Genomic DNA, 122,384 nt, shown 5'->3' with positions numbered 1-122,384 from the left:
GAACTGTGGTATTCTTTGTCAACATTCACCTCTTCAGTATAAGAGCGTTCCGCTTGCAATATTTTGATGATGGTAATTGGGGTGAAACGCTGTTTACGTCGTCTCTTTCGTATGGAGAGAGTTAAACTCAACTCTACAGTGCTACGGTGCAGACAGATGGACAGACTCCACTGAAGCCGAAGACAACTCAGGACTGACTGAGAGATCGAGAAAATTCGGCCAAGGACGTTCTATTAATAGCCGAGTACCCCTCAGTCACAAAAGCTGAGTGTTGGAACGGCATAATTAACACTGACTCAACTCTACTCATACCATATGGGGCTTTCAGGAATACATCACTCAACATTACCTTTCCTGAGCGATACTGGGGAGTCGTTCACGTCAGTAGTCGGTCAAGCATAGAGTCAGAGTTTGTGATTCGGGAGTAAGTGAGTGAGTGAGTGAGAGTTGTTTTGTGTTTGGTTGGAAGGTCAGTTAATTTGTTAGTTATTAATTAGTTAGGTTGTTAGGTAGTGAGAGAGTGAGTTAAGGCTTGGTTCGTAGGTTAAGTTGATAAGAAGTCACTTAGTCATTCAGTCACTTTAGTAGTAGTTCTTTTTTATGTTTTTTTTATGTGTTTTTTTTTCTCAAGGCCTGACAAAGCGCGTTGGGTTACGCTGCTGGTCAGGCATCTCCTTAGCAGATGTGGTGTAGCGTATATGGATTTGTCCGAACGCAGTGACGCCTCCTTGAGCTACTGAAACTGAAACTCAGTCACTTAGCTAGTGAGTGAGTGAGTGGGTGGGTGAGTGAATGAGTGAGTTTAGAATTCAGTCAGTTAGTTAGTTAATGGTAAGTGAGTGAATACGCCGGCTGGGGATTTTTGTTTGTTAATGTTTGATTGGTTGTTTCGTTACTTAGTTATTTAGTTGGTTGGCTAACTATTTATCAAAGTACTGACTAGTTGGTTATATTCAGTCAGACACGGCTGTCTCAGTTGATAACATTGTTACGTCCGATGGGGGCTGAACGCCATTCTGAGAGACAGATGTAGTACAGTGAGGTAGGTCGGGGGATTCGGGAATGGGACGGGGTTGGGGATGAGGGTGGAAGGGGGAGAGAGGTGTGCACGGTACTAGGGGGTTGGTAGCTGCCGAACACTGCTTCGACGCTGCCACGTTGAAAGAGGAGTGTCATAAAAAAAAAAAAAAAAAAAAAAAATTACCTGCCCACTCAACAGTTTCAGTGGCAGTACTTTCACGCCACTGGATCGTTATATGTCCACGTCCCCCATATACAGCCCCCACAGCCTGGTTCATCTGCAGCACGGTCTAAGCGCCAGCAGTTCACAGGGAACTATCGATACTCTGTCGCCAGAAGGCCACACACCAGAGGAGACCCCTCCCCGCCACCACAGAAGCAATTTCTTTGTCAGCCGCGGTAGTGCCGGTGGCTGTGGTGACGTCGGTCACCATGGAATTGGTGTTGGCGGTGTCGGCTGTGTCGGCGAAGACTTTGGTTGTCACCCCCTCTTCACTCATCATCGTCAGCTGCAACATAGGTATTTTTACATTAAGTCTTTGAAATCGGTGAGGTAAAAAGTATGATGGTTGTACATACTAGATAGAAAGAGGGAGACAGACAGACAGATAGACCGATCTCATAGACAGATAAATTACTTACAAACGAGTGTGTTGCCAGAAAAAATAGCTGCGCCTGTGTTGGAGTTGGTGGATCGGAATCCTGAGTGCAGAGTGGCTGGCTGAACTGGGTGAAGATATCTTCTTCTTCTTCCTCCACCGTCTTCTTCTTCATCTTCTTCCTTTCAACCTCAACCCCTCTTGGCGCCGTTCTTGTACATCGCTGCTTCTGATGACTGTCATCTCAGTCGGGGAAAACATACCAATCCTGTCAATGACAAACCCCTCACACGGAGCTCAGAGAAAACACGAGAAACATCACTACATGTCTTCGTGAGGACGTAAGAGTGACTGTGGGTGAGATGTGGGAATGTGAATAGCGAAAACCAAAACAACAGAACCCACACATCAGACGGTTTATACAATCCCGTTTCCCAGCTTCAGGGTATGTCTCATATCACAGAGCAAGCTGTTCTTGATGCCGTCAAAAACGGTACCCTGTTTGGTCTCGTTCGATGTGATATTCATGTACCGGACTGTCTGAAAGAACATGTTTTCTGAACTACAACCTATCCTCAAAAACGCGTCTGTTGGTAAAGAGAGTATAGAACCGTATATGCGCGAGTATGCGGAAAAACACAAATTACTCAATCAACCAAGACGTACTTTGGTAAGGAGCGACCATGGAGAAAAAATCCTCAGTTTTCGCTACTCCTTTGCTGAAATGGTACTTGGAACATGGTCTGAAAGTAAGCAACATCACACTGATCATTGAGTACACTCCCAATCCGTGTTTCAGGCAGTCTGGAGAACAGGTGTCTGACACGTGTAGAAAAAGTAACCTTGATTCATCTCAGACTATTTTGGCTGAAACTTTCAAACCACTCGGCAATTCAGCCTCGGCAAAACTTTGACCAACATTGCCAAGCAGAGGGACATTCACTACGTCACACCTGACCAAGCACCCAAACAGATAAACGAAAGTCAGTTTCAAACACTAACTGAGCTGGGCGGGGGTGTAGTGGAGGTGGAAATGAGCAAGAAAAAACAACAACTGGTCTCTTCCTTTGCAGATTGTTCGTCTACCACAACGCGAAACTGCGCGGATGTTACAATTTTATTAATACCCCCCCTCCCCCGCCTTCTCCGCCCCCGCCCCCCAGGCCCCCCCCCTCCCACGCCCCACACACCCCCACACACCCACACCTGAGAGCCGTTGATACCGCCACCACGTGCCTGTAATGGCACTAGAGTCGTCCAGTGAATCTGCGGACAACGAAGACCTTGACAGGATTCACCCCAAGCATGGCAGTGAAAGAGCGAGGGAGTTTGGGTCAAAACAGTATGAGACAGTCATTACAGTTCCTCCTCACGTTGATAATCGTATCAGTCACGAATTATCGTGAAGGATCGTCTTCGTACAAATATTACATGACCCCAAATATTCACGATGAGGTGTTCGGTATGTACGTACGCACACCCGAACGCACGCGCACGCGAACTTGAACACACACACACACACACACACACACAGAGTACTGAATACATACACACGCATCACGACTTCTCTTGAAGGATCGTCAGTCTTGCAAGAATCACACGATACCCAAAATACAGCTAAATACATTGTGCTACCCGTCTGGTGAAAAGCACACACACACACACACACACACACACACACACACACACACACACACACACACACACACACACACACACACACGCACACACACACACACACACACACACACACACACACACACACACACACACACACACACAAATCGGTCGACATCGTGCTTGTACTGGTCGTTGAGAAACGATACTTGAGCACGTGGGAAGAAATAACACGAACAGTAAGGAAACAAACACAGGATATTGATTTGTCAAGTCACCATTATTTTTTCCCCTCCACCAATCACCATCGAGCTGGGATGGTAGTATTAACATCAGGCACGTGAAGGCAGGTATTCTTCCTTTTGCCTGGGAAAAAAGTAGACAAGAAAAACAACAACAACAACAACAAAACAAACAAAAAAACGACAACAAAAAACCCGCACACAACAAACAAACAAAAAAACAAAACAAAAACAAACAAACAAACAAACAACAACAACAACAAACAGAAAAAAAACAGAGGAGGCTCTGTCGGGGTTATCGATCAAGCGGGAAAAATATCGTTTCGACAAAATGTATCGAACAACGTAACACAACATAATCGCACGCACACACACACACACACACACCGTCACACGTGACACCGTCACACACACACGCGCGCGCGCGCGTCTCTTCGGTCTGAACACAGCGGACCTATAACAAGTTCAATCTATTAACAAATGACCATATGGCTAATAAAGGTCAGTAATTTCCCGGTGACTTTCTCTAAGATCCAGCGACGGATGAAACTTACGGTTCGTCGGAATCTCTGTGCTGCGCCGGCGTTGCAAAATGTGACCGTTTCAGTGACCACCATTATCATCTGCACACCTGTTGTTGTGTCTTAACTCTTTCCATACGAACGGCGAAAGAGACGACGTTAACAGCGTTTCACCCCAATTACCATCATCAAAATATTGCAAGCGGAAGGCTCTTATACTGAAGACGTGAATGTTGACAAAGAATACCACAATTCTGACGGCGGAAGCTAAAGGTTGGGTCATTCAGACACCCACTGGACATCCGAGGGGTCTGTGTAGAGGAGAAGAGAGGACTGGCCGTACTGAGTGAGTTAACCCGAACAGTGTATTATAAAGGTCAAAAGTCCCATAATATGGCCTTTTCACGGCCCTATACCGGGGGCAGTCTGAATCAATATTCACCGGGTCATCGGCTTTGCAATGGAACGGACCGCAGAGCCCAATTCTCTCCCTCAGCCAGGCGTTTAAGTCACCGAGGTTCCCATTCACACCTGGGTGGAGTGATATGAGCAAATTGGGAGTGAAGTGCCTTTCGGCCCAAGAACACAACACCATTGATGTCGAAGCACGGCAAGGCCTCGAATCGAACCTCTGATCACTGGTGAACGTGACACAGCCGGGATCAGAAGTCCAACGCCCTGACCGCCGGGTTCTGCCACAGCGCTCCCTTGTCCGTTCAGTATAGAATAGACACGGAGAATGAAAACAAGATAAGTAGATACTTCTGTTAAAGACAACCGTTGCGTAATTTACTCATGCTTAATAGTGTTCGACGAGTCATGGTTTACATAGAGCGGGGAATGGCTGCTTTAAAAAAAAAAAAAAAAAAAAAAAATCTAAAAAACCGCAAGAGAGGCAAGACCTTCATGATTCACTTGTGATACACACTAAAAAAACAAAAACAAAAACAAACAAACAAAACAACAAACAAACAAACAAACAAACAAACAAAAAAACGTTAAAAGTATGTTCTGTATTTAATATTATAAAGCTTCGGGTAAAAAAAATTAAAAAAAACAAAAAAACAAAAAAAAAAATAAAAAAAATAAAACAAACAAACAAAAACAAACAAACAAAACGAAAACAAACAACGACAAAAAACCAAACAAAAACAACAACAACAAAAACCGCTAAAAAAAGCTATTTCGAACCAAGAATGTCAAATCAGATCGAGAATAAGTAGACTTACTCACGCCGCTATAAAGCATGTCTACCAATGGCGTTCAAAAATTAATATTTAAATTATTATTATCTTCTTTCTTTTTTTTTTAAGCGTGATAAATCAATTACGGTATTCGAGGTAATAACGCCGTTTAAATCACGTTAGTTTGGTATATCTCGGGCATTTACGAAATTCTTTAAACTCCGCGGTTAAGGAGACGTTGCTAGTCGTCAGTCACAAGCACACTGCAACATTTATCTGTTTTCTCCAAATCTGTGGAGATCCGCGTTTGACAGGATCCATCTGGCAGAAACTACAACGCGGTCCATTCAGTTTCTCTTTTATACACATTCTAGTTAATTCAGTGTCCACTTTAAAATATTCACTATATGCAGTAAACACGTCGTTGAATAAGTTCGTGTTCTGTATGTGTTCTGTCTATAATTTGTATTTCTTTTGATCGCGAAATGTCATACCGTTTTCAAACCCAAATATTTTCTGGATTCAGATGTTCAACGAAATAAACCGAAATACGGCTTAATCCGGAAGACTTACAACCTATTATTGGAAAATGTCTATGAAGATTTTTCCTCACTATTTTCAGTCCAAATTTGGTATTGGCAGACAAAGTATTTCCAGAGAAAAATGACAATGGTAATTAAAGCCGGTTTACCATTGACACCACTCAGGCACACACACACAAACACACACACATACACACGCACACAAACGAACACTGTCGGGTCATTATTACATACTTACATTGAGTTAAAAAAAGAAAAAAAAAAAGAGCAACGGTAGGCTGTAGTAAAATCATTCACCATCATGACTAAACTGCATCAACTCTTTTCTGGGAGCGAACGCACGGTCATGTGCACGACTTGCAGATGAGTTAAAGTACCAATTTTGTTGTTTGTCACTGGGTTTTCCGTGAGTTAGGGGATCTAACTGGGTTTTCCAAAAGTTAGGAAATCCTGTTTTAGTTCGATGAGATGAACCGCGTCTCGCATAGGTCATACAGGTCATTTGTATTGTGTCAATAACTATAATTCTTCGCAGATGTGTGCGTGTGACTGAGTGTGTGCGTGCGCCTGTGTGTGTGTGTGTGTGTGTGTGTGTGAGAGAGAGAGCCTGAGCACGCTTGCGTATGTGGCTAACACTGAGCACTGAACACTGGAGAGAGAGAGAGGGACAGAGGGAGAGAGGCAGGGACACTGACATACTGACAGAGAGAGAGAGAGAGAGAGAGAGAGAAATAGTCCAGCCTCCAAAATGACAAAACAACACACACAATGTACAGTGCACGGTTGAGTTCTATTCTGTTCTGCCTGTGTCGAGCTTGCAACTGAAGTGAACACTTGTCAAAGACAGACACTCATCCAATCTCTCTCTCCCTCCAGCAGTATGAAAGGGCATCTGAGTCCATCCACCTCAACTGCGTTTGCTTCTCCATTCTCTGCATATACTCTTTCTCTTCTTTCCTCTCTTTTTTCTCGAACACACCACACAACGCAAACGGAATGCTGCCATCGCAGTTCAGTTGGACACGTGCCAATAGACACAGATCTTTCCGCAGAGGGAGCCCGTTTCAGTCAGCAAGCCATGTGGAAGAGTAACGCAACTCGTTTGAATGCCAAGCTCTTCCACCTTTCTTCACGCGCGGTTTAAAAAAAAAAAAAAAAAAAAAAAGAAAAAGAAGAAGGAAAAACACGAAAACCCCAAACCTCTTTGTGTGCGACCAAGAAAGAAGATGAGGCGGAGGAGAGGAGGAAGGAGGGGTGTGGGGGCTTTGGGAGGGGGGAGAACTGCTGAGGTCAGAGAGGAGCGGAGAGGTCACAAGGATTTGGCCGGGAAGGAGGAGGGGAAAGCGTGGTGGTAGGGGGCTCCAGTTGGCGCGAGTTTGTCGGAGTGTCAAGGTCGTTCGTATCGCAAGCGATATAAACAGGTTGGGCGTGGGTAACATGAAAAAAATATAATGCGTTGCATGCGTATGAATGCTTGCTGGTCGTGAGGACATTAACGCGTCACCCGTTTTTGACAAATAAATGAATGAATGCAGCTGAATTTTCCAAGCAAAGTGTAAACAATGTGCTATATGCGCGGGCGTGTGCAACAGCATTACAAATCTATGCACAAGAGATCGAGTCCGCCCATTAACAGGCTTTCTCTGTTTGCTCATGTATGTGTGTGAAATCAAATTTGTACATTCAAAACTGGGTTAATTAAGTTGAATCCCATCTATATTCCACAACGACTGCAAAGATAATTAGTTGGTTGCTGTCAAAACAACACAACATGAAAACCATGTCTCCGACCGACAAGTTGCACAAACAGCTCAAGTGAATGGTGCGTGTGTGTGTGCCAGTTCACTCGAGATTTTCAGTGTGGAAACAAGTGTTAGTAAGATCATTGACTGGGCGGTGTTCTCAGCTGAGGGACCACGTACACAATTACTGTGCAACTATTACTGATTTGTTGGAATGCAATACTAGGCTTGAAACGTAATGTAAGTACAGTGAGTGACTAAACGTCGACACACACATGGTGAATATCATTAATGGCTTTGCAAGGCATACAGATCGAGGTGACGGGTTGAGTCAACTTTGTGTCTGACTGACGTCACGTTCGCAAAATTCTACGCTTCTTATATCAGTTTATCTGCCAGATGTTGCTCAACATTTGTTGATAGCTCTGTTCACTATCGTCACAAACCTTTGGAGGCATACAAGCTGAGAGATATGTAACTGGATACGTAACAGGGCTGTATAAAAATATAGTTGCTCACATAAGACAGTAAAGCTGTTTCTGATGAGTGCATGCAAACAAAATTGTAATAACTGATCTTGCATCAAGTATATCAGAGAAACATTCAGATGTTCATTTGTAGAACTGATTGTCCTAATGTGCATTGGTGATTCTCCTTAAGTGCGAGGTACAAAAACCAACACATTTCTAGAAATGAGAGAGCTAGAGAGAGAGAGCTTCATTGACATTCTTCACAGATACAAAGTCAGCGGCACTGCAGACAACAAAGACCAATTGAAAACCATGTATCGTGGAAGAAATCTTTATTTTCATAAAAATCTCTCCTCATTTAACAAAAAAAAAAAAAAAAAAAAAAAAAAAAAAAAAAATCACAATTCTATATATACTTTTTCTTTTTAGCACAGAACCCTTTTGTCATTCACACACTGGTCTGTTTTTTGTTCTATTACGAACTGTTGTCGTCGAAAATATCATCATCATCATCATGAACCCTGAGGAATAACACGCAGACGTGTATGCAGTATAGGACTCGACTCTACCCACCTGCCACTGAGCACAGTTCTGCTCACTGAGACTGGCAGCACCAACACCTCGGCAGTCTTCATTCCATTCTAGCTTGATGCATATACATATTCATATCAATTTGCTCACTGGCTGATATTGCCACAGCACCGCGTATCAATGTTCCTTTCATGACTACCTGTGCCACGTCAGGCGACGTTTTCTTTGTTATTATTGTTGTCACCGTTTTATCCAACCATACAAGGTGAGGAAAAAACAACAAAAACAAAAAACAAAAAAAAAACAAAGAAAAAAACAACGTCGTTTCATACCTTTCAAGATGTGGACTGTGTGCGAGTGTGCTACTGTGTGTGTGTATGTATGAGAGTGTGAGTGAGTGCATGAGAGAGTGTGTGTGCCTGCCATGCAGGGTGTAGTGTTCAGGTGTTTTGAATATAAAAAAAAAAAAGAAAGAAAGGAAAAAAAAAGAAAGAAAGGAAAAAAAAAAAGAAAGAAAGGAAAAAAAAAAAACCAACCTTATCCCCCAGTGTTTGTTACACATGAGATTTAACAACGAACAAGCAATATTTCTGAACACAAGAAAAGTAATGAAATATGACAAAATGATGACTAAGTATTTTTATCATATTTTCAAAACCTTTTTTCCTTCTTTCCACAGACAAGTCAACAAGCTGTTCTCACTCGTCAGAATGGAAACAGCTGGTTAAACACTAGTGGTATTGAAAAAATATATCTTCAGTGAACATATGATTCACTATGTGTTGTCAACAGTTAACAAATGGGGATACAGTGTCATTCACTTCCCTGATACAGACAGTGAGATTCTGGCTAACAAGACAAGGCACAATCGAAACACAACCAACCACCAACCTCCTCACACAGAGAACTCTTGCCCAATCCTGCACACAGGAACAGTTCTTGGGAGTTCAGCGTTTTCTGTTCGCTTTATCCACCCCTTCTTTTTTGACATTCATTTACACAAACTTTTCAAATGAAAAGACAGTCATCCAAAATGAACAAAGGAACTTTAAACAGACCAGTGACTCTGAAGGTTACATCGAAAACAAAACAGTAACTAACTTTTTAGTCACTGGTGAGCCATCTATTTATATGCAAATATCTATATATTTTCTTATCATAATTTTTTCAAATATAATATATATCATCATGGATGTTGGGATAAACAAAATTATGGCCAAAAAATACTTTCCCAACATTGTGGAACAATACAACCCAATGCATTTTCAATTTGCTGAGTCTGTTTAGTTCGAGGGTAAGCTTTTGATCACAAACTGAACCTTGCAATTTCTGGAAGTGTTGCCTTCTGAGTTCTCTTTACGGATTTATCACAGACATCACTGAACACATACTACTCATGCTGAGGAGACTCAAAGAGTTTGGAAAGACGACAGATTAGGACCAAACATGCACAATACACACAGGCACCACCTCCTCCTACACTTCTATCCACCTTTTCCTTCATTTTCATCTAACTACATGTATACAAACTGGCACAACACGTAAGGGAAATCCATTATTGGAAGATTCATGCATGGCAGGTTCAGCTTGCACATTACAAATGTCACATTTTCAGCAACATACGGAACATGAAGTGGCACAGACAGTGATCATTCCCCTCTACGCATTTTCTTTTCACTTCTTCAACATTGGCACCCTGTTAATAGAAGCTTGCAAAAACTGTGTCGCGATGACCCAATCTTTCCCAGGATCTGAAGTCTTTGGTGGCAGCAGCAAACAAAGTACTGACTGCAGGTGCACTGATGGTGACTTGACACACCATATGCTGGAAGCACTTCAGAAGGGTAGAAGGGTCTAATGCACCATGTCACAGACATCACAAGACAGCGTCCCTTCTTCACACCAGGGTATTCGCCTTCAGCCATGCTGAGCATGTAGTTCTGATTACACATATGGATTTTCTGCTTTGGCCAGTTTGGACATACCCTCAACATACTTTCCAATACATTTCAAATGCTGTTGTCTCTTTCATGCACACAATCACACACACACTGCACAAACATACATGATTATGTTAGTTATATAGCTTGCCATTTGTGAAGTCTGCATTCTTTAAGCCACACAGCTCTTTCATTCTTTTTTTTTTTTCATCCCTGAATAATTTTCCCCCTCATTTGATGACTTGCATACCATGACTAGCAGCAAAAACTCATTCTTCTCACATACAGTATACACCATACAGTATGCACATCCCCTGAACATCCAACAAGACACAACAATCATCACAACATTGTATAAGAACAAATACTCCTGATGCTTCTTCTAACACACTAAGAACAAAAACAAAAACAAAAAAAACAACAAACACATGCTCTTGAATGTCTCAACCAGACTTAACAGAAAAAAAAGTTTTTCAAACCACACCTCCCTACTCAGGTAAAATCTTTACGGACATGAAAAAACAAAGGGACGTACAAGGGGAATATTTTTCATAGTAAAATGTGTAATGCTACATATCAACCAAATATAGTGTAAAATACACACAAACACATGCTCACAAAGTCAGCAGACAAACCCTGTAACATTCAACAACAATAAATTATCAAAAATGACCCTCTGTCCATTTAAAAAAAAAAAAGAAAAAAAGAAAGAAAAAAAAAGAGAAAAAAATTACAAGCAGACTGAAAAAAAGAAAAACAACAACAAAACACCACACCAAAGCCCTAAGATGAACTGTCAACAAACAGAACATTACAAATACAATGAACCAAGTATCTCCAAAACTTGAGAGAAATTCTACACCTCTTTACTGTCTGACATTAACAAGACAGCATACACACTGTCTACAAAGACTGAAAGACCACAGCAGACCATGGCGAAATCCCCACTAGTGATGAGTTCCAACAACCCTTGAGCAGGACATGGTTCCATTGTATTTTACTGATGAGTATCAAAGACTTTTTTTTTACCATTTTGTAATTAAAAAAAAAAAAAAAAATCAAATCACTATTTTCAACTGCAACTGTGCAAACACAAGCATTAGCAGGTTACAACTTGGAAGGAAAAAAGCTGACCGCTTAGTTGCCTGTAAGATTCAAAAAAGGAAAACGAGACTTAAAAACGCTTCAAACTGAAGCAGAGTATGATGATGGCAGTCCCAAAAGAAACCAGATGATCAAAGAAATGACACTGCTTGCCCCAGTCAGTGTTCTTTCCACTCACTGGTAAGGGAATCTGCACAGCGATACACAAAAAAACCCAAAACAAAAACAACACACACAAAACCAAACAAATGAAAATGCAAAACAAAAAAAAAACCCACCCCAAAAACCCACCTAAAAAAAAAAAAACAATAAAAATTTTAAAAAAAGCCCATACTTCAGCAAATATTGGACACATTCTCTGGAATGATTATTTCTTAAAGTATGCAAATGTGTTTATCTTACTAATTTGCAAACACACACGTAAAGACAAATCACTCTAACACGCACTGGCACTTTTCTCCATATCACCTTGACCAAACTGGATGGATTATGACAGACTCAAAGATAGCCACACAGAACATATGAACAACCTATAACCTTGAAACCTGGAGAAAAAAAAAAAACTCAAAGAAAACAAACCAAACAGCAGCAGCAGCTTACAAGTTCTCCTCAGCTCTCTTTTAAAGATGCATGCACACCCAAATCAACCACCGTCTTCCTGTCAAACTGTTGGAACAAAACAGTGGACGAAACAAACTGTGTACATGTATCTCTGATGGAAGTGAGTGAAGGAATGGTTATCATATTATATCCCAACACATGGAAGAAAAAAAAAAAAGATGATAAAATGATGGATTTTCTTTGAGATGATCCCAAAATATTCCTCAGGGCACAGACAACAGTGCCGAGGTATGGTTTGCACACACTGACTACAGCTGTTGGTAGATCAATGCAGCAGTAAAAAAATAAAAAAAACTAACTAAAGAACAGAAAACAAAATTCTTTCTTTCTAGAAGGATAAGGAGTTGGAGGAAAGCAAAAAGCCATCAACTTATTTAACCATTGTCAAAAAGTACAAAAGTAAAAACAAATCATCAGAATAATAATTAAATTTCGGCCTCCTACAGATCAAAATTGAGTGAACTGCGTTCATTCTCAATATACAGTCTTTATACAATTGGTATTAATTTATCAATTAAACAATTATGCAGTCCTCTCTTTCCCACTACTTTACAAAAATGCTTTTCTTTCTTTTCTAATCTCTTCTGTATAATTTCCTCATCCCCTCTAATCATAACTAACCAACCGTCACTATATATAATTATGAATATATATATTGACAACTACATCACTTACATTGCTTCAATACTACAAAATCAATCCCCCTCACTTCCAGCAATTTGACAGTACTGTGAAAATTTCAACAGTAACTGGAAATAAAACATAACAATCTAAAATAATGAGCTTTCTCAACAATTCAAACTCTGAACTTATTTATATATGTGTACAATGCTCTGTACAATTGATAAGTTGATAGTACTCATGCCACTACACCATCATTTCCTATCGACAAACTTGCCCAAACTGCGCAGCAAGCCTTCCAAACCAATGATCGTTGGCTAGAAGTTGAACAGCAGGCTGGTCATCTATACTTTAAAATCACAGCCCTGAGGCTCATCTAATGCTATTCTCGCATGGTGGTGAGTGGCGGCAAGCATTTTAAGCAATACTTCAACCATGTCTTCAGGAACATGGGCCACACCTTGGATGTGATCCACTCTGAATTTTCTCCAGAAAAGGATGGTAGTTTTCTTCAAAACAGATTTTGCCAGCATCCTCCTCCCCCTCGCACTGGGGGAGTGGTTGCTGTTGCTGCAGGGGTCGCCAGACAATCCACAACCTCTGGCACCACCAGGCTTGCTACACCCTCCAGCTGCCAGAACTGATGGACAGGCTGTCACCCGACCCACTGCTGGACTGGAAGGCACAGTCGTGCAAGGTGGCTCGGCGCTTAGCCAGCTTGGAACATTTGGGGGATGACAGCTGCAGGCTGTTGTCAAACCCCTCCAGAAAGCCGCCAGGGAGAAAGTCCTCATGGTCATCAGGGCTGGTGCTGCTGTTGCTGCTGGCGCTGTCTGGAGGCACAGTGCTGGTGCTGTCTGCCCGGTAGCGACTGGCGGCGCTGCTGCTGTGGGAATGGAAGAATGAGTGGGCCTGAGACAGGGAGATGTGCATGTGCTGCTGCATCATGCGGTTGATGGAAATGGCTGTCTCGGCAAAAGACTCCAGGTCCTTGGTGCTGTTGTTCCTGCAAACACACACACACAAACCCAAATGTTAAAAAAAAATCCACAAACAAGTCTTTTTTTAATAGTTATAAATAGCTCCCTAAATCCTTATGTAATAGAACTGGATTCCAAACTGTCAAAACAAAATCCAATTCCTACTGAAACATCCTGAAAATACAGCTTAGGACTGACCAGATTTCAATCACACAGCTCTTCATGGTACTTGCATCGTTCCATTTTTGTTTTCTGTTTACATATATCTATAGACAGCTGTATTTTTCACCAGTAGACTCTAAAGGCCTAATCAATGGGTCAGCTCATAGCTCAGAAATCTGCTTCCATATAATTTTTAAAACATTATTAAACAAAAGGAAAAGCAAAAAAAAGCAGATTTTGTGTAGTATATATGTGGATCAGATTGCATTCTTTGACACCTGAGAAAACTCTCACCTGGTAAGTATGTGGGGGGTGGCCAGGGCAGCAGCAGGGGGGTTGCAGACCCAGGGGTGCTTCAGCACGTCAGCAGCAGAGTAGCGCTTGCGGGGCTCCCTCACCAGCAGGTGCTGGATCAGGTCCTTGGCTGACGACGAGATGCTGCTCCACTCCAGTGACGGGAAGTAGTAGTTGCCATCCTGGATGCGGTTGAAGAGCATCTCCTGGCAATCCTGACAGGCCTCCCCACGGTTCCACCCACAGTCCTCGCCACACTGACCGTAGAACGGTGGGTAGCCGCACAGCATAATGTACCTGGGACAAAGGAAAAAAACACCCCAAAACCCAATTTTCATTAGTTAACAAGAGAATATGGAAATGTATACATTCCAACACAATGTTTTTTTGTTTCTCCATTTGTTAACAGAGTGGACAATATGAACAAATACACATTTTAAGCAGAGCAAACCGATAGGCCTAGTTTAAATCAGCTTGACATGGTACAGTATATGACACCAAATACATATTTTAACTTCAGATTCTATTTGGTTGTAAAATAACAGTCATGACCTCAAACCAGGGATCGCGTTAACGCATGTTTTTCGCGTATTTGACGCATTTTGATTTTCGCTGACGCATTTTCACAGCGCTCACGCATAACACTTACGCAAAACAACTTTTACTCCAAGCCGTATCAATGCATCTTTAGGACTGACTTGGCAGCTAGGTTTGCGATACTGAATCAGACGGTACAAGACAAAGTGTCTGTGCATGCGGAGCACTGCGAGATGCCTACATGACTCTTAACAGCTACAGCCAATTAACAGAGTACGCGCGCACACAACACTGCTTAGCTGACGAGTTTTGGAACAGAGTGGCGTCATTACAGGGCGTGACCCTGTAGCGGGAAAGTTAAGTCTTGTTTGACTGCTGAACGTTAATCGGCTAGCCTAGGCCCTACCGTTTTTTTTGTTTTCCGCTGTATCTCAGTCACGGAATCGACTCAATATGATTGTCAGGGCTTGCGGTGAATTTCAGCGCCGACGTGAGCGGCGAAAATAGGTGAGTAAACCTTTGATTTAGTGTCATAGGCCTGACGCAATTCTGACTCTACCTTATGCGTTTTTTTTGCCGACTTTGCGTAAGCTGCACGCGTTTTGAAATAGTCTAGCGCGATCCCTGCCTCAAACACAACTGGAACACACAAGTTTCTTTTCATGCACCATGCAGACCACAGATCAAAAAGGTCTCATCATACAGTCAGAACCAAAATTGTAAAAAGAAAAGAAAATCTCACTTCAACTAGAGGTATAATTTTTCTAAAAGAAATTATCTAAATCTGCTAACAATTTGCTCATCGATACACATCAACCTGAAAAAAGCAAAGATATCCTGCAAAGAATAATCAATTTCAAAATGAAAACTCAATGCCAAACAGACGTGCAACACATGACAAACCCGCTGAGATACTTACAGAATAATGCCCAAGCTCCACAGGTCACAGCGCTTGTCATAGGAGAAGGACTCCCCAACCCAGGCGTCCACCACTTCAGGGGCCATGTACTCCGCTGACCCCACCGGCGTCAGCAGTTCCGGTGTCTTGGTTCCATCTCCGTCGCAGTTGATACCGCTGGCCAGGTCAAAGTCGCAGATCTTCAAAGGCACCACCTCGTCCAGATGCTCACACAGAATGTTTTCAGGTTTCAAGTCTCTGTGAGCAATACCTGCAATAAGAAAAGCAGCTGACCATCAATCCCTGTGGGTTTTTAGCCCCCCCCCCCCCCCCCCCCCGATTCCCACAGAACCTCTGTAAACCCAAATAAAACATGAATAAAATGAAATAAGTAAAAATCATTAACATTGGAGGTTTACTGCCTGTACTGTATCCTGTATGCTCTAAACATACACAAACTTATACACATAACATTAAAAAAGTTAATGGCATATCAGAATACACTTTCTCCAACAACAGTGTCTGTCTTCCTATCAGTTCCTTTTTTGCTACAGCAAGATTTTTTTGTTTCTTTAGAAAACCTCTTCTCCCTCAACCTACTATTAATAAAAACTACTATACTATCTGACTGAAACAAACAAGACTCCCTAAAGACAAATAAAGAAGGCGCTGTTCTTGAACTGCTGACTTCCAAGTATGCATCAATACTTTCAAGTGAATAATCAGTGTACTGGTATCATATATAAAGTTCTTCCGTTATTCTTGCACAACCAACCACAAGCATTATTGTCTAATCCCTCAGCCAAACTCACCTTTGCCGTGCAAGTAATCCAGCGCTTTGGCGATGTCACGAACCACAAGACTAGCTTCTCTCTCGCACAGATGCCCCCGACGCTCGATGTTTGCGAGCAGTGTTCCCCCATTCATCTTGTCGAAGACCAGGTAGAAACGGTCCTCCTCCTCATAATACTCCACCAGGTTCAGGATGTTTTCATTCCCTTGGCAAATGTGGAAGATCTCTATCTCCTTGAACACTTTGCCCCGAGAAAGACTATTGCATTTTTCTATCATCTGCAAACAAAAATATATACAAAATAAGCACTCAGAACCTGGGTATCTTCACAAATGAGCAATATAAGTACCTTTCAAGTATATCCTAGTTCAACCTACACGTTCTTTACCTGCAGCACCAACAGTTGAACTGCTGAAGTCTTCAGATAAAACAAAACTACACCTCTACCCAAAACAAAACAAATTTGAACTTGAGCTATCCTTGCTCTAAGCCAAGCTGAAAGAACTATGACCAAGACAATATTAATAGATATTCTTATTAAGCAAAATGGGCTGAGAACATAGGACAAAGTTACGCACAAAACTACTCTTAATTTCCACCTCATTACTTTTCTTTCACTCCTGATCTCTTTTGTACCGCTAACCTTTTTTTCACTTTTAATCCCTCTTCAATGCTGCTAGTTGCTTCAAGTTATCGTATCAATTTCTGACAGTGAATGTTATATATATATATTTCAATCTTTGTTCTACCTACAATGAGATATATATATATATATTATATATATATACATATACATTACATGGCTATCAAAATGATAAAGATTTTCACATTAAGTGAACCAAAAAGAATTTCAATCAGTTCCCCCAACAGCAGCTTACCTTAACAGCATATTCTTTTCCACTTGTTTTGTTTTTATAGGCTTGCACAGATGCGTAAGATCCATTGCCAAGGAACTCACCAGTTGCATCGTACATATCTGAAAAAAATAAAGGATTCATAAAAATCATTGCTCTGCAGATCCACACATATCTACCTTTGTACTCGGCATCTATCTCCAAATTTACTCAGACTTCACTGTCAGTACCCACCCCCTCCCCTCTCAGGTTTCCCTGTAGATATCTCATGCTCTCCCGATGCTAGTGGCCTTGTCGAAAGGATGAAGAGCTGTGTTTATTGACTTCAAGTGACTTCATTTCTTTCTCCTTCCTTTAGTTTAAGGTCTGTTCTTACTGCCAATCTCAAAGTACAAAATTAAGGTGTCTGTACAGTATATTTGTATAACCTCAGCTGCAAGAATGATGAAAATATTTGTATTCTATGTTTGTGGACACTTGTACCAGTGACAATATTGCTTGCTGAGAATATACACTGTTTAACTTGCCAAAATATACATCATTATATGTACAGCGTTTGCTGAAATACTGCATGGTTTATTTTTCTCCCAAAACTAGTGAAAGCAGGAAGTGAACTCTCTGGACACAAGTAATTATCATTTTCTTTTCACTAACAAAAATGTCATGGTAGATTAAACAAAAGAGAATGTTGACAGAATCGTTAACCCCACTTCCATTTCTTTCAGCAAAATCAATCTTACCTAAAAATTTCTTCAGCAAAATCAATCTTACCTAAAAATTTCTTAACTGGCATTTCAGCCCGCCTCCTTTTCTTTCTAGAAGATGGAGTAGGAGAAGAGATGTGTAGATTATTATTATCCATGTCAGGGAACATCGTATCCATGTCCGTGGCCAAATCATTGTCAAAATCCAATGATTCCGGGCGGGCTGCTGACCGTGTCAAGACTTCCTCAAACTGGATGGGAGGAAAAACAGGTTTTATATGAAACAACAAATCACAGTCATAATACTGACAACATGAAAAAATGGGGGGGGGGGGGGGGGGAAGTAGATTCTGCTCTCCTTTTTCTTCACAGTACTGTCTGCTTCTTACTTTGGGAAAAGACATGCATACCTCATTACTTGGAACAAATCCAAAACGCTGCAGACATATCAAGTAGGCATCTAGCCACAGAGGGAATGACTCAGAAACAGGCAAGCAGGAGCCATGCAACACTGATGCAATGTTTCTGACACTTATGGGGGAGAGTCACTTAAACATGAGAGCTGAGTGTTGGGGTGGGGGTGGGGGGTGGGGGGGTGGGGGTGGGGGGTAGGGTTCTGAAATTAAAGTTTTTTGGCTTTCATCTTGTAGCATGCAACTTCTTGGTATTTTCTTTACTTTAGTCTGAGTGTGATGTGATTACAGGCTCTGGATGAAATGATTCTAGTGAATTTTAGTTAAGATATTTTGGGTTCTTTTTTCAATTTGGGTATGTCTAGATCCAGTATTAAACAAAAGTCATATAGTTACATACTCCAATAATGAATCACAAAATGAAGAACTGCTGACAGACCAAAATTTTAAGACTCGCAATTTTGAACCAAGATCTATCAACTGAGAAGATATGTGTACACAAGATTTGCTCAATCATGCCCATACACTCACCAACAGAAGGGGAGTTGAGAAAACAACTATTTCAACAAGAATCTGTAGCTTCACTGCAGTGAGGTACACAACAGATCACTATTTTCAGTTCATGAATTTCTTATTCAAATGCTGGTGAAAAAAAAAAGAAAAAAAGAAAGAAAAAAAAAAAAGTCGGCAAAAACTTGCTGGTGCTGATACATTGAGTGAAGGTCTTCATTTATGGCAGAAGCATTGATTCAGCAGTTAAAAACAGAACTGTGCTCAACATATATATCATTAGCTGAAAACTTTTGTGCTGATGCAATTGATGTACACAAATTCTAGACTATATCACAAATAATATAAATAAATAAATAAAGAAAGAAGTGAATACAAAGTATATAATGGTTGAAAAGAAAACGCAATCACACAGAAAAGAAATTATGTTGTTAAAAATAAACATATTACGGCAATGTCCAATTTTAGCATCCAGACTACTAACAATTTTTATTGCTTCCATCGATTATGACAGTCTACTTTCGTTTTTATGGCCTGTGTTGACTGCTGTGTCGAGTCAAAACATGAGTCACGTGATGACAGCTTTGGACTGTAAACAAGCCTGACTTCATTGATTTTCAACTTCAGCAACATTCAGTTTAACCAGTTCCACCATGTGAATAATCTCTTTTGGTTAAATGTCTTCAGACAAAGTACTCATGGACTTCAAAGAATGGTGTAACCAATTATGCTTTATAATTTGAGACAACGCGATAAACTGAACTGAAAGAAGCAGACGACATTCACCCGAACGGTTATGACAGAGCTATAAATAGAAGGTGAAGTCAGCTCGCATACTCCAAGCCGACAGACCATGGACGGTTTGTTATTGTTTAGTTAAACAACACATCACATATTCAAAAGACACGCTGAATTAATGCAATGACAAAATTTAGAACGGACTTCAATTAAAGGCATAAAACTAAAACTGTCGCACAAATTTGTATGCGCAAACCACGGTCTACTTACATTCCTCATTTTTGCGTAGAAATTTGGATGCAAATCGATGAAGGACGCTGAATTTCCAAAACGAGTCCCCAGCAGAAATCCAAACAAAACCGATGAAAACACTTTCCAGAGACTCTGAAGTGGTCAAAATGCCTCCCTGGACTAAGAACTTTCCTTCACTTTCTCTACAAAGACGTTGACAACCACAGCCATAGCCGGGCTCCGCCTAAGTTTTAAAAACGCTTCCTTCTTTCCCTCTACCTGCCCATCCTGATCGCAACAAAACTCTGACACCAAGCGGCGTGCCGACGGGAGTTTTGTTCCTCACATCCCGCTACGTGGAACTGAGTCACGCGCTGTTTCAGCCAATCAGCGCCATGCATTGCCTGTCCGTTTTCTTGGGCCGCCCGCGCTGAGGTCACGGGGTTGCATACTAATAGAGCATTCTTGGTCACGCCACAGAACGTGTATTTTTTTCTTCCTCCAACAGACAAAACATATTACACCTGTATATTTTGTTGTTGTTAGTAATAGATGTAATTTGTATGTTTCTGTCTGTTGTGTTTGCATAGAAATAAAACAGTCTTAATAAAACAAAAATGCACCAAATGCGTTTGAGAAGCTGACCTCATTTGCCCTTCCCCGCCCCTTCCCATTTATTCTCCCTTATTCAGCCTTCATTCATAAACTTTCACAGAATCATCATTTATACATAGAGTTAACCTTTATTATCAATTAAAGTACAGATAAGATAATAATTTTAGTATGCTTAACTTGCAACACCAATTCTTTCAATCACAGGAAGTTTGTTCCGAGACTGTTAAATAAAACCGGAAGACGTAAGTTGACAGGACGAAGCATTGCAGAAGCAAACCCACGAGCGAAGATTACTTTTCTGCACGTTTCAAAACATTCACAATGGAACTACCGAGGCCACCTGATGGTAAACTGTTATGTTCAATTGATAATGTATAGTAGATCATGTTTGTCTCCATGTTGTTGTTTTTTTTCTGTCAATGCTGTAAATGTTTTATATTAACTCACTCCATGCCAAGAGTTTTTCCCCTTGCGAATCCCAGAAAACCCAGGGTTTGTGTAGGATGGGAAAAAAATTCTCAAAAAAACAAACAAACACCCAGACAATTGAAATTTAGTATGTGTATTCAGTGAATGCTGTTACATATTTGTGCAAAAAATTACATTATTTACTCACCATCTTGTTGTTGATCACGGTATCCATTTTTTGTGTATTTTGTAGCATTTTTGCACCCATCAGAAAGGTATACCAAGTGTCCTTGAACAGCTTACAAATGTTCCACATCACATCCTAACAGTAACACTATTTGAGGAACTGAAGACCTAGTACATGCAATGAAGTATGAACAGATGGTGGAGAAAGTTGAAATTCACGCACGCAAAAAAAAAAAATATTGTCTACATAAAAAAGAAGTTCACTGTACACAAAAACCTGATGTATTATCACTGACAACAGTCTTGTCTGGAGTGAAAAAGCTCATGGCAGGTGATGTTGAGTCCTTGGCACAGCTTCACACACAGTGGAACTCCACATTTTGGACACCAGTTGGCAGTTTGGTGTCTTGGTGTGTTGTGGCGCTTGAACAGGTCTTCACAGACCTTGCACTTGCAGTAGCTGGTCACTCATATCCACTCCAGCCATGTTGGTGATGTAGTCTTGTACTGCTGGCTTCTGTCTTTCAGGATGGTGTCGTGTTGTCACATTGACCATGGTAGTTGGCAGCATGACTGTTGTCAGCATGTGAACTGGCTTTTTGTCCTGCCACTTCAGCACAGCAACATGACTTGCAACCATACACACACACAAATGATCATGCTGGTCTGACTCTTTCTTCTTATTGTTGTTTAAATTATTTGTTTGCTTATTCCCTTGTTTATTCTAAATATTTATGTGAATGGAAGCATAATGTGATAAGATTTTTTTACATGTAGTGAAAGAAAACCACCTTAGATTAAAGATTTTTTTTTTTTTTTTACAATATTACAAACAATAATGACAGTATCATCAGTATTAGTACTATTACTGTCATTTCTATAGCACCTTGTTCTACAAATAAACTCCATGTTATTGTAAAACAGAAAATAAGTAAACATATGCTTGCAATCACACACACACACACACACACACACACACACACACACACACACACACACAGAGTTGTACACCTGAGCATGTGACATTGTTTTCTTTCACACACACACAAACACGCGCGCGCGCACATATATATAATACATACACACTCACCATTTTCAGTCCAGTCACTGGTAAAAACACCAGCAAAATCATCCGTTTCCTCAGTGATTTCGTTGTCAGTGTCGGTCAGCTGGCACGTGTTCAGGACTCGCTTTCCTCTCCACTGTAAACACCCTCTTCAGCGGCTGAATCTATTTCTAGTTCATCAGGATATGGTTCAAAATCACTGTCCGACGAATCAGCATTATCTCCTTCAACATCGGAGCCTTCAGTTTGGATCATTTCCAAAGTAGCTTCAATGCTGTGTTGCGTTTGACCTCTCCTACCTTGTTGAACACTTCAACGCGACGCCATCTTGTCAAACAACTTGCAGAGCTGACCGAGGGTATGCTTCGTTGTCATCTGCTAACGAGCGTGTCACTTCACACACGCAGTGTGTGTGAATGAAAAGTTGGCCAGAGATAACTTAAGAATCAGTTCTGCTTTTGATTTTTGTATCCGACACGTCACTCCAACAGCGCGACTTTTCAAAATCCAAATCCGCATATGCGGACATCGGCATCCAACGCTTTGTCCGACGACACCCGCATATGCGCACAATGGCAGCGAGTGAGTTAAGATTCATGTGCTTTTTGTCGTTTGATCTGCAGCTGTAGTAAAATGAAGCCAAACTGCATTTTGAAACAACAGTTGATTAAAAAGGTTTAGTTAACCACTCACTTGTTGAGTAGTTGTCAGACTCGTATTATTGTAATATCTAACAAAACAACTTTTAAAGTAGCCTATTCTCCCTCCAACCCATGAACATTGTAAGAAAATTAATAATAGTAAACCAGAAATAAGGTTGTAATAAGCAGTTTTACTTCCAGAGCTGCCTCACATAGTTTAAGAATCACATCATTCATGACAATGGCATTGTCAGTACATTGAAAGAGTAACACTTGATGAGGTATCTCTTTGGTTTACTGGTTGCCTCTCTTAATCCTCTACATCCCTCTCAATGTCACTCACATACACACACACACACACACACACACTACAACACACACACACACACACACACACACACACACACACACACACACACACACACACACCAGTAGACACAATGTACACACATGCCTAATTGTTTGTTCATTTCCAGTTGAAAAACCACCGAGGCAACCATGTATTTGTTCTGTATTGTCCATGTGTTCTGTGTGGCTTGTTCGGGATTAAAGAAGCTATGCCAGTCTTGAATAAAAGCTTATTTGTGTTTGCACATTTCTTCTGTCTTTGCTGCTGTGTGCACATGTCAGATGATCAGTATAAGGACAGCCTGGTGCTTCCTTTTTTGAGGAAGTGTCTGGGTTTGTTTCAATGTACCTTTTATTTACCTGTGTCTTAGCTGAATCAGTAGTGTAAGCAGCACTGACTTGAAGTTGTGTACCTTGTGAATGGAGAGAGTTACCACTCTTTACTATTTGTTAATCTTTTCATCTCCATGCCTGATTGTTCTTTCTCAAAGTTCACAGTCCAGTTGGGCATTTGTTATATGTTTATTTTTTTTCTTTTAAATGCATTTGTAACTTTCTTTGTATTATGTTATTGCTTGATTGTGGACTTTTTGTCTCTGTGTGTGTGTGTCGAAAATCATGTCAGATGAATAGACATTAAACTGAAGAGCACAGAAAACAACAGCAGGAAGAAACTTCCAGTTTTCTTTAAACATATATTGTTCTGGCAAATGCTGAAAAGGCCTGGTTGTCATTGCAGAAACCAGTGTGACCTCAGTTTCAGTTTCATGATTATCAGCTGACTTGTTTTTTCAAGTATTTTGAGGCAATTTATGTACATGAAACTTTTCTAATTCTACTCTGTGACAGCAGATTAAAATCATTTACTGACAAGCACTTGATGTGTGAAGTGTGGTGTTCTTATTGCACTGAACTGGGTTTTTCTTTTACTTGTATGGTTTGCTGGTTATCAAGACGAATACATAGTCATGATAGTGTGTTGTATTTCAGATCCAGAGATGACGAAAATCATCGACAAACTGGCCAACTTTGTTGCTCGGAATGGTCCAGAATTTGAACAGATGACGAAACAGAAGCAGCGTGACAACCCAAAGTTCTCTTTTCTGTTTGGAGGAGAGAATTTCAACTACTACCAATACAAAGTCACTACAGAACAAGCAAGTGAGTACTTGTGTGTTAATGTTGCAGTTTTTGAACACACATTTTACTGTTGGAGTGAAAAGAGTTGATTGTTACAATTTTTCACAAAATTGATTCGATAGCAAAATTTCCATAGATACATATATAAAATTTTATAATTGAACAGAACAGACGGGCGCAATAGCCAAGTGGTTAAAGCGTTGGACTTTCAGTCTGGGGGTCCCGGGTTCGAATCACGGTGACGGCGCCTGGTGGGTAAAGGGTGGAGATTTTTACGATCTCCCAGGTCAACATACGTGCAGACCTGCTAGTGCCTGAACCCCCTTCGTGTGTAAATGTATGCAGAAGATCAAATACACACGTTAAAGATCCTGTAATCCATGTCAGCATTCGGTGGGTTATGGAAACAAAAACATACCCAGCATGCACCCCCCCGAAAAACGGAGCATGGCTGCCTACATAGCGGGGTAAAAACGGTCATGCACGTAAAAGCCCACTCGTGTACATGCGAGTGTACGTGGGAGTTCCAGCCCACGAAAGCAGAAGAAGAAGAAGAGAACAGCTGACCATTTTATTTGTTGAAATATTTGAAAACCAGTGGATCCATGATACCAACAACAAATGCCTGCCCTTTGCAGTAAGAAAATAAGTAAGCCAATTATACGTGGTTTTCAGGGGTATATTATTATATCTACTTTAAGTATAATGTGTCTTGAGTTGTGAAGAATCAGTGACCACCACTATATACATGTATCACAACAAACAACTTGTCTGTGTACAGTATTGAAGAAGCAGCAGATGATGGAGGAGCAGCAGCAGCAGCAGCAACAGCTGCTGGCACAGCAGCAGCAGGCGCTGGCGCAGCAGGAGCAGGAGAAGGCAGCGGCGGCGCTGCAGCAGCAGGTCAGCAGCCTGCAGACACAGATCAGCACGCTGCAGACCCAGATGGCTGATCAGATCACGCAGAGTGAGAATAACCTGGCTGCCCAGTACCAGAGCATGATGAGGCAGCAACAGGTGGGTGTGAGGGTGGTGGCATTTCTTTGTGTGTGTGCTTTGTGTGTGGGGGTAGGAGTGAGTGGGTGTGTGTATGTGTATGTGTGTGCATGTGTGTGTGTCTGTGTGCATGAGTGCGCATGCTTTACGTGTTACTGTGTGTTTGTGTAAGTGTCTTTTCATGTGTGTGTGTGTGTCTGTGTATGTGTGTGTGTGTGTTAATGTGTGTGTGTCTGTATGTTTGTGTGTGTCTCTGTGTGTGCGTGCATGTGTGCGACTTTATGCGCACATGCATGTTTGCGAATTATATTGCATGTGTTCTTACATGTGTGTGTGTGTGTGTGTGCATGTGTGTGTGTGTGTGCATGTGAGTGTGTGTCTGTATATGTGTGTGTGTGTGTTAATGTGTGTGTGTCTGTATGTTTGTGTGTGTGTGTGTCTCTGTGCGTGCGTGCATGTGTGCGACTTTATGCGCACATGCGTGTTTGTGAGTGAGTGTGCATGTGTAATTATATTGTATGTGTCCTTACATGTGTATGTGTGTGTGTGTGCATGTGTGTGTGTGTGTGTGCATGTGAGTGTGTGTGTGTACATGTGTGTGTGTGTACGTGCATGTGTGTGTGTGTGTGTGTCCTTGCATGTTTGTGATTGTGTGTGTCACTGTGTGTGTGTGTGTGTGTGTGTGTGTGTGTGTGTGTGTGTGTGCACAGGTTCAGATAGAGGAGTTGATACTGACTGAACGCCAAGAGCGGCTGAAACATCTGGCGGAGAAGTGTGAGGTGGACCTGGGTCAGTTTGACGAAGCCGTGCAGCCCATCATAGATTCATGTACCAAGGACGCCATCCTGGTCAGTGTTATCTATTATAATAATTTTGCATTTACAATAAAAGTTTCCCACATGATTTGAAATTTTTGCTTGGACTCAAGTAGGACATACTGCACACAAACAAGTGTATGCATACCGAAACTCACAAACCCACACATATTTACATGCACACGCACGCACATATTTGCGCGCGTGCGCACACACACATACACACAAACTTGCGCAGATACACGTTGCCCCATGGACCCCCAGTGGGGGCCTTCTGTGGCCCCCAGGCCCCCACCTTTCAGGCTGTCACAATTTCCCTATCTTATGCCTGCCGTTTGAATATTTTCTTTCCATAATTGATACCATATTAATGTGCCATAGTTGTTACATTGTAGTGTGTATTGTGTATCTTTATGAGACCTTTTTTTTTTCTTAGTCCCTATGTGTGTGTGTTAGTCCGTGTAGTTTTTAACCTAAGATTTATGCTTGTGAGGATGGTTCAGTCACTGCACAAATGTTCTCATTTTCACGTTTTTGGCTGTCAGGTTTGGTATCTCAGCATAACACACTGCCACAGGCACTGATACACATGTCATTATCGGATTCACACATCTTGTGTTGTTGTATTTTCTGTTTTTGTAACATCACTGTGTGATAATTGTACATCTCACTGTATTGCATAATGTTTTATCAACAGAACTCAACATTATCGTTTGTTGGCCTCAGTTTTGTTCTCATGATAAAGGGTCATTTCCTCTTGTGTGTGTCATATCAGTGTCAGTGTGTGTGTATGTATGTTTTATTTGTTTGTGTCATATCTGTGTGTGTGTGTTTCATTTGTGTGTGTCATATATGTGCGCACATGTTTCATTTGTGTGTCGGTATATTTCATACGTGTTATATCTCTTTGTGTGTGCTTCATTTGTGTGTGTCATATCTGTTGTTTGCACACCACATATGAACGCAGATGACATGAGGTAGGATGATTTTCATTCGATGTAAACTGAGATGAACTGGTATGTGATCTGGTGCTCAGACATGACAGTAAATTCTGTACACAGGTGTAAATTAAAAGACAACTCTCATAGTTATATGCTTAATTGGAATCACACTGATTGCTCCTTAATTTGTGCATGTGTACAGAACTTACTGTCTTGTCTGAGCACCAAATCACAATCATCTCAGTTTGTTGGCATTCCTAAACCTCTGGAACTGTTGAATCCATTCCGGCCACACTTCTGGTTGAAAAGAAAACTTATTTGGCGTTGGCACATGGACCATTTTGACCTGGCGTCACTAACGGGCAATTATGGTCATTTGCTTTCTGTCGCTTTTATTTATTTTCCTTCAGAATGCAACACAGTTAGCTGGTGTTGGTCGTGATAGATCTATAACACTGGGGAAGCAGCTGAAAAGTCTAAAAAAGATTAGTATTCTGTTGTTGCCTTTTTCTGCTTGATTTATTTTAAGATAGCAGTCTGGTTGAAACTATGCACCTGTCTTGTTTTGTTGTTTGGATTTTGTGTTCAGAATTATTTATTATCTTTCTGAGGTGTGTCATTGTTATTTTACTGATGTTGAGTGTGCCTGTTATTTTGCTAATGTGGAGTGTCTATTATTTTACTTGTATGGAGTGTCTTATTTTGCTGATGTGGAGTGTGTCTGTTATTTTACTGATGTGGGGTGTGTTATTTTACTGATATTAGGTGGTGTCTGGGTGGGGTTTTTTTTATTGATGGAGAGTGTGTCTGGTATTTTACTGATGTAGAGTGTGTCTGGTATTTTGCTGATGTGGTGTGTGTTTGCCCCAGAACGGGAAGACATGGATCATGGCTCGTGCCCTGACGGATGAGCACTGCGACATGATCTCCCACTACTTCCTGGACAGGTGAGCTGCCCTGAGAAAGCAAGGGGGAAAAAAGATCCCCCTCCCTGCCTACAGACAACAAGAGATGGACGTACATCTCCTCATTTCTTCAGCCCGCAAAACTGCTACTTTAACACCAGACACACCCACTCACAACAGTCTTGAACACAGCCTCTGCTATTAGCAGCATGAACTCATTCACAAACCCCCTTGAAAAAATGGCAACACTCTCCCCCTTCCCGAACATGATGTAAACATGCCTACTGCCATTGCACGGTTGTGGGCGGCTTGCGCTATCACGCCTATACATATGGAGGCTTACAGACGTACACATGTGTGCAAACTTGGGGACATGTATGCATGCACACACACTCAGACAGACTCTCCTTGCTCACTATCTCACACACACACACACACACACACACACACACACACACAATCTCAGTGTCTATCACTCTTGCACATGTTCAAGTTCACGTTCACACTCATACACATAACGGAGGAGAAAAGCTGTTACAAACATGAGAGTCTCTTTTCCTGCCCCTCCACTAACCCATTCACAGTGTGAAACATGTTCACATTGGCAGGCCTGTTAATGAATGTTTTAATGTTATATGTTGTTTGCTGTCTTTGTTAATGTGTGCCTGCGTGTGTGTGTCTGTGTGTGTGTTTGTGTCTGAGTCCCTGTGTTCCTGTTTTGTAACATTTCCTCATCATTTTGCTGGTCTTTTTCCTTGTTCAAACCAGTTTGAACAGTATGAGCTTGGTTTTTGCTTGTGTGTGCGTTTGTCTCAGTAGGGATAGGTGATTGGGTTGTCAATGATTTGTAAGCACCATGAGTCCATACCAAAGAGGCTCCATGACAGGCTCCATGACAGAGTGGGTTAGGTATTGGACTTCTGATCCAGTGACCAGGGTTCGAGGCCCCGGTTTGGATTGATGGTGGTGTGTCCTTGGGAAAGGCGCTGTACTCTGATTTTCCTTGCTCCACCCATGTGTGAACAGGTGCTTGGCTTTGGATGGGGAAGGTTAAAACGGTGGAAGTAGAGGGTTGGATCCCGTCCTCCGAGGCTGAGTCACAGACATGGTGGATATGAATATATGAATATCTGTCAAATGTTATGGGACATTTAGCCTTTCAGCTTTAACCTGCCAGTCCACACATAGAGTAATGTGCTATTGTCAGGCAATTAACATACTTTTACAAACAATAACAACAGCAGATTAAAGTACATTTTAGCCAAAATAAACTGGGAAGGCCAAAAAAAGAAGAAAATTAAAGAGGTTTTCTTGTCGTGCTCATAGTATCCGGGATATTTGTACTGGTATTCAGAGTGCATTGCACAAGTCAGACATGTGTATGAACAAGTGAACCAGATGTTTTGGTGCTGATGCACTGTCAGTTTGCCAAAAGTTACTTTTGAACTGATGTTGCAAAGACTGAGCATGTCAGGTACTTAGTCCATCACTACACAGTCCTGATTCTGTGCCAACAGTTGAAGGGAAGTAACAGCAATAAGATGAAAGGCTTTTTTAGACTGGGCTCTGTTCATGGGTGGTTCCTCTTTAAATGATAGTAAGCTTGGGAGAAAGATAGAACAGGTATTGTATGAGTTTGTTATGTTTTAGATATTATCTGAGAGATTTCTGTTTTATTTCTAAGTTTTATTTTTCTTATGCAAGTTCGTTCTTTCAGTTCAGAAGCAGTTTTATAGATGTTGTGCATGTTCAGTTAAAAATGCATGAAAGGCACAAAAAGTGAGAGAAGTTTTGTTACCTTTGATTCTTTTGAAACCTTGGTGGCATTATGGCTTCAGTGTTTTGTGAACAAGTTCTGAACTAATCCAAAAAAAAAGTATTTGTATTACTCATGAGCCTAACACACTTTCCTCGAAACAACTTTATCCAAGAAAGTTATTTGTGAGAGACAGCATGTTTCTTTGCTGAAGGAACATTGAGGTTACACTTCTGATCATGGAGTTAGTGTTCCACTTCCAGTCATGATAGATTTTGCACTGTTTTTCAAGTGTAATTGCAAACAGATCTGTAGGTAGTGTGATTTGTCAGCCAGTGAGATCTTCTTTTCCCCACACTGTCATAATGCAGTATTGTTTGCTTTAAATCATATTTACTTGTTCAACAGTCAGATAAATTGCAGATACAAGCAAAAACAAAAGAACATCAACAAGCTTGAAGCCTATAATGTGCTCACATAATATTGCTTGTGTGACTTACAAGCACTTAACTTTGACAGCAACACTGCTGAAGATCCTGTGATTATTGGCCAGCTGATACGATTCTTTCTGTTCAGTTCAGTTCACTTGCTTTATGCAGTAATCATTGTGCATGGAGCGGCAGCCCAGTGATACTGTGCCAAGCTAGGAAGAGAGCGTCCATGGGTTTGAGTCCCATGTATGGACCATATTTCTTACTTGAGTGTTCTCCAGTGATCAGAGTTTGAGGCCCTGTTTCTGTATGGTGTTGTGTGTCTTTGGGAAGCACTTTACCCAGATTTTCCTCACTCTACCCAGACATGAATGGGTACCTAACTTTTGTCAGGAAAGATGAAAAGTGCAGAGAAAGGAAAGGGTTGGGCCCAGCCTCCCTGTAGTGTGGTTCGTTTGGAGCCTTTGTCAATCGCGTTCGTTTGCGTAGTAATACATTTCCGTCGTTTCCGATATATCGGTCCCACATACAGGGAACTGGGAAGCACTCACCCCAGCTGGTCTTGTCATGAATGCACGGAGGAATAAATGTTTCGTTCAGTTCAACATTACGGTGTTGAGTCATGATTGTATGCTGAGAACTCTTGTGATCAAGGACCCAACTATTATTAGTGTAGAAACACTACACTCCTCATGCAGGCTGAGATACAATGGTTATGAATTCACTGCCCCTATGGCTTTAAAAGGCTGTGGGACCTTTAACCTTCAACTTTGGAAGCTGGGATTTACAACACAGAAATGCAAAACTCAGTAAATATCATCCATTTTTGTGTGGTTCAGGTTTTGTCATGCTTTACTGTCTGCGTACATGGAGACTTAATACTAATAGTAGAGCCTTTATTGATTTTTTTGCATTTGGTTTTTAAAGCATTCTGTTGCTCTTCTTCTTTTTGTAGGGTTCTTGGACATAAGGCAAAACAGTAAGTGCAGTATTATGCGCGTTGGTTTGAAATAAATTATTTGATTAATTTTTATTTTTAATGTCTGTGTTCATTTCTGGTTGCGGATGTGATTGTTCCATTTATTGTTTGTTTGTTCATTTGTTTATGGTGTGAACAGCTGTCGTGCTTTAAGCTGTGGCCAGTTTTACTTTGCACTTGATATACAGGTTCCAGCTGTACTCGGGACTATTGGTTTTAGTTTTGATATATTAATTCAGTGTAAAATTTGTCATCTTCAGAACAACGAGGTTTTGTTCGTCTTCCCAATGTTACTGCAAGAATGAGTTGCCTTTAATTAATTACTTTTTGTTTAGCCTGAGACCAGAAAATATTTTTTGTAATTTTATATTACTTCGCTATTAAAGAACAGTGATGTATGTGTAAAGGTTATAATTAGCTAGATAGAACCTCCCTCCTCCAACCCCCAAGCCATATGAACAAAGAAATAGAAGGCTTGGAAGTAAAATGGGAACACATAAAGGGACTATCCTGGGATTTATGTCAAAATGTGAACCTGATTGTAATACTTTTACTGTTATGCTTTGCACATATTCATCAATATATATCTGTTTTCCCATGGATGATAAAGAGCACTTGCTGCATAGGAAGAGGTGTGGGTTTCATTGTTTTTGGAACACTTTTAGTTTTCTTTGTTTTTTTTTTACCTTGCTTTGTTCTTTAGGGTGGATGTGTTAATCCTTTGAGGATGGAAGATGGAAAACTGCAACAGATACTGTTGATCACACACTCTAAACAAAGTAAACACTGTGCATCGATTCTGATTGTTTGAAAATCTTGCGGGGTCCCAGGGACTTTTTTACCCTAGTTCTTTGGGATTCCAGAACATTTTCAGACGGTCACTCAAATACTGCTGTTTCTGATCAGATCTGCAACGCTGCACACATACAAAGGCAGGTTTACCTTCCAGTGGAAATTGTCCCAGTTTCTGGACCCCAAGAAGAAGCCAGGGGAACAAACTCTTTCAAGAATGAGGAGGAAAGTGGGAGAATAGTTAAATGCCCAGCTGCCATAGTGCCAATACAGAGTCCACGAGGGTCTGGGTTCGAATCCTGCTTTCGCCCTTTCTCCCAAGTTTGACTGGAAAATCGAACTGAGCGTCTAGTCGTTCAGATTAGACAATAGACTGAGGTCCCGTGTACAGCACACACTTGGCGCACTGAAAAAGAACCCATGGCAATGAGAGCATTGTCCTCTGGCATAATTATGTGAAAGAAATCCACTCTGATAGGTACACAAATATGCATGCATGCTCTGAAGGCTTGACTAAGTGCATTAGGTTGTGCTACTGGTCAGGCATCTGTCGAGCAGATGTGGTGTAGCAAGTATGGATTTATCCGAATGCAGTGGTGCCTCCTTGAGAAACTGAAACTGAAACTTTCTAGAAGTTTTTAGAACATCCCAGTGTGTCCATTCCCACTTCAGAAAATCAGGGACGCAAATGTATGTGTTGTCAGAAGCCTTGCAGTGACCATAACACAGATGACCCTGGATAAACTCATGTCCCATCAGTTCTGTCTGACAGGGGGAGAGAAATTTTAGGAATATTTTGCTCAAAGTGAAAGTGTTCCATAGAATGAAAAATTGTGTTGGCTGACTTGGAACCTATGTATTGCTTTATCATTTGTATTTGGTCATTGTCTGTTGCTTTAAAAAAAAATTAAATGATTGGGTTGTTTTTTTTGTTTATTTTTAATGTATTTTCATTTAACCTTGCCTTGTTAGCAGCTAGCTGCTCTGCCTCAGAGAGAGAGAGAGAGGGGGATAGTAAAAATACAATTACACTTAAAAAAAAGAAGCAATTTTCATGAAATAGATCAGTCATCATCAGCAAACAGTATTTTATAATGATTCATTTCTGATTTTATTGTATTGCTAGAAAGAGAGAGGGAGAGTGAGAGATTGACTGATTGATTTTTAGTCAGGAAAAGTGTATAATTTATTATTATTATTATTGAATTACTGGGTTAAAAACAAATCTATCAACTAAAGAGTATAAACACATACTAAACTTTAAGAAAGAACGATTTTCATGAAAAAGATGATTTCAGCCTTCATCAGCAAACAGTATTTTAATTTTATACAGTTTTATAACGAGAGGGTTGATTGATTGATTGATTGCTTTTTAGTTGGAAGTAGTATTTAATTTATTAATTATTCTTTTTTAACCAGTGTTTTTTTTTCAGTGTTTTTTTTTTTCCAATCTCCCTATTAACTGACGTTTGCATTTACCTGTCTCATTTTATCTTCTCAGATTGTTTATCTCTGCTGTCCTCTCTATGTGCCCATCTCTCTGCCTGTCTGTCTGTCTCTTAGCCTTACCCTCTCAGTCTTCAACTCACTGTTTCTGTGTGAACATCACTTCCTGTCTATTAGTATTAGTACTATGTTCCATCTCACTTGCAAGTCAAAGCTCACTTCCTTTTTTGACTCACTTGTGTAAACAAAGTGAGTCTATGTTTTAACCCGGTGTTCGGTTGTCTGTGTGTGTGTCTGTGTGTCCGTGGTAAACTTTAACATTGACATTTTCTCTGCAAATACTTTATCAGTTAACACCAAATTTGGCATAAAAATAGGAAAAATTCAGTTCTTTCCAGTCATCTTGTTTAAAACAATACTGCACCTCTGGGATGGGCACACAAAAAAATAAATAAATAAATAAGCCTAATTATATGCAGACTGCATTTACTGTTACATTTATATTTTTTGTATTCTCTAAACTTGGCACTTTGACCTCTTATTCTGACACAGCAACAAGAGGAGTCATTATTATCATTTTTTGTTCAAACAGGAACTTCTTTTGCTAAGCATGGAATTTTTATTTATTTTGCAAACGTTTTGGTGCAGATAGTAAAAAAGGGAAATTACTCTGTAATTAATGCTAGTGGACTTAATTTATCACAAGTGAGTCTTGAAGGCCTTGCCTCTCTTGTTTCATCTATGTCTGTCTGTCCTGTCTTTCTCTATCTGCCTGTCTTCTTACACTTCTTTTATCATCTTTTTTCCAGTGTATGTTGTATATCTTCTCCTCTGGTTTCTTTCCTGTTTATGTTGTATATCTTCTCCTCTGTTTTCTTTCCTGTTTGTCTCTTTCTGTCCCTCTCCCTCCCTATCTTGTCTCTATCCCCCCCCCCCATCTCCCTGACCCACCCCTGCAGCCCCTGACCTCCCTCTCCATCTCTCCACTCTCTCCCTCCCTTTCTCTCCCTCTCAGGAAATCTCTGGAGCAGTGTGCGTAGTTCAAAGTTGCAATGCTCTTTTTTTTTTTCTTCTTTAATTATGATATACTAGGATATTTTGCTTTAGCTGCCCAGTGTCCTCTGTTCTGCTTCTACCTTCTGTTCTGTATTTGTATTTCTCTTTCTTTGTCACAACAGATTTCTCTGTGTGAAATTCTGGCTGCTCTCCCCAGGGAGAGCGCATTGCTACACTGAGAGTGCCACCCCTGTTTTTCCCCCTGCGTGCAGTTTTATTTGTTTTTCCTATCGAAGTGGATTTTTCTACAGAATTTTGCCAGGAACAACTATTTTGTTGCCGTGGGTTCTTTTACATGTGCTAAGTGCATGCTGCACAAGGGACATCAGTTTATCATCTCATCCGAATGACCAGTATCCAGACTACCACTCAAGGTCTAGTGGAGGGGGAGAAAATATCGGCGGCTGAGCCGTGATTTGAACCAGCGTGTTCAGATTCTCTCGCTTCCTAGGCGGACACTTTACCTCTAGGCCATCACTCCACTGCTGTGCACATCCCTAGATACTGTTGATTCTAAAGTCTGATGGTTTGAACCTTCCGTCCTGGTTGTGGTGGTGGCCAAGTGTGTGTGATTTGTGGGGAGTGGTGTATTGAAAAGTAACTGGGTTTTGTGTGTGTGTGTGTGTGTGTGCTGTAATTATAAACCTGAGGGAATAAGAGTCTGTTTGAAAAACAAAATGAAATGGTTTATTTGTTTTATGTTTGAATTAACAACAGCTGGTCTGGAAATCATTTCTGTATGCTTTATTCATAAGTTCTCTCTTGAGAGAGAGAGAGAGAGAGAGAGATTCAGGAGGAAAGGGAGGGGAGGGAGATTGACTATCGACAGAGAAGTGGGGGGAAACTAACGGCTGAAAGGGAGGGAGAGAAGCAGTGATCAAAACTAATTCAAAAGCAAGAATTTGTTGGAGAGTCTAACCCCATCCTTTTTTTTTCTCTCTCTTGTAGAAAGAGATGGTAAAGATTAAAAGTGTGGTGTATGTACGCATGTGTGTGTGTGGTGCTGTGTGTGTGTGTGTGTGTGCATGTGTGTGTGTGTGTGTTGCTGATTTGCAGACTGACCAGCAAAGAGGCGTCCTTTTCCCTGCGGCTACATCTCATCTACCTGATGTATGACATCATCCATCACTGGTGAGAACATCTTCCCCCTCACCCCCACTTCGCTCCTCCGCCACCCTTCCCCTCTGTTTGTGGTCTTTTTTGTCCAGCCTTTCATGTTTTTTGTGCATTGGACTCAGCTGTGGGCTGAGATATTAGGAAGGGAGTGCAATCCACTTACGTGGCAGACTTTTCATCGCTTATAGGTCATATCATGACACAGGCAGCCCACCACAGTAGCTTCTCTGAATTTGTATTGCTCTTGTTCGGACAACTTTACAGCAGAGTTTATGAATGGATCAGTTCGAATGCGTAACGATGGCAGATATATGACAAGAAACACGCTCAAAGTAAACACAGAACCAAATATACCTAGTAAACTTGCAAAAATAGTCACTGAAAACGTGCAAAATCCTTTTGTCAAAACAGCGATTTCCATGTCGAAATTTTAGTCTTTCAGTCACTGGAAAAAAAGGGAAATGGATATGCACATGCGCACATGCTTCTTGCTAAAATAACAGGGGAGTCCCGATGAAAATCTAATGAAAGTGGGTCTGCACACCCCTCCCTATTGTGTGGGGTGAGTGACGAACCTGTAGATGCACTGTTGATGTCAATTGGATGAATAAAGATGCATAATATAATATCTCCATTGGAGGGAAGAGGGTGGGGATGAGAGAGGGAGGGTGGTGGTTGTCTCGATTTGGATTGGGGATGGTTGCTTATCCCAAAACCAACCATACAAACTAAACATAATGACAAGACTTGGGGGTAAATATATATATATATATATATATATATATATATATATATATATATGTGTGTGTGACCCACTTCCGCCATGGGTACACAAAGTCGAGTGCAGCGATTGTCGGCACAGGTCAGAAAGCGGGAGTTGGATCAATTTTATCAGTTTCACTTTTATAGCATTTTTAGCTTCTCTAACCATTTTTCTATCATATATATTTGTGTCAGACTCATAAAAGCACTAAATCGGGTTTTTTTATAAACGTACCCATCCAAATAACCCATTGAAAAGTCGGGAAAATGACTATTTTTAGAACGCAGCGAACGACAAGAACAAAGAACACACCATGGCATGTTGCCTATTAATAGAATCGCCTCGTTCTTGAGTTTTCGTTTCGGCCATTCATAAAGTCATTCGACGTGACCTGAATTTGTAAACCACTTCTAAAAAAGGTAAACATATGCATTAAATTCGACCAATCAGTATGTAGCTCAGAAATCTGGGTTGGTTACGACTTGAGCCGTCGTATGTGATTGGCTGAACATTTTCCAAGGGAGACTACCCAGGAGACTTGTTGACAACATTTCAATCGAAACGAACATGGCACGCTGGAGGCAACGACGAATGTTAAACCTGTTAAATCAGTCGCATGCGGCAAATTTGCCTCAAGACGAAGAATTCCGCGAACTCATTAATGATTATTTCATTGATGAACCAAACGAAGAGAGTTACGACGACATCTCAAGCGACAGTGACAAAGACACTGGAGAAGAAAGGCAGCTCGATGCCGACTTGGACGACATACACGATAACCATGTGGAAGAAATACGACCACTTGTTGAGGTGGAATGCGGCGATCCTGTCTTCGCAGAAATTGACAGTGCTCCACAGTATCCCACACTCGAAAGTGCAGCAAACTTTAAATTCAAGTGCACACAAATTAAAGTTGCTGTTGAGGCAGATCAACCGGCTGATCAGAGGAGAGGCTGCATCGCACAGTTTACCGCTGAAGAAGTTCTGACTAGACAGCTGAGCTGCCACGAGATGACAGATGGTAAGTGCTTGTTGAAAAGTGTGTGTGTGTGTGTGTGTGTGTGTGTGTGCGCTGTTTTAATTTCATTATCTCAGACTAGCCTTAACTCATGTTCAGTGCCCATCTTGTATTTGGTTCTGTAAACTGGCAAAAATGTTTTATATTCATCAGTCAACACTTTTTGTGGGAAAGAGGAGATGGATGAAGAGGCAGTTAATTGAATAATGTATTTTTTCCCCAATGTGGGGGTGGGCAAATGCATAGCATGTTTATGAGTGTGTGGATATACTTTTCAGTTGTTCACATTTTAAATTACGGTTATTAATTGAATAATGTATTATTCCCCCAGTGTGGGGGTGAGAGTGGTTGACAAATGCGTAGCATGTGTATGAGTGTGTGGCTTTTCTTATCTGTTGTTCACATTTCAAGTTATGGTTATTGTGTATAATCATTCATTGTTTTTTTCTTCTGTCCTTATTAGATGAACTGGACTTGTTTGTCATAGGCGTATTCAGCTCAAACATGCGGCAAGGAGCATCTACAGAATGCAGTCGCAGAAAAGACAAGAAGGCGCGCCAGAAAACACGTGTAGTGTACACCATGATGAGTCGTCTTGTCTGCAGAAGCACCTTCATGTTTCTCACAGGGTAAGCCTCAACATCATTCATTTTGAGAGTGTGTGTTACTGTGTGTGTCACTGTGTGTGTGTGTGTGTGTGCACACGCAACACAGCACACAACAAATTATTTACTGAAATTCAACAGTGGTGAGAATTACTGATAATGTATATCATTCTGTATTTTTATAATTCAAGGTAAATTTGTTGTAAGTCAGTTCAAATTTAATGTCTAAGCCATTTGACTATGTGTAAGTCTGTAACTATGTGGTAATGTGTTTGATAAAGGTGAATAAGTATGTTTATGCATATGCTGATATTACAGAGTGACTGGCTTATTAGATTGCGTGTTTGTGCAGCTGTGCTTAATCTTTGTGTGCATTTACAGTTTGTTATGACACAGCACACAAATTATTTACTGAAATTTAACAGTGGTGAGAATTACTGGTAATGTATATCATTCTATATTTTTATAATTCAAGGTAACTTTGTTGAAGTCAGTTCAAATTCAATGTCTAAGCCATTTGACTATGTGTAACTATGTGGTGATGTGTTTGATAAAGGTGAATAAGTATGTTTATGCATATGCTGATATTACAGAGTGACTGACTTATTAGATTATGTGTTTATGCAGCTGTGCTTAATCTTTGTGTGCATTTACAGTTTGTTATGTTTGTACATGCATTTTTAATTTGGATTGGATGACAGCAACTGAATACTAGATTAAAACTGAAAAGAAATTATTTGAATGAAACTACTGCTGAGGTTCCAGTAAATTAATGAAAACCCCATAATAGCTGCAACGGTAGGCATGGCAATAAACAGTGTGACTTGAATTTTCATTGGGACATTTTAAAATGTTTCAGTGTCAAGGCCAAACGACTGCGAAACCTTATGAAACACTACAAAGACAACGGGCCCTGCCTACGCATGAGGAACAGAGGAGGGAGGAAGAACAACACCAAGTGCCAGCCCCTGGATGACACAAACCGTGTCACACAGTTCATAAAGAACTATGCAGAAGACAATGCTGTAAGCCTTCCGGGCAGAGTGCCTGGTTTCAAACGCGATGACATTCTACTCCTGCCATCCTCTACTCCAAAGAGTGAAGTCCATCGCTTGTTTGTTGCCAGCTGTGATGAAGGAGGTAATCATCCCAATCTACTTTTCAGAGTTTCCCTCCACACTTTAAGTTTATTCTTTTTATTTTATTTATTCATTTATCTGTTTTTATGCATGTACTTATTTCATTTACTTTTATTGATTTTATCAGTATGATTATGATTATTTCCTTGGTAATCATACCAGTTTATTTTTTTTACTCAACAGTTTATTTCATAAATAGATTATTTTTGTTATTTATTTATCCTTTATTTTTCATTCATTATGGGTTTTTTTCTTATTTTACTTGTACTTACTCATTCAAATTAATATTCAGTCCATCTTTTTAAAGATTTGCGCTTTGTTATTTGCTTCTTCAATCTTTATGTCTGGCTGTCTATCAACTTTAAGGTAAGTGAGGAGATTTCTATAGATAATAGTGTGGTATGAAACAAACTAATTTTTGCCTCACAGCAACTTTGTCCTTCTAATTAGAGAAGAGAAATGATGTGTTTTTTTTTCCTGATTTTGGAAAATAGAAATTTGTTCTTGGCATACTAACTTTACTGTCAAGAAGGGATTGACAAAAGCACATTATTTGATGTTTATGTTGAAGAAAAGCAATAAAAGAGTTGAAAAAGAGAAGAGAAAAAGGCAAGCAAAGCATGCATTACAAACAAAAATGATTTTTCATGTGTTAAGCACTAGACTTAGTTTGGTTGTGCAGTCAGTTCAGTAATTATTTTCCCTGTTTCAGTGAAAGAAGTGCACATGAGCAGTTGCAATTACAGGTATATTTCAAGTATACCTGTATATTCAAGTATATTTCAATTAGGGTTTTCTTATTTTCCTCACCATTCCTTGCATTGTGTGGTGTGCAGGATTCCGTCCAGTGGCCATTTCTACATTTAGGAAGCTCTGGGCTTCCCTTCTTCCATTTATAGTTGTTGCTTGGCCCATGACTGACCTGTGCTGGATCTGCCAAGCGAACAACCACCGCATATTTAGAGGGGCCAGCCTTGACGACCAAGAAAAACAAGAGTTACTGATGGAGCAACAGCTTCATTTGAGTCGTGTTGAGGAGAGGGTGCTCTACAGAAGCATGACGGCACAGAGCAAGATGGTTGTCGAACAGCAGCAGATCATCTCCCTGGGACCCAACAGGCTATGCAGCAAGGACATCACTTCCCACTACTCTTTTGATTTTGCACAGCAAGTGCATCTTCCCCACAGCCCCTACCAACCTGGCCCCATCTACTTCCTGACCCCCAGAAAGGTGGGGATTTTTGGTATCTGCTGTGAGGGTCTGCCACAGCAGGTAAACTACCTGATTGATGAAGGAGCCTCATCAACCAAGGGGTCTAATGCGGTCATCTCGTATCTCCACCACTTTTTTGACCAGTGTGGCCTTGGAGAGAGTGAGGTGCAGCTCCACTGTGACAACTGTGCTGGTCAAAACAAGAACCGATATGTACTATGGTATTTTGCTTGGCTGGTGATGACTGGAAGGCACAGGTCTGTCACACTCAATTTTATGCCACCAGGCCACACAAAATTTGCACCAGACTGGTGTTTTGGGCTGCTTAAAAGAACCTTCAGGAAAAATGAAGTCCATTCTCTTCAAGAGCTGTCGGACGTGGTTCGCAGGAGTACCCCTGTGAAAAAAGCAAACATTCCACAGGTTGTCGCCACAGAAAATGGACAAACTCTTGTCAAAACATACAACTGGCAAGAGTTTTTCAGTGCCCATTTCCGGACACTGAATGGAATTAAAAAAATTGGACACTTTCGTTTTTCAGCGGAAAATCCCGGGAGTGCGTTTCACAGAAAAACTCTTGCAGATGAAGAGACAGAATTTCGGTTTGTGGGAGATCCGGAAGAAGCCTTGCTTCAACTGGATGATGTGCCAGCTCTCATACCACCACCTGGTTTGTCCCATGAAAGACAAAGCTATTTATACAGGAACATTCGACCCTTTGTGAGATTGGAGGCAAGAGACATACTGACCCCAGATCCGGATGCCTGAATGTGAGTTCACAGAGTGGACGTTTGCGTGCGCTTGTGTGTGTGTGTGTGTGTAGCTTATGTATTGTGTATTCTGGATATTTCATCACCATGTGACCTCACCATCAGCTGCAATGCTTGTGACTTGTGCAACAGTTTCAGTTTTTCAGTTTCAAGGAGATGCAAAGTGTGTTCACCATACACCACATGTTCATACTATACGGAAAAGAAAAAAAAGCTGATGCCTAAATATTATCCAAATTGCTGCTCAGCCATTGTGACTAGTATGAGACAAGTGAATGCTGTGTGACCAGTTCAGGATTTAAACATTTCAAGTGTGTACTGTTGATCTAGAGCAGTTACCAAGTAAGTGTATGTTTTTTTTTTCTTCTTTCAGTTTCACTTTGATTTGTAATGAATACTGCAGTGTGTATTTATGTCACTGTGTGAGTGTGTGTGTGTGTGTGAGAGAGAGAGAGAGAGAGAGAGAGAGAGCAAAGTTGCTAATTCTAAAGCAAGAACATGTTTTATCCTTCATCAGTTAACTTTTTTTCTCTATTGTTTTATGTATATATATTTCTTTTTTTAAAGTAAGATTTCTTTTTACTTGTGTGGTAAAGCAATAAACAGTATTGCTGTATAATGCTTTTATGTTATTATGGTAAGACTGTTTTGTCTGAATGCTTTTCCAATCATGTACTGATGAAAAATGTAAAGTTCTAAATTCATTTTCTCAAGACTGCACAATAGTAATGAGTCATAAATCACCTGAGAGGTGTATTAGGGTGTATATTACATGTGTGCTAAATTTCAACCACTTAGGTTAACATTTAAACCCTGTTGCTAAGTAGTTTTGACATTTTAGCTCCTCTTTACTTTGAAGGGCGTTTTTTCAAAATGGCCGAACTTCCACCAGCACACTTATATTAGCCATAACTTTCTTTCTATTTATCCCTTGACAATATATTTAGTACCACCAGAAAGCTCTTTTTCTCTAGTTTCTGGTGATACCAAATACTCCAAATGTCCAAAATGACACTTTGTGTACCCTTCGCGGGAGTGGGTCACACACACACACACACACACACACACATATATATATATATATATATATAAGCATTGATAGAAAAATATAACATGATAATAATATTTATATACAGATTCATACACATGCTTGTATTTGTGTACACATGCATGTATGTATACACACACAACAGGGGTGATAGCGTGACGACAAAGCGATGATGTGTGCGGCGTAGTGTGGAAGGTACAACCAACAATTACGATAAAAAGTAGTGACAACATGACAACAAAGCGATGATGTGTGCAGTTTGCGGTGTAGTGTGGAAAGTTACAACTAACCATTATAATAAAAAGTAGTGATAAGGTGACGACCAAGCAGTGATATGTGCAGCGTGCTGTTCAGTGACAGTGTGGAGGGTACAACCACCAAAGTAGTGATAGCATGACTACAAAGCGATGATGTGTGCAGCGCAGTGTGGAACTAAGGTACAACCAACAATTTGATCAAAAGTAGCGATAGCGTGACGACAAAGCGATGATGTCTGCAGCGTGCGCCGCAGTGTGGCAGGTACAACCAACAATTATGATCAAAAGTAGTGATAGCATGACGACAAAGCGATGGTGTGTGCAGCATGCACCGTAGTGTGGAATGTACAACCAGCAATTATAAAATAAAAAGTAGTGATAGCATGACGACAAAGTGATGGTGTGTGTAGTATGAGCCGTAGTGTGGAAGGTACAACCAGCAATTATAATAAAAGTAGTGATAGCATGACGACAAAGTGATGGTGTGTGCAGCATGAGCCACAGTGTGGCAGGTACAACCAACAATTATGATAAAAAGTAGTGATAGCATGACGACAAAGCGATGGTGTGTGCAGCATGAGCCGCAGTGTGGCAGGTACAACCAACAATTATAATAAAAAGTAGTGATAGCATGACAACAAAGCGATGGTGTGTGCAGCGTGCGGCGCAGTGTGGAGGGACTGAAGGAGAGCCTAGAGAAGGTGGTGGTGCCCATCTTCTGCACGGCCAGGCTGGGCGCCGAGGAGGGGGCGCAGACGGAAAAGCTGGACAAGGTACATGTGTGTGTGCGTGTGTCTGTGTCTGTGTGTCTCCTCCACCACTCCTGCAGGGAGTTGGGTTTGTGTGTGTGTGTGTGTGTGTTGTGTTGTGTTGCTTCCATTGAGGAAGGTGGCAGAACGGTTAAGATGCTCAGCTGCCAATACGGAAAGCCCCTGAGAGTCTGGGTTCGAATCCTGCTCTCGCCTTTCCCGAGGTTTAAACATTCTGATTATTGTAGCAGGCCTTTTGTCTGACTGGAAAATCAAACTGAGCGTCTAGTTATTCGGATGAGACCAAAAACTGAGGTCCCGTATATAGCAAGCATTTGGTGCACTGAAAAAGAACCCATAGCAACAAGAGTTGTCCTCTGGCAAAATTCTGTACAAGAAGTCCACACTGATAGGTACACAAATTTATGAGCATGCACTTGAGGCCTGATTAAGTGCTTTGGGTTATGCTGCTGGTCAGGAATCTGCCTAGCAGATGTGGTGTAGGGTATATGGATTTGTCCGAACGCAGTGACGCCGCCTTGAGAAGTTTTTGTGCCAAAAACTACCTTGTATAAGTGTCTGCTAATGACAAGACTTGCATAGTTGAGGGTAATTACAATTTGTCATAAATGTTTTGTTTTATTTTTGAAAATGATGAACAGTAAATTTCTGCACCTGTGTATACTAGACAAACCTTGAGTTTGCAATGCTGATGCTTAATTTGGAGAAGCTGACTTTACCTTGAATGACAAATATGTTTTCTGTTTTTGCAGTTGCTGAAACTGTGGGAGAACCATGGCTATCTGAACAAAGAAACTCTGGAGGTAGAAAAATGTGGTAGAAAATTGTAGTGATGTAAATTGAATGAATGAAGGAACAGTTTCTTCTTCTCCTCCTCCTATTTTCTGAGGGCATTGCTCAACCTCAGGTCTGTCCTTTCTGGGATATTGTCCTCCTCCCATCTCTTTTTTTCTGTCTGTCTGCCTCTCCTTCCCTGAACTGTATCTTGTGGGATTGTCTTGGCAAATCCTGATGATCATGAGACGTGCCCATACCACTTGTGTAGTAATAAATACACAGTATACTGCTATTACTACTACTACTATTACTACTACAGCTGATGCATTACTTTCAAGATTTACTTGCAAGATTTACAATACAAATGCTGCTCAAAGTGCCTAACATGATCCGGATCAAACCAGACTTGGCGTAAGAACATCATGCAAACTCTTTCGTCAACTGATACAACCTACTCGTTCACACGTACAAATAAATACTGATGTACAAAGTACAGCAATGCATTTCAAAGCCCATCAGACAATATATTTGTCAAATAAAGAATGCTTAAATTAAGATGGAAGACACATGCAGGTACACATGCATGCACACACATATCCATGCCGGAACTCTTGCATAATTTGTGAATTGACAGCTTTAACAATCAGTGTGTGTGCGTGTGTTTTGCAGAAACTGCACGACCCTGCCCAGGCCCTTTCAGCTCATCAGGTAAATCCTGGTCAACACAGTGAACAGTCACAATCAGCTGTGCTTTGACAGTGCTCTTAATTTTTGGTCTTTTTGTCATTGTTGTCTGTATTCATTTTCTCTGTCTGTCTGTCTGTCTACCTGCCTCTTTCTGTTGATCATGTCTTCATCTCATGTGTGTGTTTGTGTGTGTGTGTATGTGGAGGGGGGGGGGGGGGGGTCATTTTGTGAGAAGCATTCTTTCTTTCTGTCTTTGATTCCCTCTCTTTGTCTCTCAGAAGACTCATTTGCTCACTAACATACTCCCAAACACTTGCTCTCTTTTGCACTCTCAGACACTCTCACACACTCACTCACTCATATTCTCGCTCACTCTCACAGATTTATTCACTGACACACATTCAGTGTATTCACTCACACACCAAGTGCTGTGAGTTTTACACCGCTTAGTCCTATGTGCTCTCCCAATCTCCTTGTGTTATTGTTTGGTAGTGTGCACATATGCGCGCACACATACACACACAGGTGCACACACTCACACAGATGCATAAAGATGCACGCACACAAGGCCTCACATTCCTCAGTTCTCTCTCTCCTTGTCCTCCCTCCCCCTCCCTCTCTCTCTCTCTCCCTATCTCTCTCTCCCTCACTCTCTCTCTCTCACACACACAGACACACACACACACTGACTCAAGTCTCTTTAAACACTCTCTTCAACAGGCGGCACTGATCACGGACAACGCGGAGATCGTGACGCAGGTGAGCGGGCAGATCCAGACGCAGTACGCGGCCCTGCAGAAGCAGCACCAGGACTTCAGCAACCACCTGAACCTGCAGCTGTCCTCCATGCAGCAGCAGCTGGCCATCCTCCTCTCACAGCAACAGCAAGGTACACACCACCACACCACTCCACAACATTGCACACCACTCGACTCGACTCAATGCTCACAGCACTCACAAGACTCCGAAACTTTTTCTTTTTCCCTCCTTTCACAGCAGCAGCAAGGTACACCCCACACCATTCCATGCAATGCTCACAAGACTCATCTGTCCTCCTCTCATAGCAACAGCAAGGTACTCTACACCCCACTCCACTCATTGCTCACAACACTCACAACAGTCATCTATCTTCCTCTCATAGCAACAGGAAGGTACTCTACACCCCACTCCACTCCACTCATTGCTCACAACACTCACAAGACTCATTTATCCTCCTACCTTAGTAACAGCAGGGTACTCTGCACCCCACTCCATTCTACTCGATGCTCACAACACAACATTCATCAATCCTCCTCTCATAGCAACAGTAAGGTACTCATCACCACACCACTCACTCAACGCTCACAACTCGCAGAGACTTATATTGCTCATTGATACTGATTTTAGGGTATTTGTGTGTGTCCCTGTGGATTGGGAAGTCTGAATGGAGGTGGGGCGTGGGGGTGGGAGGGATTGTGTGGATGGATGCGCATTTCATGCATGAGAAATTTTCCGTATGATACAGATTTTGATAGTGCAATTTGGCTTTTTTTTTTCTATCATTGTTTTAAATTTGTTTTTAGTTTAATTTTTCTTTGGTACATGATTCCTCTTCTCTGCTTGTCTTAAAGGGAAAAAAAGGTCATGCTTTAAAAAAAAAAAAAGAGGGTGGGTGGGTGGGGGTGGGGGAATAAAAAAAAGAAAAGAAAGAAAAAAAGGCGGGAAAGAAAGGCAGTTGTGCGAAGTGCACGGAGCTGCATAGTTACCATGTGAACAGCCAAAGGAAAGTTCTGGTTGGCAATTTATAATTTCACTGTCATGGCCATCATGTCAAAGTATCATGTGTGAAGCACAGATTGCCCTGGTGATGAATGAATTTTCAGCCTTGTGAGGAAGAATCACATGGATTTTCGTTTTTCTGTGGGTCATGATACCAGAGAGACATCAGTTTTAAGAGGGACTGTGCTACAACAGTGAACTGAGAAGCAGTTTGTTGCAGGAATTCATGAAAATGACATTCGTTTCTGTGAATAAATGAATGTGTCTAAATGCAAAAGAAGACATTTTGTTGCTAGACAGCTGCAAAAATAAGATGTACAATAGAAGAACAGATTGCATTGTTTTGTTTTGTGTTTGATGCTGAAAACATTCCTCGTCAACTTCAAACAGTCCTCGCTGTTGCTGAAAATATTCTTCTCAAGTCTGTTCAGGGGTTGGCTGGTCTGCGTCTGTGTTGTGGATATACATATGTGTTGGCATGGGAGGGCATTGGGTGTGTGAGTGTGCATGGTAGTGCGCACAGGACTGTGGTGTGTTTGTGTGCGTTTGTGAATGTTCATGTGGGTGGGTCTGTGGATATGTCAGGCATCTGCTCTCCTTTTTTTCTTCATTCTTATTCAGTTGCGATGTACGGTACATGGATGAGTTGTATGCTTTGACGCCTCCTTGAAACTGAAAAACTCTGTGTGTGTGTGTCTGTATGTGTGTTTCAGTTAAAAGCCAGGCAGCAACAGCAGCAGCAGGAGGGGATACACAAACAGGCTCCCAGGTAAGGATGCGTGTGTGTGTGTGTGTGCATGTGTGTGTGAGGATGATGTGCAGAGCTGTATGGTTTTGCCTGACACACTGTCAGACGTTTTCTTGCCATCATCCCCTTCAATCCCCTTAACTGCATGTTGTAGACTGTGTTCAGTGGTGGTGCCCCCATGTGGATGTTGTATATGACTGTGTGACACTTTGTCAGTTCACATCATGTTGCATGTTGTGAACCCTTGCTGGACTTGACATGCCCTCTCACATTTCCTTTTCTTTTTTTTTCTTTTCCATTTTGTATCTGAGGTCGTATTAATCAAAGATATTTTTTAGAAGTAAAATGATTGGACCAAAAAAATGCCTTGAACACTGTGACCACCATAACAGCCCTTTTCTGTACACCACACACCACATTACCATAGCAGAATTGCAAATAATGATACATTTTGCAATTGCAGTGCAATACTGTAAAACAGTTTGCAAGCGCATCTTCCACATTTCTTGACTTCTCAGTCTCAGGGTTCACATGTATTGGAAGGAATTCAATACTAAGAGATTAGTCACATTATTGAAGAATTAAGTGCTTTCGAGTACAAGTGGTGGATGGGGAGATGTTCTTTTTCGTTTCTTTTTATTTTCTCTTTTGTTTTTGGCTGCCCCATCATCTGCACCATTTCAGTTGCATTACTCCCATGCCACTCCACTCATCCATACACAGTCACACCATTGTTCATTAATTAAGACAATCTCATCATCGGCAGCTCTCAGGGAACTGTTGATGTTTGGTTGCCAAGGGGCCACACCCCAGAAAAGACCCTGCACTGCTGCCACATTGTTTCAATGGTGTTCAGTGGTGCCTGTTATGATTCAGCATTTGCAAGACACCACCTGTTAAGTGTTGGGGGTGCGGAGGGGTGGAGTGGAGAGTGATGGTGGAAAGGGATGTAAGGGAGCAATACAATCTCTTCCCAAGTTTTTGCTTCAGGTCTTAACCCCTCTATGTCTTTAAACAGAATTATCAGAAGCATAGAAACATTGAAAAATAGAACCAGTCGAAGTGCATCCTTTGCTTCCAGTTAGTCACCTGAAGTCTTGAGCATAGAGGGATGAACAGTGACGGTGAGAACTGAGATGGTCAGGAGTGGGGGGGAAGGGAGGGTAGGTAAAGCCTGAAACAGCCGTCAGGGCCTGCTGTAGGGTTACAGCCCTTTCCCAACTTCCCTCCCCCCAGGTGGCTGGTCAGACAGCGGCAGTGGGGGCGATGCGTGCCAGCGTGTCGGGGGATCCTGCAGGGGGCAGGGGCCCTGGGGTGATGGCGCCTAGCGCTGGGGCCCTGTCAGGGTCAGTGTCAGCCGCTCCACCCTTCAGCCAGGTAAAGGTGGCGTGCAGTGAAGTATCACCTGTCATCACAGAGCTCCCATTGCAAATAGGAATCACAGAGCTCCCATTGCAAATAGGAAGGGAGCAGAGGGGGAGAGTCACACATCACCCAGTTTAACTATGCAACATCTTTATAATAGGGAAGTTGATTGCTACGGTATAGTTCTCAAGACTGCGTGCACACATTTTAATCACACTAACACAGTCTTGGCTGGATATCCAATATGTAATGGTCAGAACCAAATTGGCAGAACTTGATAGTGCTTTCATGAAAAATCTGAAAAAAGTTAAAAGAATATGGGTGAGTGGACATGGGGTTGGCACCTCTGTGCTTCTCAGAGCTAGGTGACCCCTGTGTGTCTGTTTAAGCACCCATCACTGTCTGTATGTGTTCAGAGTGGGTACTTTAATTTCGAGTGAGGTGACTGCCTGTGTGTGCTAACCGATGGATGTGAAGACAGCGTGGTAACACTGCTGTTTATAGCAACATGCACCAGATGCAGGCTGTACCACTGTCCACACAGCAGTCGTCACCTGTTTCCCACTTGCTCACTGTGTTGCTGTCCTACAGAATGGACACAACAGCCGAGTAGTTAAATTGTTTTTTCAGCCTGAGGGCACTGAATTTGAATCCCAGTGGGGTAAGGGTGGAGATTTTTCCAATCTCTCAGGTTCAGGGCCTGAACCCCGCTGTGTGCATACACATGTAGAAGATAGAATTGGTGTGTTAAAGATCTCATGTTAGTGGGTTATGGAAACAAGAATATGCCCAGCATGCACACCCCAAAAAACAGACTGTGGTTGCCTGCATGGCAGGGTAACAATGGTCATGTATGTAAAAGCACACTGGTAGCATTATGAGCTCTTATGTCTTCAGCTGGTTTATTTTTGTGTCTTTAACCCTGTTGCATTCAGATTTTCTGAAATGAACCCCCCCTCCTGTATTTCATATTCTTTTTGTAGTTTAGCTCTCAAAGTGGGTGTGCATGATTCAGAACGTACTACAGCCGTTAATGTACTACAGATGTATATGAACCTTTAAGATGAAGAATTTGGCTTGTTTAACCTTTCACATGTCTGTTGTTGCTTCTGTCATTGTGTGTGTCCACATAATTTATTCTCTGTGCTACTACTGATGAATAAATAATGATAATGATTGATAATAGTGATAATGATAATAATAAAAGAATGATAATAAAATCATTTATGTAGCAATTAAACTTGCGCACAGACAAATCAAAGCGCTTTCACACTGACCATTCACACACTCTGTAATGATGTGTCTGTTGTTGCTTCCATCCACTTGAATTGTTTGTGTGTCCACAGAATATAATTTTTGCATGTGTCAGTTTTCACCTTCCAGCTTCTCAAAACAGTCTCTTCTCCGTACTGAGCTCTGTAGCTTCCTTTTAAGCATGTGTTCAATGCATGGGGTTTGGTTTGGGTGGAAAGGTTGTAGCCTCATAGGCTGGAAATGATGATAGTTGGCTATTTTTCTGTCATTGGAAAAGGTCTGTGGCTTTGTTAACCCCCAAAGTCGGGTACTTTTTGCTTTGTTTTTTCAAAAGTTTTTTTTGGTGAAAAAGACGTTGTTTTATTGTTACATTGTTTTTGGTGAATGTGTGTTAATTGCTCTGTAGTTTCACACGATGCATATGAATATGAGTACATAATCTCTGTATAATGTATATTTAAGGAAATGTATATATATCCTTTGATTACAGTATTAATGCTATGTGATGTAGTGTTAATCTTTACCTTCGCAGCCTCGGCCCATGCGTATGAATATATATGATATATGTAGTGGATTATATAAAGATATATATATATATCTTCTTTGATTACAGTAGCAATGCTTCGATGAGTAGTAACCTACACTTTTGCAGCCTCCGCCTGCCTATGACCCATACGTGCCCCCTCCTGGCTTACCTCCCCCGGGCATGGCATCCCAGCCTCCACCGCAGCAGTTTGAGTACAGCCACGGGATGGGAGGTCAGTGAACGTCCTCTTTCTTTTCTGTTGAAACCAGGGGGTGTGGCAGTGTTTTCCTTTTGATTACTCAGATTCTGTATTGGTGTTTGGGTCTTTGTTTTTGTGTGTGTGTGTGTGGGTGCTTGTGTGTGTGTGTGTTTGTGTTTTAGGGTGTGTGTGTATTGGTATTTGGGTGCTTGTGTGTGTATGTGTGTGTGTTTGTCTTTGTGTGTGTGCTGTTTCTGATATAATGGTAACAACAAACATTAACATCACTGGCTGTAGACACAGGTTGGTTGACAATGACAACAGTGACAGTGTTGGGAGATCCCTTACCAAAACTGGATCACAGCACCGTTAACTGATGGGCTAGGCACACTCACACCAGTTCTGATAAATCACTGGTCTCCAGCTCTCAGCTTCTGTTGTTGGTTTTCAAAGAACCATACCAACAATTTGGAATTTTTAGAATCAATTTATCCAGCAGTTTTGCTGCTTTAAAAAAAAGAAGAAGAATGTAACTTGACTAGTGATTTTGCTGTTTAAGAGGGTTTTTATTGACTCACTTGTGTAAACAAAGTGAGTCTATGTTTTAACCCGGTGTTCGGTTGTGTGTGTGTGTGTGTGTCTGTGGTAAACTTTAACATTGACATTTTCTCTGCAAATACTTTGTCAGTTGACACCAAATTGGGCATAAAAATAGGAAAAATTCAGTTCTTTCCAGTCTTCTTGTTTAAAACAATATTGCACCTCTGGGATGGGCAACAAAAAAAAAAAAAAAAAAAAAATGAAGCCTAATTATATGCAAACTGCATTTACTGTTATATTTATATTTTTTGTATTCTCTAAACTTGGCATTTTGATCTGATATTTTGACCCAACAACAAGAGCAGTCATTATTATCATTTTTTGTTCAAACAGGAACTTCTTTTGCTGAGCATGGAAGTTTTATTTATTTTGCAAACGTTTTGGTGCAGATAGTAAAAATTACTCTGTAATTAATGCTAGGGGACTTAATTTGCTTTAAACTGATCTTTCTCATCTTAAACATTACATTTTGAAATTATACTCAATACATAAAAAGCTTGGATTTTTTTTTTTAAGTGTATCACAAGTGAGTCTTGAAGGCCTTGCCTCTCTTGTTTTGTTTTTTTTTCCTTTTACAGCCCACACTTTTGCTGTTTTAAAGGCAATTTTGTTCGCAGTTTTGCTGCTTTTCTTTCAACTTTGCCAACAGTTTTGTTTTTTTAAACTCAACTTTGCCAGTAATTTTGAATTCTTAAAGGCAGCTTTGCCAGCAATTTTGATTTCTTCAAGTGGCAACTTCACCCGCAATTTAGATTTTTCTTTGCCAGAAATTTTGTAGTTTTTTTTTTTTTTTTTTAATGCAACATTGCCAGCAAATTTGCAGCTTCCTGTTTTTTGTTTTTTCTAATGCAACTGTGGAAAAGTGCTGGTTAGCTTTTTGTGAAGCCTGTTTTATCATCGTCAGCTGAAATGTGTCCCATTTGTGACTGCAGCCTGTGCGAGCGGTGACCACTGTGTCAGTTCCAGTGACTGTCTGTCTGTCGTATGGTCACTGCACAGAGGTGCCAACTGGAACAATTTCGCCATATTTTGTTACGCTTCATCGCAGTTTGTTCCAACATTACGCCAACGTCAAAATTGTCCCAATGAGTTCATTTTTGACTACATAGCATGGTCACATGCTTTCCTGTCGTAACATTACACAGACGCTTTAGACCTATCGGTCATGAAGCCAGGGTAGTCATTACTAACCTTGGTCTCACGTGATGATGCTCTGCTAATCACATGCATGTTTATATTCAAACAGCATTGAGTGGACCAGTCAGCTTAATTGTAGCAGTTACACCATGTTGTAGGTGGGCTCAAGTGTTTGTATGCCTTGTAGACAAAATGTACGTTTGCTGATGTGGCTCGGAGTCCCGAGTGTTCCTGCCAAATTCAAAATGTTCCTGCCAAATTTCCTAAATTGTTCTACAAACACTTGACAGGGGTTGGCATCTCTGGAAGCCTGTTTTATAATTTGTCAGCTGAAATGTGTCCCGTTTGTGTGACTGTTTGTCAGCTGAAATGTGTCCCGTTTGTGTGACTGCAGCCCGTGCTGTTAATGTAATGTCAGTGGTGACCCGTTGTATCAGTTCCAGTGACAGTCTGTCTGTCTGTCTTAACGGTTGTTGCAGCGCCCACAGCCATGCCTCCCAACCAGTTTGCGTTGCCAGACCTCAGCAAGCCTCCTCCAGGGTTCCCTCCCGCGGGCCCCGCCCTGCCCCCCCCTCCCGCCTCCGCCCCACCCATGCTGCCCACCGACATGGATCTGACCCCAACTGTTCCCTACTATGACCTGCCGGCCGGACTGATGGCCCCCCTTGTCAAGGTAACTGGTGGGGTGTGGGGTGGGGTGTGGAGTGGGGTGGTTTGTGTGTGTGAAGTGGTGTGTGGTGTGAAGAGGTGTGGTGTGGTGGGGGGTGGGGTGTATGGTGTGATGTTGTGTGGAGTGGTGTAGTATGGTGTGATGTGGTGTTGTGTGGTTTGGTGTGTGGTATGGTGTGATGTGGTGTGGAGTGTTTTGGTGTGGTGTACTGTACTGTACTGTATTTGTTGTTTTGTATTGAGTTGTATTTTACTGCACTGTGTCATTCCATATTGTATTTCATTGTATTTTTCATTGTACTGCATTTTACAGTACTGTACTGTACTGAACTGCATTGTTATATATTCTTTTTTGTTTTTTGTCACAACATATTTTTTCAGTGTGAAAAATTTGGGTTGATCTCCACAGCGGTGAGCACTTCCCCACAGTGCAGCGCCACCCCTATTTTTTTAAATTTCTTCTTCTTGTTTCTTTCAGCATGTGCATTTGTATTACAATCAAAGTGGATTTCTCAACAGAACATTGCCAGGGACAACCTCCTTGTTGCCATAGGTTCTTTGACAAGCACTAAGCGCATGCTGTACAACAGGATTGCGGCTTTATTGTGTCATTCGAAAAACTAGCACCCAGACCACCACTTAAGTGGTGGGGGGGGGGGGTGGGGGGGGGGGGGGGGGAATCCTGGTCTGTGTGGGACTTGAACTTGTGGACACTTGCTTCCAGGCTAGGCAGCTTGCCACTTGGTGACCGCTCCACCACAGCACTCCACATGGAGGGTGTAGCAGTAGGGTGGGGAAAGGACCAGATCCTGGGTTTCGGTTTCAGTTTCAGTTTCTGAAGGAGGCGTCACTGCTTTAGGACAATTTCATAATTTACGCTGCGCATCTGTTAGGCATATGCCTGACCAGTAACATAACCCAGTGTGCTTGGTTAGGCGTTGAGTGGATGCATATATATATTTGTGTACCTATCAAAGTGGATTTATGTATATTTGTGTACCTATCAAAGTGGATTTCTACTACAGAATTTTGCCAGAGGACAACACTTTCGTTGTGGTGGGTTCTTTTTCAGTGTGCCTAGTGCATGCTGCACACAGGACCTCGGTTATCATCTCTGGACTGGACGCTCAGTTTGATTTTCCAGTCAAACTTTGGTAAAGGCATGAGAGTAGGATCTGGAACTCAGATTGTCACGGACTCTGTATTGGCAGATGAGCGTCTTAACCATTCTGCCACCTTCCTCCCTGGGTTTGGGTGCCATTATGGCACCAAGTGAGTTAAGAGTACAGTTCAGTTTTTCCCATCTGCCAGGTCAAACTTTGTGCTGACCTGCATGTGTCTTAATCTCATATGTGTGTACACATTTGCAAATGATAACATCGTCATGTCTTTTTCAGCAGTCTTTATGGATCCGAGTGGTGGTCTGGGTACTGGTCTTTCAGATGAGGCGATATATGTTTACAACAAGAGTCTTGTCTGTGGCAAGGTTATGTAGAAAAAGTATTTTTATTTAAAATGAATGTGCTGACAAAGAGACAAAAAGTAGTAGTGCAATTTGAATGCAAAAAGAAAAAAAGAAGAAGAACAGAAAGTTTTACATTTTAGCATCATGTTAATGTGTGTATAGAAGGAGGATGAGCTTTATTAAACTTCATGAATGTCATATATGACAGTGGGAGGAATCGGACTACAAACCCTTGGACCCCAAGGACATCCGTCTCCCTCCCCCCATGGCCCCCAGCGAGCGTTTGCTGGCTGCTGTGGACGCTTCTACACCCCGCCCTCACGGGAACGACCCAGGGACAGGTGAGAAAGAGAGAAACAAAATGAATCAAAACGAAACAAAATTGTTGATTCAGTATAGGCCACAGTCCCTTCTGAAGGGGATCCAAATACAAATATGACGTTCATAACGAACAAAGGAATTACAAGCCAAAATGAGTTGACAACTTCTTCAGATAAATCAGTGTCATAATCATCTTGTTCAGAAACAATTACCTCATTCTTTAACTGCATTAGAGCATCTCTTGAGAAAGAGAGAGAGAGTCAGGTATGGTGGGTGAACGAGAAAGCTGTGTGTGTGATCATTTGTGTATTGTATGGATTGTTCTGTTAGCATTTGGCTGGGTGATTTGGATGTGTTTTTGTTTTGGGATTTTTTTGTTCTTGGTTGTTTTTTTTCCTTTTATTTGCTTGCTTTCGGTATTTAGATACATGCTTGGGTTAAAACGGCTCCTTGACGGTGGCAGCAGACTTTTCAGTATTACAAAAGCCAGTCACTCCCACCCATGCACTTGTCACAAATCCATATGTAATTCAGACATCCAGAACAGTCGGTGTATTCTATGACTGCCGTACTCTCTATTTCAAACACTATAGGGGTCTTTATTAGGATTCTGTTAAAATTACAGTGGTTTCTTTTGGGGTTTTTTAAGGATTCATAAAATTACTGTGTTCTTTTGAAAGATTTTGTGAAAATTCCAGTTTTCTTTTTGAGGATTTTGGTTAAAATAAAGTCTATTTTCTTAAGGATTCAGTTGAAGTTACAATATACTTTAAAGTTTCAGTTAAAATTGTAGTGATCCTCAAAGACTATGTATTGGCAGACAAGCATTTTAACCATTCTGCCTCCTTTCTCCTTCTTCCAGACTGATGTATTTGGCTTGTGTTTCTATGCAGCGAAGGGTGGGAGAGGCTGGGGCTGTATGAGTTCTTCAAAGCCAAACAGCATGCCAAGAGCGGACACAGGAGGTACTCCCGTTCAAGGTCAAGGTCGAGGTCACGCTCAAGGTCACGGTCAAGATCCAGGTCACGGTCAAGGTCACGCTCCAACACGCCACCTCGACGACGAAAGTTTGACTCGGAGGTTGACAATCGCTCAAGGTCAAGATCGCGTTCGGTCACCCCGCCACGGAGACGCCGCTTTGACAGTGAAAATGATGACAGGGGGAAAAACAGGTGCATGAATACCTTGTTTATTTTGTTTCAGTTTCAAGGAGGCTTCAAAGTGTGCAGACTGATCCATATATACTGCACTACATCTGCTTTAAGAAAGAGAGGGATCGGGTGACAGTAACAGATATGTGACCTATGCATGGAGTCAGTGCGCAAGTTGGGCCTTGTTTATTTTGAACAGCTCTTAGCTTTAGATGTTATGTGCGTTTAGCTGTTTAATTGTTTGCGTCAAGTAGCGAGGATGGTGTGCACTAATTGTGTGTGACTGGTAGTTCTTAAAGATGGTGTTGACGAAGTTTTACACTTTTATGAGCTGCCATGGTGAAAGCAGTTAGCGTCATGGACTGAAGGTTGTGGGTGGCCATGAGCTTTTGGTGGTGCAAGTGGGGAAGAATTAATGAAATCCTATGAACGGAATTGAACACCTTGAGTGCTGAACCTTTGTAAAAATGGATTCAGTGTGTTATGGGTCTGAAGTGCTGTCATTACTTTACTGGACAAGAGTAATCCAACTCAGAGGAAGAAATTTGAATAAGAAATGGTGACTAACATTCTGACCATAAAGTTCTGTCTTAGTGAGGTGACAGCCCTTCACTGACATCCTAACCTGTAAGCTCTGTCTTATCTCACTGAGGTGTCAACCCTTTACTGACATCCTGACCTGTAAGCTCTGTCTTAATTCAGTGAGGTGACAGCCCTTCATTGAAATCCTGATTGTATGCTCTGTCTTATCTCAGTGAGGTGACAGCCCTTCACTGACATCCTGAACTTTAATCTCTGTCTTTTCTCAGTGAGGTGACAGCCCTTCACTGACATCTTGACCTGTAATCTCTGTCTTATCTCAGTTAGGTGACAGCCCTTCACCAACATCCTGACCTTTAAGTTCCGTCTTATCTCAGTGAGGTAAGAGCCCATCATTGAAATCTAGACCTGTAAGCTCTGTCCTATCTCAGTGAGGTGACAGCCCTTCACTGGCATCCTGACCTGTAAGCTCTGTCCTATCTCAGTGAGGTGACAGCCCTTCACTGATGAGCATACTATTCAGCAGCGGTCAAGGGGTTAAAATGAATGCATAACCAAAGGAATCTGCATGGCTAACTAACCTTGGCAGACTTTGCAGTGTGTCTAATTCACTCCTTTCGTTTTCTCTCCAAACTCTAGGACTCGGTCACGGTCTCGATCTCGGTCCCGATCTCCTTCACCAAGCGACAAGAAGAGGGGTCGCTCCCGGTCAAGGTCAAGGTCATCTTCTCGGTCAAGGTCGAGGTCACCTGGGAACCGTCGTCGCAGCCGTTCTTTGACACCAGAGCGTCCGTCAGACAGGAGAGTGTCCAGAGAACGAAGCCCCACACCACCTTCTTTGTACGTGTGTGTGTGTGTGTGTGTGTGTGTGGAGAGGAGGTGGGGTGGGGGATGTGTTGATGTGTGTGTCTGTGTATGACCCTGTGTTGGGTAGTTGGTGGCTATGCATGTGTGTGGGGGGGAAGTTGTGTCAGTATGTGTATGTTTGTGACTGTGCTTCTCGGTTGGTGGCTGTGTATTTGTGTGTGGCAAGAAGGGATGGGGGGTTGTGTTGTGTTGGTATGTGCATGTCTGTGTTTAACTGCATGTTTGTGGGTTGGTGGCTGTGTATTTGTGTGTGTGTGTGTGTGTGTAGAGAAGGGGGGAGGGGTTGTGTGTGTGTGTGTGTCTCAGTATGACTGAGTTATTAGGTTGGTGGGTATATGTATGTGTGTGTGTGAGGGTGTCTGTGTATGAGTCTTGGATGGTGGGTATGTGTGTCTGTGTGAGGTTTGGGTGGGGGGAAGTTTGCGTCAGTGTGTACATGTGTGTCTGTGTATGACTGAGGGTTGGTGGCTGCGTGTGGGGGTGGCAGGGAGGGGAGGTTGTGTCAGAGTGTGTTTGTGTCTGTGTATGACTGAGGGTTGGTGGCTGTGTTTGGGGATGGCGGGGAGGGGAGGTTGTGTCAGTGTGTGTATGTGTCTGTATTACTGTGGGTTGGTGGATATGGGAGTGAGGGGGGTGGTTGTGTTTGTGTGTAAGTCTGTGCAGTGTGTGGGTTATTAGGTGTGTATGTGTGTGGGGGTGTGGGGGTGGGGGGTGGTTGGTGTGTGTGTCTGTGTATGACTGGGTTGGTGGGTGTGAGGAGGGGAACGGGCATGGGTTGGGGGGCTTGTGGATTTGGTGGCTGTGTGTGTGTGTGAGGGGGGGGAGAGGGTTATGTCAGGCTGCATAATTATGTATATAAAACTATGGATTGGTGGCTGTGTGAGTGTGTGTGTGTGTGAATGTTTGGGAAGTAACATCACAATGTATCAGCAGTGGTGATGAGTGATGAGGTGTGATGAGTGTGGTTTTGTGGTGTGAGTGGTTTCAGCCAGTGGTGGTGATGAGTGATGAGGTGTGATGAGTGTGGTTTTATGGTGTGAGTGGTTTCAGCCAGTGGTGGTGGTGAGTGATGTGTGTGGTGAGTGGTTTTAGCCAGTGGTGGTGATGAGTGATGAGGTGCGATGAGTATGGTGTTGAGCAGTTTCAGCCAGTGGTGGTGATGAGTGATGTGAGTGGTGTGGTTGTGTAGCGGTTTCAGCCAGCGGTTTCAGCCAGTGGTGGTGAGTGATGTGAGTGGTGTGATTGTGTAGCGGTTTCAGCCAGTGGTGGTGATGAGTGGTGTGATTGTGTAGCGGTTTCAGCCAGTGGTGGCGGTGGTGAGTGGTGTGATTGTGTAGCGGTTTCAGCCAGTGGTGGTGATGAGTGATGTGAGTGGTGTGGTTGTGTAACGGTTTCAGCCAGTGGTGGTGATGTGAGTGGTGTTGTGGTTTCAGCCAGTGGTGGTAATGTGAGTGGTGTTTTGGTGTTGCGGTTTCAGCAAGTGGTGAATGATGTGGTGATGTGAGTGGTGTTGTGGTTTCAGTGGTCCAGTGCTGGGCATGGGCCCGGCAGTACCCCCTGTTGACCAGCGGCTAGGGGAGGCCAACAAGGGGCATCAACTCCTGATGAAAATGGGTCAGCTGCCCTCAGCACTCTTCCCTCCCTTTACCACTTGGATGTTCTTTTGTTTTTGTTTAGTTTTTTCCCCCGGTTTCTTGTTTGTTATTCTGTCTTTTGTGCATTTTTCTACTTTGGTGTACTTCTCTCAGTGTGACATGAAGTGCATTTTTCTACTTTGGTGTACTTCTGTCAGTGTGACATGAAGTGCATTTTTCTACTTTGGTGTACTTCTCTCAGTGTGACATGAAGTGCATTTTTCTACTTTGGTGTACTTCTGTCAGTGTGACATGAAGTGCATTTTTCTACTTTGGTGTACTTCTCTCAGTGTGACATGAAGTGCATTTTTCTACTTTGGTTTACTTCTCATAGTGTGACACGAAGTGCATTTTTCTACTTTGGTGTACTTCTCTCAGTGTGACATGAAGTGCATTTTTCTACTTCGGTGTACTTCTCTCAATATGACATGAATTGCATTGTTATTATAATCTTTTTATGTCTTATGTCTACTTTTAGTATGCTATTTCATGCCTATTTTATTAATATCCTTTGATTTTGTGTTGCACATATATGGCTGTGATGATGTATGTATGATTTATTCTAAGTTACCTTTTAAAGGTTTCTGTTGTGTTGTTGTTATCTACTGTGATTATTTATTGTACGCATGGGTTGCCATCTAAACATTTTATGTCTTTTATGTATACATGTTGAATGACTGTGATTTCCGTGTATTGTTTATGTGTTTCACACCACAAATGAATATCTCTTGTTGAGATAATAAAGTATTCTGTAATCTGTTAGTGAACGTGGGAGTTGCAGCCCTACAACCAAGACGAAGAAGAAGAGTTGTATTCTGCTTTTTATTTTTTGAAGATCTGTTATGCAGCTTTTTTATCCATACAGAGAAGAGAAAATAATTTGTATGGGGTTATTTGTAGTAAAAGCACAGATGGCATAATTTGTGCATCGTTGTTTTATGCAGCCCATGAATGAAGAAGAAGAAGAAGCCAGTGAGACAACTCATGCTTTGCCCTGTTTCAGGGTGGTCTGGGAAGGGCCTGGGGGCATCGGAGCAAGGCATCGTGGACCCCATTGACGCCGGGGAGGTGCGGGACAAGGTGGACATGAGGAAGGGGATCGGGATTGACCTGCGAGACCCGTACGAGCAGTTCCGCAAGAACAAGGCCCAGGGCTTCATCCAGCGCATGAGGGCCAGGGACGACCCCTCTGTGGCCGAGCCCCCTTCGTCGTCATCTTCTTCTGGTGAGTGGGGATGTGTGGGTGTGGGGATGTGGATGGGTGTAGTGAGCGTGTGGTGTGTGTTGGATGTCTGTGTAAGATGTGTATGTAAGTATCTGTATGATGTTTTTATGGAAGCATAGTCTGAAAATGTTTTTTGATATACATGTGATTTTGTAAACATTGTATGTGTTAACTGTGTGTGTGTGTGTGTGTGTGTGGAGAGGAGGGTGATTAGGGGTGTGTGTGGAAATGAAGCTGATGTCGTGTATTACTTGCTTGTGCGTACTGTGCTTTATATATGTAACTTTTTGATCTTTAGGTCCAACATGTTTCATGTTGTGTGCGCGCGTGTGTGTGTGTGTACTGGACTCAGCGATGGGTTGAGATATTGTGTTGGGTGCTTATGGAAGCACAATTAATTTCCAGATGGATGAATAAAGATGTATTATGTGAGAATGTCTGCATGTGTGTGAGAGAGTGTTTATGTGTGTGAGAGAGTGTGTGTGTGTGTGAATGTGTATGTGTGTTTGTCTGACAGCACAATGTGTACCCCAGTTTATACATGTTAGTGGGTGACTACATCGTTGACTGGTTATCGTCAGTGGTCTGTGCACAATGTGTTGTTCCAGATCGCAAGAAGTCCAAGAAGAAGGACCGAGACTAGAAGGCAGGTGGCTCCTGTGCCAGAGTTGGTGGAGATTGGAACGGGTGTTGGTCGTCTGGACTCCCTGGTGACTGAAGTGTTGACTGACTGACTGGTGCACTGAGTTGCTTCACTCTGAATGTGTCGCTTCTCTGTGGATGTGTCACATCATTGTGGATGTGTCGCATCAGTGTGAATGTGTTGTTTCCCTGTGAATGTGTCACTTCAGTGTTGGATCAATGTTTTCCGAGCTAAACTGTGGCCTCACACTGTTCCATTTTCCTGTGGTGGTTTGGTGGGCAGGTCATCGTGTTGTTGGTGACATTGCGTAGGGTGTTTTTGTTTTTTGGTTTTTTTTACCCTGAATTTGTGACAGTTTTATTTTCTATATTATGATTATAATGAGAGTGCAGACAAAAAAAGAGATGAATTTGTGATTAAAATATTTGTTCTTCATGAGTACAAGAGTTATCTGTTCCCAGTGCTTTGAAAGTTTATGAATTGTTGGCAGTTATTATCAGAAGGATACACTTCTGTTTATAAGTTGACAGACAATATTTGAATGAACAGAGAAAATGGAGATATGAAATGAAAAACAAAATGAATACACTGATTTCAAAATCATTGGTAAAAAGTATATGTTTGGAACATGTCACTATACACCACAGTTATGGATAAACAGGACAGAAAAATCTTGTACATATTGGTTTATGACACAAGAGTTGTAGTTTTTATTGCAAAAGATTTGGGCTTTTTTTCCTCAGCACAAACTTCATGTTGATTTTTACTTGGAGAGTGTTTCTCAAAAGCCAAGCACTGCCTCCTTACTACATATAAAGCTTTTTAGATTCACTTGTGTATACAATGTGAGTCTGTGTTATAACCTGGTGTTCAGTCGTCTGTGTGTCCATGGTAAACTTTAACATTGCCATTTTCTCTGGAAATACTTTGTCTGCCAATACCAAATTTGGCTTCAACGTAGTATGGAAAAAAATCTTCACAATCATACCAAAAATCTTCACAATCATACCATTAATAGACTGCAAGTCTCCTGAATTAAGCCATATTTCCGTATCAGTAACAATTTATTTCATTGAGGTTTGTTTGGAAATCCGAAAATTCTAAAAATCACTTCCCACTGAGTTGCTGGAAGGTAGGTTGTATTTGGTATGAATCGACATGACCTCGTTTTTCTTGTTCACAATTAAAAGGAAAGAAATACAAGTTCTGGACAGAACACATACTGTGATACTAACAACACCATCAATGTGTTCACTGCATATAGATATTCTTAAGTGGACACTAAATTAACTGGAACATGAAAGAAAAATTGAATCAGTCGTTTCTTTCAGCCCATTGTAGACTGGTTCGTGCAGATCTAGAGATCTACCATGTGTTGTCGTTTCTTTCAGCCCATTGTAGACTGGTTCATGCAGATCTAGAGATCTACCATGTGTTGTGATGTGCTTGAGGTGATGGCAACATCTCCTTTACTGCCGAAATAAAAGAATGATTGAGATATAACACACACAAAAAAACATGCTTTAAACGGTGTTATTACGTCCAATACATTGATGTTTATTTATCGCAGGAAGGAGAAAACAACATTGCTTTAAATATATATTAAATTTAGGCAAATTACGTCAGATGCACTGCAGCAGTGGGGATTTGTCCACTTGCTTTGGAACTGAACATGCATAGTTCAATCCCACTTGCATGACTTTTTTTTTTCCTTTCTTTTTTTCTGCCAAGCTATTTTATATATCATATTAAATATAGAACGCTTAACGATTTTTTGAATCTTTTTTTTTCTCCTCATGATTCCTTTATTGGATAAAGCGTGAAACACAAGTGAGTCTTGAAGGCTTTGCCTCGTTGTTTTAGTTAAACCTTACATGTTGTTTTTGCTTGTCAAAATGGATATTTCTTCAGAAATTTCCTTGTGGCAAATTATCAGTGTTCTTTTACATGTATGCACAATGTGTACGTTGGGCAAGTTACTAGGATTATTATCTCAGACGAAAGACTAGCACCCAGACCACTTCTCAGAGTGGATCCCAACCTGTGCAGAAGAGGACGTTTGAACTGACAGTGTTTTGTATGTGTGTGTACCCCTGAAAACAGAGTATGGCTGCCTACATGGCAGGGTAATAATGGTCATACATGTAAAAGCCCACTCGTATACATACGAGTGACCGAAAAAGAAGATGCTTTCCAGGGACAGCCCTTTTTTGTTGCCATGGTTTTCTTGCATTAAGAATGTGGGAGTAACAGCCCACGAAGGAAGAAGAAGTAGTATGTGTGTGTGTGTGTGTGTCTGTCCACAAGGTGACCACTGTATCGGTGTGGTATTGTATTGTGTTGCATAAGTTCTTGTCACAACAGATTTCTCTGTGTAAAACTCCTCAGGCCGCTGTCCCTGGGGAGAATGCATCATCACAGTGCAGCAACACCCCTCAGTTTTTTCTCTGTCTCCCAAGTGCAACTGTTTTACACTTGTGGATACCACAGAAAACGGAGTATGGCTGTCTACATGGCGGAGTAAAAACGGTCATACATGTAAGAGCCCACTCATGTACATATGAGTGATCGTGGGAGTTGCAGCCCATGAATGAAAAAGACCATGCTTTCCAGGGACAACCCTTTTGTGTTGCCATGGGTTTTCTTGCAGTAAGAGTACGTTGCATGCAGGATTTTGGTTTACGGTCCTCCTATCCATGTAACTGGTATGTCATCTTCATGCGCTACTGATCTTTGTTAATGTCTTTGTATGTATGTGTTCTGTTGAGATTTTGTCTGGTAAATGCTGAGAGAAACTGAAATAAAATTGCTGATCTTATACAGTTTGTGTGTGTGTGATGTCCTTACCATGCACACCATTGTTGAAACATTGTTTTTTAATTTCATACATTACAATGCAGTGCACTGGTTCAGATTATGGCAGGGGTCTGATTCCTGTCCTTTGCAAAATATTTCACTGCTCAGGCATATTAATCGAAAATAGCTGCAGCTAGTGATCTTTCTTTTGTTATAATTTTTTTTTTTTTTTAAGTGCTGTTAGTGTCAGGTTGGTGTCAAAGTGTGCAAACTGATCCATCCATATAGCAACACATTTGAGTAAACCTCCCTCACCCCCATCCCAAAAAACAACACGCATCTGCTTACAAAAAAGGAAAAAAAGCACATCTGTTGTTTAAAAAAAACAACAAAAAAACTTTCGGGAGGGGGGATCAATTTCAACTCTATTGAACACCATCTGCCACCATCATCAGCAGAATCTGATCGGGATGCGATAGTCATGATCTGACTATGACCGTTAGAAAAGCAGAGGAGGCAACTGCTGTTCCAACTGTCCGGGCTAGAATTTGATAAAGGTCATGTGGAGTGTTTTGCTCAAGTTTCATCCCCACTCTCTCGGCCAAGAGGGTTTTAGGACAATCAGGTGGTTTCCGAAGGCCAACTAGCCCCCAAGGCTGCAGCACTAAGAGCCAGTGCAATCATGCCTCCCAATCTGAGAGTCAATAGTCCTTCACAAAAGACAGCTGTAAATGATTTCCCATTGCAGTGAACAAACCATTGATCATACAACTCTCACTTTGCTGTTGGCCCAAGACAGTTCTGTTTTAGAGTCAGCATTCTGCATAACATCTGTATTCTTGTTTGATTTCAGTCACTTGCCTTTATCTTTCATGTTTATCACATTTTGATGCATTTGGTTATTTGTTTGCTTTTTTTTTTTTTTTTAAATTTTATAAGTTAATGCTTTTGTACATGCTCAGAAGTACTGGTTTTGGACTTTTGATCCAGTGTTCACCAGTGATCAAGACATTAAGGCACAGTTTAGGCATTGTGATGTGTCTGTGGGAAAGGGTATTTACTCTATTTTCCTCTCTCCACCTAGGTGTGAATGCGTAAGTGACTTCATTTGGGAAGGTTAAAACAGCGGAAAGAGGACTGAACCCTGCTAGACACTGGATAGGAACTCACTGCTCCAATGGCTGTAAAAAGCACTTGGGAGGTGGGTGTGGGTGTGTGTGTAGAGGGGAGGAGGAAGGTGGCAGAATGGTTAAGACGTTGGTCTTCCAATACAATGTCCCTGAAGATGTCGGTTCGATTCCTGTTCTCATGGAAAATCAAACCAAGTATATAGTCATTCAGATGAGACAATAAACTGAGGTCCCACGTGCAGCACGCACTTTGAGCACTGAAAACCAATGTCAAGATTGTTGTCCTCTGGCAAAATGCTGTAGAAGAAATCCACAAATACACTATATATGTGCATACACTAAAAGCCTGACCAGTGCATTGGAATATGCTGTTGTCGGCCATCTGCATAGCAGATGTGTAGTGTGTACGGATTTGTCCAAATGCAATGATGTCTCCTTGAGAAACTGGAACTGTTTGGGAGGGTGGGGGAAGGATGAGTTGTCAGAAAAAAAAAAAAAAAAAAAAAAAAGAAAAGAAGAGGAAAAGTGGAATACATGTGTGTGTATTTTTGCTGCAATACGCCAGACTGTTCAGCACATATAAAATGTAGTCACCCAGTTTTTATTAACATCATTATTATCACAAACTCAGTGAAATAATCAAGTAGTGGAAGTAGTATGTGTCATTAGGTCGCAGGGGACTATGGAGTTACGCTCTGGGTGATGTTTCTGTCATAAAAAGTCACATGAAAATTTCTTTGTAAAGAGTACTCTGCGAAGCTACATACAGACTTTCAAGCTTCTGCACACCAACACACACATACACACTGTATTCACAAAAATATATACCATACATTTGCACACAGCAGTTACATGAACAGACTTCTGAACTTTTCTTCTCATTGGTTTATTGTCTATTTTCAACTTCTGCACTCACAAATATATACACATACCATATTTACAAATGCACCACTTCTATGCAAACAGTTTTCACACTGACTTTTGAGATTATGCACACACACACACACACACAAACACTTTTCACAAATGCACCACATTTACTTATAGCTGTTAAGTACAGACTTTCCAACACCAGCACACACACACACACAAAATATATATTCACAAACGCATCACTAGCATTATACACATGTATATGTTACGTTGTCTTTCGAGCTGCACACACACACACCACATTCACAAATGCACCACATACATGGACATGATTGTTATGTACACAAACTTTCGAGCTCTTGCGAAAACACACACACACCATATTTACAAATGCACCACATGCATGGACATAACTTGTGAACACAGACTTATGAATCTTGCACATACATAAATACACACCAACCCCTGCACACACCATGTTCATACAAACACCACATATACTGACATGGCTATTGTGTTACACACACAGTCTATGGGACTGGCAGATGACGACGGTGGTGCTTGATCAGGAATTTCTGACATGCCCGAATGGTTCCTGAAACAGAAGGCACACAACTGACAGTCTGCTGGGCTGTCTGCTGAAAAAAATTCTTGAAATATGGAGCGAAAAATGAAAAGAAAAAAAATACTTTCTTTTCTCTAAGTTCACTCATCTCTCAAACTTACATGTAATCAAAAAAAGAAAAAGAAAAAAAAAAAGTATATACTATCCCCCATCTCTGTGCAAAGTGTAAAATATTTTTTAGCATATTGCCGTCAAAAGAGGGCGATAACCAGCGGGACAAAGGGGAGGTTACCTACTTCCGGGAGGTTATCGGCCGTAGTTTCGTCTGCTCCGCATGGGCGGATAGTTTGCACAGGACAGGAATGTCAGACCCCTGCCGGAGTCTGCACTAGTTGGGTCACGGTAAGTATGTTATTTAAACGTAATTTTAGATAGAAAATTTCCTTTTAACTGTAAATGCCCACCCCAGCAGTCATGATCTCCTATGTTACCTCCTACAGAGTTCGTGCAAAAATTTCATCAGAAAATTTTAAACTATTTAAATTAAAAACCCTTCTCATGACATGCTGCTGTCACAGAAAACAACTACAACTTCTTCTTCTGCATTTGTGGGCTGCAACTCCCATGTTCACTCTTATGTACACGAGTGGGCTTTTATGTGTATGACCGTTTATACCCAGCCATGTAGGCAGCCATACTCTGTTTTCAGGGGGACAACTACAACAACCTGCAATGAAACACTGAGAAAGGGCTTGCCATGATCACATGATCTCCAATCTTACCTCCTATGTGCAGGGTATGGAGATAGCAGTCATGATCTCCAATCTTTTTAATACAGGTGAAGGCAGCTTGTGCCATGTGATGGTGATCCCGCTTGGCCCGGATGATTACCAGATTGGTGTCTGCGTTCAGGTACTTAACTGAAATGACATGCATGAGAACCTGCTTACATCATTGTTGCATAGAGCCCATCTGACTAGACATGGGCATATATCAGGACTGAAAAACAGTAAATATTGATCCTGTATGACTTGAGATAAAAGAAAAAGCCTGGAAATAATTAGGCATATAATCAGTCATTTGATCTATAACACATGCACATTAACCGAGGACATGTCTCAGACCATTCCATCCTTTAAAAAAAAAATTGTTTTGCCAAAGGATAATTTAATAACTAACTTGAACATAGACAGTCAAAAGATTAATGGCCTCAAAGCCTAATATGGCCATCTGGGCAGTAAATTCATATCTACTGTGTCTAGGGCTTGGCACACAAAGGCGGAACACCATCCCCTCCTTCCACAATTTTAACCTTCACTGACTAAAGTCATGTACTCATTATTGTGTTTGTTATGTGATACCATACATGAATACAAACACTCATTCACATGTACACACAGATTTATACGCAAACACCAACCCACATGCTAACAACAGAACCCAACATAGTTATTTACAGTACTCTTCACATCCACACTCAACATATACATGTGCACTTACATGTTGAACATAATACTCTTCCTACTTGATTGGACACAGACACAGACACAGACAGACAATGACACATTGTATACACAACCAGAAGGCAGCACAGAAAAAAAAATCGAAGAAAAAAAAAGACAAAAAAAAAGAAAAAGAAAAGAAGAAGCAAACTGTTAACTGTAGGGTAGAATAATGAGACAAACTTTACATTATATCTTACCCATCAGGCTGTCTTTCAGGGCACCAACACCGTAGTCTCCATAGGAATCTTGGACGGCCTGTCGTACTGATTTGTACACCGCTTCACTGGACACATTCCTCTGCAAGCGACGCTGGTCAGCGTATTTGATTTCCACCAGGAAGTATCTGCCACAAATCAGGTTCAACATTAATCAACTGTGCGAGTTCCACTTTCTCATACACCTCTCCTACCTTCATTCATTTACTGTATCATCAAGTTTATGGTACGGATCAAATGGTCAAACATTGCTGGTTATTGCACTTACAACATCTTGCTCTTAGTCTCTCTCTCCCATGGAAATGAGGCATGCTCAGGTAATTATATGATGTTATCGATATATGAATCCCAGGAGAACTGAATGCACAATCTGACATCATAATAAAACCTACAATTCACTGGAAAAAAAAGCCGTCATTTTTCTTTTGATCAATTTGTAATTTATATAACTTTCTTTTTTCTGAATACAGATCAACATCAGAATGGCAAGTGATGATGTGTTAGGTTTTCCCAATTGACTGCAACAGTGCAAGGTTCAATACATGATAATAATAATAATAGATAGTACTTATGTGGTGCAAACTCCCCATGTAATGGGCTCTAAGCGCAGCATATGAAACAAGACATATACAATAGTGCATAATAACATACCTCTGCACATGAAAAAACAACACATACATGTCTATCTATACTACAGTATACACCAAGACAATACTACTAATTGCAGGTATGAAAAATCACACACACACACAACAAAAATACCCCCCCCACACACACACACACTCACGCGCACAAACACACACACGAACACACTCACATCCACACCACACTGCATGCTGGAGATGAAAAAAAAATCGTAAGTGGAATCTGCGTTAGGAAATATTAACATGCACCCAGCGTACACACACCACGGCAGAGGCATCAGCTAATTCATGACCGTAGTGAAACATTTTAGTATAATTGGTTAAAAGGGTAAAAGAAAAAGATTGAAAAAAAATCGCCACAGCCCCCACCAGAACGCTCAGACTGAGACTACTACAGTCACGTATAAAACAGAAACAAAAACGCTCAAAGCACGAAGAAAAAACGCTCTGTGTTTTTCCTGAAGATTTCCAAATAAGGAGGCTCATGAGTAAACAGTCTACAGGTATAAAACTGCACTGATAAAGCACGCATTTATATATCGATTAACTTAATCAATTTCACTGAATCAAAACGCCAATGATTAAAACTAAAAATCCACCTGTTCTTTACGCGAACCATGCTGTTGAAGGGAGAGCACTTTATCTCCCGTTGGAGTTGCAAAACTTGATACAAATGATTGTCTTTAGACTGAAAACGTTCGGAAGCTAATGCGCGCGCGCGCGCATGTGTGTGTTTATATTTTGGTTTCGCTTTTTCATTTCTTCTTTTTCTTCCTCTCACACTGGGACGTCGCCCAAGTTTTTGCTCGCCCTCGTAAAGAAGGAAACGGCGGCAGTGACGTGTCTGTGCATCGGGTCTTGGTCACCCAAACAAACAAACAAACAAAATCAATGGCTTCATCGGTAACTTCTGTCTGAAATTGAACGTGCAATGCGGGTTGAGCAGTACGTTGGAGATACAAGGGTACTGTAGAAATAAATGTCAAATGATTATTAATTATCAAAAGTTATGGCAAGATCTTTCTCATTATGACATTTCTCAATGTCCAGTGTGGTGTCTTCTATTATCATATGGTATTTGTTTTCTGGATATCTTTATCTAAATAGGTAAACGTTCTCTTAATCATTCCCATCATCTGGTTGGCTGTATTTATCATATTCTGTATATGTATGACAAATGATAATTAATTATCAAAAGTTATGCTAAGAGCTTTCTCACTTTGACATTTCTCAATGTCCTGTGTGGTGTCTTCTATTTTCATATGGTATTTGTTTTCTGTTTTTTTCCCCTATGTGCATTACTTTACACTTTGATAAGTTAAAATATAGATTCCATCTATCAGACCAGTCCTCTAACTTATATAAGTCCTTTTGTAGTGTGAGTATTATTTTGTGCATTGCCGTAAAGTTTAGTATCATTTGCAAATATTTTGCATATGCTTTATATACTTTCAGGTACTTCATTTATGTATATTGATAATAATGAAAATAATGATACTACTACTACTACTACTAGTAATAATGATAATGATACTACTACTAATAATAATAATACAAAAACAGAACACACACACACACACACACACACACACACACACACACACACACACACAAGATGACAAAAAATAATGAGAATGAATCAAGTAGGGGGCCTGTTTAAGATATATATATATATATATAGAGAGAGAGAGAGAGAGAGAGAGAGAGAGGGGGGGGGGGTAAGAGAGCTCGGGTTATGGCCCTTGTTTGAACTGGTATGAGTCGTTTTTTGGAGGGGTGGTGGTGGGGTCGGGGGGGGGGGGGGGGGGATAAAGCAGTGATTGACATGACGGTGAAGATGATGGTAAAGCAGTATCGGGCATGACGGTGAAGATGATGGTAAAGCAGTGATTGTGATGACGGTGAAGATGATGGTAAAGCAATGTTTGACATGACGGTGAAGATGATGGTAAAGCAGGGTTTGACATGACGGTGAATATGATGGTAAAGCAGTGTTAGATATGACGGTGAATATGATTGGAAAGAGTACTGGCAGAAGGGCAGTGTTAAACATGAAAGTTCAAGGTTACTAAACCCCCAGATGATGAAGAAATATAACAATGGCATTGGAAAATAATTGTGGCAAACTAGAGAACTTTTCAGCATTGTGGTAAATATCCATATAGTGGGTAGGGGTTCTACAGTGATAAAATATCATGGTGCACAGTGCGTGTGGCTGAAAACACACAGGTTTCACAGTGCAGGTATATGCATGTGTCGCAGTGTGCAGTGTACCTGTAGGTAAAGTGTCATCAGGACTTCTACATTGTTTCTTGTGTGACCCATGGCGTTCTCCTTACCCCGACGCTTGGATAGAGAAAATAAAGTGGCATATTTTTATGATACAGGCACTAAAAGGAGAGTAAAAAAAAAACTTGTGCTGGATTCTAACTTCCGCAGGAAGCCAGTGAAGTGTCCTGACGGAGCAGTGATGTTGCACTCAGTCTTATGCATGGGATTACAGAACACGAGTCGGGCTGCATCATTCCGAATGCGTTGAAATTCATTTTGTTTATTATCAGGGAGACCAGCGAGGAGAGAGTTAAAGTAGTCTAATCTAGATGGTGGGTGAAGTGTAAAAGACTGTTGAAAACAAACCGAAAGTATTTTGTGCTTTGACTAAGTTATGTCCCTTGAATAGATTATTATATATCACATAAATGGATGCAATTTCGGCCGTATAGAATCATTTTAGGATCAAAATTTCGAAATATTATTCCACGTTTTAAATCAAATTAGCTGGAAATGCTGGTTTCACTTAATCTTGAATCATTTTATTATTTTAATCATCTTATTTCTTGCAATGATAGCCAAAACTGAAAAATGTTTACAAACCCAGGTCACCAAGTAGTGTGTTTCGACTTTATTTTTTCAATGTAACGATAATCAAGCAACAAATTATTGCTACAAATTATTGCTCAGAAAGCTATTCTTAAATCAACACCACAATTATTATATATGAATATATAAACACACACACTTCATCTACCAAAATTCATTTAAACTGTGTGTTTGTGAACCAGGCAAGACACCAGTTATCCACACTAAATCCAACGGTTGTTGGTTGGCTAAGAAACAGGTCGTCCACCAACCACGAGAGCCAGTTAAAACAAAAAAGTGTGATTTTTTTTTTTAATCACACACACACAGTTCACCTACCTCGCTTCACCTCCAACGGGTTGTTGGTTGGCCAGGGTGCAGGTTGGCCACCCACCCCGAAACCACGAGAGCCGGGATGGGGAAGGCGGTCACCACCCGCCACTCCAGCTCCCTGACCACCTTGACCCTTTTGGTCTGTGCTCTGCCAGTTGTCCTGATGACACAGCTGTCAGACAGAGTCACACAACACGTCAGGATACAGCAACAACACAGTTTGTCTTTGTATAATTATTTACATGACACATAACTCTTTTTTAGCTATACAGCAAACTGACACACAGAGTGAAAATTACTTGTGGGTGTACTCCACGGCAAGGCGATACCACCAACACCTGGAGCTCGTGTACCCTGGAGCCAGATGATCTCCAAGGTCTTCCTGAGCCTCCAGGTGGGCACAGTGAAGACTGCTGACGACTCGGCATCAGACTCCCAGTGGCGCCGAAGTACATGTTTGCTTCAACACAGTCACCACTGGTCAGTGACCTAACAACACAGTCATCATCACTGGTCAGTGACCACAGTAACAACACAGTCATTACTGGTCAGTGACCACAGTCGTCACTGGTCACCACAGTAATAACGCAGTCATCTGGTCAGTGACCACAGTAACAACACAGTCATTACTGGTCAGTGACCACAGTCGTCACTGGTCACCACAGTAATAACACAGTTATCTGGTCTGTGACCACAGTAACAACACAGTCGTCACACAGTCATCACTGCCCCCTGCCCAACACGCTTTCTCGCAATTGAGAGAAAACGTGGGAGGGGGATGACCACACTTTCTCACAGTCCCATGGTTTCTCTCACTTTTAGAAAAAGTTGAAGGGGGGGGGGGGGGGGGAGGCATTATCCGTCTTCTTGTAAAGTGAGAAAAAGCGTGGAAGCACCAACCCCATCCCCCGCACCCCATGTTCTCTCAAAGTACGAGAAAGCGTGGGCTATAGGCAAGGTGCGGGTGGGAAATGGGAAAAAATCGTAATGTAAAAGAAGCAAACAAGTATACCAAAAAATATTCTGAGGAAGACAGAGAAATAAAGAAAATAAGCGTGGAAAAAGAACACCCAAAAAGCATCCATTCATTCTCCAGCTACAGAAAGTGACACACATCTATACCATCGGAAGACTTCACACATCCCCAGCCATTGGACCTTAAAACTAATTACGAAGAATGACTGAAAACAACAACACTGAAACAGAGGAAACACGTGGACTGAAAGGATGTCGTGTCAGAAGTACAATCCCAAGAAGATGATAGAAAAACAACGGAGAGCTGATGTGTCTTTCTAGAGACTGTATGAAAGACAGTCAGTACACTAAGTCAAAAGGTTTATAACCCTCCACAAGTGACCCACTCACAATGACCGGAGTTTTGTCTGAAGGACAAGACAACACCTACAACCCAGTGACAGAGTTAATTGGCCTGAGCCGGTGACAATCCAGAGCATTCAAAGGCCCCAATTCTAAACTACCCGCCTGGACACTTCACACGAATGAATGTTTCACTTTGTCCTGGCACTCCTTGTCTAAAAACAAACAAATCTGTGGACTGAAGGGGACACTAGTACGTTTACAAGTGTGTGTGTGTGTGCGCATGCGCACGTGCGTGCGTGCACGTGCACGTGCACGCATGCGTGCTCGCGCGATTTTGTGCATGTGTATATTTATCTTTTGTTCCCCCATTTAAGACAATTTTGATTTTGTCAGGCTTTATATTTCGAACAAATAAGAAGACTGACCTCTCTCTCTCTCTCTCTCTCTCTCTCAGTCGAGAGTGTGGACGTGTTGCATAGTCGCTCTGGTTTGTCACGCATTTTGCGTGAGAGACTGTATTATATTATATTGGAGAGCAGACAGTGATGCACATATAATGACAAGGTTAAAATCCTCAAAACCAAAAACAAACTTAAGGGAACAAACATTTTCATTGGGGAGGACTTTTCTAAGGGGACCAGGGAAATAAGGAAAACACTGTCAAAATTTATGCAAGAAAAGAGAAAGATGGGTCACAAGGTGTCAATGGTATACAATCATCTCATTGTTGACAGTAAAAAGTACTTTTTATCAGAGGGAGGAGATGCTATACTGGAGAGAAAATAGGATTGTGGCCACCCTTTTGGCAATGATATGTCCATTGACACAAGACATTTTTCATGTATTTTTTTCAAATACAATGACAGAATGAGTGAATCAACGGCAGTGCGTGTGAATGACTGTGATGATGGTGTTGACAGTGTTGTAAGTGGTCAGACTGGGGATGGTGTGGATGGGGAGGGCAAGATCGATACAGTCGGCGGTGGAGTGGATGGTTCTTTAGATGGCAGTAAGTCCAGTGAAGGTTGTGATGACCATGTAAATGATGTGGCAGAGGGTGGTGATAGCAGTGAGCTAAGCGGGTTGGGTAATGATCATTTTTCTAAACAGCATGGATACTTTGATTCACTTGAAAATAAGTTATCTTTTCTTCTTTAGAATGTGTGTAGTTTGTGTTCAAAATTAGATGACGTGGAATCCATACGGTTTGTTTCCATGTTTGATTTTGTTTGCCTGCTTGAAACTTATGCAGAGAAATTTGACTCCATCGTGTTTAAAGATTACACCTTGTTTGTCAAACCTGCAGTTCAGCTAAAACAACACGGAAGATGTTCAGGGGGAATAATTTGCCTTGTTCGTAAGTCTTTGGTTTCGCATGTGCACCAGATCGAGTGTGACAGTGATTATTGTTTATCATTTTTGCTTGACAAAGATTTCTTTGGTTTTTGTAAGAATGTTTTACTTGTATGTACTTTTGTACGATCTGAACATGCACCTTTTTCTTCTATGTATGAGTTTGATAGTGGCATTGATATGTTGGAAGAATGCGTTGTTGATAGGTTGTTGTCTTTTGGTGATGTTGATATGTTGTTGTGTGGTGATTTAAATGCAAGAACTTCAGATATATTTCCTGATGTTTTTCTTGAAAACGAATGTTAGTTATAAAACTGATGATGATATCGATTATAGTCAATTAAGGTGTTCTGAAGACAAGGCTTTAAACACTTATGGAAAGAAAGTATTGAACATGTGCACTTTATTGGGACAACATATTCTAAATGGAGTATGTAATGGCGACCGTGAAGGTCGTTTCACATACATATCTGATCAAGGCAGTTGTGTCGATGATTATTTCGTAGCGTCTATGAATGCTTTTGAATCCATTAACGACAAATTAACACTCAGTGTGGTGGAGCGGATTGAATCAGACCATCTACCTCTTGTATTATGTATAGATAAGCAAAATGAATCGAAATGCAACAGAAATTTACATACTGATGAAAAACAATGCATTGTTAAATATTGTTGGAAAGAAGAATTTAGTCAGCACTTCTTCAATTCCATGAATTCACATGAGATACAGCAGAAGCTTTCTGCCGCTGAAGTTCTAATCAGCGTAAATGTTAATGATGCTTTGAATAGTTTTAATGGCATTATTAAAGAACAAGCATATAATATGTTGAAAAGAATACCTGTAAATATACAAATTAAACAAAAGGACTGGTTTGATCATGAATATCGAAAAGAAAGATATAATGTACGCAAACTTTCAAGAACATATAGAAAAACACTGGATGTGAATGATAAGGTTGTGCTTTGCAAGACGTGAGTATAAAAACTTCACAAAATAATGAAAAAGAAATCACAACCTTTGAATGATATTACTGTTGATGAATGTGTTTCGACACTTCAAAAATATATTAGAAAATAATGATGAAGAAATTAGTGAGGAAGAAGTTGTGGATGTTGATGAACAGTATGTGTATGACAGCAATATCAAGAGATGAAGTGTTACATGCAATCAGAAGAATGAAAAATGGCAAATCAACAGGTCCAGCTGGTCTTATTGGTGAGTGTTTTTTCTTTGTTTGTTTGTTTGTTTGTTGTTGTTGTTTTTTAAGAATTCTGGAGAGAACATTGTTACTTTTTAGTAAAGCTATTTAATCATTTGTTTGATACTGCTTGTTATCCGGAAAATTGGAAGGAATCTATGATCTTGCCTTTATTTTAAAAGGGGGATGTAAATGACATGAATAATTACAGAGGTATTTCCTTATGTAATATATGTAGCAAGTTGTATGGTTCTATTATCAACAATAGACTGCAAGAATGGATTATTATGAATAATATAACTGAGGAATACCAAGCTGGATTCAAGAAGACTATTCTACTATTGACCATATATCTGTATTATTAGCTGCAGTCCAGAAACAATTTGCTTACAATAGGAAGTTATATGTTGCTTTGGTGATTTGAAAAAAACCGTTTGACTCCATTTCTAGAAAATTGTCGTGGCCTGTTTTACCGAAAAATGGAATAAAAGGTAAGTTGTATTCTTGTATCAAAAGTATGTATAATTAAGTTAAAGCGAGAATACGATCTGGGGCTAAATCATCAGACTTCGTTAACTGTAGTCGAGGTGTCAAACAAGGGGACATACGCAGTCCAGTTTTGTGTTCTTTGTTAATGAACTTGCTTTGGATATAATTGAGAATGGACGACATGGTATTACTTTTGATATGGTTGAATTATTTATATCACTTTTTGCTAATGATATTGTTTTATTATCTGCAACTATACTTGGTCTTCAACAACTGAACAGTTTGTATATGGCAACAACAATACTTGAACAGAAGGTAAATATGGTAAAAACTAACATTGTTTTTCGTTGAGGAGATTATCTAGCACATAATGAGAGGTGGGTTTATGGCGGCGAAAGTATCACAGTGGTAAATGCTTACAAATATCTTGGGATTTATTTTCCCAACCAGACTTAGTTTCAGTTTAGCATGTCAAGATTTAGTTAATAGAGCGAAGAAAGCAGCTATGATTATTTTTCATGTGATATATAAGCTGGATTGTAGATCTTTTAGTCTGTTTGCTAAACTGTTCGATACCCAGGTTCAGTCGATAGTGCAATATGCTGCTGAAATCTGGGCATTTGAGAAGGGTTCAGAAATTGAAAAAATACATTTGTTCGCACTTAAACGTTTTTTGAATGTAGGCAGTCGAACTCCGAATGATTATGTATATGGTGAGTTGGGGAGGTTTCCCATTCATATAAATTCTATATGAGATGTATCAAATATTGGTTAAAATTAATGCGGATGGACGAAAATAGGTTGCCATGTAAAGCTATAAGACGTTGTATAAGTTGGATAGGAATGGTAAAAATACGTGGGTTACAAGTGTCCGTCATTTCCTGAATTCTCATGGGTTTTCTTATGTATGGGACAATCAAGGTGTCCAATGTATACCAGGGTTCTTGAAATGATTTAAGCAAAGAGTTATTTATTGTAAGTGGCAGGACTGGCAGGACCAGTAAGTGACAGATTTGCTTATTATAGACTTAGTTTTAAGACCACGTATATGATTGAGCCATACCTTGCACCGGTATTTTAAAAGTGGACAGGGTTCTTGAAATCATTAAACGAAGAGTTATTGGTTGTAGGTGGCAGGACTGGCAGAACCAGTATACTAGTGACAGATTTGCTTATTATAGACTTAGCTTTAAGACCATGTATATGATTGAGCCATACCTTGCACTGAGTGAACTGGTATATTAAAAGTGCATTAACAAGATTTAGATTTGGTATTTCTGACATCGCGTGTCATCGAATGAGATACAGGTCCAAAGGTGAGAGTGAACTAAGATATTGTTTATGTAACACAGACAGAGAAGATGAGATCCATTTTTTGTTAACGTGTCCTGCCCTTATTGACCTTAGATCGAAATCAGTTGAATATAAGTATTATAATAATCCTTGCAGTTTTAGATTAAATGTGTTGTTTTCGTCCAGAAATAGTCTACTCTCTATGGACTGCAATATATATTTACAAATCCTTGAAGAGACTTAACATTATGACATCATAATCTTTTCATTTGCTGATGTATTATGTTTATGATATAATTGTGGTATCAGTTATAATTCCAGTATTTGTACTTATGTCACACCCCTTCAGTAAGGGGCTTTGGCCTTTTTTGGAATAAAAAATAAAACCGTTCGTTCTCTCTCTGTGACATATCAGCATTGCCAATGATAATCTGTCACACGCGCACGCGCACACGCACACACACACATACGCCCGCCGCCACCCCCACCCCCCCCGCCCCACCCACCCACAAACAAAACACACACACACAATTTAATTTCAATATTTTTTTTTATTCACAAAACTAAAACATAATATCACACACACACACACACACACACACACACACACACACACACACACACACACACACAATTGATTACAGAAAAGCAACGAAAAACACCATAGTTGCCTCCATATACGTCGACCCGATGGGGACCACCAAAAAAAAAAAAAATCTCTCTCTCACACACACACAAGGTTAACATCCAAAGTACGGATGGTCACCTTTCCTTTCTTTCTTTTCATTTCCTGTCCTGTTATATTATACATATAATTTTTATACAATTTCATTTTCTACTGGCAAATGAAGCTAGTGCTTTTTTATGATTTTTTGTTGCTGTTGTTGTTGCTTTTGTTGTTGTTGTTTGTTTTTGTTGTTGTTGTTGTTTTTGTTAGAGTGCTGCAGACGTTCTATTAATGACACAAACTCCAGAATTTCAAATATCACGTCGCCGCAATTTACAATAACGTATTAATTGGTAAACAGAAATTCATCAATGATTCATGTGTCCAAACAGACTACTTACATCAGCTGGGGTATTTTTTCACAATAGCTGTAAAGTGGTTTATTCAGTTTTTCTGCCCATGATTATCTTCCCGTAATTACGTGTCTCAAATAACGCCAGGTGCAGGTTAGGAATCCAGACAATGTTTAAAACTTGATAAATAAAAAATAACCCCACCAAGTTCCCTTTTTGGCAGATGCGAAAGATGTGGCCAACACAGATAGCAAACAGTTTAGAGCTCATTGCAAAATTTAACACTATCTAGTTACACAGTATCAGTAGCTCAAGGGGACGTCACTGCGTTCGGACAACGCGCTTAGTCAGGCCTTGAGAAAAACATTTTAAAAAATTTAATTGAAAAAAAAAATCAAAACAATGAAAAAAAAAGGTGTAGCCGCAAGGCAGCGGAGGTTTGGACTCAGGGTTTTCCTTCCCCTAGATGGACTGCCTCCCAAGGCTCACGAGCACCATCTGCCCGAAGCGACAACTGGTTTTAAGGCGCCAGTTACTCGCCTTCGCCCCTTCTCCTTGTCAGTGGAAACGGCTCCGCCACGTGAAGGCCAGGAGCTGGGCTTTGGCTGACAGAGGCTATTTGAGACGCACGCCTTGGGAGCATTTTATAGAGCAGTGAGAGCTTATCCTCACTGCCCACCCCCGGCATATCAGCCTTAGGAAACCAAAAATGTCATGAGGATGATGGGACATCCTCAGGGTGAAGTTGTGAAAGTGATCGTGAGCATCACCTGCTGGTGTCGTGGTCTTTCTGGGGGATCCTGCACACATTAGTCACCATCCGTTGTCATTGAGTGGTGTGTCAATGAGTGGTGCGTCATTAAAGTGGTGTGTCACTGAGTGTTGTGTCTGTCATTGAGTGATTGTCACTGAGTGATGTCACTGAGTGGTGTGTCACTGGGTGGTGTGTCACTGGGTGGTGTCACTGAGTGTTGTGTCTGTCATTGAGTGATTGTCACTGAGTGGTGTGTCACTGGGTGGTGTGCCACTGAGTGGTATGAATGTCATTGAGTGATGTCACTGAGTGGTGTGTCACTGAGTGTTGTGTCTGTCATTGAGTGATTGTCACTGAGTGATGTCACTGAGTGGTGTGTCACTGGGTGGTGTGCCACTGAGTGGTATGAATGTCATTGAGTGATGTCACTGAGTGGTGTGTCACTGGGTATTGTGTCTGTCATTGAGTGATTGTCACTGAGTGATGTCACTGGGTGGTGTGTCACTGGGTGGTGTGCCACTGAGTGGTATGAATGTCATTGAGTGATGTCACTGAGTGGTGTGTCACTGGGTGTTGTGTCTGTCATTGAATGATTGTCATTGAGTGATGTCACTGGGTGGTGTGTCACTGGGTGGTGTGCCACTGAGTGGTATGAATGTCATTGAGTGGTTTGTCACTGAGTGGTGTGTCACCAAGTAGTATGAATATCATTGAATGGTGTGTCACTGAGTGTTGAGTCACTGAGTGGTGTGTATGTCATTGAGTGATTGTCATTGAATTGTGTGTCGGCTGTGTTTCCGAAACAATTTCATCATCTGTTTCCATGATATGGTTTTAATTGTAGCTTCCAGTCAGTCAGATGATGAAATACTACCTGCATGTAAATCATGCAGACCTAGCATCATGTAGTTTTCATCAATCCGAGGAAGAAACGAAAATCAAAATAATCGAGATATTACTGTCTACATCAAACAGGAGATCAAATCTGATTCACAATGGATAATTTGTAGTTCACTGCACGACTTAATGAAGCAGATGCCTAAAACAATTTTAGTTGCCGTTTTTCTGATTTTCACATCTTCATATTCCTACATCTTACACTGAGTGAGGTAAAAGCACTGATGTTAACCTAACATTGAGTTGAATGTATGTAGAAAGATTATGTTGATGGAAGCTATCTACAATTTCAATAATGTCATTCTTGATACAAAACCATGGCATGCTGTGAATTGAAAACAACGAAATCAAGCCTGTTTATTCAACAACAAAAAAACACCCCCCCCAAAAAAAAACAACAAAAAACCCAACCCATTCTATTACAATGAATTGGTCGAATAAAGGATTTCTTTAACATTTGAAGATAATGAAAGATGATTCAATCATTCTCAAAATTTGAATTAGGAATACATGTTAGTCAAGGATCCAGACTAGCGTATTGTCAATACAAAAACACAAACATTCACTGCTCGATATGTACAAATGATGCAATAAAACACAAATAAACTAAAACTGGTTAAATCAAGAAAGTATGAACATTTAAAAAAAAAATCACACATACACAGACACACACACACACACACACAGTTCACTTACCTGGCTTCACCTCCAACGGTTGTTGGTAGGCCAGGGTGCAGGCCGGCCACCCACCCCGAAACCACGAGGGCCGGGATGGTCGGGGACGGGGAAGGCGGTCACCACCCGCCACTCCCCACAGTCTAGTTCCCCGACCAGCCTGACCCTCGTGGTCGGCGCCCCGCCAGCTGTCCCGATGACACGGCTGTCAGACAGAGTCACACAACATGTCAGGATACAGCAACAACACAGTTTGTCTTTGTATAATTATTTACATGACATATAACTCTTTCTGTTGGTAAGATAGAGCTACAGCAAACTCCCTGCCAAACTACGGGGAGCTTCTCTTTGCTTTAATGCTGTCCAGTTAGCAGCCATGAACAATCCCGATAAACACTGTGCATTGTGTTTCGCTTTCTGTGTGTGTAAACCTCTGCACCGAAGGAAAAGAATTGTTAACATGACCAGCATTGAGGAATTTCCAGTTCCGAGCAGTCACTCCCGTTCAAATCTAGAAGTTAGAACTAAAACTAAGTTTGACATTTCTTCCACAGTCTTATGAATGAACTGAAGAAAAAAACGGTCCTGGGTTATTCACTCTGTTAAAGCATGTCCTGCATCTGTATGTGAGCCCGTCAGCCTTCTGGAGTTTCTATCAAGAGAATAATTATATAACACACTATCACCTCACCCCCCTCCACAGAGAGAGAGAGACAGAGAGAGAGAGAGGGAGAGAGACAGAGAGAGAGAGACAGAGAGAGAGGGAAACTTACTTGTGCGTGTACTCCACGGCAAGGCGATTACCGCCAACACCTGGAGCTCGTGTACCCTGGAGCCAGGTGAGCTCCAGGGTCTTCCTGAGCCTCCAGGTGGGCTCCGTGAAGACCGCCGCAGACTCCGCGTTTTCTCCCCAATGGCGCCGAAGTACATGTTTGCTGCAACACAGTCATCACTGGTCAGTGACCACAGTAACAACACAGTCATCACTGGTCAGTGACCACAGTAACAACACAGTGACCACTGGTCAGTGACCACAGTAACAACACAGTCATCACTGGTCAGTGACCACAGTAACAACACAGTCACCACTGGTCAGTGACCACAGTAACAACACAGTCATCACTGGTCAGTGACCACAGTAACAACACAGTCATCTGGTCAATGACCACAGTAACAACACAGTCACCACTGGTCAGTGACCACAGTAACAACACAGTCATCACTGGTCTGTGACCACAGTAACAACACAGTGACCACTGGTCAGTGACCACAGTAACAACACAGTCATCACTGGTCAGTGACCACAGTAACAACAGTCATCACTGGTCAGTGACCACAGTAACAACAGTCACCACTGGTCAGTGACCACAGTAACAACAGTCATCACTGGTCAGTGACCACAGTAACAACAGTCATCACTGGTCAGTGACCACAGTAACAACACAGTCATTACTGGTCAGTGACCACAGTAACAACACAGTGACCACTGGTCTGTGACCACAGTAACAACAGTCACCACTGGTCAGTGACCACAGTAACAACACAGTCATCTGGTCTGTGACCACAGTAACAACACAGTCACCACTGGTCAGTGACCACAGTAACAACACAGTCACCACTGGTCAGTGACCACAGTAACAACGCAGTCACCATTGGTCAGTGACAACAGTAACAACACAGTCATTTGGTCCGTGACCACAGTAACAACACAGTCATTGTTGGTCAGTGACCACAGTAACAACACAGTCATCACTGGTCAGTGACCACAGTAACATTCACCACTGGTCAGTGACCACAGTAACAAACACAGTCAGTGACCACAGTAACAACACAGTGACCACAATAACAACACAGTCACCACCGGTCATTGACCACAATAACAACAGTCAGTGACCACAGTCACTACTGGTCAGTGACCACAGTAACAACACAGTCATCACTGGTCAGTGACCATAGTAACAACAGTCACCACTGGTCAGTGACCATAGTAACAACAGTTACCACTGGTCAGTGACCATAGTAACAACACAGTCATCACTGGTCAGTGACCACAGTAACAACACAGTCATCACTGGTCAGCGACCACAGTACATTCACCACTGGTCAGTGGAATATAAAACAGTAATGGTGGAATTCAGTTTAGTGACATCGTAGCACAATCATAATAAAAATTATTATGAGAAGATGGATTCCATCATGTATGCACACTACCTCGTATGTCGGAATGAACTGACAATCATCTACATCTGCATAACATCATTAATCATTGATATACTACATCTGCATAACATCATTAATCATTAATATACTACATCCCAACTAGCCACTTGCAAAATTGACATCAATAATAACTACAATAACAATATATTCTTTCATGACTTGTTGTCTACCTTGAGAATGGAGAGAATTACAACTCTTCACTATTGTTAAACATTCTTGAATAGTTGATTCTTTCTAAGAATGAAAAACACAATATATGTAGTACAGTGACAAAAAAAATATGTAAAATATTCACAGTGTATGCCTATGTTTTCTCCTGTATATGTCTTGTCACACTGTTTTGCCTGCTATGCATTAAGTTAATGTAATGTATTGTATTTGCACTGTTTAGTTATATTATTTAGTTATATTAAGATTTGTGCAATGTAAACAAAAATTGAATGAATAAAAACATTTTTGAAAAAAAGACACCATGTAATGCAGTAATAATAATACAAATAATTGTATACAATATATAAATATAAAGAAAATCCCAGGACTGTGTAAGTTATACAGTTTCTTTTTCTAATTAGGAAGACTCATATGGAGTACTTTGCTTACACACACACACACACACACACACTTTCCCCACCCATACATTTATCACTCTCACCCCTTCTGCAACGTGTTTAACACCCAAAACCTGAAAAAGGGGAAGAAAATGAGGACTTACTTCAGGTACTGCACCATTGGAGAGCGTTCTGACCTGAACTCTGGCATAGTTTTCTGAAAAAGGAAATACTGGAATGTGAACTAAAAAGTAAACAATAACAGTATTGTTAATCTAAATCATGAAATGTTTGTCTTTTTTTTTCATCTTCTTTCTTCATTTCTTACAAGTATCCATTGCGTTATTAACAAATATAAAATATATTAATAAAAGAAAGCATTGTTAACATTATCAATGGTGATGCAATGATAATAGCAATAAAAATAATATACTAAGTATCATACTCAGAGAAAAACAAGATTAAAAGTGACACAAAGAAGCAGAAAATACAGGAATTTGTTCCATTGAACTTGTAGTACTATAGTAATAATAATGAGAATAAAAATAGAAGACAAAGGAGAAGAAAGGGAACAAATCAGTACAAAATAATCACAGCATCAAGCAGTAGAAATGCAGCAAAAACAACAACAAAACGGAAGAGCATTTTGTATATCAGTTGAAGAAAGACAAGAGGGTAAACTAGCATTATGAACAAAATGCACGACGTGGGATTGTCAGTGCTTGTAGAACGCACGCGCATGAGTGTATGTGAGCGTACATGCATGTGGTGTGTCCTCGCGCATTTATGGCGCTGTCCCTAACCATGTGTAAGTGAAAGTGAAGACGTGAAAAAGCATCAGAAATAACTAGTTCTGGTGGCAGGTATTGATCATGTTTTATATTTTGCTTTTTGTGTATTTCTTTTGTGTAGACTTCATTCCACACACACACACACACACGTGTATATATAATGTGTGTGAGTGTGTGTGTATGTATATATATATCCCAGGAGTTAAAGGGTCCCTGACCAGATTAACCCCCCGGAGTGACAGTGATCCAAAACATACCCCTTTCCCCACATCTTTTCCTAATTACTCTTTATTCCGCTACCAGCTGACCGCAGTGTGTTACAATGGTGGCCCACCACTCTTCCCCTCCCATTCCACCCCCTCACTCCCCTATGTTCCCCTTTCTCCCACCCCGCCCCCCCCCCCACCCCACCCAGCCCCTCCCCGTGCTGTTCTCACTGCCGCCCTCTGTCACACAGTCCTGACCAGCGCTGTCAGCACGGCTCCCATTGGCTGAGGATTCAGCAAACCCTGTGCTGACTGGCCCTACTTCCTCATGCTGAATACAGACTGCTGATCGGTGGCCACACCTTCTATCCCTGTTCACCCACACCACGAGCTGAGGGGTGTGTGGGGGTGGGGGTGGGGGTGGGGGTCTATGTGAGCTGTGGCATGAGTTGAACTCCCTGTTGACTATCGCGCTTATATTGTCAAGCTGAACAATTCACCCTAGAACTTCACAATAGGCCCAGGCGAAGTGGTGGTTCAGCTAAACTCTGTCGCATGGGGACGTGTACACAGCGCACCCGAGATTGTATGTCGGGTAGACGTTATTTCTTCCTCTTATTTTCATCATTATATATATATATATATATATATATATATATATATATATATATATATATAATCTCCCATCTTTTAAGTTCATCTATGATTGCAGTCTATCAATATACCGATCTGTCAGGTCCTGGAAGTTTGGCACACGTTTTACTATAGCGTACATAGCAATAAACACGCGGCTCTCAAAAAGTTAAGTATAACGTAAAAAGTTCAATTTGGCTAACCAAAGACATTTAGAACACTACATATAAAAGATATTCATTGAAAAATGGTTCTTGTCACGAAACAAATATTGACAAGCATCCTTCAAGTAGAAAAAATATTTCCTGTTTCAAACCAACGTAAAGAATAAAAGTACAAAATACGCAAAATCATACATCATTTACCATTCTTGTAATACAGCATTTATCAGTTTGACTAGCTTTTAGATGTAAAGAAAAGATACCGCACTTTTTTTGTAGATACTGTTTTCAATGTAGATCAACTATCTACCGTTATCACTAAAAGTGTATCAACTGTCTACTGTTATCACTAAAAGTGTATCACATATTTAATGTCAATGACATGGGTTTCTTTTTTTTTTTTACCTAGTAATCATTAAATCTATTATCTTTTTTTTAAAAACTTATTTTATAGAGGCATCTTGCTATAGCGCATATTCATGTAGCTCTATGTAATTTACGATAGCCCTAAAAACACTCTCAAACATCCTCACACAAACATGTGCATACAATTTGAGACATTGGTAAGAGAGACCAATTAAAAGAGATCATGTCATTAAAATCAAGAAATGTATGAGATATAAAAAGGTAAAATGAAATGATAACAACAACAATGTAGACAATTGAAAGACACACACAAGCACGCACGCACGCACGCACACACACACACTAGCTTTAAACACAAACCCATCATTGCACCTCCTTTCCTAAACGACAAATTATCCACCATATGGTATTCTTCCATGAAAACATTTATGGACACAAACGATCTCAAATAATCAAGGGTAGAGTGTGGTAACTACGTTCTTGTGAAAAACAAGAAAAAAAACACCTACTTTTCAAATGTACATTGTGAAAAAAAAAGAGAATAAGTTTACGACACATTTATGTGGAGAAATTAGATTTATAAGTCTTACAAATGTTTTTGCAACAACAATTCTAATGAATTTGTCAAGAAGACTATTCCTTGTAAATACCTTTAAAAAAAATCTCATTACATTTCAAGCTAACACACATTGTCAATTCAAACAGATCGTGGTTCTGCAATACCCAGAGAAAACAGACTCCGTAGTAAATGTAAAATTTCAACCATGCATAATGAAATCAATGTGTAATTTCCTGATTATGTTTATTTTCTGTAATTAGAGCAAAGTGTATACGAACGGATTGTGGTTACCTTACAATGGGGTGACATACGTTTACGCTACACACACATTCACTCCACCACCCTTTCCCAGCAATCTCCACTTTCCCACCACCTCCCTTGGACAAAGACATGGGAACGGGAATTACCCACATGCTTCTCTACCTTCCAGCGACCTAAATCAACACGGGTTCTCACATTTTGCTCTGAACCCATTATTTTTTTTTTCCTGAGGGCAACTCCAGACGATTGTGTGTGAGGTGAGGTATATCAAGTGGTCTCGCATCACTGTTTAGTGTTTGGTTAGGCCTGATTTGATGGCTAGACAGACTGAAGTGGTTTGTGTCAAACTAATTGTTCCGAGGCATTCCAAGGTTGTTCTGCAACGCTGACAAGGATATTGATTGTAAAGGCCCTCCAGGACACAGACCATCCCCTTTGCCTGCCGAGTGATTACGCAGGTTACATAACGGTAGACACACCCATGTTCAGTTCAGTTACTCAAGAAGGCATCACTGCGATCAGACAAATCCATTTATGCTTCACCACATCTGCTAAGCAGATGCCTGACCACCAGCATAACCCAACGTGCGTAGCAAACAAAAGTGCATAATGGCTACGTTATCCAACTAATAAACAAGTACACAAAGAAAAAGAAAATGCATAAATAGATACACATGGAACACATGGATAACACTAAAAAAAACAAAAAGAAACAAATGCAAAAGCAAACAAGGCGCCGAGAGGTAAGCGACAAGCAAAGCATAGTGGAGAGTTGTCCTAAAAATGCATCTTTTTTATATTATTATTGAGGGACATTTTTTCATGCATACCAATGTTTCCTGCTCATTGCACACAATGGCGGCTTCTAACGCTGGGCTCAGTGCTTTGATTCAGACTACCGGCACATCTGATTTTATAAAAAGCTTTATGTACGGAAATTTTACTTTTTCCTTCGATCACAAAAGAAAAGTCTAATGAATAAGACCAAAGTTGAAGTCTAACATAACATGTATCTAAATAGACATTTGAAGTGAGGGGAACACGTTTCTGCTGTGTCCGTCCCTCGTGAAATTTGGTCCGGCACAAGCTTCATGTGGCATGTTCATAACAAAGCAAATGGATAGATTTGACGAACTTTCAGAAGTATTGTTTTTGTATCAACACTAAGTATTTAGTTCTCTCTCTCCCTCTCTCGTCTTTCACACACAGTTCTTATCTGCTGAAGAAATAACTTAGTCTATTCTAACTTTGGTAAACTCAATAACATATGACAAAGGGATTTGTATAAAACTTGAAACAGGCACAAAATGAATTGAAGCAATTGAAGCCGATGAAAATGTTAGTGGTAGAATAAAACCGACAATGCTAACCAAAGTAGGCATTCTTGCTGTACACTACATTTTTTTAAACTGCGAAAAAATACACTCAGCGTGCTCCGATTTCTGTAGACTCTATAACATGTGACAAAAGGAATTGTGCAGAATTAAAACAGACAAAAATAATTGAAATCAATTGAAGCAGACGAAAATGGCAATGTTTACAGACGTGGGCCATTCTGCTATACCCTTATATCTATAACTGCATAAATAAACTCAGCATGGTTTCGTAAATTTTAGACTATATATGTGACAAAGGACTTGTATCAAATTGAAAAAAGACCAACATATTTTAAACCAATTGAAACTGATGAAAATGGTTGTGGTAGGGGGAAAAGCAATGGTTACGAAAGCAAGCCGTTCTACTAAAGCCCTACATTTCTTTTACTGCTAAAGAAATATACTAAACATGCTCTAATTTTGGTAAATTTTATACCCTGAGACAAAGGACAAAACCCCGTCCTGGCAAAAAAAAATTTAACAGCAATTTTTCACACTGGAGGTATGTTTTGTTGAAATGTGCCAGATGACATGGGAGCATAACTATCTTCTCAGGAATTTGAATATTGGAAGATCGGACTTGGCGTCATCATGTCTTACCGAACATTTAGTTACTTCGTTCATTCACACACATATGCACAGACACCGTTTTCAAGTTTAATTACACCTTGTGGTCTCTTTTAATACAATTTTGTCTCTTTTTGTGTCTGTTCTAACCATGTCGTCTATCTATTGCACACAAACACAAACACGCACAACCACCACCAACAACAACAAAAACGCATAAAAACCCTCTTTTCATTCAGCAAAAGAAAGAAATGTCTAGTTTAAGATCAACTTGAAGGTACAGTTATCACTCTTCAATGCCTTATTTTCTTTATACAATCTCTTATGTCGTTTGACTTCTGTTGCGGGGATGTATTTTTTTCAAATACTTAAATTCTGTTCAGCACAACTTACAGATAGTATGAATATGTCGGATTATTTTTATTCCGTAGATGAACTAAAACAAAACAAAAAAAATCGTCTATCACTTTCTGAAAAAGCTTTGAGCCCACTGTTTAAAGAATATGTTGGCCAGCTCTTTACATTTTTCTCCAAATGAATGAGTGACCACGTCACTGAGCAATAGGAATCAGACTTGCTGGGTGAAAAAAATATTTCTAAGCCTTCAAATGAGTTGCGCAATGAAAATTTAACAAACCAAATCTCGAAACTTTAAAATTTGTTGCCACTGTTAATCTTATTTTACTTTTCTTGACATTGAACAACGGGACAAGACAGCTGAATCACACTTCACTTTTCCCTGATGCAAAGACCTGGAACTGAGCTTTCAGACCAAACTCCACAAACCAAAACTATAACCTTGTATTATTTTTTTTCTGTCATCGTGGCTAAACGCACGCTTGAAAAGTTCGACAACTTTTCATTCAAATGTCGATTATACAATTTTGAAAGGAGAAAAAGAGTAAAGATGAAGGAAAGAAAGGGGAAAAAAAAAGATAATGTTGAGCAGAAGAAGAATTCTGAGAAGTCTGGAATAAAACACTGATCAACACAGACAGAAAAACCAAATGTTTGAAACAAAGTACTAATTAAACCAAGAAGAACAAGAGAGGCAAGGCCTTCAAGACTCACTTGTGATACACTTAAAAAAAAAAAAATCGTTCAAATATGTTCTGTATTTGTTATTATAAAGCTTCAGGTTAAAAAAAAAAGTCCTGACGGCAGATTCGAACCCTGTGTGTTCAGGTGAGAAGAAACTGTCTTACCCATTACAATACCGTGGCTCCTTACTTGACGTTCAAAAACTTAAAGGGCGATAAATTAGCAGTGAGAACGCTGTTTAAATCATTATTCTGGTGTATCTTGAGCATTTAACAAATCTTTAAGGGCAATTAAATTTTTTTTAAGTCCGCGGTAAAGGAGTTGTGGCTATTGCCGCAATCACACTGCAACATTTAACCGTTTTCTCTGGATCTAGATGTACAAGTTTAGTTACACCCGGTACGACACGGTCAATTCAATTTCTCTTTTATGTTCATTCTAGTTTTCTAGTTTTAAATTTGATATGAAAATTGAGTATTTTGTGAAACCAATAACATGTAGAGCCAAGTACAAGTACTTCTAAACGTCATATGAAGTGAAAAGGACTTCATTTTGAGAAAAGTCAAGACTGGAAATTTTTACTTTTCACCAAGGGTATTAACTCATGGTTTTTATTTTTAACAGTGGATTCCGACTGATTTAGTGGATATTTTTTTGGCAGTTTGGGGCATAATCCAGTAAGTGATGAGGCGTTCACAAATCTTTCTCTGAATAAATATTTAATGGTAGTAGTAGAAGACAGAACAAAAAACAGAAAGAAAAAAATGTAGGAGTAGTAGTGGTAGCAGGTTGACATGATCAATACCGAGACATCACACCAATACGATTAAATGTTGGACAAGAACAAGAACTAAGAAAAGAAGGACTGAGAACGTGACAATGGAAAAAAAAGTGTTGTACAAATTTGAAACACACATGTGTACACATGGAACTCAAAACAAACTTACCTCAGTATAAGTCCACAAAAAAATAACACACTTGAAAAAAATTAGTCCCAATGCTGACACAGTCTTGTGCAGTTGCTGACTCCAGTCACAAATGAAATTTCCTTCTCCAAAAACTTGAAAATCTGTGAATGAACACAAAGTGCTGTGTACTGCTGTGATTTTCTTGTCAATGTGATATCTTCCTACGTCTCCTGCTATTTTATCTGAATGAGATATTCTTCTCCGTAGTTTGAGAACAAATCAAAAGCTTTGTAATGTGAGAGGAGCAACCAATCAGGATAGAGGTCTCTCAGCAGAGCACGCGAAAATATTTGCCAATTGTGGAACACCGCATGTGTTGACCCAGCCCCCAAGAACTTGACCACAAGGAGGTCAGCCAATCAGGTCATCAAACGCCAGCCAGGTGCCTGTGCTGCGTGTTGTGGGAGGGAAGAGAGGTGTGGCCTATTTGTTGGTTGGTTGTTGTGGATGGGGTGGGGGAGTTCAAGTCATGATGAAAATGATTTGCTGAACTAATTGATTGACTTTCAGTTTTATGCGAGTCTATGGAGCACGTTTGTTTTTCTTTTTTTACTGCTTTTTTTCCCTCTCTCCTTTTCTTTTCTTTCTCTCTTCTTTTTTGATTGCTATGCACGTAACATTCTTTACTGTTAATAAAAGACATAGTGAAGGCTATTCCAGCCCAGTTTCATATCTGTGTGTTATTATCGTGACGTTTGCGTTCTTTAAATCTTTGAAATGTACTGACATACATCTGGGTTTTTTATTCTCCAGTGTTTGACAAATCTTATGCTGTGATGTTAGTGTTATATTTGTATTGGTGTGTGGCGCCGTCCAAACTCTGAGAGAGAGAGAGAGAGAGAGCCGTCTTCCCCAATTCATACATTTTTCAGCTATTCCGAAGTCTCTTCTTTTTTTGTCCGAGTACATACCTCTTTGTTCTTTTGACAATCTGAGCATTGCTATCTGCCCAAAAACATATTTTGATGTTCATACAACGAATGTATTAGCATTACTATCCTTCTTCTCTTCATCCTCCTCCTCATTCATTTAGTTATCTACTTATTATCATCATTATTATTATTCGAACTGGAGACAAAAAAGAGAAGAAAAACTGGGCTCCTTTTGACTAGTTTGGTAGAATATTTTTATCATCTGAATCTCACTTGTTAGTTTTCTTTCTTTTTTTTTCAATAGATAATTTCTTAGCATTGCATCAAAATGTAAAACATTTAGCAGTATTTGGCCATGAAACAAAAATACTTTATCAACAACCCTAAGACATGTGAAGCACAAAGCGCACGACGTTCAATGACCAAGGCTGAAATGGACAGACATGTTCCAAGCACATTTTAGGATTTATAGTTTGTTGTGGTGATGATATGATTTCCCCTGATTATGTCCCCATTCTACTGTTTTTTGAACATTTGTTTTACATTAAGTCTCACCTGTCTGCTTGTCTGTCCATCCCTCCGCCTGTCCGACTTTTAGTCTGTCTGTCTGTCTAGAATATAACGAAGCAGTTTCTGCGGACAGACAAGTTCCAAGCGCATTTTAGAATTTATATTTTGTTGTAATGATGACATGATTCCCCACAATTATGTCCCTATTCTACTGTGTTTTTTTTTCTTTTTTTAAAAATTTGTTTTACATTGTCTCCCTTGTCTGTCTGTTCGTCGGTCCGTCCATCTGTCTGTCTTGAATATAACGAAGCAGTTTCTGTGTTCAAAGACATCTTTCTTGAACTGTCAGCCTCTTTGAGAAACAGATTTCTAACAATTACAGTGCGTTCGTAAAGGACCAAAATACAATTACAAAAAGGAGAAGCATGTATATTTTTTTAAGTTGGAAAATGCAGAATTATGAAAGAAAAGAAAACAAGGTTCCCGCAAAACAACGTGACTGAAGTTGAATTATTATATCCAGTATACTGATGATCATTAAGGATCAAACTGGTACATGATGAAATATACTTTGTTTTCATAATGGTTGATCTCTTGTTGTTGAATTGCCGTGTGTGAGGTTTGTCCTCTGAGTCAAATGGATGTGTATTTATAAATGAATTGTCAATCACTTTTGTATGTGTCAACAACAAAAAAACCCTGAAACAAAACAGAAAGGGACGAGGGTGATGTAGGGTTCGGGATGGTGTTTGTGTTGTCACAGTGTAGGTATTTCTTTTCACGCACCTCTTTCATGTATGTGTGTATCAGTGTACCAACAGTGTTGTTGCTGTAACTGTTGTTGTGATGTTGTTGTTTATGTGGGAATCAGTGAATCAACCCAAATCCAGCACGTCCAGTGAAATGGTCAGTGTATGGGGTTTAAGACAGGGATGGTGTGATCCATGTGGGGTGAAAGGGATGGAGCAATTTCCTTTCTCTCCGTTTTTCTTTATTTCACACACACACACACACACACACACACACACACACACACACACACACACACACTCATACTCACTCAAACATTCTAACGATTCTTTTATTATTTGGGAAATGTTTTGTATATTACTTGCGTTGGCAGTGTTTTTGTGTTATATGAGGGAATACTATGTGAATTTGAAATGGGGTGGGCTTAGTGTATTCGTGCTCGAGTTTATGTGTGTGTGTGTGTGTGTGTGTGTGTGTGTGTGTGTGTGTGTGTGTGTGTGTGTGAAGTGATAATACACTTGTGTATTTCATTATTACACTATTCTTGCACACATATATATTTGTGTGTGTGTGTGTGTGTGTTAGAGAGAAAGAGAGAGAGTGCTTTGGTGGTGGTGGTTGTTTGTTTGCTTTCTAATAGTTTTGTTCGTATTTTCTGAAACATGAATTAATGTCATTTTTTTAAAGTAGTTGTCCACAGCACACGCACCCTGACCCTGTGCCCCCCTCCCCCTCCCCCTCCCTCCTCTCCCCCCTCCATGCTCCACCACCACTCCACTACCACTCCACACTCCACCACCACTCCACACTCCACCACCACTCCACTAACACTCCACACTCCACCACCACTCCACTACCACCTCCCCCCCACCCCCCAACACACACACCCTCGGGTTACAGCAACAGGCTGAAGAGCTGGTATTATAACATCCCACTGTGAAGTGAGGAACACGTGACGGCTTCTTGCGTCTGTCAACCTCCAAGTTAATAATGCAAACACTATCGCTATGACAGTCTCAAGTGGACAAGGATGCGAGTCACACCTTTCCAAAACCATTCATTCAAGTGACGCCGCTGTGAATGGAGGAACAGAACTGGCAAGCGTCTGCCCGGCATGAATAGACTGTAAATGACCAGGTGCCTTTAATTGGCGATGTCTAGACTAACAGTGCGCTGTTGCCTGGAGATGGTGTACCCTTTCTTGCTACCATGTACAGGTGCTCTCTTCTTATCGGGATGATGTCACAGAGATAAGGTCGGGCTCCACTCCTTGAAAAACATTTCACTTCAGTTAGTTAAGGAGGCGTCACTGCGTTTGGACAAATCCATATCTGCTACTCCACATCTGCTGAGCAGATGCCTGACCAGTTACTCAACGTACTTAGTCAGGCCTTGAGGAAAAAAAAGAAAGAAAAGTGCATGAACAAATAAATGGATACATCATTAAATTAAGAAATAAACAAACAAATAAGCAAATAAATGAATGAATAAATCAATAAACAAACAAACGGATATCATGAAAAAGTAGGCCAACAGAAAATGAAAAAAACCAAAATGTGGGAAAGTAAAAATAAAATGAAAGAAAAAGACAAGAATGTTAACAAGTAAATGAACAAATAAGCAAATAAATGTAAATAAACATACAGACACGCACATACGCACGTGCACACTCACACGCACACACACACACACACGCACACACACATGTACACACACACACACACACACACACACACACACACACACACATGCACAATAGATACGCAACAAACACGAAGTTGCACAGATATGAAAAGACACACAAAAGTGTACATGCCCAACGTTACACATTGAAGCACATGAACCCTGGGATATTAGCTGCATATAAGATAATATTGAGCAATACTTTAATTTGGGAAGAGGGAAAAGATTGAGACTCGTGGTCACACACACACACACACACACACACCATCTCCCACATTACCCCGCACCCACATGCACATTCCTACATATCGCAGTTTCAACAGCACACACGCACGCACACACACACACACACACACACACGCGTGCACACACACACATACACGCCCATACACCCAGTAACTCCACCCCTAACACACACACACATACACACACACACACACACACTCACACACACACACACACACGTACACACATATATATATACACGCACATTGCAATATTATGTAGTTCCCACAATACAGACATGTATGCACACACACCTCATCCTCTACACACACACACACACACACACACACACACACACACACACACACAAGCACACACACACACACACAAATCGTAGCCGTAATGACGCACCTCCCATCTCACCCACACTCACACACATACACAAATACACATATGTATATGTGCTCACACATGCACAGAGCTCTCCTGACACATGCGTGCGCGCACACACACACACACACACAATGTGATGGGACATTTAAAAAATGAGGTTCTCTCTCTCTCTCTCTCTCTCTCTCTCTCTCTCTCTCTCTCTCTCTCTCTTTTCTTCAAGATTTGTGTTGGGAAAAGACAAGAAACCAACCCAGATGACAAAAGAAATGTATGCAATAAAATTAAGGGGCCTTGCCAGCTTTCTCACACATTATGTACCGAAAGCATGTGGGCGCCCTCCTCCCCCCACCCCCACTCTCCCCCCTGCCCGACACGCTTTCTGGCAATTGAGAGAAAGCGTGGCAGGGGGATGACCACACTTTCTCACAGTCCCATGGTTTCTCTCACTTTTAGAAAAAGTGGAAGAGTGGGGGGGAGGTGTTATCACAATCCAACGTCTTTTTGTAAAGTGAGAAAAAGTGTGGAAGCACCCATCCCTCCAACACCATCCCCCGCACCCCATGTTCTCTCAAAGTACGAGAAAGCATGGGCTAACAGGGGCAAGGTGCGGGTGGGAACTGGGAAAAAATCGTAATGTAAAAGAAGCAAACAACTGTACAAAAAAATATTCTGATAAAGACAGAGAAATAAGAAAATAAGCGTGGAAAAAGAACACCCAAAAAGCATCCATTCATTCTCCAGCTACAGAAAAGTGACACACATCTATACCATCGGAAGACTTCACACATCCCCAGCCATCGGACCTTAAAACTAATTACGAAGAATGACTGAAAACAACAACACTGAAACAGAGGAAACACGTGGACTGAAAGGATGTCGTGTCAGAAGTACAATCCCAAGAAGATGATAGAAAAACAACGGAGAGCTGATGTGTCTTTCTAGAGACTGTATGAAAGACAGTCAGTACACTAAGTCAAAAGGTTTATAACCCTCCACAAGTGACCCACTCACAATGACCGGAGTTTTGTCTGAAGGACAAGACAACACCTACAACCCAGTGACAGAGTTAATTGGCCTGAGCCGGTGACAATCCAGAGCATTCAAAGGCCCCGATTCTAAACTACCCGCCTGGACACTTCACACGAATGAATGTTTCACTTTGTCCTGGCACTCCTTGTCTAAAAACAAACAAACAAATCTGTGGACTGAAGGGGACACTAGTACGTTTACAAGTGTGTGTGTGTGTGTGTGTGCGCGTGCGCACGCGCGTGCGTGCACGTGCGATTTTGTGCATGTGTATATTTATCTTTTGTTCCCCCATTTAAGACAATTTTGTTTTTGTCAGGCTTTATATTTCGAACAAATATGAAGACTGACCTCTCTCTCTCTCTCTCTCTCTCTCTCTCTCTCTCTCTCTCTCAGTCGAGAGTGTTGACGTGTTGCATAGTCGCTCTGGTTTGTCACGCATTTTGCGTGAGAGACTGTATTATATTGGAGAGCAGACAGTGATGCACATATAATGACAAGGTTAAAATCCTCAAAACCAAAAACAAACTTAAGGGAACAAACATTTTCATTGGGTAGCACTTTTCTAAGGGGACCAGGGAAATAAGGAAAACACTGTCAAAATTTATGCAAGTAAAGAGATAGATGGGTCACAAGGTGTCAATGGTATACAATCATCTCATTGTTGACAGTAAAAAGTACTTTTTATCAGAGGGAGGAGATGCTATACTGGAGAGAAAATAGGATTGTGGCCACCCTTTTGGCAATGATATGTCCATTGACACAAGACATTTTTCATGTATTTTTTTCAAATACAATGACAGAATGAGTGAATCAACGGCAGTGCGTGTGAATGACTGTGATGATGGTGTTGACAGTGTTGTTAGTGGTCAGACTGGGGATGGTGTGGGTGGGGAGGGCAAGATCGATGTAGTCGGCGGTGGAGTGGACGGTTCTTTAGCTGGCAGTAAGTCCAGTGAAGGTTGTGATGACCATGTAAATGATGTGGCAGAGGATGGTGATAGCAGTGAGCTAAGCGGGTTGGGTAATGATCATTTTTCTAAACAGTATGGATACTTTGATTCACTTGAAAATAAGTTATCTTTTCTTCTTTAGAATGTGTGTAGTTTGTGTTCAAAATTAGATGACGTTGAATCCATACAGTTTTTTTCCATGTTTGATTTTGTTTGCCTGCTTGAAACTTATGCAGAGAAATTTGACTCCATCGTGTTTAAAGATTACGCCTTGTTTGTCAAACCTGCAGTTCGGCTAACACAACACGGAAGATGTTCAGGGGGAATAATTTGCCTTGTTCGTAAGTCTTTGGTTTCGCATGTGCACCAGATCGGGTGTGACAGTGATTATTGTTTATCATTTTTGCTTGGCAAAGATTTCTTTGGTTTTTGTAAGAATGTTTTACTTGTATGTACTTTTGTACGATCTGAACATGCACCTTTTTCTTCTATGTATGAGTTTGATAGTGGCATTGATATGTTGGAAGAATGCGTTGTTGATAGGTTGTTGTCTTTTGGTGATGTTGATATGTTGTTGTGTGGTGATTTAAATGCAAGAACTTCAGATATATTTCCTGATGTTTTTCTTGAAAACGAATGTTAGTTATAAAACTGATGATGATATCGATTATAGTCAATTAAGGTGTTCTGAAGACAAGGCTTTAAACACTTATGGAAAGAAAGTATTGAACATGTGCACTTTATTGGGACAACATACTCTAAATGGAGTATGAAATGGCGACCGTGAAGGTCGTTTCACATACATATCTGATCAAGGCAGTTGTGTCGATGATTATTTCTTAGCGTCTATGAATGCTTTTGAATCCATTAACGACAAATTAACACTTAGTGTGGTGGAGCGGATTGAATCAGACCATCTACCTCTTGTATTATGTATAGATAAGCAAAATGAATCGAAATGCAACAGAAGTTTACATACTGATGAAAAACAATGCATTGTTAAATATTGTTGGAAAGAAGAATTTAGTCAGCACTTCTTCAATTCCATGAATTCACATGATACAGCAGAAGCTTTCTGCCGCTGAAATTCTAATCAGCGTAAATGTTAATGATGCTTTGAATTGTTTTAATGGCATTATTAAAGAACAAGCATATAATATGTTGAAAAGAATACCTGTAAATATAAAAATTAAACAAAAAGGACTGGTTTGATCATGAATGTCGAAAAGAAAGATATAATGTACGCAAACTTTCAAGAACATATAGAAAAACACTGGATGTGAATGATAAGGTTGTGCTTTGCAAGACGTGAATATAAAAACTTCACAAAATAATGAAAAAGAAATCACAACCTTTGAATGATATTACTGTTGATGAATGTATTTCGACACTTCAAAAATATATTAGAAAATAATGATGAAGAAATTAGTGAGGAAGAAGTTGTGGATGTTGATGAACAGTATGTGTATGACAGAGCAATATCAAGAGATGAAGTGTTACATGCAATCAGAAGAATGAAAAATGGCAAATCAGCAGGTCCAGCTGGTCTTATTGGTGAGTGTTTTTTTTTTTAGTTTTTTTTTTTAAGAATTCTGGAGAGAACATTGTTACTTTTTAGTTAAGCTATTTAATCATTTGTTTGATACTGCTTGTTATCCGGAAAATTGGAAGGAATCTATGATCTTGCCTTTATTTTAAAAGGGGGATGTAAATGACATGAATAATTACAGAGGTATTTCTTTATGTAATATATGTAGCAAGTTGTATGGTTCTATTATCAACAATAGACTGCAAGAATGGATTATTATGAATAATATAACTGAGGAATACCAAGCTGGATTCAAGAAGACTATTCTACTATTGACCATATATCTGTATTATTAGCTGCAATCCAGAAACAATTTGCTTACAATAGGAAGTTATATGTTGCTTTGGTGATTTGAAAAAAAACGTTTGACTCCATTTCTAGAAAATTGTCGTGGCCTGTTTTACCGAAAAATGGAATAAAAGGTAAGTTGTATTCTTGTATCAAAAGTATGTATAATGAAGTTAAAGCGAGAATACGATCTGGGGCTAAATCATCAGACTTCGTTAACTGTAGTCGAGGTGTCAAACAAGGGGACATACGCAGCCAGTTTTGTTTTCTTTGTTAATGAACTTGCTTTGGATATAATTGAAATTGGACGACATGGTATTACTTTTGATATGGTTGAATTATTTATATCACTTTTTGCTAATGATATTGTTTTATTATCTGCAACTATACTTGGTCTTCAACAACTGAACAGTTTGTATATGGCAACAACAATACTTGAACTGAAGGTAAATATGGTAAAAACTAACATTGTTTTTCGTTGAGGAGATTATCTGGCACATAATGAGAGGTGGGTTTATGGCGGCGAAAGTATCACAGTGGTAAATGCTTACAAATATCTTGGGATTTATTTTCCCAACCAGACTTAGTTTCAGTTTAGCATGTCAAGATTTAGTTAATAGAGCGAAGAAAGCAGTTATGATTATTTTTCATGTGATATATAAGCTGGATTGTAGATCTTTTAGTCTGTTTGCTAAACTGTTCGATACCCAGGTTCAGTCGATAGTGCAATATGCTGCTGAAATCTGGGCATTTGAGAAGGGTTCAGAAATGGAAAAAATACATTTGTTCGCACTTAAACGTTTTTTGAATGTAGGCAGTCGAACTCCGAATGATTATGTATATGGTGAGTTGGGGAGGTTTCCATTCATATAAATTCTATATGAGATGTATCAAATATTGGTTAAAATTAATGCGGATGGACGAAAATAGGTTGCCATGTAAAGCTTATAAGACGTTGTATAAGTTGGATAGGAATGGTAAAAATACGTGGGTTACAAGCGTCCGTCATTTCCTGAATTCTCATGGGTTTTCTTATGTATGGGACAATCAAGGTGTCCAATGTATACCAGGTTTCTTGAAATGATTTAAGCAAAGAGTTATTTATTGTAAGTGGCAGGACTGGCAGGACCAGTAAGTGACAGATTTGCTTATTATAGACTTAGTTTTAAGACCACGTATATGATTGAGCCATACCTTGCACCGGTATTTTAAAAGTGCAAGAACTAGATTTAGATTTGGTATTTCTGACATCGCGTGTCATCGAATGAGATACAGGTCCAAAGGTGAGAGTGAACTAAGATATTGTTTATGTAACACAGACAGAGAAGATGAGATCCATTTTTTGTTAACGTGTCCTGCCCTTATTGACCTTAGATCGAAATCAGTTGAATCTAAGTATTATAATAATCCTTGCAGTTTTAGATTAAATGTGTTGTTTTCGTCCAGAAATGAGTCTACTCTCTATGGACTGCTATTTATATTTACAAATCCTTGAAGAGACTGAACATTATGACATCATAATCTTTTCTTTTACTGATGTATTATGTTTATGATATAATTGTGGTATCAGTTATAATTCCAGTATTTGTACTTATGTCACACCCCTTCAGTAAGGGGCTTTGGCCTTTTTTGGAATAAAAAATAAAACCGTTCGTTCTCTCTGACATATCAGCATTACCAATGATAATCTGTCACACGCGCACACGCACACACACATTCGCCCACACACACACACACACACACACACACAAAGACACACACACACAATTTCATTTCAATATTTTTTTTTATTCACAAATCTAAAACATAATAATCACACACACACACACACACACACACACACACACACACACACACACACACACACACACACAATTGAGGACAGAAAAGCAACGAAAAACACCATAGTTGCCTCCATATACGTCGACCCGATGGGGACAACAAAAACAAAAAAAAAAAATATATATATATATATATATCTCACACACACACAAGGTTAACATCCAAAGTACGGATGGTCACCTTTCCTTTATTTCTTTCTTCCTTTTCATCTCCTGTCCTCAGTGTTATATTATACATATAATTTTTATACAATTTCATTTTCTACTGGCTAATGAAGCTAGTGCTTTTTATGATTTTTGTTGTTGTTGTTGTTTTGTTTGTTTGTTGTTTGTTGTTTGTTTTTTTGTTTTTTGTTGTTGTTAGAGTGCTGCAGACGTTCTATTAATGTCACAAATTCCAGAATTTCAAGTATCACGTCGCCGCAATTTACAATAACGTATTATTTGGTAAAAAAATTCATCAATGATTCATGTGTCCAAACAGTCTACTTACATCAGCTGGGGTATTTTTTCACAATAGCTGCAAAGTAGTTTATTCACTTTTTCTGCCCATGATTATCTTCCCGTAATTACGTGTCTCAAATAACGCCAGGTGCAGGTTAGGAATCCAGACAATGTTTAAAACTTGATAAATAAAAAATAACCCCACCAAGTTCCCTTTTTGGCAGATGCGAAAGATGTGGCCAACACAGATAGCAAACAGTTTAGAGCTCATTGCAAAATTTAACACCATCTAGTTACACAGTATCAGTAGCTCAAGGGGACGTCACTGCGTTCGGACAACGCGCTTAGTCAGGCCTTTGAGAAAAACATTTAAAAAAATTTAATTGAAAAAAAATCAAAACAATAAAAAAAAAGGTGTAGCCGCAAGGCAGCGGAGGTTTGGAATCAGGGTTTTCCTTCCCCTAGATGGACTGCCTCCCAAGGCTCACGAGCACCATCTGCCCGAAGCGACAACTGGTTTTAAGGCGCCAGTTACTCGCCTTCGCCCCTTCTCCTTGTCAGTGGAAACGGCTCCGCCACGTGAAGGCCAGGAGCTGGGCTTTGGCTGACAGAGGCTATTTGAGACGCACGCCTTGGGAGCATTTTATAGAGCAGTGAGAGCTTATCCTCACTGCCCACCCCCGGCATATCAGCCTTAGGAAACCAAAAATGTCATGAGGATGATGGGACATCCTCAGGGTGAAGTTGTGAAAGTGATCGTGAGCATCACCTGCTGGTGTCAGTCTTTCTGGGGGATCCTGCACACATTAGTCACCATCCGTTGTCAATGAGTGGTGCGTCATTAAAGTGGTGTGTCACTGAGTGTTGTGTCTGTCATTGAGTGATGTCATTGAGTGGTTTGTCACTGGGTGGTGTGTCACTGGGTGGTGTGTCCCTGAGTGGTATGAATGTCATTGAGTGGTTTGTCACTGAGTGGTGTGCCACTGGGTGGTGTGTCACTGGGTGGTGTGTCCCTGAGTGGTATGAATGTCATTGAGTGGTTTGTCACTGAGTGGTGTGCCACTGGGTGGTGTGCCACTGAGTGGTATGAATGTCATTGAGTGGTTTGTCACTGTGTGGTGTGTCACCAAGTAGTATGAATATCATTGAATGGTGTGTCACTGAGTGTTGAGTCACTGAATGGTGTGTATGTCATTGAGTGATTGTCATTGAATTGTGTGTCGGCTGTGTTTCCGAAACAATTTCATCATCTGTTTCCATGATATGGTTTTAACTGTAGCTTCCAGTCAGTCAGATGATGAAATACCACCTGCATGTAAATCATGCAGACCTAGCATCATGTAGTTTTCATCAATCCGAGGAAGAAACGAAAATCAAAATAATCGAGATATTACTGTCTACATCAAACAGGAGATCAAATCTGATTCACAATGGATAATTTGTAGTTCACTGCACGACTTAATGAAGCAGATGTCTAAAACAATTTTAATTGCCGTTTTTTCTGATTTTCACATCTTCATATTCCTACATCTTACACTGAGTGAGGTAAAAGCACTGATGTTAACCTAACATTGAGTTGAATGTATGTAGAAAGATTATGTTGATGGAAGCTATCTACAATTTCAATAATGTCATTCTTGATACAAAACCATGGCATGCTGTGAATTGAAAACAACGAAATCAAGCCTGTTTATTCAACAACAAAAAAACAACCCCCCCCCCCCCCCCAAAAAAAAAAACAACAACAACAAACAAACAACAACAACCCATTCTAGTACAATGAATTGGTTGAATAAAGGATTTCTTTAACATTTGAAGATAATGAAAGATGATTCAATCATTCTCAAAATTTGAATTAGGAATACATGCTAGTCAAGGATTTTTCACCACCGTAAGATTCAGCCTTGTGTATTGTCAATACAAAAAACACAAACATTCACTGCTCGATATGTACAAAGGATACAATAAAACACAAATAAACTAAAACTGGTTAAATCAAAGTATGAACATTAATAAAAAAAAAAATCACACATACACACACACACACACACACACACACACAGAGTTCACTTACCTGGCTTCACCTCCAACGGTTGTTGGTAGGCCAGGGTGCAGGCCGGCCACCCACCCCGAAACCACGAGGGCCGGGATGATCGGGGATGGGGAAGGCGGTCACCACCCGCCACTCCTCACACTCCAGCTCCCCGACCAGCCTGACCCTCGTGGTCGGCGCCCCGCCAGCTGTCCCGATGACACGGCTGTCAGACAGAGTCACACAACATGTCAGGATACAGCAACAACACAGTTTGTCTTTGTATAATTATTTACATGACATATAACTCTTTCTGTTGGTAAGATAGAGCTACAGCAAACTCCCTGCCAAACTACGGGGAGCTTCTCTTTGCTTTAATGCTGTCCAGTTGGCAGCCATGAACAATCCCGATAAACACTGTGCATTGTGTTTCGCTTTCTGTGTGTGTAAACCTCTGCACTGAAGGAAAAGAATTGTTAACATGACCAGCATTGAGGAATTTCCAGTTCCGAGCAGTCACTCCCGTTCAAATCTAGAAGTTAGAACTAAAACTAAGTTTGACATTTCTTCCACAGTCTTATGAATGAACTGAAGAAAAAAACGGTCCTGGGTTATTCACTCTGTTAAAGCATGTCCTGCATCTGTATGTGAGCCCGTCAGCCTTCTGGAGTTTCTATCAAGAGAATAATTATATAACACACTATCACCTCACCCCCCTCCACAGAGAGAGAGAGACAGAGAGAGAGACAGGGAGAGAGACACACAGAGAGAGACATAGAGAGAGAGGGAAACTTACTTGTGCGTGTACTCCACGGCAAGGCGATTACCGCCAACACCTGGAGCTCGTGTACCCTGGAGCCAGGTGAGCTCCAGGGTCTTCCTGAGCCTCCAGGTGGGCTCCGTGAAGACCGCTGATGACTCTGCATCTGGGCCCCAGTGGCGCCTAAGTACATGTTTGCTGCAACACAGTCATCACTGGTCAGTGACCACAGTAACAACACAGTCACCACTGGTCTGTGACCACAGTAACAACACAGTGACCACTGGTCAGTGACCACAGTAACAACACAGTCCTCACTGGTCAGTGACCACAGTAACAACACAGTCATCTGGTCTGTGACCACAGTAACAACACAGTCAGTGACCACAGTAACAACACAGTCACCACTGGTCAGTGACCACAGTACAACACAGTCATCACTGGTCAGTGACCACAGTAACAACACAGTCAGTGACCACAGTAACAACACAGTCATCACTGGTCAGTGACCACAGTAACAACACAGTCAGTGACCACAGTAACAACACAGTCACCACTGGTCAGTGACCACAGTAACAACACAGTCATCACTGGTCAGTGACCACAGTAACAACAGTCACCACTGGTCAGTGACCACAGTAACAACACAGTCACCACTGGTCAGTGACCACAGTAACAACACAGTCAGTGACCACAGTAACAACACAGTCATCTGGTCAGTGACCACAGTAACAACACAGTCACCACTGGTCAGTGACCACAGTAACAACAGTCATCACTGGTCAGTGACCACAGTAACAACACAGTCATCACTGGTCAGTGACCACAGTAACAACAGTCATCACTGGTCAGTGACCACACAAACAACAGTCATCACTGGTCAGTGACCACACAAACAACACAGTCATCTGGTCTGTGACCACAGTAACAACACAGTCACCACTGGTCAGTGACCACAGTAACAACACAGTCACCACTGGTCAGTGACCACAGTAACAACACAGTCATCACTGGTCAGTGACCACACAAACAACAGTCATCACTGGTCAGTGACCACACAAACAACAGTCATCACTGGTCAGTGACCACACAAACAACACAGTCATCTGGTCAGTGACCACAGTAACAACACAGTGACCACTGGTCAGTGACCACAGTAACAACACAGTCACCACTGGTCAGTGACCACAGTAACAACACAGTCATCACTGGTCAGTGACAACAGTAACAACACAGTCGTACTGTTTAGTTATATTATTTAGTTATATTAAGATTTGTGCAATAAAAACATTTTTGAAAAAAAAAAGAATGACAGACACACTTGTATACAATATATAAATATGAAGAAAATCCCAGGACTAGTCATACAGTTTCTTTTTTTTAATTAGGAAGACTGATATGGGCTACTTTGCTTACACACACACACTTTCCCCACCAATACATTTATCACCCTGCCCCCCAAAAGCTGGAAAAATGGGAGAAAAATGAGGACTTACTTCAGGTACTGCACCATTGGGGAACGTGCAGCCAAAAACTCTGGCATAATTCTCTGAAAAAGGAAATACTGGAATTTAGTTATGTGAACTCAAAGTAGATAATAGTATTGTCAACTAAATCATGTTTGTCTTTTTTTTCCTAATTTTCTTTCTTCATTTCTTAGAAGTATCCATTCTGTTATTAAGGAATACAAAAAATATTAATAAAAGAAAGTATATTATTATTATTATTCTTATTATTGCTATTATCATTTATATGATCATTGATACTCAGAGAAAAACATGATACAAAGAAGCAGAAAATACAGGAATTTGTTCCATTGAACTTGTAGTACTATAGTAATAATAATGAGAATAAAAATAGAAGACAAAGGAGAAGAAAGGGAACAAATCAGTACAAAATAATCACAGCATCAAGCAGTAGAACTGCTGCAAAAAAACAAAAAAACAAAACAAAACAACAACCGGAAGAGCATTTTGTATATCAGTTGAAGAAAGACAAGAGGGTAAACTAGAATTATGAACAAAATGCACGACGTGGGATTTGTCAGTGCTTGTAGAACGCACGCGCATGAGTATATGTGAGCGTACATGCATGTGGTGTGTCCTCGCGAATTTATGGCGCTGTCCCTAACCATGTGTAAGTGAAAGTGAAGACATGAAAAAGCATCAGAAATAACTAGTTTTGGTGGCAGGTATTGATCATGTTTTGCATTTTGCTTTTTGTGTATTTCTTTTGTGTAGACTTTATTCCACACACACACACATGTATATATAATGTGTGAGTGTGTGTGTATGTATATATATCCCAGGAGTTAAAGGGTCCCTGACCAGATTAACCCCCCCGGAGTGACAGTGATCCAAAACATACCCCTTCCCCACATCTTTTCCTACTTACTCTTTATTCCGCTACCAGCTGACCGCAGTGTGTTACAATGGTGACCACCACTCTGCCCCTCCCATTCCACCACCTCACTCCCCTATGTTCCCCTTTCTCCCCCCCCCCCCCCACCCAGCCCCTCCCCGTGCTGTTCTCACTGCCGCCCTCTGTCACAGTCCCGGCCAGCGCTGTCAGCACGGCTCCCATTGGCTGAGGATTCAGCAAACCCTGTGCTGACTGGCCCTACTTCCTCATGCTGAATACAGACTGCTGATCGGTGGCCACGCCTTCTAGTACCTGTTCACCCACACCACGAGCTGGGGTGTGTGTGGGGGTGGGGGTGGGGGGGTCTATGTGAGCTGTGGCATGAGTTGAACTCCCTGTTGACTATCGCGCTTATATTGTCAAGCTGAACAATTCTCCCTAGAACTTCATAATAGGCCCAGGCCAAGTGGTTCAGCTAAACTCTGTCGCATGGGGACGTGTACACAGCGCACCCGAGATCGTATGTTGGGTAGACGTTATTCCTTACTCTTATTTTCATCATTATATATATATATATATATATATATATATATATATATATATATATATATATATCCCATCTTTTAAGTTCACCTATGATTGCAGTCTATCAATATACCGATCTGTCCAGTCCTGGAAGTTTGGCACACGTTTTACTATAGCGTACATAGCAATAAACACATGGCTCTCAGAAAGTTAAGCATAACGTAACAAGTTCAGTTTGGCTAACCAAAGACATTTAGAACACTACATATAAAAGATATTCATTAAAAAATGGTTCTTGTCACGAAACAAATATTGACAAGCATCCTTCAAGTAGAAAAAAATATTTCCTGTTTCAAATCAACGTAAAGAATAAAAGTACAAAATATGCAAAGTCATACATCATTTAACATTCCTGTAATACAGCATTCATCAGTTTGACTAGCTTTTAGATGTAAAGAAAAGATACTGCACTTCTTTTTGTAGATACTGTTTTCAATGTAGATCAACTATCTACCGTTATCACTAAAAATGTATCACATATTTAATGTCAGCGACATAGGGTTTTTTTTTTGTTTTGTTTTTTTTACCTAATAATCATTAAATCTATTATCTTTTTTAAAAACTTATTTTATGGAGGCATCTTGCTATAGCGCATATTCTTGTAGCTCTATGTGCTTTACGATAGCACTAAAAACACTCTCAAACATCCCCACACAAATATATGCATACAATCTGAGACATTGGTAAGAGAGACCAATTAAAAGAGATCATGTCATTAAATAAATCAAGAAATGTATGATATATAAAAAGGTAAAATGAAATTATAACAACAACAATGCAGACAATTGAAAGACACACACAAGCACGCACGCACGTGCGCGCGCGCGCGCGCACACACACACACACACACACACAAAATGACAAACAAATTGAAACAAACTACATCATTATATGATGAAGCAAAATGTATTAAACATTTGTAGTAACAACGTATGTATATTACATTTACGAAATTAACCTGAAAATGTAGAACATGTACGCATTGTAAAAACGTTCACCCATACACCCCCATCTCCACATACACTAGCACACACACACACACACACACACACACACACACACACACACACACACACAAACAACAACAACAACAACAACAACAACAGCACACAGAGATGAACAACTAAGTAAAGAAACTACAACATTACATCATAAAGCAGTTCATGCTAAGAATTTCTCACGTATATATTTAAACATCGGAACACACACACACACACACAAACACACATTTACAAAAACAACACACACATGTTCGCACATACCTACCCGCATACACGCGATACACAGACACAAGCGTGCGCGCGCAAACACACGCACACACTCCTCTATTTCATACATCTGAACAGGTGTGTCTTGAGGGCAGTTTTGAACTGTGAGGGGGGGTTCAGAGTGATGAGCTGTATTACTTTAGTTACCGAGTTGCAAAATGTCATGAATGTTCATATTTCATAAGTGATTACTTTTGATGTGTTCAGTGTTATGTGTACTCGAGCCAAAAGTCAAATTTAATGCATTTGCAGACAAAGCTGTATTACATCTCATTGAAAAGTGCAGTCTGATATGTTTGCTGGTGATAATTTCAATACAACAATCTTTCACTAACAAAAAAAACACAACAACCCCCTCCCCCCCCCAAAAGAACAACAAAAAAACAAAACAAAACAAACAAACCCCCCCCCACCCCCGGCTTCCCCCCAAAAAAAACAACAAAAAAAGCCCAATAAACAAAAACAAAATCAGCCATCTTGGCAAGTTATTATTGACAAGTTATTTATTTATCAATATACGATGACAGCGAAATAGCGATATATCATATTATCTGTAATACTAGCTTCAAACAAAAACCCATCATTGCACCTCCTTTCCTAAACGACAAATTATCAACCATATTGTATTCTTCCATGAAAACGTTTATGGTTTCAGTTTCAGTTTCAGTAGCTCAAGGAGGCGTCACTGCGTTCGGACAAATCCATATACGCTACACCACATCTTCCAAGCAGATGCCTGACCAGCAGCGTAACCCAACGCGCTTAGTCAGGCCTTGAGAAAAAAAAATATATAGCTTACATAAATAAATAAATAAATAATAATTATGATATTAAAAAAGAAAAAGAAAAAGAAAAAAAGGTAGTGGTAATGAAAATAATGATAAAATAATAATAATAATAATAATAATAATAATAATAATAATAAATAATTAAATAAATAAGACAACAATGATGATAAATAAGCATATAAATATAAAACAAGAGGACACACATTCACACATACACCCACACATGCATAACAGATATGCCCCCAAAAAACGCAGTTTCACAGATTTGAAAGCACAGTCAAATACATATAAACGTACATGAGCTCCAACACACACACACACACACACACACACACACACACACACACACATATACCACAAATTACCCTGCACCTCCTCTACCCCCTCCTCCACACACTCATTTCTAGTCTATGTATCGCAGCTTCCACGGCACACACACACACACACACACACACACACACACACACAAACACGCACACGCGCACACACACACACACACACATGAACGCTTACTTATACAAGCACACACACACGCCCATATCTCCCACCCCCAACCCCACACACATATATACAAAGATATATATATAATATATACGTTCCAATATCCTGTTGCTCCCACAGCGTAGGCATGCATACACTCACATACCTCATCCTCTACCTCACCTCCCTGCACCCCCACCTCCCCCTCACACACACACACACACACACAACACACACACACACACACACACACACACACACATGCACAGAACTCTCCTGACACTTGTGTACACTTACACTCTCACGCATGCACAAACGCACTCAAAAACACAGACCCACACATACACACAAACACACACATACACACACGCACAGAGGCTGCCACTGATTGGCCGCAAGAGGGATGGGAAAAGATCTCTGATGCCAAGAACGTGGCGTCTAGTGTGTTGCTCAGTCTTTTATATTTGGAAAAGCCCACAGAGACTCTGTTCGTTTTGAAGAAATTTGCGCAATGTTGGTTTGGAAATGATGCCGATATTTGTTTGATTTGCAAAGCATCGTGCTCTACCTTTCATGTTAGACTTACAGGCCGCTCCCTCTCTCTGCTTTTATTTCTTTGAGGCGATCGATGTTGTGATGGCCTTGTACCTGTTCTTTTTGATATTCTTTGACTTTTCTGAGGATTTCCGATTTTCCTAGATGTAGGCCGCTCGTTGGTGTTGCGTTACCAGCAAGTCTGTCAGCTCGCTCATTTCCCTTAACTCCTGCATGTCCCGGGCAGTATGACCATGTGAGTTTTTTTATCTGAAAGTTGCGCATTGCCTTATGCCACTCTGGGCTTCCCATTCCGTTTTCAGTTTTCTGTATGAGGTTCATTGAGTCGGTTAGAATCATGGCATGTTGGTTTCCGGGCGTATGGATGGACGATAGCCACTGGAGGGCATGTGTCACAGCTTCAACTTCCATCGTTAGGCTGGAGGTTGTGACTTTGTAGGCAGCATTCTCTTCCCTAACTGTTTTTCCATTTTGTTTCGCAGTGAATCCCCAACCGGATTGGTCTTTGGTGACTGAGCCATCTGTGTATATGATGATGTCCTCTTCTTTACTGTTTTCTTCTATGAGTAGCTTCACTTCCGCATCAGTTTTGCCCTCTGGCCATTCCTGACAATGTCTTCCTAGAGTGGGTGAAATGGCTGTGTTGAAAAATGGTTGAGGTTTTCGGGGTTTTTCTCCCATTCTTTTGTTTCTTTCAGGTCTTGTAGTCGGCATACTAGCTGGATTGTGTCTTCTGCTTGCCCCATCCATGATCTTCCTCGTCCTAGACGGCTGCCTTTTGGTTCTTTGACTGTGTCATGCAGTGGGCTTTGAGGGTTTTCTAATGCTTTGAAGTAGGTCTTGACCTGTTCTAACTTGTTTCTGGCTTGCACTGAAGGAAGGTCAAGCAGGTATCGCATGGTTTCTGTGGGCGTGTCTTTTGTTGTTCCAAGGATCAGCCTCATAGCTTCATTTTGAACTCTTTCTAATTTTAAGAGGTTGCTTTGAGACAGTGTTGTTAGCCCAAGTCCGTAGTCGATCACACTGAGGACGAGTGATTGGTATAGCAGGAAGAGGTGGCGTTGTTCAATACCTTTGGTTGCCATTGTCTTTAAGACTGAAAGGCCTTTTTTGCATTTGAGAACAGTATTTTCCGTATGTTTTCTGAAGGTCAGCATCCTGTCAAAGTGTATTCCTAGGTAGCGTAGGCATTCAGTTTTCTCGATCTGAATCCCATCGAATGACACAGAAGGTGGTGATTTGCTCGCGGTTCTGTTGTTCAGGGTGCACAGCAACGTTTGGGCTTTCGCTGGATTGATGGAAGATCCTGTGTCTTTGCACCATTGAGCAATATTGTTTAGTTGTTTCTGGACAGCTTTGTTTCCTGAGCATCTTTCGAAGTTTTGAAGACCAGGCCATCATCCGCAAGAGTAAGCACCCGAGCTATTCCATTGTTGTTTAAGTCTGCAATGCCCTTCGTGTAGACATTGTAGAGGACAGGAGAGAGCGGAGACCCTTGTGGCAGTCCCATGGATAGTTTAGAAGGTGCGGACATCCAATCTCCAAGGTGTAGGACGACGGTTCTTTCCTGAAGCGCTGCTGCTATCCATCTTGTCAGTGTCAAACTTACTCCATACCTTAGTAGCAGCTCCATGAGGTGTGCAAACTGGACTTTGTTGTAGGCATCTTCAAGGTCGATTGCTACTGCTAGTGTTTCTTCTTTCCTTTGAAATCCTTCATACACCTCATATGCAAAAGCAGCTGCATTTTCCCATGTGGACTTGCCTGTTCTGTAACCACCTTGATTTGAAGGGAGAATGTGCCTGTGTTCAAGATCCCTTGCACGTTTCCTGGCTATCATGCGTTCCATGAGCTTTCCAGCAATGTTTTGCATGGTTAGGATCCGGTAGCCGCTTACCTGATGATGGTCCTTTCCTGGTTTTGGTATGGGTTTTAAGAAGCTGTGTGTCCAGTCCTCCGGCACATGTCCATTGTGGAAACTGTTTTGATATAGATTGAAAAGTTTGCTTCTGTCTTCTTCCGATAGTTCCTTGATGTCCGAGTAGCGAACTTTGTCTGGGCCAGGGGCAGATTCTTTCTTGCATTTAGCTATTGCTTCATTTAGATCATCTATTGTCAAGTCATCATCAGGTCCAGTTTGCATAAGGGTTTGGTTTAACTCCTCAACATATTTCTTTTTCTCATCTAAGTTTCTTTGATCGCTCTGTTGTATGAAACGTTTGAGCAGGGCAGATCCTTTTTCTTCGTTTGTTTTAAGCTTGGTTCCGTCAGTGTCTACCATGTCTGGGGTTGTTGTTGTGCACGTTTTCCCTTCCATGCGACAATAAAATTGCCAGAACTCTGTCAATGTTGAGTCATAACTGAGTGCCTCGCAAAACTGTTTCCACTTGTCACTTTTGACCTCTTGAGCAATGGTTTCAAACGTTTAGTTTTTTCTTTCATTTTTGTTTCAACATTTATGGACACAAATGATCTCAAATAATCAAAGGTAGAGTGTGGTAACTACGTTTTTGTGAAAAAACAAGAAAACAGTACTTTTCAAATGTACATTGTGAAAAAAAAAGAGAATAGGTTTACGACACAATTACGTGGAGAAATTAGATTTATAAGTCTTACAAATGTTTTTGCAACAACAATTCTAATGAATTTCTGTCAAGAAAACTATTCCTTGTAAATACCTTTAGAAAAAAAATCTCATTACGTTTCAAGCAAACACACATTGTCAATTCAAACATTGTGGTTCTCCAATACCCAGAGAAAACAGACTCCGCAGTAAATGTAAAATTTCAACCATGCATAATGAAATCAATGTGTAAATTCCTGATTGTTTAGTTTATTTTCAGTAATTAGAGTAAAGTGTATACGAACGGATTGTGGTTACCTTACAATGGGGTGACATACGTTTACGCTACACACACATTCACTCCACCACCCTTTCCCAGCAATCTCCACTTTCCCACCCCCTCCCTTGGACAAAGACATGGGAACGGGAATTACCCACATGCTTCTCTACCTTCCATGTGACCTAAATCAACACGGGGTCTCAAATTTTGCTCTGAACCCACTATTATTTTTTTTCCTGAGGGCAACTCCAGACGACTGTGTGTGAGGTGAGGTGTATCAAGTGGTCTCGCGTCACTGTTTAGTGTTTGGTTAGGCCTGATTTGATGGCTAGACGGACGGAAGTGGTTTGTGTCAAACTCATTGTTCCGAGGCATTCCGAGGTTGTTCAGCAACGCTGACAAGGATATTGATTGTAAAGGCCCTCCAGGACACAGACCATCCCCTTTGCCTGCCAAGTGATTACGCAGGTTACATAACGGTAGACACGCCCATGTTCAGTTCAGTTACTCAAGAAGGCATCGCTGCGATCAGACAAATCCATTTATGCTTCACCACATCTGCTAAGCAGATGCCTGACCACCAGCATAACCCAACGTGCGTAGCAAACAAAAGTGTATAATGGCTACATTATCCAAGTACACAAAGAAAAATAAAATACATAAATAGATACACATGGAACACATGGACAACACTTAAAAAGCAAAAAGAAACAAATGCAAAAGCAAACAAGGTGCCGAGAGGTAAGCGACGAGCAAAGCATAGTGGAGAGTTGCCTTTGTACAACAATGTGAAAGAGCTTCAGGGGAGGGGACAAGGGTTGGTGGGTTAATAAGAATAAGAGGGGTGGGAGTGTTCAGTTACTTATAGTCTAGGCATATTTTGATTCGTGTCTGGAAAAAAAAGGTTTTCTTTAAAAAATATTTTGGTTGCAAATGACTGAACATTGTATGTAATTACACTCAGTAATAAAGTTTACCGAAATATAACCATTCTTATTGTCCTAAAAATGCATTTTTTTTTATATTATTATTATTGAGGGACATTTTTTCATGCATACCAATGTTTACTGCTCATTGCACACAATGGCAGCTTCTATGATGCTGGGCTCAGAGCTTTGATTCAGCCTACCGGCACATCTGATGTAAAAGGCTTTATATACAGAAATTTTACTTTTTCCTTCAATCACGAAAGAAATGTCTAATGAATAAGACCAAAGTTGAGGTCTAACATAGCATGTATCTAAATATAGACGTTTGAAGTGAGGGTAACACGTTTCTGCTGTGTCCGTCCCTCGTGAAATTTGGTCCGGCACAAGCTTCATGTGGCATGTTCATAACAAAGCAAATGGATAGATTTGACGAACTTTCGGAAGTATTGTTTTTGTATCAACACTAAGTATTTAGTTCTCTCTCTCCCTCTCTCTCGTCTTTCACACACAGTTCTTATCTGCTGAAGAAATAACTTATTCTGTTCTAACTTTGGTAAACTCAATAACATACGACAAAGGGATTTGTATAAAACTCGAAACAGGCACAAAATGAATTGAAGCAACTGAAGCCGATGAAAATGTTAGTGGTAGAATAAAACCGGCAATACTAACCAAAGTAGGTATTCTTGCTGTACACTTCATTTTAACTGCGAAAAAATACACTCAGCATGCTCCGATTTTGGTAGACTCTATTACATGTAACAAAAGTAACTGTACAGAATTAAAACAACAACATATTTTAAACCAATTGAAACTGACGAAAATGGTTGTGGTAGGGGGAAAAGCAATGGTTACAGAAGCAAGCCGTTCTACTAAAGCCCTACATTTCTTTTACTGCTAAAGAAATATACTAAACATGCTCTAATTTTGGTAAGTTTTATACCATGAGACAAAGGACAAAACCCCAAACTGGCAAAATAAATTTCATAGGGGAATATTTTGTTGAAATGTGCCAGGTGACATGGGAGCATAACTATCTTCTCGGGAATTTGAATATCGGACTTGGCATCATCATGTCTTACCTAACATTAAGTTACTTTGTTTATTCACACACGTATGCACGGACTGTTTTAAGTTTAATTATACCCTGTGGTCTCTTTTAATGCAATTTTCTCTCTTTTTCTGTCTGTTCTAACCCCGTCATCTCTCTATCACACACACACATACACACAACCAACAACAAGAACCACAAAAACACCCTCTTTTCATTCGGCAAAAGAAATAAATGTCTAGTTTAAGATCAACTTGAAGGTACAGTTCTCACTTTTCAATGCCTTATTTTCTTTATACAATCTCATTTCTTTTGACTTCTGTTGCGGGAATGTATTTTTTTTCAAACACTTAAATTCTGTTCGGCACAACTAACAGTACGGATATGTCAGATTATTTTTATTCCGTAGATGAACTAAAACAAAACAAAAATCGTCTATTACCTTCTGGAAAAAAAAACTAAGCCCGCTGTTGAATAAATATGTTGGCCTGTTCTGAATATTTTCCTTCCAAATGAGTGAGTAACACGTTCCTGAACAATAGGAATCAGATCTGCTGGGTGAAAAAAACATTTCTAAGCCTTCAAATGAGTCGCGCAATGAAAATTTAAGAAACCAAATCTTGAAACTTTAAAATTTGTTGCCGCTGTTCATCTCCTTTCTTTACTTTTCTTGACATTGAACAACGGGACAAGACAGTCAGCTGAACCAACATGCTGAAACTTCATTTTTCTCTGAAGCCAAGATCTGGAACTGAACTTTCTGACCAAACTCCACAAACGTAAACTATAATCTTGTTGGATTTGATTTCTGTCAACATGGCTAAATCCAACAATTATCGCCCCCTATCGACCCAAAAGATCAGCACACTTAAAGTTTAGCAACTTTACATTTAAATGTATATTATGCATTTTCAAGGGAGAAAAACTAGTCAAGATGAAGGAAAGAAAGAAAAAAAAGGACAAATAATGACTAACAGAAGAAGAATTATGATAAGTCTGGAATCAAACACTGGTCAACCCAGAGAGGAGAAACAAATGTTTGAAAAAAAAACTAATTCAGCCAAGAAGAAACAGCAGAAGTAGAAGACAGAACAAAAAATTTAGTGGTAGTAATAGGTTGACATGATCCACACTGAGACACATACCACACCAAAATAAAATTTCGGACAAGAGCAAGATCAAAGAAAAGATGGACAAAAAATGTCATATCAATATTAAACACACACACACACACACACAAAGAGAAATAAAAACAAACTTACCTCACTGATCAACCCAGAGATGAAGAAAAGGAAAAATCACACACTGAAGTATTTCTCCAAAAGCTGCAATACACACGCAAACACTGTAGTGTCTCCAAAAGCTGTGAAACATATGCTCTGTGCACTGACTGACTGTAGGCACTGTGATCTCTCTCACTGTCTTCTGCTATTTTATCCGAATGAGACATTCTTCTCCGTAGTTTGAGAACAACTCAAAAGCTTTGTTATGTGAGAGGAACAACCAATCAGGATAGAGGCATGTGCTGACCCAGCCCCCAAGAACTTGACCACAAGGACTTCAGCCAATCAGGTCATCAAACGCCAGCCACGCGCCTGTGCTGTGTGTTGTGGGAGGGAAGAGAGGTGTGGCCTATTTGTTGGTTGGTTGTTGTGGAGGGGGTGGGGGAGTTCAAGTCATGATGAAAATGATTTGCTGAACTAATTGATTGACTTAAGTTTTACGCGAGTCTATGGAGCACGTGTTTTTTTTTTCTCTCCTTTTTTTTTTCTTTCTCTCTTCTTTTTTGATTGCAATGCACGTAACATTCTTTACTGTTAACAAAAGACATAGTGAAGGCCATTCCTGCCCAGTTTCGTATCTGTGTGTTATCATCATGACGTTTGCGTTCTTTGAAATGTACTGACATACATCTGGGGTTTTTATTCTCCAGTGTTTGACAAATCTTATGCTGTGTTGTTGGTGTTGTCCTGATTCACCTATTCCTGATTATCCTATCCCTGAATCGCCTATTTCGTATTGGTGTGTGGCGCCGTCCAAACTCTGAGAGAGTCGTCTTCCCCAATTCATACAGTTTTCAGCTATTCCAAAGTCTCTTCTTTTTTTGTCCGAGTACATACCCTGTGTTCTTTTGACAATCTGAGCATTGTTATCTGCCCAAAAACATATTTTGATGTTCATACAAAGAATGTATTAGCATTACTATCCTTCTTCTCTTCCTCCTCCTCCTCATTCATTTAGTTATCTACTTATTATCATCATTATTATTATTCGAACTGTAGACAAAAAGAGAAGAAAAACTGGGCTCCTTTTGACTAGTTTGGTAGAATATTTTTATCATCTGAATCTCACTTGTTAGTTTTCTTTCGTTTTTTTTTTCAATAGATAATTTCTTAGCGTTGCATCAAAATGTAAAACATTTAGCAGTATTTGGCCATGAGACAAAAATACTTTATCAACAACCCTAAGGCATGTGAAGCACAAAGCGCACGACGTTCAATGTCCAAGGCTGAAACGGACAGACATGTTCCAAGCGCATTTTAGGATTTATAGTTTGTTGTGGTGATGATATGATTTCCCCTGATTATGTCCCCATTCTACTGTTTTTTGAACATTTGTTTTACATTAAGTCTTACCTGTCTGCCTGTCTGTCCATCCGTCCGCCTGTCTGACTGTTTGTCTGTCTGTCTAGAATATAACGAAGGAGTTTCTGCGGACAGACAAGTTCCAAGCGCATTTTAGAATTTATATTTTGTTGTAATGATGACATGATTCCCCACAATTATGTCCCTATTCTACTGGGCTTTTTTCTTGTTGTTGTTTTTTTAAAATTTTGTTTTACATTGTCTCCCTTGTCTGTCTGTTCGTCCGTCCGTCCATCTGTCTGTCTTGAATATAACGAAGCAGTTTCTGTGTTCAAAGACATCTTTCTTTAACTGTCAGCCTCTTTGAGAAACAGATTTCTAACAATTACAGTGCGTTCGTAAAGGACCAAAAGTACAATTACAAAAAGGAGAAGCATGTATATTTTTTTAAGTTGGAAAATGCAGAATTATGAAAGAAAAGAAAACAAGGTTCCCGGAAAACAACGTGATTGAAGTTGAATTCTTATATCCAGTATACTGATGACCATTAAGGATCAAACTGGTACATGATGAAATATGCTTTGTTTTCATGATGGTTGATCTCTTGTTGTTGAATTGCCGTGTGTGAGGTTTGTCCTCTGAGTCAAATGGATGTGTATTTATAAATGAATTGTCAATCAGTTTTGTATGTGTCAACAACAAAAAACCCTGAAACAAAACAGAAAGGGACGAGGGTGATGTAGGGTTCGGGATGGTGTTTGTGTTGCCACAGTGTAGGTATTTCTTTTCACGCACCTCTTTCATGTATGTGTGTATCAGTGTACCAGCAGTGTTGTTGCTGTAACTGTTGTTGTGATGTTGTTGTTTATGTGGGAATCAGTGAATCAGCCCAAATCCAGCACATCCAGTGAAATGGTCAGTGTATGGGGTTTAAGACAAGGATGGTGTGATCCATGTGGGGTGAAAGGGATGGAGCAATTTCCTTTCTCTCCGTTTTTCTTCATTTCACACACACACACACACACACACACACACACACACACACGCATACTCACTCAAACATTCTCACGATTCTTTTATTATTTGGGAAATGTTTTGTATATTACTTGTGTTGGCAGTGTTTTTGTGTTATATGAGGGAATACTATGTGAATTTGAAATGGGGTGGGCTTCGTGTATTCGTGCTCGAGTTTATGTGTGTGTGTGTGTGTGTGTGTGTGTGTGTGTGTGTGTGTGTGTGTCTTAGAGAGAAAGAGAGAGAGAGTGCTTTGGTGGTGGTGGTTGTTTGTTTGCTTTCTAATAGTTTTGTTGGTATTTTCTGAAACATGAATTAATGTAATTTTTTTTTTAAAGTAGTTGTCCACAGCACACGCACCCTGACCCTGTGCCCCCCTCCCCCTCCCCCTCCCTCCTCTCCCCCCTCCATGCTCCACCACCACTCCACTACCACTCCACACTCCACCACCACTCCACACTCCACCACCACTCCACTACCACTCCACACTCCACCACCACTCCACTACCACCTCCCCCCCACCCCCCAACACACACACCCTCGGGTTACAGCAACAGGCTGAAGAGCTGGTATTATAACATCCCACTGTGAAGTGAGGAACACGTGACGGCTTCTTGCGTCTGTCAACCTCCAAGTTAATAATCCAAACACTATCGCTATGACAGTCTCAAGTGGACAAGGATGCGAGTCACACCTTTCCAAAACCATTCATTCAAGTGACGCCGCTGTGAATGGAGGAACAGAACTGGCAAGCGTCCTGCCCGGCATGAATAGACTGTAAATGACCAGGTGCCTTTAATTGGCGATGTCTAGACTAACAGTGCGCTGTTGCCTGGAGATGGTGTACCCTTTCTTGCTACCATGTACAGGTGCTCTCTTCTTATCGGGATGATGTCACAGAGATAAGGTCGGGCTCCACTCCTTGAACAACAATTCACTTCAGTTAGTTAAGGAGGTGTCACTGCGTTTGGACAAATCCATATCTGCTACTCCACATCTGCTGAGCAGATGCCTGACCAGTTACTCAACGTACTTAGTCAGGCCTTGAGAAAAAAAAAGAAAGAAAAGTGCATGAACAAATAAATGGATACATCATTAAATTAAGGAATAAACAAACAAATAAGCAAATAAATGAATGAATAAATCAATAAACAAACAAACGGATATCATGAAAAAGTAGGCCAACAGAAAATGAAAAAAACCAAAATGTGGGAAAGTAAAAATAAAATGAAAGAAAAAACAAGAATGTTAACAAGTAAATGAACAAATAAGCAAATAAATGTAAATAAACATACAGACATGCACATACGCACGCGCACACTCACACGCACACACACACACACACACACACACACACACACACACACACACACACACACATACACACACGTACACACACACACAACAGTGAGCTGTTCTCCGAGTTTGAAGGCAGACGTGTTTTGGAGCTCTGTTAATTTTTTTTAGAGATCTTTGTTAATTATTGAGTGATCAAGTCTTCTGTCATTCCAAATTATCTCTCGACTGGACAGATGACATCATGCCGAGTTCAGCGGTGTGTTTTCGAGCTGCCTGTGGTCAGTTTTTCTGGACTTTTCAGTCTTTTATGAGGAAACGAGCTGCGGAGAGAGCTGCAACAAGACGACTGTGTCGTGTCGTTCGAGTGAAAAGTCTGTCGGCGGCGTTCGTGCTGGTGTTTGTCACTGCCTTCCTACTGCAGTGTGGCGATGTCGAGTCCAACCCCGGCCCTCCAAAGAAACAAACGACTCTACGGTCTCCTGCGTCCCGATCTTCGATTTCCGCAAGTGACAGCACGGATGAAGTCTCCCTGGCTGATGTAATGAAAATGTTGACATCACACACAGGTATGTTGACAGGTATGGACAAAAAGATGACGAATATTGAAGAGAAGATGACAACTTTTGAAACTCAAATGAGTAAAATGCAAACAGAAATCGACGAAGTCCGCAAAGAAAATAAGGAACTGAAAGAAAAGGTGTCTAGTTTGGAAGAGAAACTTGACGATCAAGAAAGCAGAGGCAGACGAAAAAATCTCATCTTTTACGGTATTCCCACTCCCCAAAATCGTGCTGAGACGTATGCTGACTGTGAAGAAGCTGTCAAGGATGTTTTGAGGAACAAGATGGGGATACAGGAGGAGATTCCCATGGAACGAGCACATCGTCTGAAGGGAGGGAGGGGGGGAACACGCCCGATCATTGTTCTGTTCGAAAAGTACAAACACAAAGAAAAAGTGCTGTCAGAATGCAAGAAACTGAAAGGAACGGACGTGTTTGTGTCTGAAGACTTTACCCTGAAGGTGAGAGAGAAGCGCCGTCAGTTACTGCCTTTCCTGCGAGAGGCCAAGTCTGCCAACAAGAGAGCATTTCTGCGCTTCGATTCCCTCGTCGTCGAAGGCAAGCACTACGTCTACGACGCTGATGCCAGAGGTCTGTGCGAAAAGACGGTAAACAAGTGACGGGCCGGCCGGCATGATCACGGTGTACCTGCAAGGAGAATTTCTGATTGTCCCCCTCCCACTGGTGCTATTACCGAGTTTGTAAATGCTGGTCATGACAAATGTCGAGATGTTTCATATGCATGTGATAATTCAACAAAAACAAACTGCACACAACACATTGCACATTTACAAACGGATTCTGAAAACACACATACGGACACACATTCATATGCATCCTCACATAACAGGAAGAGTAACACGCCTCAGTTAAACATAACACAGGAATTCAGTGTAACCAAGCATGTGCCTGTGCTCCAGATTATGGCATGGAATGTACAGGGGCTCTCTCAAAAGTTAAAAAATGTTTCGTTTAAAACTTTTTGTGAAAGTTTTACAATTTTTTCATTTTCTGAGGTTTGGTCGTGTAACCAGAGTGATATTGTAAACACATTTCCCGACTATGCTGTGTTCATTTCTTCCCGTGCAAAGCGAAAAAGAGGTGGTGTTGCCGTATGTATTCGTAAATCAGTTGCAATTCACGTGGAACAACTGTTAAAAACCGAAGAAGATTGTGTATTCATTAAAATTGACAAGTCGATTTTGAACTGTTCTTTTGATACTGTCGCTGTATTTGTCTACATTGCTCCCCAACATTCTGTAATATATGATGATGACGCACATGAAGGTTTGGATAAGTTGGACAGTAATTTGTGTAACATTATGCGTGAGTACCCTGATTCAACCTTATTATTATGTGGTGATTTTAATGCCAGAACAGCAGACTTCTCTGACACCGACGTTTTTGACGAAGACAGACATATTGAACCGTTAGCTGACATTCAAGATATTCTTTGTGACACTCCGCAACCTTCTCGTAGATCAAAAGACCGCAGTTCTAATGGATTTGGTTTAAAACTGATTGATTTGTTAAAAGAATACAATTTGTTTTTTGTCAATGGACGAACAGATAGTGACCGGGAAGGGGAGATAACCTGCATTGCTAATCACGGTATGAGTGTTGTTGATTACTGTATTGTTTCAAGACCACTGTTTGACTTGATTACTGACTTCAAAGTTGTTGACAGATGCGAATCTGACCACTTTCCTATCGTAACGACATTTTCTTCGGACTGCCTGACTGATACAGATAATTTTCCAGACGATGACGATATAGCTATGGAAGATTTATGCAAGTTTTTATGGAAGGATTCTTCTTATGAATATATTTGTCAAAACACAGATACAGAATTTGAAAACTTTTTATCAGCAGTGGAGAGAGGTGTTGATGCAGGGTCAGATTATCTCATTGACCTGTTGCAGCGAGCAGCTGATAAATGTCAACACAGAGAGGCAAAGCAGGAAACACGTGCACAACCTTCGTGGTGGGACGAAGATTGTGAGTGTGCCAAAACTGATAAGTACAGGCAACTGAATATGTGGCGATTTTCCAATAAACTTGAAGATTTGAACCAGTACATCAATATGAAAAAAGAATTCAAAACACTTTGCAAAGAGAAACAGGAGCAACAGAATAATGAAATACTAAGAGATCTTAATGATGTTTGTAATGACAAAAACTCTAAATCATTCTGGCAAAAAATTAAATCTCTCACGAGTGTAGCATCGAATCGTTCTTGCACGATCAGTGCTCGTTCATGGTATCATTACTTTCGTGATCTGTTAAATCCTGAAAAAGAAAACGTCGATTCTGAATTTTGTCAGGAAATGGAAAATGTTGTAAAGAGCCACAATTCTAATAACTGTGAAAATTGTCAGAGAGCGCAAGATGACCTTGATAAAGAAATTACTGAAGACGAAATTCGTCAAG

The 122,384-nt window shown here is 40.6% G+C and overlaps 4 protein-coding genes across 5 annotated transcripts; 2 read left to right on the top strand and 2 right to left on the bottom strand.

Annotated features, from left to right (window-relative positions):
- Nucleotides 1–1,187: 1,187 nt before the first annotated feature.
- LOC143295520 (MAP kinase-interacting serine/threonine-protein kinase 1-like) lies at nt 1,188–20,154 on the bottom strand. Of its 2 annotated transcripts, XR_013057022.1 has the most exons (8): nt 19,908–20,154; nt 18,044–18,227; nt 17,297–17,394; nt 16,438–16,696; nt 15,647–15,896; nt 14,191–14,487; nt 13,215–13,760; nt 1,188–1,529 (listed from the first exon to the last, which is right to left on the bottom strand). XR_013057022.1 is itself a non-coding variant. In XM_076607250.1 (7 exons), exons 1-7 carry the CDS (start codon nt 19,914–19,916, stop codon nt 13,373–13,375), a joined length of 1,485 nt encoding a protein of 494 aa, XP_076463365.1. In that variant the 5' UTR covers nt 19,917–20,154; the 3' UTR covers nt 6,501–13,372. The 2 variants fall into 2 exon arrangements, 1 of the variants encoding a protein (XP_076463365.1); XM_076607250.1 differs by lacking the exon at nt 1,188–1,529 and having other exon boundaries at nt 6,501–13,760.
- Nucleotides 20,155–20,717: 563 nt separating this feature from the next.
- Nucleotides 20,718–63,472, top strand: LOC143295518 (calcium homeostasis endoplasmic reticulum protein-like). The gene is given in 22 exon segments (XM_076607248.1): nt 20,718–20,829; nt 24,123–24,293; nt 25,054–25,289; nt 25,979–26,116; nt 27,895–27,971; nt 31,072–31,095; nt 35,446–35,520; nt 42,977–43,091; nt 43,841–43,891; nt 44,535–44,573; nt 45,273–45,441; nt 47,024–47,079; nt 48,295–48,435; nt 50,330–50,435; nt 52,619–52,812; nt 54,482–54,572; nt 54,575–54,614; nt 55,488–55,766; nt 56,925–57,125; nt 58,675–58,766; nt 59,790–60,011; nt 60,620–63,472. Coding segments are annotated over 22 exon segments (2,577 nt in total). The 5' UTR covers nt 20,718–20,804; the 3' UTR covers nt 60,655–63,472.
- LOC143295519 (uncharacterized) lies at nt 37,425–41,119 on the top strand. Its single transcript, XM_076607249.1, has 3 exons — nt 37,425–37,915; nt 38,751–39,031; nt 39,867–41,119. The coding sequence occupies exons 1-3, from the start codon at nt 37,791–37,793 to the stop codon at nt 41,009–41,011; spliced, it is 1,551 nt and encodes a 516-aa protein (XP_076463364.1). The 5' UTR covers nt 37,425–37,790; the 3' UTR covers nt 41,012–41,119.
- A 1,988-nt stretch (nt 63,473–65,460) lies between the features above and the next one.
- LOC143295007 (ribonuclease P/MRP protein subunit POP5-like) lies at nt 65,461–69,086 on the bottom strand. Its single transcript, XM_076606540.1, has 4 exons — nt 68,982–69,086; nt 67,721–67,866; nt 66,801–66,938; nt 65,461–66,048 (listed from the first exon to the last, which is right to left on the bottom strand). Exons 1-4 carry the CDS (start codon nt 68,999–69,001, stop codon nt 65,984–65,986), a joined length of 369 nt encoding a protein of 122 aa, XP_076462655.1. The 5' UTR covers nt 69,002–69,086; the 3' UTR covers nt 65,461–65,983.
- Nucleotides 69,087–122,384: the final 53,298 nt, after the last annotated feature.

Source organism: Babylonia areolata, chromosome 20, assembly GCF_041734735.1.
Source record: "Babylonia areolata isolate BAREFJ2019XMU chromosome 20, ASM4173473v1, whole genome shotgun sequence".
Classification (NCBI taxonomy): Eukaryota; Metazoa; Mollusca; class Gastropoda; order Neogastropoda; family Buccinidae; genus Babylonia; species Babylonia areolata.
Note: the sequence above shows the minus strand (reverse complement) of the source record. Positions and strands in the feature narration are given on the sequence as shown.

Excerpts from the sequence above, each read along its gene's own strand:
- LOC143295520 (XM_076607250.1), bottom strand. Across the intron at positions 17,395-18,043 it reads GCCAGTTAAGAAATTTTTAG|ATATGTACGATGCAACTGGT; the intron begins GTAAGATTGATT and ends TATTTTTTTCAG. Across the intron at positions 14,488-15,646 it reads TGGAGCTTGGGCATTATTCT|GTACATTATGCTGTGCGGCT; the intron begins GTAAGTATCTCA and ends CCTTTGTCCCAG.
- LOC143295519 (XM_076607249.1), top strand. The coding sequence starts at position 37,791 with ATGCGGCAAGGAGCATCTACAGAATGCAGTCGCAGAAAAGACAAGAAG. Across the intron at positions 37,916-38,750 it reads ACCTTCATGTTTCTCACAGG|TGTCAAGGCCAAACGACTGC; the intron begins GTAAGCCTCAAC and ends AAAATGTTTCAG. Across the intron at positions 39,032-39,866 it reads TGCCAGCTGTGATGAAGGAG|GATTCCGTCCAGTGGCCATT; the intron begins GTAATCATCCCA and ends TGTGGTGTGCAG.
- LOC143295007 (XM_076606540.1), bottom strand. The coding sequence starts at position 69,001 with ATGGTTCGCGTAAAGAACAG. Across the intron at positions 67,867-68,981 it reads ATGGTTCGCGTAAAGAACAG|ATACTTCCTGGTGGAAATCA; the intron begins GTGGATTTTTAG and ends GATTTGTGGCAG. Across the intron at positions 66,049-66,800 it reads CCATACCCTGCACATAGGAG|GAACCATTCGGGCATGTCAG; the intron begins GTAAGATTGGAG and ends CTTCTGTTTCAG.